At 56.7% G+C, this 133,838-nt stretch overlaps 10 protein-coding genes and 2 long non-coding RNA genes across 18 annotated transcripts; 6 read left to right on the plus strand and 6 right to left on the minus strand.

Moving 5' to 3' along the window:
- Positions 1-2,243: 2,243 nt before the first annotated feature.
- Positions 2,244-8,015, minus strand: MED20 (mediator complex subunit 20). 2 transcript variants are annotated; one of them, XM_048328298.1, is made up of 4 exons: positions 7,935-8,015; positions 7,524-7,675; positions 6,480-6,733; positions 2,244-2,868 (listed from the first exon to the last, which is right to left on the minus strand). In XM_048328298.1, exons 1-4 carry the CDS (start codon positions 7,946-7,948, stop codon positions 2,653-2,655), a joined length of 636 nt encoding a protein of 211 aa, XP_048184255.1. In that variant the 5' UTR covers positions 7,949-8,015; the 3' UTR covers positions 2,244-2,652. The 2 variants fall into 2 exon arrangements, with proteins under 2 accessions (XP_048184255.1, XP_048184254.1); XM_048328297.1 differs by having other exon boundaries at positions 2,244-2,895.
- Positions 8,016-8,017: 2 nt separating this feature from the next.
- On the plus strand, positions 8,018-11,282 carry BYSL (bystin like). Its single transcript, XM_048328289.1, has 7 exons — positions 8,018-8,349; positions 8,432-8,588; positions 8,878-9,016; positions 9,140-9,273; positions 9,413-9,573; positions 9,753-9,855; positions 10,680-11,282. Exons 1-7 carry the CDS (start codon positions 8,082-8,084, stop codon positions 11,026-11,028), a joined length of 1,311 nt encoding a protein of 436 aa, XP_048184246.1. The 5' UTR covers positions 8,018-8,081; the 3' UTR covers positions 11,029-11,282.
- A 766-nt stretch (positions 11,283-12,048) lies between these two features.
- Positions 12,049-46,402, minus strand: CCND3 (cyclin D3). Of its 2 annotated transcripts, XM_048328296.1 has the most exons (6): positions 46,312-46,402; positions 45,387-45,951; positions 23,129-23,344; positions 16,952-17,111; positions 16,370-16,512; positions 12,049-13,677 (listed from the first exon to the last, which is right to left on the minus strand). In XM_048328296.1, the coding sequence occupies exons 2-6, from the start codon at positions 45,471-45,473 to the stop codon at positions 13,519-13,521; spliced, it is 765 nt and encodes a 254-aa protein (XP_048184253.1). In that variant the 5' UTR covers positions 45,474-45,951; positions 46,312-46,402; the 3' UTR covers positions 12,049-13,518. The 2 variants fall into 2 exon arrangements, with proteins under 2 accessions (XP_048184253.1, XP_048184252.1); XM_048328295.1 differs by lacking the exons at positions 45,387-45,951; positions 46,312-46,402 and adding an exon at positions 24,665-25,053.
- Positions 46,319-55,239, plus strand: TAF8 (TATA-box binding protein associated factor 8). The gene is made up of 8 exons (XM_048328294.1): positions 46,319-46,378; positions 49,316-49,472; positions 50,041-50,139; positions 50,356-50,418; positions 50,745-50,869; positions 51,522-51,669; positions 52,337-52,479; positions 53,654-55,239. Exons 1-8 carry the CDS (start codon positions 46,319-46,321, stop codon positions 53,795-53,797), a joined length of 939 nt encoding a protein of 312 aa, XP_048184251.1. The 3' UTR covers positions 53,798-55,239.
- Positions 50,343-51,527, minus strand: LOC125337988. The gene is made up of 2 exons (XR_007208163.1): positions 51,287-51,527; positions 50,343-51,214 (listed from the first exon to the last, which is right to left on the minus strand). It is a non-coding gene; the product is annotated as an uncharacterized LOC125337988 (long non-coding RNA).
- On the minus strand, positions 55,090-72,205 carry PIFO (primary cilia formation). 3 transcript variants are annotated; one of them, XM_048328300.1, is made up of 6 exons: positions 59,566-59,868; positions 59,102-59,244; positions 58,432-58,530; positions 58,164-58,297; positions 57,614-57,740; positions 55,090-55,495 (listed from the first exon to the last, which is right to left on the minus strand). In XM_048328300.1, exons 1-6 carry the CDS (start codon positions 59,645-59,647, stop codon positions 55,469-55,471), a joined length of 612 nt encoding a protein of 203 aa, XP_048184257.1. In that variant the 5' UTR covers positions 59,648-59,868; the 3' UTR covers positions 55,090-55,468. The 3 variants fall into 3 exon arrangements, with proteins under 3 accessions (XP_048184257.1, XP_048184258.1, XP_048184256.1); XM_048328301.1 differs by lacking the exons at positions 55,090-55,495; positions 59,566-59,868 and adding exons at positions 57,045-57,198; positions 71,728-72,205; XM_048328299.1 differs by lacking the exon at positions 55,090-55,495 and adding an exon at positions 57,045-57,198.
- LOC125337982 (acidic mammalian chitinase-like) lies at positions 59,949-63,202 on the minus strand. 3 transcript variants are annotated; one of them, XM_048328293.1, is made up of 11 exons: positions 63,122-63,202; positions 62,643-62,672; positions 62,080-62,281; positions 61,816-61,872; positions 61,546-61,711; positions 61,331-61,455; positions 61,049-61,151; positions 60,777-60,962; positions 60,512-60,631; positions 60,275-60,416; positions 59,949-60,131 (listed from the first exon to the last, which is right to left on the minus strand). In XM_048328293.1, the coding sequence occupies exons 1-10, from the start codon at positions 63,144-63,146 to the stop codon at positions 60,282-60,284; spliced, it is 1,149 nt and encodes a 382-aa protein (XP_048184250.1). In that variant the 5' UTR covers positions 63,147-63,202; the 3' UTR covers positions 59,949-60,131; positions 60,275-60,281. The 3 variants fall into 3 exon arrangements, with proteins under 3 accessions (XP_048184250.1, XP_048184249.1, XP_048184247.1); XM_048328292.1 differs by having other exon boundaries at positions 60,271-60,416; XM_048328290.1 differs by having other exon boundaries at positions 59,949-60,416.
- Positions 66,409-70,071, plus strand: LOC125337980 (acidic mammalian chitinase-like). Its single transcript, XM_048328288.1, has 11 exons — positions 66,409-66,489; positions 66,939-66,968; positions 67,330-67,531; positions 67,758-67,814; positions 67,924-68,089; positions 68,180-68,304; positions 68,485-68,608; positions 68,728-68,913; positions 69,138-69,257; positions 69,347-69,488; positions 69,748-70,071. Exons 1-11 carry the CDS (start codon positions 66,465-66,467, stop codon positions 69,990-69,992), a joined length of 1,422 nt encoding a protein of 473 aa, XP_048184245.1. The 5' UTR covers positions 66,409-66,464; the 3' UTR covers positions 69,993-70,071.
- Positions 72,206-82,594: 10,389 nt separating the features above from the next.
- Positions 82,595-85,906, plus strand: LOC125337681. The gene is made up of 3 exons (XR_007208116.1): positions 82,595-82,769; positions 84,536-84,715; positions 85,719-85,906. It is a non-coding gene; the product is annotated as an uncharacterized LOC125337681 (long non-coding RNA).
- A 2,390-nt stretch (positions 85,907-88,296) lies between these two features.
- On the plus strand, positions 88,297-93,182 carry BTG2 (BTG anti-proliferation factor 2). The gene is made up of 2 exons (XM_048328173.1): positions 88,297-88,526; positions 90,123-93,182. The coding sequence occupies exons 1-2, from the start codon at positions 88,367-88,369 to the stop codon at positions 90,461-90,463; spliced, it is 501 nt and encodes a 166-aa protein (XP_048184130.1). The 5' UTR covers positions 88,297-88,366; the 3' UTR covers positions 90,464-93,182.
- LOC125337919 lies at positions 88,533-90,116 on the plus strand. The gene is made up of 2 exons (XM_048328172.1): positions 88,533-88,655; positions 88,696-90,116. The coding sequence occupies exon 2, from the start codon at positions 88,758-88,760 to the stop codon at positions 89,880-89,882; it is 1,125 nt and encodes a 374-aa protein (XP_048184129.1). The 5' UTR covers positions 88,533-88,655; positions 88,696-88,757; the 3' UTR covers positions 89,883-90,116.
- Positions 93,183-102,124: 8,942 nt separating the features above from the next.
- FMOD (fibromodulin) lies at positions 102,125-109,893 on the minus strand. Its single transcript, XM_048328448.1, has 3 exons — positions 109,580-109,893; positions 105,321-106,331; positions 102,125-103,259 (listed from the first exon to the last, which is right to left on the minus strand). The coding sequence occupies exons 2-3, from the start codon at positions 106,315-106,317 to the stop codon at positions 103,108-103,110; spliced, it is 1,149 nt and encodes a 382-aa protein (XP_048184405.1). The 5' UTR covers positions 106,318-106,331; positions 109,580-109,893; the 3' UTR covers positions 102,125-103,107.
- Between the last annotated feature and the right edge of the window lie 23,945 nt (positions 109,894-133,838).

Below are 133,838 nucleotides of genomic sequence, written 5' to 3' on the forward strand. Positions count from 1 at the left end.
CCTGAGGGGGCACCCCAAAGGGTCCCTCAGATGATGAGGAGACCAAGGAGGGGGCTATGGGGACTCTGAGGTGATGGGGGGGGGGGGGGTTATGGGGTCTCTGAGGTGATGGAGACCCTGAGGTGATGAGGGGACACCCCAAAGGGTCTCTGAGGTGATGGGAAGGGTCTAAGGGGGCTGCGGGGCCCTGAGGTGATGGAGAACCTGAGGTGGGGGATCTGAGATAATGGGGGTCACACCCCACATGGCCCCTGAGGTGACAAGGACCCCGAGGTGAGGGTGGCACCAGTGCCTGGCCCGTTTTGACCCCATACCTGCGCTGAAATCCACGCTGGCACAGCTGCAACGAGTCTGCAACGTCTAAGAATTCAAACTGGAGGTGAACGATCCTCACTCTCTTTGTGAGTTAAAAAAAAAAAAAGCCACAGCACAAGAACGGAACAAAAGCCCCAAAAAATCCCCTGGGGTGGCAGAGAGACTCGGGACTGGCTCTGCCACAGAAGCACTTGTGACCCTGATAACATCCCCTAGCTAAATAAATAAATATAAATAATAAACCATGCAGGGGTGAGGCCTCCATTCCCAAAATCCCTGTTACCTCTAGGTCAGGCTTCAATTTAGGGAATGAAACAACATTGACAGAGATTTTGAGAGGTGCAGAAGCAGAGGAAAAAAAGGATCCATGGTGGAACAGGACCTCAGTGTGGCCACCTCTCCCTCTGAGAAAAACAACCTTCCAAACCATGATTTGACAGGAAAAATGAGGATTTTTTTCAGGGAAAAAGAGTAATTTTGGCCATCAAGAGCCAGAGCCATGTGAGGCAGCTGATTCCCTCATTCCCAGAATGCAGCAACAGGCTTTGCTGGGACATAAAGGACTAAATCTTCCTCATCCTCACGTCTGTGGAAACCCACTGACGTCAAGGGGTTAATTAAAGGCAGAACGTGGCTCCAGGGGTCCCTTTTTAGAACTCCAGGAACAGCAGAATGTATTAATAAAAACCCCAGGAATTCCCAGGGATTCCAGCACACACTTCCACGTTTTTTAAGCACGTGAGCAGAGTTTTGCCATCTCTGGTGACGGAGCAGCCTTGGGAATTAACAAAGCATTACCAACATTCACCATGACTAATCTGCTCATTAAGAGGGGTTGGGTTTTTTTTAACCTTAAGGCTTGTAATGGAAAACAGGACAGGGATATATCCCTATAAAACTTAAGTTTGTTTCCCTAAGTTTTCCCAGTTTAACCAGGTGGGACAACAGTGAATTTTCACCACTGAACAGTCCCACACAAGCCATGAACTTGGGGCTAAGAGCTGCAAAAAATTCAGTATATTCAGCATGTTGGAATTGCTACCACACTTAGGGGACGTTGTGCCATTTCTTATGGCTCATTAACCACCTCTTGCTGGGCCCTGTGCTGATTAAATTTATTAAATGCTCACAGCTAAAAGCTCGGAGCACTCCAACAGTTAATTAGGTTTGAAGGTATAAATGATAATCGGAGAATCACATTAAAAAAAAAACCAAAAAAACCCCATTTCTCAGCCAGAAAATCAAGCCACAAATCAGCTTTTCCCCCTTCTTGCTTCAGAAATAAAAAACATGTTTAGGACAAATTATTTCTGTTTTCTTTGCTCTTATGGGCAAGGAACCATCAATATTTTTTCCCTGAGCTGCTTCTTCACAAGGAATCCACTGTCCTGCTTGGAAATCTCCCTTCCCATAACCATCCTTGGAGCTTCTCCACCTGCCCTTTGCATCCAGGGTACATCCCAGCGGGGCTGGAATGCTGGTGCCTTCCCAGGAATATGAAGGAAAAAAATATACTGAAGTGGTATCATTATGTCTTACAATGAATTTTTGGCTCTTATTGCCCAAATCCCTCCTTATTCCATTGAATCTTGAAGCCATCAGGATTCCTCAAATGGTGTGCAAGGACAGGACGTTTATTACCAACCTTAAAAACAACAGGATAAAGCAGCTGGAATTCCCTCAGTGCCTGAAAAAGCTCCTGCCAGGCTTATTTATTTCTTTTTTTTCATTTATCCAGAGCCTTCATTGAGAGGCAGCAGATTTGGGCACTCCCATCAGCTACAAAGGGTGAAGGCAAGGTAAGAACGTGCCAGGAACAGCAAAATGCAAGAATTCCTGGATTTTTTCACAGGGAAATGTTTGCTTTGGGGGTATAAAGCTGTTGAACCAAATCCAAGGGAAGACTCTGTAAATAAACAACACAAACATTGTGCAGGGACTCCTCCTCCTCCCAAAATCCAGCGTTTTATTGGGATGGAACACAGCAAAACACTGACGCAGATATAAAAAAATACAAATTTACCAGATCTCTCCTGTAGCTGCTTGAAGTCATGGAAGCCCTGCCCTTGCTTTTGGCTGGAATTTCTCTTTTCCCTGTGGATAAACAGCGATTCCCCACACGAACCACTGTTGTCCAAAGAACCACAGAACCGTGGATCCAAGAATCCCAAACCGTGCGGGACAACCAGAAACGCACGAGGCACCGGGAAACTTCGAAATAGGAGAAATCAAGAAGGCAAAAAAAACCCCTGCGGCCGCTTCCCGTGCCACACCCTGGAGGGACTCTGGATCCAGGCAGCAAACAGGATGCAGTCAAGGAGCTCCAGGGAATCCTCCTCACCTGATGCCAGCCACGGGGACCTGCTGCTGCTTGCGGATCTTGTTGAAGAGCTCCATGTACTGCACCATGGTGTCCCCGGGGCTGTAGGCGCTGTCGTGCTTGGAGCCGAACACCGACGGGATCCCGGGCGTGTGGCTGCCCATGAAGCTCTGCATGAACTCCATCAGCAGGTTCCAGCAGTCGTTGGCGATCACACAGGGGCAGTATTCCACCTGGGGACACAGCCCAGAGCCCTGGAGCTGCCAGGAAGGACAGTATTCCACCTGGGGACACAGCCCAGAGCCCTGGAGTGCCAGGAAGGACAGTATTCCACCTGGGAACACCCCCAGATCCCTGGAGCTGCCAGGAAGGACAGTATTCCACCTGGGGACACATCCCAGAGCTCTGGAGCTGCCAGGAAGGACAGTATTCCACCTGGGGACACAGCCCAGAGCTCTGGAGCTGCCAGGAAGGACAGTATTCCACCTGGGGACACAGCCCAGAGCCCTGGAGCTGCCAGGAAGGACAGTATTCCACCTGGGAACACCCCCAGACCCTTGGAGCTGCCAGGAAGGACAGTATTCCACCTGGGAACACCCCCAGAGCCCTGGAGCTGCCAGGAAGGACAGTATTCCACCTGGGGACACAGCCCAGAGCTCTGGAGCTGCCAGGAAGGACAGTATTCCACCTGGGAACACCCCCAGAGCTCTGGAGCTGCCAGGAAGGACAGTATTCCACCTGGGAACACATCCCAGAGCTCTGGAGCTGCCAGGAAGGACAGTATTCCACCTGGGGACACAGCCCAGAGCTCTGGAGCTGCCAGGAAGGACAGTATTCCACCTGGGAACACATCCCAGAGCTCTGGAGCTGCCAGGAAGGACAGTATTCCACCTGGGAACACCCCCAGACCCTTGGAGCTGCCAGGAAGGACAGTATTCCACCTGGGGACACAGCCCAGAGCCCTGGAGCTGCCAGGAAGGACAGTATTCCACCTGGGAACACATCCCCACAACCCTGGAGCTGCCAGGAAGGACAGTATTCCACCTGGGAACACATCCCCACAACCCTGGAGCTGCCAGGAAGGACAGTATTCCACCTGGGAACACCCCCAGATCCCTGGAGCTGCCAGGAAGGACAGTATTCCACCTGGGAACACCCCCAGAGCCCTGGAGCTGCCAGGAAGGACAGTATTCCACCTGGGGACACCCCCAGAGCTCTGGAGCTGCCAGGAAGGACAGTATTCCACCTGGGGACACAGCCCAGAGCCCTGGAGCTGCCAGGAAGGACAGTATTCCACCTGGGAACACATCCCAGAGCTCTGGAGCTGCCAGGAAGGACAGTATTCCACCTGGGAACACATCCCCACAACCCTGGAGCTGCCAGGAAGGACAGTATTCCACCTGGGAACACCCCCAGAGCCCTGGAGCTGCCAGGAAGGACAGTATTCCACCTGGGAACACCCCCAGAGCCCTGGAGCTGCCAGGAAGGACAGTATTCCACCTGGGAACACCCCCAGATCCCTGGAGCTGCCAGGAAGGACAGTATTCCACCTGGGAACACCCCCAGAGCCCTGGAGCTGCCAGGAAGGACAGTATTCCACCTGGGGACACATCCCAGACCCTTGGAGCTGCCAGGAAGGACAGTATTCCACCTGGGAACACCCCCAGATCCCTGGAGCTGCCAGGAAGGACAGTATTCCACCTGGGAACACAGCCCCACAACCCTGGAGCTGCCAGGAAGGACAGTATTCCACCTGGGGACACAGCCCAGAGCCCTGGAGCTGCCAGGAAGGACAGTATTCCACCTGGGAACACATCCCAGATCCCTGGAGCTGCCAGGAAGGACAGTATTCCACCTGGGAACACATCCCAGAGCTCTGGAGCTGCCAGGAAGGACAGTATTCCACCTGGGAACACATCCCCACAACCCTGGAGCTGCCAGGAAGGACAGTATTCCACCTGGGAACACCCCCAGAGCCCTGGAGCTGCCAGGAAGGACAGTATTCCACCTGGGAACACCCCCAGAGCCCTGGAGCTGCCAGGAAGGACAGTATTCCACCTGGGAACACCCCCAGACCCTTGGAGCTGCCAGGAAGGACAGTATTCCACCTGGGAACACCCCCAGACCCTTGGAGCTGCCAGGAAGGACAGTATTCCACCTGGGAACACCCCCCAGAGCTCTGGAGCTGCCAGGAAGGACAGTATTCCACCTGGGAACACATCCCAGAGCTCTGGAGCTGCCAGGAAGGACAGTATTCCACCTGGGAACACCCCCAGAGCCTTGGAGCTGCCAGGAAGGACAGTATTCCACCTGGGAACACCCCCAGAGCTCTGGAGCTGCCAGGAAGGACAGTATTCCACCTGGGAACACATCCCAGAGCTCTGGAGCTGCCAGGAAGGACAGTATTCCACCTGGGAACACCCCCAGAGCCCTGGAGCTGCCAGGAAGGACAGTATTCCACCTGGGGACACAGCCCAGAGCCCTGGAGCTGCCAGGAAGGACAGTATTCCACCTGGGAACACCCCCAGAGCTCTGGAGCTGCCAGGAAGGACAGTATTCCACCTGGGAACACAGCCCAGAGCTCTGGAGCTGCCAGGAAGGACAGTATTCCACCTGGGAACACATCCCAGAGCCCTGGAGCTGCCAGGAAGGACAGTATTCCACCTGGGGACACAGCCCAGAGCTCTGGAGCTGCCAGGAAGGACAGTATTCCACCTGGGGACACAGCCCAGAGCCCTGGAGCTGCCAGGAAGGACAGTATTCCACCTGGGAACACCCCCAGACCCTTGGAGCTGCCAGGAAGGACAGTATTCCACCTGGGAACACCCCCAGATCCCTGGAGCTGCCAGGAAGGACAGTATTCCACCTGGGAACACCCCCAGATCCCTGGAGCTGCCAGGAAGGACAGTATTCCACCTGGGAACACCCCCAGATCCCTGGAGCTGCCAGGAAGGACAGTATTCCACCTGGGAACACATCCCAGAGCCCTGGAGCTGCCAGGAAGGACAGTATTCCACCTGGGAACACCCCCAGATCCCTGGAGCCTCTCTGCAGGGAAGGCTTTTCATGGAAACATCCCCAAATATTCTGCATATAACAAGGATGGGTAAATATAACTAAGACAGGAAACACACAAGAGATCTTCTCCAAAGGGGAAGGGAAGGAAAAATGCAAAGGGAAGGGCAGCAAGCCCCAAATCAGCAGGGAATTAGCACTGGAGAGGTTGTTTTATATCCCTCAGGATGCTGATTAACCTGAGGGATGGTGCTCGTGTGGTGCATCTGGAATTTAATCAGCTTTTTATCTGGATGGCATTCCTGCAGGGATTCCCACTGCAGGGACAGCCCCAAAGCACCTGGCTGAAGTAAACCTTGGGAGAGGAGATAAAAACCTGCCTACTGCACCAGCAACACGACGGACACACAGACAGGAATCACAGAATCATGGAATGGGTTGGGGAAGGGATCTGAAAGCTCATCCAGGGCAGGGACACCTTCCACCGTCCCAGGCTGCTCCAAGCCCCGTCCAACCTGGCCTTGGACACTTCCAGGAATCCAGGGGCAGCCACAGCTTCTCTGGGACCCTCTACCAGGGCCTCCCCACCCTCCCAGGGAAGAATTCCTTCCCAATATCCCATCCAAGCCTGCTCTCTGGCAGTGGGAAGCCATTCCCCCTTTCCCTGGCACTTCAGGCCCTTATAAAAAAATAACCTCTCTCCATCTTCCCTGCTGGCTCACTTCAGGCGTCCTCAATTAGGTCACCCCTAAACCCTCCTTCTCCAGCCTCCCCTATGGAGTTTCCCTGCCTCTCCTTGCATCCCCCACCCTTCCCAAAGCGCTCTTACCTCCACAGATATGCCCCTGGCGCTGGGGCCCATGGTGACCGTGCCCAGCTTCACCAGGAAGTCGCAGTACTGGTAGCGGGTGCCGCGGCTCTCGATCTTGTTGGCCTTGGCGTTCTGGAAGAAGCCCTTGAGCTTCACCATGAGGGTGTCAAAGTTGGCGTCGGCCACGAGGCAGGGCCCGTTCTCGAAGAGGGCGAAGCAGCTCAGGGGGTACTCGGAGTTGTGCATGACATACATGAGCTTCCCTGTCTGCCCTGCAATGACAGCGAGGGGAGCCGGGCTGGAAAACCAACATTCCTGCCTTCAAGCAGCTCCTCTTCCTGCCTTTGTGCTCCTTGCTTTGATTCCAGATCCTCACATATTTATTGCAATACCCGTTCAGGGAATAGCTTGCGTTTCCTTCTGGAGGTTTACAGGGAAAAAGAAATCCTCGGCAGCCCCAGGATGAAACGCCAGCACGGCTCGGGGTGAGGTGGAAGGAGAACCCCAGGAGCACCCACCTCCCACCCACTGTCCACCCTGAGCTCGGCCTCTCCTCCAAGTTCCAGCTGCCAAAAAAGCAGGAAAAAGCTGCTCTGGAAGATTCCAATGGGTCTGTCTGGGAACACCGGCTGAGCAGAGCCCAGGGCTGCGTGTGCTCAGTGCCACCGTGGTGAACATCACATCAGTGCCTGGAAGGGATGTGGGGATCTGGGGGGGAGGAAGGAGAAGGGAAAAGGAAAGGGAAAAAAAGAGGGAGGAAGGGGAAAGGAAGAGGGGAAAAGGAGAAAGGGGAAAGGAGAAGGAATTGTACAATCGCAGACTCATGAAAGTTGGAAGAGACCTTCAGGATCATCCAGTCCAGCCCTCAGTCCAGCACTGCCACTGTAACCCCTAAACCCCACCACCCAGCGTCAGATCCAGGCGCCTCTTCAACACCTCCCGGGAAAGTGCGGAAGGAGAAGGAAAGGGGGGAGAAAAGGAAAAGGAAGAAAAGGACGGGAAGGAAAAAGGAAAAAGAAGCTTGGAGAAGGGCTGGCCCCGGCGCCCCCCGGCCCTGCTGACCCTGTGTGCCGAGGGCGGCCGCGGTGTGATAGGTCTCGCAGTCCACGCCGAATGTCCCCTGCTTGTCCGCGCCCAGCGCCTCCAGCCGCCGCGCCAGCAGCTCCACCGTCTGCTGCACGCTCTTGCCCTCGGCCACCGGCACCTGCGACACGCTGCCACAGGGACCGGGGGTCACGGACCCACCGGGGCACCGCCGGCCGCGCCCCCGGCCCCTGCCCCCTTCCCCGGGACTGCTCCGCGCTCTCCATCCGGAGACTCTCCCCGCGTCCCCGAGGCTGTCCCCGCCGGGAGCCCTCCCGGGTCCGCCTCCTCATCCCAGAAATCCCTCCCAGTGCCGTCCCCCCATTCTAGGAACCCCTCCTGCTGCCGTCCCCCCACCCCGGAGCCCGTCGCGGAGCCCCCCGCCCTCACCAGGTGACCCCCATGGTGCCGGCGCCGCCACCGGAACGGGCGGGGCCAGTGGCACCGGGAAGAGGCGGAGCCGCCCCGGAAAAGGCGGGGACAGACCCCACGTGTCGCTTCCCGGTGCGGACCCGGTCGCCCCCCGGTGCCCCCGCGATGCCCAAGGCCCGGCGGGCGCGGGGCTCCGGCCCGGCCCCGGCGCTGCCCTTGGCCGAGCAGATCCTGCAGGACGCGGCCCCGCGGGCGCGGGCTCGGACGAAGCGCGGGGCGGAGGAGCAGGACGGGGATGGCGGCGGGGACGGGTTCGTGGACGCGCGGCTGTCCCGGCGCATCCTGGAGCAGGCGCGGCGGCAGCAGGAGGAGCTGGAGGCCGAGCACGGCCCCGGAGCGCCCGCAGCCCCTCGGCAGCGCAGCGCGGTTCTGGGTGAGCCCCCGGTAACCCCCGGCACCCTCCGGAACCCCCGAGGGTGCGCGGCCCCGGGCTGAGCCTGCGCCGCTGCCCGCAGGTCCCGGCTCGGACTCGGAGGATGATGAGGAATGGCCTTCGCTGGAGAAGGCGGCGGCGGCCGCGGGACGGAGCGGAGACTACGGCGGGGAGGTGGAGGTGGACCCCGAGGACGAGAAAGCCATCGAGATGTTCATGAACAAGAACCCGCCGCTGAGGTGAGGAGGGGGCTGCGCCGGGGCTGGGTGTCCGCTTCCCTGCACGGACACCGACTCTGCCCTGTCCCTGTCAGCCCCCAGCTTCCCCCTGTCCCCTGTCAGCCCCGTGCGATCCCCGATTCACCCCTCGTCCTGACTCAGTCCCTGTCCCGTGTCAGCCCTCTGCAACCCCCGATTCTCCCCCTGGCCCCGCACAGACCCCAACTCGCCCCCCTCCCCTGTCAGCCCCTGACTGGCCCCTGTCTGCCCCTCTTGGCCCCCCACTGACCCCATCCTGTGCCGGCCCCAGGCGTACCCTGGCCGACATCATCATGGAGAAGATCACGGAGAAGCAGACGGAGGTGGACACAGCACTGTCGGAGCTCTCGGGCTGCCCCATGCCCCAGCTCGACCCCCGTGTCCTGGAGGTCTACAGAGGTGTCAGGGAGGTGAGGCCGGAGCAGCTGAACCCACAGCCACCACCCTGAGGTGCTGAGGGAGGGGACAACTCGCTGGTGGCCCTGCTGTCAGTGCCCCCAGTCATGGCCTGGCCTGTGTCCCTGTCTCTGAAGGTGCTGTCCAAGTACAGGAGCGGGAAGCTCCCCAAGGCGTTTAAAATCATTCCTGCCTTGTCCAACTGGGAGCAGATCCTCTACATCACCGAGCCAGAGACGTGGACAGCCGCTGCCATGTACCAGGCCACCAGGTGAGCTCGCCTCAGGGACCCTCTGGCATGGGATTTTTGGCTTTTTCTTTCCATAACCAAAATCAGATTTACAAAACACCAGCCCACCCCTGTATGGCCTCTTTTCCTCATCCATCCCTTCGTGCTTTGCTGTTCCCAGGATATTTTCCTCCAACCTGAAGGAGAGGATGGCCCAGCGGTTCTACAACCTGGTGCTGCTGCCGCGGATCCGGGATGACATCGCCGAGTACAAGCGGCTCAACTTCCACCTGTACATGGCTCTGAAGAAGGCTCTGTTCAAGCCAGCAGCCTGGTTCAAGGGTAGGAGGTCCTGCAGGGTTTCCTCTGGGGCTTGGCTGGGTACCTGAGGGGCTGTGGCATGGCTGGGACCCTGTACCCTGCAGCAGTGGTGATTTCCTGGGATCAGGGAGAAGGGGCTGAGCCCCAGGGCTCTGCCTTGTGGAGGAAGGTGGTCGGTGCCTGACTGTCCCCATTCCCAGGGATCCTCATCCCGCTGTGTGAGTCCGGCACGTGCACGCTCAGGGAGGCCGTCATCATCGGCAGCATCCTCACCAAGTGCTCCATCCCCGTCCTGCACTCCAGGTGAGGCCCTGAGGGGCTGGGGGGAAGAGCTCTTTCAGAGACCCTGGGAAGTGCCTTGGATCCATCCCTCAGCCTCTCCAGCCCCTTGGAGGTGGTGTTTGGGGTCACTCAGCTCCCTCTGGGGTTGAGATTTAAGGCTCAGCTTTGTGCCTGTATGCCTGGTGCTCCATGGCTCCAGTCCAGTTCCCCCAACCCCTTTGGTCTCTCCTTGGTCCTTGTGGCTCCAGCTTGGCCCCACCATGCCCATTCTTCAGTCCCCATGGCTCCAGTCCCCCTGACCCTTGTGGTCCCTCCTTGGTCCCTGAGCCCCATTCTCCATCCCCATGGCTCCGGGCCTGCCTGTTCCTTGGTCCCTCTGGCTTCTGCCTGGTCCCCCCTGACTGCTGTGGTCCCTCCTTGGTCCCCATGGCTCCAGCCATGTGGACTCCTGGCTCCTCTGCTCCATCCTTGATCCCTATGGCTCCAGCCTGCCCCCTCCATGCCCGTTCCTTGGTCCCCATGGCTCCAGTCCTGCTGACCCTCGTGGTCCCCAGGTCCCCTCCTCCATCTCCATGGCTCCATCCTGGCCCCCCCTAACTCCGTACCTGTGCCTTGGTCCCCATGGCTCCAGGCCAGCACCCCCTGGCCCCTCACTCCCTCCTGTGTCTCTGTGGCTCCGTGCCCTGACCCCTCACCCCTCCTCTGTCCATGTGGCTCTGTCCCCTGACCCCGTGCCTGTTCCTTGGTCCCTGTGGCTCCATGCCTGACCCTCACCCCCTCTTGTATCCCCATGTCCCTGTCCCCTGAGTGTGTCCCTGTCCCCTGACTGTGTCCCCGTCCCGCAGCGCAGCGCTGCTGAAGCTGGCTGAGATGCAGTACAGCGGCGCCAACAGCATCTTCCTGCGCCTGCTCATCGACAAGAAGTACGCGCTGCCCTTCCGTGTGCTCGACGCCCTGGTCTTCCACTTCCTGGCCTTCCGCACGGACCAGCGGCTCCTGCCTGTGCTGTGGCACCAGAGCTTCCTGGCCTTGGCCCAGCGCTACAAGGAGGACCTGTCCTCGGAGCAGAAGGAGGCCCTGCTGGAGCTGCTCAAGTTCCACAGCCACCCGCAGATCTCACCGGAGATCCGCCGCGAGCTGATGAACTCCAAGACGAGGGACGTGGAGGGGGAGCAGCCCGTGGCCATGGAATGAGCAGGGCAAGGCCGGAGCCTGTCCCACCTCTGGGATGCTGCTGGATGCAGCTGGGAGCCTGGGTCAGGAGTGTCTGTCCTGGATCCCGAGGGGTCACTGGGAACAACCTGTGCCCACAGAGCGGGGCTGAGCGCCCTGTGCTGCTGTCACAGGGCAGGGCAGCCCCTGTCACTCCCGGGAGCCCGGTGCCACCAGCACTGGGACACTTTGGCTTGTTCCTGTAGTTGGAAATAAAACCGGAGCCGTGTCGGTCAGGGCTGGGTCTGCCCGGTGTGGTCCCGGCCTGTCCCTGTCCCCAGCAGCCTCTGGGACTCCCTGCCCTGGGATTTTCACTCCAGTCCCCCCAGGGTTTACTCCTGAAGCCACGGGGTCACTGTCCTCACCTGGCCATCGAGGCCACCTGCCTGGGCTGCTCCTGGCCCTGTGCCCAGGTGCCACGTCTGCTGGAACACCCAGGGGGGGACTTTTCCACGAGGCTGCGCTTCCCTGGGACCTGGTGCCGCTGTCGCTGCCGGGTGTGTGCCCTGCAGGTTTGGCCCACGGAGAGGAGCCCCTGCTGCACCCCGGGAGCTGTGCCAAGGGCAGCTGCCTCCTGTTGTCACCTCCGATGGCAGGAGCAGGAGCTGGGTCCCCACACGCCACCGCCTCTTCTGTGACTTCCTGATTTCATCTTATTTTAAAGAAGCCAGAGGCTGATGAGCACAAGAGGGAGCCTGGGCTGGCACGGAGCAGCTGGCACTCCTGCCACCCCCTGAGCTGCTCCAGTGCCCGACACCCTCCAGCCTGCTGGGAAGGAGGTGCTGCCTCTGCTCCAGGGGAGCAGGAAGGTGTTTCGCTCCATGTTCATCCCTCACCATCCCTGAGCTATCCCGGGTGTCCCTCAGGGTCCTGCCTGCCCTCTCCCGGTGGTTCCATCCTGGGAAAAGCAGGGCTGGAGCTCCCAAGGGATCCCCATCACCAGGGAGGGATCCCAGCCCCGCCCTGGGAAAGGTGCAGGGAAACCCTCGAGCCGGTTTTTTTTTTTGTTTAAAATACTTTATTGCAACATCACAGGGTTCTCTGGCTCTCCCAGCAGCGGGACTACTGCGAGTGAACACCAAACCACTTTATTCTTAAATTAAAAACTCATTTATATATATATATAAAAAAAAGACATTTCCTTTTGCACAGCCAGGCTCTGTCCCAGCCCTCCTCCTGCTCGCAGGAGGCAGCGGCTCCGTGGGTTTCCAGACCAGGCAGGCTCAGGGAGGAGCAGCAGCCCCACCTTTTTCTGCCTGATTTTTGTGGTGGCATCCAAAAGGGAAGGTTTCTATCTCCTTTTCCATGTGGAGGACAACAGCCACGGGGCCACGTGTCCAGAGGTCCCCAGGTGGCAGCAGCATCTGCCTCCCATCCCTGTGGAGTCTCCGGCTTCTCCTGGTTAATTCCACTCTGTAATGGTTTTCTCATAGAAAAGCAGCATTTTTTTTTTTTTTTTGCATTTTAAAACACTTTTTATACAAAACTAACAGGATCAACAACAACAATACAAAAATGCAGGAATTGCTTTTCCAACTCAAGTGCGCAGCAGTTTTCCACCCTCTCAGGAGGCAGCTCGGATCCACGTGGATGAACACAGCCCCCCCTGTCCTGAGTGTGATCCGAAATCCCTGCCCTGGAAGAGTGGAGATGCATCCCAGACTATAGCAGCACATTCAAAGGTTTTCCCTAAATCCTAGTCTGATGCCTAAGCTACCAAAGGACCACCCAGCCTCCGAGTGAGGGTCTCCCACTGCCCAGGGAGCCAGGGGAAGGGCGAAGGGAGAAAAGGCACTTTTTTGGGAAGGAGAGGAGAGCGGCATCCAGGCCCCACCCCGAGGAACGCCAGCTCTCCTCCCTCCCCGTTTCCCAGCAGTGAACAATAAATTAAGCAGCCTCCGTGGGCCAGCGGAAAAGCCGAGGGGACAGCACCCAAACTCCTCCCAAGGCGCGGCCGGGGAGCGCGTCCCCAAAATCCCACATCCAACAGCAAAAACAAACGAGCCCCACGGGTCCTCTCCAAGCAGAAGCAGCTGCACAACTTCCCCCAGAGCCGTGGGAACGTGGCACGAAGCGATCGGGACCGAGGGGCCACCAGGCAGCTGCTCCACGAGCCCCGTGGCCCCACAGGAGCTGGGGGTGATGAGGATTCGGGTCCTGCAGGGCTGGATCTCCATGATTTTTGTCCCTCACGGGGTTGGAAGTCACCATGAACACCTCAGAGAGCCGGAGAATACCAACAGAGAAACAATTCCAACTTCATCCAGGCTCCTGCTCCCTGTGCCCAGCGTTCCTGTGCCCTGGCACCACCTCGGTCACTCCCCCCTGGCCACCTGCAGCAGCTCCAAGCGCGGATCCCGCTCCACATTCCCAGCCCGGGAAGGGCCCCTCGGAGGTGCTGGATGAGCAGGGGGGATGCGGCGAGCTGGGGGTGTCCAGGGAGGGGCCGGAGCTCTCGGGAAGGGCGGCTGGTCACAGGTTGACGTCGGTGACGTCCGTGGGGGTGCTCGTGGGCTGGCTGCCCCCGTACGCCGCCGCCTTGGCGCTGAGTTCCTGCTGGGATTGGGATGCCTGCTTCAGGCTCTCGGCTAAGGCCGCCTCGATCTGCTCCTGACAGGCCTTCAGGCAGTCCTGGAACAGGGAAACACACGGGAGGCATCAGTTCCGTGCTCCTCAGGGGTGGGAGCTTGAGGAAAAGCTCGGAGCAGCTGCTGGGCTGCGCCTCTGGCCCCCCCTGAACACGTGGGGAAAGGGGATTTTCTCCGTCCAGGGGCATGTCCAGCTTGTCCCTCCCCAGGCAAAGCCCCACACTCTGGCTGGCCGGGGGAGGACCTCCCTGCTGACCCCATTCTGCGGGAATGTTGTGTCCAGCAGCTTCCCGAGGCACCCCGGAGCCGGGGTGTGGCTTCAGCAGCACGGCAAGGGCAGCTCTGCCAAACCTCCCAGATCCCGAAGAAACCTCCCCAGCCCCTCCAGCCCGGCTTTCCCAGAGCTCGGGGCGGTCCTGCAGCAGAGCTGGGCACGGGAATTCTGCTGGGTGCCCCTGAGGCAGCGGGACCCTCCCTGACCCAAAATCCACCCTACGTCAGCAACCCCCATCCACGCCGGGAGAACGGAGCTTCTCACAAGGTTTTCACCCTCCTGTCCCCTCTGTGACACCCCCCAGGGGACCCAGAGCAGGGGGACACGCACAGGAAGGCGCAGGGGGCTGCCAAGAGCAGCAGCACTTGCCATAAATGCAAACCCCGCTCTGGTTTTTCCCCCACGAGCTGTAAGCAGAGGAGGAAACTCCCACTCGGACACCCCACAGGCACGGCCCAGCGCAGCCCAGCCCGGTGACAGTTTGCACCTCACGGGACATTGTCACACCCCGAAATCTCTTACCAGGAATCCGCCAGCGGTTCTTAGAAACTGACAGAGGATGTGGTGAGTGAAAATAGCAACGCCTGGCTCCCCTTCCCCAGCTCCCCTTCCCCGGCTTCCCGTCAGCGCAGCCTCCTCCTGCCCTGGCACTGCCTGGCCCGAGCGCCACGGACACCCGGCCGGCCATGGGCTGTCCATCATCATGGACACCCAGCCATGGGCTGTCCATCATCATGGACACCCAGCCATGGGTTGTCCATCACCATCCCCCAGCTGTCCATCACCATGGCCAATGTATCCCTGGGCTCTCCATCCCCATTCCCAGGCTCTCCCTCACCATGGCCACCCATCCCAGTTCTCTCCATCCCTATGGCCAGCCCATCCCAGGCTGTCTATCCCTGTTCCCTCCATCCCTATGGCCAGCCCATCCCTGTTCCCTCCATCCCTATGGCCAGTCCATCCCAGTTCTCTCCATCCCTATGGCCAGCCCATCCCAGGCTCTCCATCCCAGTTCTCTCCATCCCTATGGCCAGCCCATCCCAGTTCTCTCCATCCCTATGGCCAGCCCATCCCAGGCTCTCCATCCCTGTGACCATCCCTGAGCTCTCCACCAGCAATTCTGGCCGAAATGCCAAGGCCAGCCTGGCCACACCCAGCCAGGCTCCTGCTGGCCACAGCGCTGGCCCAGCCCTGCAGCCCCATCCCACTCAGTCCCTGCATTCCCAGCACTGCCCAGCCGGGCCTGGGAGCTGCAGGACGGGGATCGCTCCTCCAGAGGGGAAACTGAGTCACAGCCCAGGGACACCGCAGGGCTCAGGGAGAAGCAGCAGCACCACGGGCAGGGGAGGCCGAGCCCAGGTGCTCTCCCAGGATCCCAAAACGCTGTGGACACATCCCAGGAGGAGCTGCCATAGTCCTGCCTGGGCTGGGGCTGTTTGTGCAGCACCCCACACCTGGGCAGGGGGGCGCAGCAGATGCTGGGGAGGGACAGGAGGGGACAGGAAGGACAGGAGGCTGCTGGGCTCCATTTCAGCTCCTCTCCCTCACAGAGCCCTCCCTGCTTCCCACCTGTTCCCTGCTGCAGCTCCAACCCGGAGCAGGTTGGGAGCAGGTGGCTGCACTGATTCTCTCTTTAAAAAGGCTCCAGAGAACAAAAAAATTCCATCTGCACAAAGGGATCGGGAGCCTCCTGCCCGGACAAAGCCTCGTGGGCAGCCACCCCCCACTCCTGATGCAGGTCCTGTCAGGGGACTGTAACCAACCCCGGGCAGGAGAGGACATCAAAGGGGAGAGGAAAAGCTCCTGACTGGAGCGACCTGGAGAGCCCCACAGGATCCCTGTCCCTGCTCCAAGGACAGTGGAGGGGCTGGAGAACCCCCCCCATCCTGATGTCCCCAGACCTGGGAGGTTCCATGCCCCAGTCCCCCCTTCTCCCTCCCCCAGCCTGGGCACCTGCAACCGGACACTGAGGGGAGCAGATGCCGAGCCCGGCGTGTCCCTGTCCCCATCCCGCCCCGCAAACCCGATCCTGCCAACACCTGCCCAGGCAGGGAACAGATCCTGCCCTTTGTGTGGCGTTTCAAAGGCTCCCAGCCCACCCCGAGCCCACCCCGCTGTGCCCAGGCAGGAGCAGCCCCGGGGCTGTGTTTGGGATCATCCCACAGCCCTTGGTTCTCCTCAAACCAGGGCAGCACCGTTTGAACAGCACAACCCCACGGCATCCCAAAGCAGCTGGGGTTGGAAGGGCCCTCTGGAGCCCATCCCTGTGCCAGGGCAGGGTCACCTGGAGCAGGCGACACATCCAGGTGGGTTTGGAATTCTCCAGAGGGGGAGACTCCACACCCTCCCCGGGCAGCTGCTCCGCTCTCCATGGAAAGCTCTTCCTCTGAGGAGAGGGAGGATTCCTAGCAGCGGTTCCGTTCCCTTTCCACTCCCGGTACCATTCCCGGTGTCCACTCACCACCTCCGTGCCCGTGATCCCGGCCAGCAGCTCCGTGATGGCCTCGCCGCTGAAGCCGTTCACGGACAGGGTCAGGCCGTGGATGGCGGCGCCGATGCTGCCCGTGGCGATCATGGACGGGGGGTACATCACGAAGGTGTAGTCTGGAGCAGGACAGGGACACAAAGGCGGCAAGGGGCCGTTAGGGAGGATGCACGGGGGGTTCGGGAGCGGGATCTTCCCTGGGAAGCGCGGGAGGGCCTCACAGAGGGAAATCCTGCAGGGGCAGGGAGAAACTGGGATGGAGGAGCACGGAACAGGCTGAGCAGCAGGGCCAGGTCTGCAGGAGAAGTCCTGAGGTGGGATGGCTCCAGAAACTGAGGGAGAGGCTGAGAAAAGCTGGGATTCAACCCTGGACACCCTCCCACGGGCACGGCAAGAGCCTGGCATGTGGCCCTGCCCTCCTGGCATCTTAGAGCCCCCAGGACTGCTATCCCACCTGGAACGGCTCCAATGGCAGTGAGGGCAGGCACCCAGCCCCCAAAAGAGGTGGGGAGCCCATCCCAGGTGTGCCAGCACCCCCGAGCCCAGCCCAGCACGCACCTGTGGCGCAGAGGGCAATGAAGGTCTGGGCGTGTTTCTTCACCAGCTCCACCTTGTCCGCGGGCAGCGGCAGCCGGTGCAGGATGTGCGCCAGGAAATCGTTGGCGATCACCGACACCAGGTCCCACTTCAGCTTCTCCAGCACCAGCAGCTCCCAGTGCTGCGGGGCAGGGAGGACAGGGCGTTACGGGGTCGCTCAGGAGGCTCCAGGGCCAGCACAGGACGGGGAAGGGAAGAGGGAAGAGGGAAGAGGGAAGGAGGGGCTGTCCCCGCTCTGTGGCCGTGGCACAATTCCAGCCAGGGGCTGCTCAGAGCTGGGAGCAGAGCTCAGAGGAGGAAGCAATAAATGTGGGTTCTTCTTTCCAGGGATTAGCCCTGGACACTCCTCGCTCTGCAAGGTGCTGGGACAGCCCAGGGAGGGAAAACCAGAGCAGGGAGCAGCAGGAACATTCCCAATCCCTTCCCCACTCCCAGGAGGACAGGCTGATGTCCGGGCTCCCAGCACAATCCAGCTCAAGGGTGACAGCCAGAGGGGACAGAGCTGTCTCTGGGGGCTGTGCCTGCCCCACAAACCCCAGGGCAGCAGGGAATTAATTCCCAAGGTGGGAATGCAGCTTTTTTGGAAGAGAATTCCCCTCTTCTCCACCAAGAGAGCCTCCAGCTGTGCTCAGAGCATCCCCAGCACGGCACGGCCACCCCAACACCCGCTGGGGCTTCCCAGGTGCTGCCAATGCCTCCATCCCAGCCTGGGCTGCTCCCTCCCAGCATCCAGCAGGGATTTCTGGATCTCCAGAGCAGGCTGGGAGCAGATGGTGGAAGGCTGGGAGCCCCCTGAGTTCCAGCTGGAGCTCCTGCACCTCCTGAGCCCCTCCTGGCCCTGCCAGCCCCGGGCACTGCTCCTGCCAGGGACAGGGACAGGGACAGACCCTTGGCAGGGCCAGCCCCCAGCAGGCTCAGGTGGTGCCAAGGTGAACACAAGGAGAGCCCCACTTGGAACGTCAGCACGAAATTTGGGATGGCTGCCCTCAAATCCCGGCTTTGGCAAGGCTGGGGCAGAGGCTGAACCCAACGCAGGGGGTGACACTGCCACGGACTCTCAGCAGAGCTGGGACTTCCCAGGATCTTTCCCTTCCCACCCCTCTCTGCAGCTCCCAATTCCCCCACAGCCCAGCCACGGTGATTTTCCCAGCCCCTTTTCCCCTCGTGCTGCGGGTCAGCAGCAGATCTGGGCTGGGGGCCCAGGGAGGCCACGGGAGGTGTCCCCAGGTCCCTCCTGGCCTGGAGCAGGGGGTGACAGGGGCCCTGCTGGGAAAGGGAAACCCCCTCAGGAGCTGAAGCTGAGGCTGCAGAGCTGGACTGGGGTTCGGGCCAGGTGTCCCCAGTTCGGGACCTCGCCCTGCCCAGCACAACATCCCCTCTTCCCCCCGAATTCAGCATTCCAGGCAGAGCTGCCAAAGAGCTCCAGAACGGATGGAATTGAGGAAGTGACACTTTTTCCTACGCTCAGATCTTCATTTTCCCCTTTTTTTCTCGTTGTTATCCCCCTTCCCCTTACACAACAAACCCGCCCTGAGTTGCTCAAACGAGCAGAGCAGCGTTGCTCAACCTGCTCCAAACCCCACCCTGGGCCCGAGCTGCCACTTACCAGCCCCCACTTTTCCCCCCAGGAATCCGTTCCTGCCTCCCACCTCCCAGATGGATGCCAGGATTGGGAGTTTTTTTAAGCCAAATCCACGGGATAAAAGCAAGAAGGAGCCTTGGAAAAGAGCTCCAGAGCCTGAGGATCACCAAGAGCCTGGTCAAGGAAAGGATTGGGGCAGAGCGGAGGGATCCACCTTGGGAAAAGGAGGAAAGACGGGTGTGGAATGTCCCGAGTGGGAAGGGACCCGCAGGGACCGTGGTGGGTGCGGCCACACAGCCAAGGGTCACGGGCTCGGGCCAGTGCAGAGCTCTGTCCCCACTGTCCCTCACCTGGGAGCCTCCAGAGGGTTGGGAAAGCTGGTCCTGCAGCAGCCCGGGCTCCTGGGAAGGGGCACAGGGCACCTCTGGCAGTCGCTGCCCCGAGCTGGGAGCAGGGCAGGAGCAGGGCCTGGAGCTCCCTCCTCACCCAGCAAATCCCAAAGGGATCCCTGAATCCCAGGGGAGCTCCCAGCACCTTTTATTCCCCCAGAGCCACCAGAGGCACCGACACCCTCAGGGCCGTGACAGAGCTGTCCCTGCTGGGATGTTTTGTCCCAAGGAGCCGCTGCAGACCCAGCCGGGCCTCACCTGGGGCAGGGATGGATCCTGCCCACGGGCAAGGCCCAGCAGCAGCTCCTTCCCAGCCACAGGTTCCTCATTATCCCTCACTCCCCCTGTTCCAGGGATATCCCAGTTCCCCTGAGCTGGGCAGCGCCAGCCGAAGGTGCCAGGGACTGTCCCCAACCCGCGGGATGGAGCTCAGGGAAGCCTCTCCTGCCCCTCTCCTGCTGACCCCGGGCACTGCCCGCTGCCAGGGCCTGGCAGAGCCTCTGGATCGCTGGATCCAGGTCGGATCTGTGGAAGGAGCAGGACAAAAGCAGCAGGGCCGGGCCAGGCCTGTGACAGCTGACGGAGCCAACATCCTCTTCCTGGCATTCCTCATGGAGTCAGCCCCTGCCTGGGGAGGGGAACAGAGGAAGAAAGTGGGAAATGTCCCTTTGTTTCTCCAGCCTGAGGAGTGAACCCTGCCCATGGAGCATCCCAGAGCCGGGAATGCATCACCCCCCTCTCCTGCCAGATCCCCAGGGCAGACCTCCATGGGGCTGGGAATGACAGAGCAGGGTGTGACCACCACCCCCCTCTGGAAGTGTGATCCCTCCTGGAAGACAACAAAAAAAACAAAGGAGGCAGGAAAAGGAAAATTCCCAGGTGAGCACAGTCCTGGTGCTGCCAGCGCCTCAGAGGGCAGGGAATGCCCGATTCCACCCGGGATGTGACAGTGGCAGTGCAGCGCCATCCAGCCCCGCCCTCGGTGCGATTCCAGCCGGGAGCAGAGTTTGGGTTCTGTCCCTGCAGGTGGGAAGGGCCCCTTTGGTGCTGTCACACCCTCGGGGCCACCCCTGAGGTCACTCACAGAGGGTGGGGGGAGCTGCTCCCCCACCCCTGCAGCACCAAAATCCATCTGCAGATGGAAAATGAGGGGAAAACTCCAGATTCCCATGGCCTGAGCGGAGTTCAGGATGTGAAGGGACAGGTGACAGCTCTGGGTGGAAAAACGGCCCCATCTGAGCCAGAGGAAGGGGAACACAAACTCTGGAGATTCCCAAGGGAACATCCCTGCATCCTCAGCTTATTCCCTGATTTTTCACTCCCCACTGCTGCTCCTTCATCATCTCCCTGCAGGCTCCTCGATTTTTTCCAGGGAAGATCTGGCCTTTGGCAAAACTGAGGGTGAACATTTCTGAGCCAAGCCACAGCAGGAGGACGGAGGCGATTTCCAGCTGCTCTCCCCAAGCTCTGAGCAGCCGAACCCCCTCTCGCCCAGGGAAAATCTTCATGAAGATAAGAAAACAAAACAAAACAAAAAAAAAAGAAAAATAAAGAATTAAATTTAAAAAAAAAACAACCCCAAGGTGGGTTAGAGAACGCCCTGGACGGAAATCCAACTTCCTCCGAATGGACAAATTCCTCCTTGCATCATTTCCTTCTCCCCCAGAATAACTCCAGCGAGGTTCTGTGTCCTTTCTGAAGGGCTGAGCTGGTGCCAAGCATCCCGGCCCGAGGAGGAGGAGGAGGAGGAAGCAAAGCCCCCGGGAATGTGAGCCAGCTTCCTGCGGAGCCGGGATGGCCCCGGGCCATGGGAAGGGAGGCCAGGATGCCCCATTGTCCCGGCCCTGCTGAAGAAGCTCCCCTGGCCCTGCTCTCCCCACCCTCTTCCAGGGGGTTGGGAAAGAGCAGGGGATGAGCACAGAGGGGGAAGCAGCAGCTCCCGGGTGTTGTAATCCAGATTTAACTCGCTCAGGCCCCACAGCCAGGGTAAATCCTTCAGATCCCTGGAAATTCCCTCTGTATCGGAGCAGGATGTGCTCCAAAAAGGGTGGAAATCCAGGGAAGAGGACTCTCCATGGGTGTTGTAATCCAGATTTAACTTCCTCAGGTCCCTCAGCCAGGGCAAATCCTTCACAGATTCCTGGATATTCCCTCAATTCCCTCTTTATTGGAGCAGGATGTGCCCCAAAAGGAGTTAAAATCCATGGAAATCCAGGGAAGATCTGTAATTTAAAATAGACTCCCTCAGGTCCCTCAGCCAGGGCAAATCCTTCACAGAGCCCTGGATATTCCACTCCACTCCCTCTATACTGGAGCAGGATGTGCCCCAAAAGGGGTTAAAATCCATGGAAATCCAGGGAAGAGGACTCTCCACGGGCTGTGGAGATCTTGAAGTGCCTCAATTCCCCTCCCTCAGGGCCAGGCTGGTTCCTGATGCCTCTGCCCAGCCCTTGGATAACCAGGAATAAACCCCTGCTCTGCTGAGGGCTCGCATTCCCAATCAGGAAAGAAGAAAAGGATCCAGTTTGCCTGGAAAAGCCCCCAAAAAAAGCACTTTTGACCCCCCAAATAATTAATAAAATAAAGCCATTTTCATCCATATCAACCTTGGAGTCAATCAAGAAACATCCAAGAGGATCCTGGGGGGAGAAAGTGGAGGGAAGGAGAACTCCAAGACTGAGACCTGCAGGATCAGGAGCAACAAACAGGGAGCAAACGGAGTTTTCCTCCTCCATCCCCAGCTGCCAGGAGGAAGGAGCAGGGAAGATCAGCACCGTGGCACTGCCTGGCCACAGCTTCCTGCTGAAAAACCTCAGGGGAAGGAACAAAACCGACCCTGAGCAGGCAGGAATTACCCCTGGAGCCTGGGAATGAGGGAGAATCTCCAGGGATGCTCTGCCCCGCTCCTCACCTGCTCAAGGTTGAGCTGGGAACAGCAAATCCTCACCGAAAATCACCAAAAAAATCAGAATCAAACCCAAGTGGGACCCGACTCGGTGCTGCAGGAGCCACCAGGACCGGCTGTGATGTCCCTCAGGGATGGTGACAGGACTCAGCATCCAAGGAAATGAGAGTTTCCTGTGGGCATTCCCACCCCTCACCACACTCCTCAGCTCCTGAGGGCTAATTAAGCCAATCGCCACCCACTAATGACTTCAGGCACAGCGTTCTGGAGGGGAGGGGATTTTCCCCAGCCTCTCACCGGCCCTTGGAAAAAACCAGGTTGAGCTCAGAGCTCCCCAGTTCCCAGAAGTGCCTTCGAGTCACACCTGAAAGTTCTGTGGGTTCGCTGCCCACCTGGGGCACGGATCACGCTCGGATCACCCCACCCCAAAGAAACCAGAGGTTCTGAACTCAGTGATGAGTAACCCCGAGAAGTTCTCGGAGGCTGATGGTCCCCAGGGATGCTCTGTCACCGGGGGGAGGTGACCAGTCCCTCCTGAGGCCCCAGGAAAAAGGGGTTTTCTCCCATTTCCTCCCTCGTGGCTGAGGCTGAGCTCCCAGGTTTGCATCTCGGAGCTTTTATCAGCCACCCTCAGCAAACACTTGGCCTTCCAATGCCTCAGAAGGGAACTTTCTGGATGCAGGATGGGAGAAGCGGAGGGGTAGGGCAGGAATTCCACCCATTCCCCCACCACCCTGGAGCACTGGGAAGAGGACTCTCCATGGAGATCCTGCCCAGGGATCTCGCAGTGCCTCAATTCCCCTCCCTCAGCGCCAGCCTGGTTCCTGATTCCTCTGCCCTTGGATGACCAGGAATAAACCCTGGAATAAAGACCCAGGAATAAACTTGGGGCTCCAAGTGACCTCACCAGGAGGGTCCCAGCTCAGAAACCCCCTCCCCCTGACCCATTTGGATCGATTTTTCCTGCTGCTGTGGATGTGAATCTGCCCCATTCCCCCCTTTGTGCAGCCGGGGGAAGGCAGAGCCGCCTGAGCCAGTGCTCGGAGCCTTTGAGATGCCACTGGAGTGAGAGCCCAGAGTGACAGCCCAGCGCTGGCACAGGGAACTTCCTCAACAACCAGGATGAGACAATTCTGCTTCCCAGCACGGGGAGGGTGGAAAAACCTCTGCCAGCAGGGCAAGGAGGAGGGGAAGGCAGAGGACGGGAACAGAGGTGATGCCAAGCGGGATGAGGGTGCTGGGAGGGGGCACGGGGCGGTTACCAGGAGCTCCTGGGGGGTGATGGAGTTGTCTGTGTAGATGCAGAGCTTCTCCACGGTCAGGGGCATGGTTTCCCTCAGCTTGGAGGCCAGGAGCATGCACACAGCTCCCAGCAGCTGCAGGTGGTTCTTCTGCACGGGCACCGAGGACAGGTAACGATCCACGTAGTTCATGGCCAGCGGGAAAACCTCTTCCTCACACTTCTGCTCCTCGCACACCTGGCCGGCCCCAGAGGCAGAGACACAAGGGAAAAGGAGGTTTTGATAAGCGTGGGACTGCTCAGCACAGCTTCAGAGCTGGTGTTTCACACTTGTCAGGCATCCGCGGAGGGAAGGAGCCACAGGCATGGCCCTCATCACATCCGTGGCGTTGCACCGGCGCCTCGAGGCTTCATCTTCCTGTGGAAAGCAGCAGAGCCGAGGTGCAGCTCCAAGGAGTGCACAAATAAGACCGAAATTGCCTGATTTGGCCCCGTTTGTGCTGTGCCCGGCTGGGGATGGCTGCAGCCAGCTGGGCAGCAAAGCTGCCACCCCTGCCCTGGGGGATTGGGAAGCTCTGGAGCAAAGGAGCAGCTCCAGCTGGAGAGGGGAGAGCGGGATCCAGGGCTGGCAATTCCACCTGGAGCGCTCCAGGGACACGAGGAGCATCAATGGCAGCACCCAAATCTACGCCGAGTCCTCCAAGTCCCCTCCCTCAGCCACCAGCAGAGTCCAGGAGCTCCCGATTTCAGCCCTGTGCTCTTATCTGCCACCAGTATCACAACACTTGTCATATCGAACTTCCTTCTTTCGACACAACCATAAAAATATTGTGGTTTCTCCTCATTCTGCTGCGAACACCACCCTTCTCCTCCCAGCCGCGGCTGTCCCGGCCATGGGGACAATGACACGCAGGTCGTGACAGCTGCCAGTGGCACCTCGCTGCCTTTAGGGCTCCGCAGGAGCGGCTTCCAAAGCGGCGTTGATCTAAGGAGCCTTCTTGAAAAGGGGATTGCGGGAACAGAGCAACAGCAAGGGGGGAAAAGCCCTTTACAATGAAAATCTTCATTATTCCTTTTGAAGAGCTTCCTGCAGCAGCGGCTGGGGGACAGGCACGACCCATCCCTGCAGAATCCCGATTTATTGAGACTCTTCCCTGCGACCCCACCGTGAAATCCCCCAGCCCCGAACTCCGTCCTGCAGAGAGCCACATTCATTTCTAATTTAGGGAAGTCAATAGCAGCGTTATTATTTCCCCCTTTAAGCAGCGCCTTTGCAGCCCCAGCCCCGGCTGTGCCCTGCAGGGCTGAGCCCTGCCCGGAGGTTTTGGGGTCTCTCACGCCCTGGCTGTAGGTTCGGGGGTGGGAATCGCATCTTTTAGCGCAGCCAAACTCACGGAGAGGCTGCAAAGCGCCTTCCCCACCTGCCTGCGGACCCTCCATCCCCACCGGCATCACTCCCCGCGCCTGAGACTCGAGACATCAGCGCTGGCTTGTCCCGCGGATCGTGCCCTGCAGCCCCGGGCCCCGCAGCACGGGGAATTCCGGTGGGCTCCCGTACCTCCAGCATCCAGAAGGCCAACATCTTCCGCATGTAGGGCTGGATGTCGCGCTGCACGCACTGGAAGTAGGACACGCGCGGGCTGTAGCGCTCCTCCAGGCTCAGCAGGTTCTGCAGCACCCGCCGGTCCCCCAGCAGATGCAGGTCGCGCCCGGCGCGGGGCACGCGGGGCACGGACTCCGCGCACAGCAGCTCCATGGGGCGCGGGGATGGCTGAACGGGCGCGGAGGGGCGAGGAAGGGGGGCGGACGAGGGGCGGACAGGGGGCTGCAGGGCAGGCAGGCAGGAAGGAAGGAGGGAAGGAGGGAAGGGGACGCGGGCGGAGTGAGGCGCTGCAGCCACCGCCGGCTCCGCCGCGGCCGCGGGACGCCGGGAACTGGCGGCGCTCCCGGCCGAGCCCCGAGCGCCGCCGCGCGCCGGGGGGCGGGGCCGCGCTCCGCGCCAGCCAATCAGAGAGCGGCACCGCCGCGCCCGCCGCGATGAGGGGCGGGGCTATAACCGGCCTCAACCAATCAGAGGGAGGATCGCCGCAGAAGGGGCGGGGTCCCGCCGCGGTGGGCGGGGCCAGGGGCGCGCCGGCGGGACGGGCGCACGTGGGGCGCTGCTGCCATGTTGGGGGGGGACAGGGGGACACCGGGGACACACGGACACGGCGCGACCGCCCGACACCACCCACGGCACATTTCCGCCGCGTTCCCTTCGTTCCCCCGCTCCGAGGGGTCTGTCAGCCCTCTGATTTAATTTTAATTAACTTTTAATTTTAATTTTTTTTTTCAGTGTTGAGTCCTAGAATTTTTTTTTTTTTTTTTTTTTTTTTTGGGAAGTTTTTCAAGGCTGTGGAAATAATCAGCTGTGCACATGTTTGGAGCCGGGCCGTCCCGAGCCTGCTGGCTTCCAAAATTCAGCCTGGGTGCAGCTCCACGGCAGATAACAACCGCGGGGGCTGCCGAGATAAGGCTTTGTCAGCCTTGGCTGCTGCTCCCGAATAATTCACAATTGTTTGGGAACACCTTTGAAAAGTACGAAGCTGCTCAGTCATCAAAGGAATTTCAAAGTCTTTGGAATAGTTTTGCAGTGTGGCTTCCCCAGCTCTGTGCTGGGACCTGATCCTGCTGCTCCTTGCTCCACCGCAATTCCTTCCTGCTCTGGGAAGCTGCAGACTGGTGTGGGAAGGTCCCTGAGGTTTGTCCCTGGCTACAGAAGCTGCGACTTTGCTGCTGGGAAGGGTCCGAAACCAGCATAAAATACATAAAACCCACACCAGGTTCTCCACACAAAACTCTGCTCCGCAGGGATCAGAGCAATGGAAGCTGCAGAAATCCTGGAGCAAAGCCTGAATCCCAAAAGGATCCCAAAGGGGGCTCCTCTGGACACCCCTGACTGATCCTGCTGGGATATTCCGCAGTAAATGCACTTATTTATAGGCTGAGGAATGAAAATGTGCCACGACAGCTGCTCCCATACACACGAATGACACTTAAGTCACTTCTGCCTGGGCCATTTCGACACATTTCGTGCTTCTTTGTCATCTGAAGAGTGTTTTAATGACAAGCAAACACCCCAAATTAATAAGTGCCAGTAAGACAAGACCGAATTCTTTGTTCCGTCAGCTCAGGAGGTTTTTTTTTCGGGTTGTTCAAAATGAAAAGCATCTTTGTGATCAGAGGTTTCGAGGCTCAAAGTGCCCCTGGTGACAGCGAACACCAAGGTCACATCCACAGCACCCTTCCCACGTGCTGGAATCCCATCCCTGCCCCGGGCAGGTGGCTTTAATTTCCTGCAATTTATGGCAGGGATGGCCAATTTTTAATGATGTCATCAGCATCCATTTGCTGAGAAGCCCAAGGATGATGCAGAACTGGAGGCAAAACCAGGGCAGAGAATCCCATCAACCCCACGAAATTACAGTGAGGAAGAGGGAATTTTTCTAGGTGAGATCAGAACTCCCAAAAATCCCCTTTTTCCCCCAACTTTCTCTTCACCTCACAAACAAATCTTCCTGCGGCGTGGGCAGGAAATACTTGAGGAATCCATGGGAGAGAGCCCTGTGGATCAGTCAGCTGCTTTTAATCCGGGGTGACCCCCCCCACTCCCTCCTCGGGAGCTGCATCCCCCCTTCCTGCAGGGGAAGAGAAGGGCCCCATATCCCACATTTTTAGCAAAAATAGCAGCTCTTGACTCCAGCAAAGGGAAACCACAGCAGTGGCTTCTTGGGCCTTCTGGTTTTGGGGCTGTGTCTTTGGAAATTGAAAGTTTCAGGACTTTTTTTCTCCCCTCCCCTCCCCACCGAGACTTCCTGGGTTTCCTCCTGTTCCCGGTGTTTGTGGGGGGGTTGTGGGGGGAAGGGAACGTTGCACAAGCCGATGTTCCTCGCAGATGATGACTGGGCAGAAGCGGTGCCCCGGCGAGCCGCATGAGCAGGCTGGAAAGGCAAAATTACAGACTGCAAGCATCCCAAAAAGCCCATTGTGCATGGGTGTGCGGATGGAAAGGGGGGAAAATTCCAGGAAAACCAAATTTTGGTCGCTGCTGGCCATAGATAGGCGGCTTCCTGGCTCGGCCAAGAGCAGGGCAACGTTAAAAAAGGAAATTCCTTGGGAGTAAAAATGAAAAAAAAACCAAAACCCAGTGGCCTCCAAGCTTCCAGGAGCTCGGCCTGGTGCTGTTGATCTTTGCTGAATCATAAAATCGGGATCGTTGTTTGGGAATGTTGATGATGAGGTGAAAAGTGCGGCCGGCAGTTCTCAAAGGGCGGCGCGGATGTGGGGCCGGTGCTGGTGGCAGCTGGTGGCACACGCGGGCTGGGATGGAGCCTAATGCCGTTCATCCACGTTCCTGGAATTGTTGAGGCTGGAAAATCCCTCCAGGATCACCGAGTGCCTGATCCACGCTCAGCCCAGAGCACTGAGTGTGACTCCAAAGCTCCCTGGGCACTTCCAAGGCCTGAGCGCCCTTTCCATGAGGAAATTCCTCCTGATTTCCACCCTGAAGCTCCCCCTGAAGCCGTTTCTTCTCTGTCCTGTGCCTGTTTCTTGGGAGAAGAGGCAGCACCTTTTCCCCACCAGTTTCTTTGGGTTTTATTTAGTATTTCCCACCCATCCAGTGTGACCTTCCCAGAGCTGAGCCCTCTCCTTGTCCCTCGTCACAGCGTGACCAGAGCGTCACCGGTGACATCAGAGTGAAACTTTGAAGGGCTTGGAAAGCAAATCCAGCGAGCCCAGAGCTGTCACTGCTGCAGGAAATCCCCCACCCCAAATGACACCCAGCTCCCACCCGGTGGGAAAGAGCCAGGGCAGCGTTTCACACTCTCAGCTTTGAGGAGCTCGTTTAATTTGTCATATTTTCCACCTGTTTTTCCCTAAAACTCCCCAAACCTATCCTAGATTTTGCAGTTATTCCCAGCAGGAAAGAACAAGGGAAACGAGGGCTGGCAAAGTGTCACCGCCTGTGATGGTCACAAGTGGCCAGGACAGGGGCTGGCCCAGTTTAGGGTCCATCCGTGGGGAACAAGGACAAGAGGGGATGGAGGAAGGAAGGTTTAAATGGGATCTTGGGAAGGAATTCTGCTCTGGGAGAGAGGTGAGGGGCTGTGATAGAATTCCCAGAGAAGCTGTGGCTGCCCCATCCCTGGAAGTGCCCAAGGCCAGGCTGGACAGGGCTTGGAGCACCCTGGGGTGCTGGAAGGTGTCCCTGCCCATGGCAGGGGTGGGATGGAATTTAAGGTCTCTTCCAGCCCAAACCATTCCATGATTCCATGGAGTTGTGCCAGGAGGAGCAGGCGATGCTGGGACACCACAGGGACACCACAGGGACACCACAGGGACACCTTGGGCCATCTCAGGTGGTGGCTCCAGGATTCCAAGCCCGTGGCTGAGGCATCTTCCCTGCTCATCCAGCCCTTCCCTGCTCATCTAAGCTTTTATATTCCAAAAGACAGCTTTTTCCTTGATTTAAATCCCTTTATTAGGGCAGGTTTTGGCCCAGTTTGGCCCAATTTTCTCTAAAAATCAAAATCAGAATAAAAGCGGGACTGGTGCTGCTGTTTGGGTTTATGCTCTGTCCCTCACATTGGTATCCAAGAATCCGCATTCCTGGGGTATAAATCCATTTATTCCCGAGTTCCTTAACCAGGATTATTCTAGGAAAAGAAGAGATGGATGTAGGGGAGCCCTTGGCTGAAGTGACTTCCAGAAGAGAGCAAAGAAAAGGTTGGAAAGAGGGAGAATGGGGGAAAAGAGACCTTTTAAACCCAGGACTGAGCCAGCGATTCACTGCGTCTTCTGGCAAATAATTTAGGAGAAAATTCGCGATTTTGTAGAAAATTGAGAAGTAAAATTTAAAAAAAATCATCAAATTAAAGTGATTTTTTTTTTAGGCTTTGCAGTGTGAATTTTGGAGCAACTGGGCCAGATGTGAATCCAGAGGAGCCGGCCCAGGTCACCTGAGGCAGCTCAGTGTCATTTCAACCTGATTTTGATGAGAAATTTTTGCCTTCATTTGTCATTTTCGCAGCTGTTGGCTGCCTCAGTTCCCTTTTCCCGAGGAGATCTCAAATGAAATCACATTTTCATTGACTCAAACTCGGAACCAGAGCGAGCCATCCCCAGGTGAACGCTCAGTTTGGCTCCCAAATCAGCATTTTCGAACCAGCCAAACTCAGCTGGGGAAGACACAGAGAGAGAGAGAGAAAGAAATGAAGGACTGTGAAAAAAAAAAAAAAATGCAAAGCTGAAACCAATCAATTTCAGGAAACAAACTGGGCTTGGAAAGCCCCCGGTTGGGATAAATTTAGGTCATTTCAGGGGATTATCTGTGGTCACCAACTATGCAAATAGCGAAGAAAACCCAGGCTGCCCTGATATTTTACATCGAAAATTCAGCTGTTTCTCCACCCCCCTGCCCTTGTCCATCCTTCCTGCCCTGCCCTGATCTCGCTGCCTGCGGGGGACATCAGATGGGCTTGGGTTTTTTGAAGAATTTGGGGTTGCAGGTTGGTTTTTTATTTGATGTGAGGAGCTCAGGGCTGCTCGGAGGAGCAGCACAAAGGGAATTTCCTGGGATTTGCTGGAGGAAGGAGCAGCCCTGCCCTGCTGTAGGGCTCAGGAATAGGAAAATGCTGGAAGTTGAGCTTGGTGTTGAGTCCACTGTGGGATGGGGGTGCTGCAGCAGCACCTGGATGTGGGAGCATCCAGCCACGTTTTCCATAAGGGAAAAAGGCAGGAAAATCGTGGCTAGAGGCAGCTTGAAGGACAGGGGAGAGATGGGCTGAGCTCAGGGAGGGGGGGATTTAAGCCGGGTGTAAACGGGGCTGGAGGCTGGGCAGGGCTCCTGGGAGAATCATTCCCTGTCCAGGGTGAGTGATGTGAGCCTGGGAAGAGAGGAGAAGGGGGCAGGAAGGAGGAGAAAGGAATAAAAGGAGGAGAAAGGAATAAAAAGAGGAGAAAGGAATAAAAGGAGGAGAAAGGAATAAAAGGAAGAGAAAGGAATAAAAGGAGGAGAAAGGAATAAAAGGAAGAGAAAGGAATAAAAGGAGGAGAAAGGAATAAAAGGAGGGGAAAGGAATAAAAGGAGTCAGGGAGGAGTAAAAAGTAGAAGAAAGGAGGCAGAAGGGAGGAGAAAGGAGTCATGGGGGGGCAGAAAGGAGTAAAAGGAGAAGAAAGAAGAAGAAAGGAGGCAGAAAGAAGGAGAAACAAGTCAGGCAGGAGTCAGGAAAGAGCAGAAAGGAGTAAAAGGGAGAAGAAAGGAATAGAAAGGAGGAGAAAAGAGTCAGAGAGGAGTCAGCAACGGGGTCAGAAAGGAGGGAAAGGAGAAGGAGGAGGAAGGAGTCAGAAAAGAGAAGGAAGGAGTCAGAAGGGAGTGCAAGAGAGGAGAAAGGAGTCAGGCAGGAGCCAGCTGCCCTGCGGTGCCCCCGCAGAGCCGGGCTCTGACCAGGCTGTGGCAATTCAAAGCCGAATTTCAACCCTGAACTTCCTTCCCCTCCAAGGCTGAGCCCCGAGTGCCCCGCAGGGCATTTCTGTGCTCCCCAGCACCGCTGCCCAGCTGGGCTGGCAGCCCAAACCAGGGTGAACATCTGGATAACAGCTGCAGGTGTTGGGAGCTGGGCCGGCTGCATTCCCGGCATTGAAATCCAGCGGGATGTGCTCCACTCGGGATGGCTGCAGACACGGGGATGAATCCGTGGGATCCAACCCCTTTGGAACTGCCCAACACAACCTGCTGGGGCAGGACAAGGGTTGGATGGGATTTGGGAAGGAATTCTTCCCTGTGAGGGTGGGGAGGGGCTGGGATGGAATTCCCAGAGAAGCTGTGGCTGTCCCTGGATCCCTGGGAGTGTCCGAGGCCCGGTTGGACATTGGGGCTTGGAGCAGCCTGGGATGGTGGGAGGTGTCCCTGGTGAGCTGAGCTTTAAGGTCCCTCCCAACCCAAAGCATTCCATGATTTCAGTGATCCCTGGAAAGCTGTGATCCTTGCCTGCTGGAGGGAATCAGGAGCATGTGACAGCCTGGGGGACGTGGGGACAAGGCCACACGGCCGGGTCAGCGTGGCCTGGCGGGAGCAGCGATCTCCCTTTGGTGTTCCCTGACCTGGAATGGCGCTGCCTTTGTCCTGCCAACGTGACTTTGGAACCAGGAATCTTTGGAGCCTCTCCTTTGGCTTTTCCTGCTGAGTTTTGGAGCAGCCTGGCCAAGCTGAACCTGTTACAGTGACCCTGGGGAGAAAAAAATGAGGGAGACCTTTCCCAGGAGAGAAAAAAATGAGGGAGACCTTTCCCAGGAGAGAAAAAAATGAGGGAGACCTTTCCCAGGAGAGAACGGGACGGGAGGAGAGCGGGGGAAGCAGATGAACCTCACTGCTGTGCTCGCTCTGTGACAAATCTGGGAGGGGACAGGGGCAGCTCCAGCCAAGGAATTCCCATTTCCAGGCGGAGCCCTGAGGGTGCAGGATGGGAAGCTCAGGGAATCCTTTCTCCTCCCACCCGAGAGCTCCGGGGGTTTCTTGGGTTCAGAAGAGGCAAAAGTCAAATTTGGCACCGGATTTTGAGTTCTCAGCCCAGGCAGAGAGACGAACCAGGGAGATTCACAATCCCAGAGCCAGGAAGAGGAAGGAAAAGGGAGGATAAGGAGGGGAAAGTAAAAGCTGCATCAAGGGCTGGAATTTCAAAGGCACACCGGGGTTTTTCTGTCCAGGCTGTGGAAGAAGCAGGGGCTGGATTTGGGAATCTGCCCCTCCTTTCCAGGCTGGATGAAGATTGCCCAGAGCTCAGCTTTGGCCACAGACACAACACACAGGTCTGGGTGTCTCAAACAAGTTTCCCAGAGGGAATAATTTGCGTTTTCCCGCTCTGCTGGATAACAGGATGTACAACAAAAATCCGTTCTCGATGCTGACAGTGAGAAGTGCGCATTGGGAAGAGGCAGGGATTCATTTCCCAGCTCTTTCCTGCCTTGCTCAGAGCATTTCTCTGCTCCAGGCCTCAGTTTCCCTCCAGCCAAATGGGATAAAGGAGATCCACGGATAAAGGAGATCCACAGAATTCCGGCAGACGCTGCAGAGGTGTGGAATTCTAAAATTGGCCGTGTTTACCCTGCAAGAGGCTCCCTCCTGCCCCCCCTTCAAGCAGCCACGTGGGATTTCATGCCATGCACAGGGACACCCTGGCAGCGTCTCCCAGCCCCAGCACCCCCTGCCAAAGCCCCCCGAATCCTTGGCTCCACAGGAACTGCTGGAGGGCATCGGAGCAGCTCCAGGGCACGAGGGTGAAGAGCAATTTTGCTGTCCCCACTTGGGTTTGGGGTCCCTCAGCCCCCGGAGCAGGCGCAGCCCGATGCGGAAGGGCTTAAATTCCCAACAAAAGCCGTGCCCGGCGCCGGCGGAGCCAGGAGCAGACTCTGCTTTAAAAAACCCCAACAAACCAGCCCTTTCTGCTGGCAGCAGCAGTGAGAGGAAGGAGATCTGGGTCTCCTGAGCAAACTGCTGGGGCTGGGAGTGCTTGAAAGGTTTCCTGGAGACACCAGCACAGCCCATGGCAATGTTTTCCCATCGGGAGCAGCGCTCCCACCTCGCTCTTCCCGGTGCCCCGAGCGATGCCCGAGCTGGTGGGGCTGAGAGCTGACAGCCAGTGCTGGCTCCTGCCACTTCCTCTGGGGCCTGCCATGCCAGCTGCTGGCAGGGGGACAGGGCAAGAAAGAGCCTGGATATTGTCTGGAGGGCCAGGGGGGTTCTCAGAGGCAGCGGAGGAGAGGTGAAACCGCAGCCCCGATAACGGTTCTTGCAAATCATCCCTGGGCAGGTCCTCCTGCCTTCCTGGCTCAGCTCATTGCAGCCTCTGCCACTCTCAAACCAGCCCCAGCTTTCAGCAGCACGGCAATTTCTTATTTTCTGGTTTCCTGAGCAAGTTTTCCCGAGAGAAAAATGAGGGGTTTTTTTTTTTTCCCCACTAATGTGATGTATAATAAAAATATGCAATCAGTATTTAAAGTCCATGCTGGGAAGAGTCAGGGTTTGGGGATTCATTTCCCAGCTAGTTTTTGCTTTGCTCACAGCATTTAGCTGCTCCACGCCTCAGTTTCCCTCCAGCCAAGTGAGATCCATAGAATTCAGCCACTCCAGGTACTCTAAAATACTCAAAAATTGACTGTATTTATTCTGCACTTCCAGGGCATGAAGCCCATCCACATTTAGGTGATCAATCATTAATGGTTTTCTTTGATTAAAGGTAATAAAGGCCTTCGGGATGGTAGAAAATTCCCAGGTGGGAGATGATGCCTTCAAAACAACTGCACAAACACAGAAACAAAGGATCGAATTCCCCCTGAAAATGACATTGTGCAGTGGAATGGCTGGATCAGCCCCTTGGAAAGGCACCTGGTAATTAACTCGGTGTAAATTAATCAGCTTCAGACAGGATTTAGGGACTTTCATAGCCGAGCGCTGCCTTTTGTAGTGACAACTCCCAGGAGGACTTTGAAGTCCTGCCTGCTCCAAGGGGTGGCACAGGCTCCGGGATTTGGGAGTATTTTTGCTTTACAAGGGGGATAAAAGCATCCCCAGCCCAAAATCTGAGGGGGTTTTTTTTTGGGCTCTGTCACACACAGGAGGTGCCAAACTTGAGATAAGGCGGACAAAGGAGCTGCCTGAGAAGCCAGGGAAGCGGGGGGAATGTGGGATCCGATTTCCTGGGAGAAGCTGCCAAAGGGTTTGTCCTGCTTTGTGCTGCCTGCCCTGGCCTGGCTGAGGGAGCTGTGCCAGGGCAGGGACAAGGACAGGACCTGGCTGGCTCTGGAGCGTGGGCACAGGCGACAGGAAAAGGGATTTCGGGAGAATTTGTCTCAAAATCAGGTGGGCTCCAGGCAGATGAGAGCTTTGCTGCTTCCACCACCCAGCAAAGGATGTTGTGGTGGTGAAACCATTTCGGTGTGACTGTATTTAAATCAGGAGAAATGTAAAAGAAACGGGGTTGATGTAAAGTGGGACTGGATTTGGGTAAAAGCATCTCGGTGGTAAATAAAGCTCCCCCAGCTCAGCAACAGGAGATTCCTGAGCTCCAGAGGTTCCCACACACGGAATAATAACAGGAATAAGGAAATGCTCCTTATTAGAAGAAACACACAAAGTGAGACTCCTGCAATTCATTAAAAACCAGATCAGAGCTGCCTAAATATTGGGTGAGCTAAAAAAACAAACCGGTGGGGGAAAAAACAAAAGAAGAAGAATCTCCAAAGATAACTATCAGAGACTCCACCTCAGCTGCCCCCGAGGCACCCCAGGACGTGGCACTGGGCAGGGTGGGGCTGCCAGCATCCGTGCTGGGGATCTGTCCTTCGACAGGGAGAGAGGCCTCAGAGAAACCCCAAAGCTCACAGGATGTTTGTCTCCCAAAAGGCTGGGAAAGGGCTTGGTTTTTCTACCTGAAAAGAAATCTGTGATTTTGTGTCTGTGAATCCCTCTCTCCTTGTTTTTCTTCGTGCTTTGTGCAGGAGCAGGGCTGGGCTGTGATGCCATAAAGGGGAATTTGGGGTGAGGCTGCAGGATGTGGAGCCTCCCTGTGGGGCACTGCCTGTGGGTTCCCCACGCTGGAGCTGGGCAGGGAAAATTCCTCCCATCCCACAAAAATCTTCCTTGCTGGCCATCAGGATGGACCCAAGGCTTTGCAGAACTTCTGGCCTCGTTTCCTAAAGAAACAATCCAGCTGCCTGGCCTCCCTTTCCCATAAATTCCTCATCCTTTGGCTGATTTCTGCCCAGCCTGACCTGACCACTGAAGGCACCACGGTGGCACAGTCCCACAAGTGTCACACCAACAGGGCACTCAGGAGACACTCAGATCCCACTGAGGAACGGCTGCAGCCCTTCCAGACACGGATAATCCGCTCAGGGGCTGGGGTTTTGTGGGAAAGCAGCTGGGGAGCAGTGGCTGGAGAGCTGTGCCACATCTGGTTGTCACCAGACCCTCGCAGGTGGCACCTCGGTGTCTAATCCTGCCACCCCAGCCCCGGCGTTATCAGGGCCCTGTGACCACCCTGAGACCAGAAAGGGCAGAGATAAAGCAAAAAGTCCTTTTATTTTCTTTTCTTTTTTGTGCTCCTGCAGCTCCAAGCCTGGGTTTCTCAGAATCCAGCTGCCCTCAAAGGAGAAATGAGACAAACAAATGTGTGGGGACAGGGACAGGGAGCGATAGCGCTGCCAGGAGCCCCTGGCACTGTCCCTGTCCCCAGGGGTGCCCTGAGGTATCACCACCCTGCACATGGAGCAGCTTAAAGGGTGAGGAAGAGCTGCCTGCACCTCCAGAGGCAGCTGTGCAGGGTTTGGAATGGAAATCCCACGGTTTTCCTCCAGGAAATCCATCCTGCTGCAGTCTCTGCGTGTGAGAGACTGGAAATAACCTCAGATATTGATACTTGCACTTTTCTTGCTCAGGCCCCTGCCAGGGCAGCTCCTGAGCTGTTGGGAAGTGATGCCAAGTGCTGGAATTGTTTCAGGACATGGCTTGGGATCTGTCTGAAGGAGGGGGACGCATCCAAGTGGCAGCTCTGGCTGGGAACACCCCAAGCAGAGACCCAGAACGTGCCCTGGGAAGGAGTCAGGAGCTGTGCTCAGCTCAATCTGACATCCAGAAAAACTGGAGATCCCTCTTTTTCAGGGATACACTGCTCGAGATTAATCTTATCCTAATTAATAAACTGGAAACAAGAAATAAACTGCATTCTAAGTAATAAACTATATCCTAAATAATAAACTATAAACAGGGACCGTGCATTCGGCCTGAACCCCACAGGGCTCTGCTGTGAAATGGGGCTGGGAAATGCTGCAAGACACCCTGAATTCCCAATTTTTGCAGCTCTAACCACCAAAATCCTGGATAATTCCTGCCCTGATGGAGCCAGGAGAGCCCTCAGTGCCTGCACACCCAGCATGGTGCCCCTGTCACTGATGGTGGCAGGGAGACAACAAGAAATAAAAGGTTTAAAGACAAGGCTGCCTTTGCCCCCACAGATTTCAAGGGGTCCCCACAAAGCCTTTCTCAGCCCGTTGAGCCCCACAAATTTATTTTTACCTGCCAAACACATTCAGAGCATTCAAAAGTGTTTATTTACTTCCTGCCCAGTGAAAGTGGAGCGGGAGAAAATAGATGCTGAGCAACGATCTCTGCTCACCTGCAGGGCCCCGCTGGTTGGGTGCACAGCTGAGAACTCCAGGGGTGCCCCCAGAGCAGTTTTTGCACCCCCCCCCCCAATCTCTTGGCAACCCCACACCTGCAGCCCTGGCTGAGGTGCTGAGGATGTGTCTGGGGGAGGCTTTGAGCTCAGCCTGCAAAGCCACGGCGGCTCAGGGAGCAGAGATTCTGCTGGGGGGGGAGGGTCCTGAGCTGCCTGTGAGCTCTGGGCTCAACCCCGAGCTTTGCAAAGCTCGGCTTTCACAGGGTTTAAAGGGTTGCACCAGGTTTGAAAAGCAGCTGCAAGAGAGGCTTGAAAGATATGGCACAGGAGGTTTGAGGAGTGTCACATCCCAGAGCTGGCAGGAGTTGCTGCCACACTTTCCCAGTCCTGGTGCTGCTCTGAGACTCCTGCAGCTCTTTGCACTCGGGGTTTGGAGCATCCCAAATATTGGGATTGCATCTTTCCCTGCCTTGATAAAGCCACGGAGGGAGCCACACGTGTCCCCTCACCAAATTCAGGCTGGCTCTCTCCTCTGCAGCATGATAGGAAACTGCAGAGATAAAGAGAAGATGGAGAATTTGGGGAAATCTCTGCAAAATCTGAGACTTTTTGGGGTATTTCCAATGGTGAGGCTGATCCAGGCTCTGCTTGTCGATGTAATTGAAGCCATCAGACATCAAAAAAAAAAGGGCAAAGCTCCCGTTTTTATTGATTTGTTTTCTGGATCAGGCTAGAAATCCAAGCAGGGCTGGTTTGGAAGGTGCTTTCCGTGAGCCTGGAGCCCATCTGAGCCCTGCTCCCACCCAAAACCTGCCCACAGAAACCTGAGCTGGGCTGGGGAGCACCAGCCCCTGAACACCTGAGCTTGGAACAGCCTTTTTCCAAGGGAAAAACCCTTGGAAGAGGAAAAGAAAGACAAAAACTGCACAAAAGTGCTGGGTTAGAGCCTGCAGATCCCCATCCACGAAGCAGGGATCTGCTTGAGCCAGGAAATGCTTCCCAGAAGGAGAAATGCAGGATGGAACCACTTCCAAGGGATTGTTGCTCCTCACCTCTCCTGATGCTGATCCAGGTGGTCTTGGCTCCAGGCCCACAACATTTGGGCCTGATTTTTGGAGGTCTCACCCCCTGGACATTCCAGGCAGAGGCACAAAGTGTTGTTTTGTTGCTTTCCAGCAGGAATTCGGCACAAGGAATTCAGGCCACGGACACTTTGAGATGAACCCAGTGAAGCTGCACAAGCAGCAGGGCTGGTTTGGGGGCTGATGCTAAAAAAATAGAACAAACCACTTGAAATATTTGAATTTTGAGGTTTTTCCCTCAAAAAGATCCCATTTTTCCAAGCTGTGGCTCCTGCACTGCCACACTCAACCAGCTGCAAGGAGGAGGGAAGGCAGCACCAGGCTCCCTGCACCCATCCAACTTCTGCTCTCGCATAGGAAGTTGATAAAAACCTCACTGGGTTGCAAAAAAGAAAATCAGATTTCAAAACCGCTGCTCAAAGGGCTCCAGAGGCTCTCAGCAGCCCTGGATTAACCCTTTCCACCCTTTCCAGAGGGTCCCTTCCAGCTGGGGATGCCAACAAATCCTTTGGTGTCTTTGCTCAGCTCTTTGGGGGCTTTTTTTTGGCCCTTTGTGTTCTATTTTGATGTGGATTTTATCTCGGGGCTTATCACCTGTCCAACCTGCTCTTATCAACGAGCAGGCTGGGGAGAGGAGGGGATGGAGGGAAAAGCTCTGTTAAAATGCTCACCTGCTGCAAAGGGTGAGCAGAAAATGGGGAAAAACCAGTGGAAGTTTGGCTGGAAAAAGCCATCAGCCTGTCAGAAAACACTTGATCCAGCTCCTGCTGGGAAGCTCCAGCTCCTTGGGGATTCCCAATTCTGGATTCCAACCCCCAAAATCCTCATTCTCACGGAAGAACCAAGTTCCCACTCTTTTGTGTATTTTCCACCCGTTCTGGGAATCGTTCCTGCAGCGGTGGCGCAAAGATCTGTGTCCTGCCGGCCTGGGAATGCACTGATCCACGGGATCCAGCTCCCCCAGGGATCCCAGAGGAACGACAGCTGCGGATGGATCAGCATCCCAGAGGATGGATCAGCATCCCAGAGGATGGATCAGCACCGCCGTGGCTCTTGGTGGACAAAGCAAAGACAGATTTGGCCTCACTTCACTTTGGGAAGTTCCAATTTTAGCATCCTTCTCACCAGGCAGGAAAAATGCCACTAAAGAGGGCCATTTTGGGGTTTTTTTTCCCCATTTCCTGCACCTTCCCTGCCGTTTTCCCTGGAGCAGAGCCCCAACACCAGCACCACCAGCTCAGCCACCTTTTTTCCATACCTGCTGCTCCTGGAAGATCTGCTCCCAGCCTGCTGCAACCTGCCAGGCACTTGGGGAACAACCTGGGGGAGGAGATTCCCTGGATTCTGGGATCTGAAATACGGGATTTGTCCCACTTCCCATTCCATGGGCCTGCACCAGCCCTGCCACGTCCCTGTCACAGCAGGACAGCTTTGCACAGCTCCCAGCCGTCGGATTTTCCTGCCAGGAGGGAGCTGGGCACTTCCCTTCCCGCTGCTTTGTGGTTTTCCTGGGATGGGGAGCAGGTGGCCTGGGCTTGTCACCCCCTGCCTGTCACCCCCTGCCTGTCACCCCCTCCTTGTCACCCCATCACCCTCTGCCTGTCACCCCTGTCTGTCACCCCCTGTCACCCTCTGCCTGTCCCCCCCGTCACCCCCTGCCTGTCACCCCCTGCCTGTCACCCTCTCCTTGTCACCCCCTGCCTGTCACCCCTGCCTGTCACCCCATCACCCCCTGTCACCCTGCCTGTCACCCCCTGCCTGTCACCCCATCTGTCACCCCCGTCACCCCCGCCTGTCACCCCTGCCTGTCACCCCTGCCTGTCATCCCTGCCTGTCACCCCCGTCACCCTATGCCTGTCACCCCATCTGTCACCCCCTGTCACCCCTGTCTGTCACCCCCTGTCAGTCACCCCGCCTGTCACCCCGTCTGTCACCCCCTGTCACCCCTGTCTGTCACCCCCTGTCAGTCACCCCGCCTGTCACCCCGTCTGTCACCCCGTCTGTCACCCTGCCTGTCACCCTGTCTGTCACCCCTGCCTGTCACCCCCTGCCATCCCCCCTGTCCCCCCGTGCCCTGCTCGCTGTGTGGCTGTGATTAAATCGGGCCTGTTCAACCGCCGCCGCCGCCAGATGTGGGGACCTGCTCTGTCACAGAGGAGAGGCAAACAGCCCCAAGTGACACGGGGTGACAGAGGTGACAGTTGTGTGCACGTGAAGCGTGGCCTGGCCCCCCCCCGGGTGCCCCCAAACCGCAGGATCTTTGCTGGGCCCGTGGGAAATGATTTTATCAATCTTTAAATATTTCCCCCCAAAACAGACCCTGCTCTGGTGGTGAGGCTGAGGAAGGGCCTGGTCTGTCCCTCAGCCAACTTTCCCTTCTGGAATCTGGGAAAAGCTCAGTATTCCTGAGCTTTTTCCAGCTAAAAACCCCCTGCTCTTCCCCAAATCCATGGGGATATCAGACCTCTTCCCTTTCCTGCCCAGCTGGAGGGTTCCAGAGCATGGAAAACCTGCTCGGATCTGTTTTTGGGGTGCCACCAGCATCTCCTTGGCCTGATGGAATTCCTCACCTCCAAATCTCACACCAAATGGAATTCCTCACACCAAGGGACACAGCCTGAGGGAAATGTTGTCCAGGGATGGGATCCAGGATCAAGATTTTATCCATAAATATTTTCTCCGCTTACTTTTCCCTCTTCAAAATTGCATTTCCTGGGATAAAGGGATCCTTAGGATGGGGATCCAGGGAGCTGCACAAGAAAGGGACAACGAGTGGAGCCAAGCCAGAAACTTCCAGAGGAAATGATGGAGAATTACAGAGAAATCTGCAGCTGAGAGAGGAAGAGCTGGAGCCGGGAGGGAGGGAGGGAGGGACACGATCTCTGTCCCCATGGCCAGGGCAGGGAGGTGACAGCACAGGACCTATCGTGGCCTCCCAGCTGGTGCAGCTCCAGCCTGTGGCTCTCAGGGCTGCCATCCATGGGGACTTTATCGGGGCTGTCCCTCCTCTCCTCCTGTCCCGCTCCTGCCCCTCGATTTCCAAAAAGGGCGGGAGAAGTCCCGGAATCAGCGGCACATCCTGAACAGCTGCTGCCACCCTCTATCTGTGCCTCAGCCCTGGTGTCTCCTTGTGGCTTCTGAAGCCCCCAGAGACACCAAACTGCCCTGCCAGGCTGGTGGGGAGGGGTGACGACCCCAAAAAGGCTGCAGGGGTTTGTGGGTTCAGGTGGGAAGGGGTGAGAGGACCCCAAAAAGGCTGCAGAGCTTTGTGGGCTCAGTTCTGGGCGGGAAGAGGTGAGAGGATGATTTTTAGGGACATGGCTCCTTCTGAAGTCAAGAAAAGCCATTAAAAAGCCAATTTTTTTGAGGGAGGAGGGGATTAAAAAGGTCCTTGAAAGAAAACCAACATCATCCAAGTGATTTAACAAACCTCCCTCTCCCCACAGCCTTTTGCAGGATTTCTTCCTGAGAAGCCTCCCCTTTCCCTGAAGATCCTGGGGTGGTTTTTTTTTTTGGAGCACAGATGAATAAACTCCAGGCTTTGTTCTTAGCAAGGATCTTTTATCAGCTCCTTACCCTCATTTCATCTGCAAATGGGGACGGGGAACTGATCTGATCAAACAAGAACCAGTCCTAACCCAAGCTCTAAACTCAGCTTGAGCTGTTGAGAGGGTCCAATGAGTTCACACAACTTCCTGCATTTCATCCATCCCGATTCCTTCTGTACTTCCAGGATCCCACTGGGAAGAAAAAAGGGACTTTTCATCAGCCTCCCAGCTCGGATTTAGGGATTTTCTCAAAGTGCTTTGCTAAGAAGCGACGGCAGCTTAAAATGACAGATTTAATGAGCAAGAGAAGGTGACAACAGTCGCTGTCACCCCCGTTATTGTCACCCATCCTGTCACACCGAGGAGCTGCTCAACTCTGCCACGCAAACCCTGCTGCTGCTTCAGCTCTTTCCCCTCAAACCCTTCCAAAAACCAGCTCATTTTAGGTCCAAAGATCCCCCAAGGCTCCTATTCTGGTCAGGGAATCCCAACAGCAGAGTTTGCCCCATATCCCACTGTGGGAAGCATCTCCAAACCCCCTCGGTCCATCCTGGGAGGATTTTTGCATGGATGAGACTCAGAACCATCTGGATAAGTCCCCTTGTCTGTCAGAAATTGGGAATTGCTCATGAAAGGACCCCAAACCCAGCTGGGATCAGCAAACCCTGGCACACGACCACGGCTCAGAAGACTTTCCCAAACTTTCCCAGAGTTTCCCAAACTTTCCCGTTGCCCTGCTCTGAAGCAGAGCCAGCCTGGGATCTACTGCAGGAATGGCTCTGAATGCTCCATTCCAGGAGGGAATTTGGGCACAGCTGCCCAGAGCCCATCCCAGCCCCACGGAGCAGCAGGATTCCTTCCCCCACCCCTGCCCTGAGGAGGCACCACCCTGCCTGTGGTTTCCTGTGGTGACAGTGGGGTTTTGTCACTCAAATGTGGCTGCTCCGGGGCCAGGATGTCACCCCGTGGGGCCACCAACGCCTCCCTCTGCGAGGCACCGAAGGGATGGGTGACACTGCTGTCCCCTGTGAGCTGAGGTGGCTTCCCCTGCCGGCTCCCACCTCTGATCCCTGGAAAAATCCAGGCAGGCACCTGGGATGGGCTCCTGGCCCTGGGCAGAACGGCCAAATGTGGATAAAACCAGGGATAATTCTGGGATTGCTGCAGTTGAATGTGGTATTTGCACCTGCCTGGTCAAGGATGAGTGGGAAGAGGAGGATTCCGGGAGGTTCTGGTGAGGAATCCATGCCAGGAATGAGGCAGAGCTCTCTGTCCCTGCTCCCAGAGTCTCTCCAGGCAGTTTTTTTAGGATCCCTTAAGGGAATCCATGCCAGGAATGAGGCAGAGCTCTCTGTCTCTGCTCCCAGAGTCTCTCCAAGCAGTTTTTTTAGGATCCCTTAAGGGACCAGCTCATCACCATCCCCGAATAAAGCAGGAGAGGCTGGGCCAGACAAGGCCTGGCTCTGCTGGACGTGGGGATCTGATGATTCCCAGCATCCCTGATCCCAAGGGATTGCCTTGGGCTGTCCCATCCAGCCTCTGGCACGTCCAAAGTGGCTGCACTTAGCCCAAAGTGACAATGACAATCTGCAGGTGGCATTGGGCAGAGAACTTGTCACCCTCTGCACTTCAGGGAGCAGGTGGGGAGCATTCCCATTGGAAAAATCCAAGGGATTGAGGGGATTGGGGAATGCAGAGAGCTAAACCTGCAGAGCTCCTCTGTTCCCTCAGCAACCCCAAATCTGCTTTTCCACAGAAAATAAAGTTCCCATCTGAGCCACACAAAAATAAAAAAGCAGCTTGGATCCATCTCCTCATCCCTTTGGATCCCAGAACTCCAGGCAGGGGGACAGGAGGGAGCAGAACATTCCCTGAGCCACCAGTGGGGCTGGAGATGGCTGGGGGGAGGTGGGGGTGAAATTCCTGCTGGATTAGAGGTGGCCCTGACTCAGGAGCTGAGGGAATGGGAAGGAACAGATTTGACATAAATAAAAAATAAAAAGCCCAAAGCAAATATCCATCAAATCCTGGGAAAAAAGCAGGAAAGATCTCTGATATTCCAATCTGGCCAGAGACAGCTCCTGGGATCTGCTGCAGGCTCATCCTCATGGAGCAGGACTTCCAGAAAGGGTGTCCACGCCACACAGGATTCCCTGGGAATACCTGGGAAGGGTCTCCTGCCTGCCAGGGGTGGCTGTGAACCCCCCAGCTCATCCTGGGGATGAATTCCAACACTCTCCAAAGAGTTTTGTGGTGGAGCTGGATATCTGGGAGAACGCTGCAGCCCTGAGGAGCCCAGTTCCCTGTTTACTTCCTGCTGCCCTGCATTCCCAGCAGCTGGAATTTGTGGGATCAAAGAGCCCCCAGCGCAGGCAGCTTCTCCCCCGTGGTTATTTAGAGGTTTGGATAAACCTCTCCAAGTTTTCCTCTGGAAAAATTCCCCCCTGGAATATCCCAACTCCCACCCTGAGAGGTGTTTGGTATCCTGGAAGCTTTTCCCCACTCTCTGTGCCTGTGGCATCTTTGGAAGAAGTCTCAATTCCAGCTGGGACTACTCAGAGCTCATCCACATCCCCACACCTCGCTGGGAATTCCTTTCTGGATCAGATTTTCCTCTTCCAAATAACAAATCCAGGGAGAAAACTCCAAGACTTTCACTTCCAGAGCCTTTAATATCCACCAACTGCCAAGAATAACACTTTAGCAAACAAATAAGATTGCTCAAGTATAAAAAAAATGGCTCAAAACTCCAAATAAAATATAAAAACCAACAGTCCCATGGCTTTAAACTCTCCATGTTGGAGTTCTCATTCCTGCAAGGCACAACCCAATGTCCACATGGGGAAAAAAACCCCAAACATTCCCAGAAATTCCGTTTATTCCCTCCTAGCCCAGCAGCAGCTTCTGGAGCACATCAAGTGTTTGTCACTGTCAAACTGCACCCCAAAACGCCTCCGATCTGGTTATCCAAGGAATTTGGGGGGGGCTCAGAGGAGTTTTCAGTATCAAGAGGGAGCAGGGTGGGTTTGGGTGGATTTTTTGGGGGATCCTCACAGCTGAGGGGTGAAAATCGGCATTAATTCAGCGCTGGTGATTTGGGTTCTGAAGGAAGCGGCTCAAAAATCAGAATCTCGCGGTCCCAACGTGCCCTCTGCTGGCAGCGGGGCTGGCGCAGCCAGGAAATCCTGGGAAAGAGGGAGGGAACCAACCACACAAGATCCTTTTCTCCAACCCCATCCAAAGCACATCTCTGGGAAGCCACAGTGGGATTTCAGGGACAGGAGATTAAAACGGCTTTCCTCTGGAAAATTCCCCACTGGAATTTGCACCCTGAGAGGTGTTTGGCATCCTGGAAACTCCTCCCCACTCTCTGTGCCTGTGGGAAAATGGAATCTAAATCCCAGATGGGAGCACTCATGGAACAGGGATGGACACAAGGTGCCAGCAGGGTTTTGCTTCCAAATTCTGTCCCTTTCAAATAGGATTCGTAGAATCATAAAATCATGGCATTGTTGAGGTTGGAAAAGCCCTCCGGGATCATCGAGTCCGAGCTGTGCCCGATCCCCACCCTGAGCACTCAGTGCCACGTCCAGGTGACACCTCCAGGGATGGGCACTCCAAACCTCCCTGGGCAGCCCTTTCCAACCCTTTCCATGAGGAAATTCCTGCTGATCTCCACCCTGAGCCTCCCCTGGCCCAGCCTGAGGCCGTTCCCTCTCCTCCTGTCCCTGTTCCCTGCGATAAGATCCCAAATCCCCCTCGGCTGCCCCCTCCTGCCAGGGACCTGTGCAGAGCCAGGAATTCCCCTGGAGCCTCCTTTTCTCCGGGCTGAGCCCCCCTCAGCTCCCCCAGGATTCTCCAAACCCTTCCCCATCTCCCTCTCCTTCCCTGGACATTCTCCAGCCCCTCCATGTCCCTCTTGCCATGAGGGCCCAGAACTGGACACAGCATTCCAGGTGCCTCAGCAGCTCCCAGTGACATTCCTGGACATTCAGCAAAGGCTCCTTTGTGCTGGTCCCCCCTGTCCCAGCTGCTCTCAAAGCCACTGCAGAGCCCCTGGATCCCTGGAAGTGTCCCAGGCCAGGTTGGATGGGGCTTGGAGCCATCTGGGATAGGGGAAGGTGTCCCTGCCCATGGCAGGGGGTGGAATGGGATGAGCTTTAAGTTCCTTTCCCACCCAAACCAGTCTAGGATTGGTTGTTTCCATCTCTCCATGTCCTGAGCCCACTCTGGGGTGACCCTCGTGTCCCCCAGCCCTGGCACGCACAACGCCCACGGGGAATTCCCGCAGGGAATTCCCGCAGGGAAACCACAGCCAGATCCCCAGAAATCCATCCCAAGGGACATTCAACATCCTTGGCACAATCCAGAGCACAAAAGGCAGGAGATTGCCCTCAACAGCACCTTGTCAGCCCACACACCCCTTCTCCTCCTACCTTTGCTGCTCCAGAAGTTTCCTTCGCTTCAGCTTGGAACAATCCAGCTCCACCTCCCCGTGCCTCCTCATTTCCCTGCTTTTTCATGGATTTTGCTGCTCCTGCAGGGGAAACCCAGCAGCGTGAGGGAGCCGTGTTTCCATCCAGCCCCAGGACCTTTAATTCCCGGCGTGGCAGCTGTTGTTTACATCGCTTTTCGCCCCTCTCTGACGCTCAGCAATTGGCTCTCAGAGCGTTCTGGCTGTCCCACACGTGTGCTAGAACAGGAAGCGAGGGGTGGGAGCTGCAGCCTGGTGGTTTCCTGTTCTGGCCTCCCCAAACACTTCGGGGACAGCAGAGCTTTGATCTCGGGTACACCGAGGTGCAGCTCAGGGTACACAGGGCTTTCAACAGGAAACCCTCGCTGTTCCCATGGTTACGGGGCTTTCAGAGGGGTTTTAGTGAATCATTTCCAAGTGGGAACGTGGTGCTGTGACAGGAGGTTTGTGGTCCTTGTTGCAAAATAAATCATGGTTATCTCAAGGCAGGATGTTCTTTGAGGTCGGGTCTTTGTGCGCTTTCGAGCCTAATCAGTGAGAAAGGAGAGTTAATCAGTGGAGCAGGCACAGGTACATCCCTGGCTCAAGGACATCCCGGAATTAACGAGCTCTAAGGATGTCATAAATCAGGATGTCCACGGACACTTCGCCGACTTGGCAAAATCCCCTCGGTCCCTGTGCCCTGTGGAACCCCGGAACGGTTTGGGATGGACGGGACCATAAATCTCATCTCGTCCCACCCCCTCGGCATCCACATGTGAGGGGCGGGAGGATCCAGATGTTGCCCCGCCTCCGCACTACAACTCCCACAACGCCCCGCGTTCCGCTCCACCTGCACTACAGCTCCCACAATGCCGCGCGCTCCCGCCTCCCCCGCCCCGCCGCACCTGACGCATGCGCACAGCTCCATATGGCTCCAAGATGGCTGACACAGCGTCCGGAGGCTCCGGCACGGTAACGGCGGCTCATCCCCGGGGCGCGGGGCCGCGGTGGCGAATCCCCGGGTGGGGCCGGGCGGGGCGGCAGCGCCCGATTCCTCCGGGGCTCGGAGGAGCTCTCGGCCCGGCCGCGGAGCGCGGAGGCGGCGGGTGGAGAAAGGGAGGCGCTGATTGGCCGGAGGGCCTGAGGGGAGGCGGGCTTTGATTGGCTGAGGATGGTGCGCTCGGATTGGCTGGCGGGGGCGGGGCGGGGAGTGCGGGGGTGAGTCCTTAAAGGGGCCGCGTCCCAAAAGTGTCTGAGGAGGTTCTATAAGGACATGTGTGTAAAAATATATATATGTGTATATATCTATATATATGTATATGTGTGTATATATATATGTACAAACATGCCCATGTGTGTGTGTGTGAATGTACAGGAGTGTGCTCCTGCTCTATTCCCATTATTTGCTCCCAGACCCTTCCCATTACCTGCTCCCAAACCTTTTCCAGTCCCTGCTCCCAGACCCTTCCCAGCATCTGCTTCCCTGACCCTTCCCATGTTCCTTCCCAGTCCCTTCTCCCAGTCCTGTCCCATTACCTTCTCCCAGACCCTTCCCACTCCCTGCTCCATGTCCCTTCCAGCTACTCCTGGACCCTTCCCAGTCCCTTCTTTAGACCCTTCCCAGTCCCTTCTCCCAGCCCCTTCCCAGTCTCTGCTCCATGTCCCTTCCAGCTGCTCCTGGACCCTTCCCAGTCCCTTCTCCCAGTCCTGTCCCATTACCTACTCCCAGACCTTTCCCAGTCCCCGCTCCATGTCCCTTCCAGCTGCTCCTGGACCCTTCCCAGTCCCTTCTCCCAGATCCTTCCCACTCCTTGCTCCATGTCTCTTCCAGCTGCTCCTGGACCCTTCCCAGCCCCTTCTCCCAGCCCCTTCCCACTCCCTGCTCCATGTCCCTTCCCATTACCTACTCCCAGACCCTTCCAGGAGCTGCTCTTCCCTGGCCCATCCCAATCCCTGCTCCATGCCCCTTCCCCCTGCTCCCAGACCTTTCCTTTTATCTTCTCCCAGCCCGATCCCATTATTTGCTCCCAGCCCCTTCCCAGCCCCTGCTCCATGTTCCTTCTCCCTGCTCTGTGACCCTTCCCAGTCCCTGCTCCCAAGCCCTTCCATTACCTGGAAATGGAACCGTGCCATAAATCAAGTCCCTCCTGATGGGAGAGAATTTGCTGAAAGTCCTTGCAAGGAGTTTCAAAGATAAACCCAGACTTTTCCTTGAGTTTCAATGCTTCCAGATAGTTGTTTATGAAGTCTTATCAGAGGAACAGAGCCACCAGCGTGACCCAGGTACAGCACAGAGCACAGAAAAGCAGGAGTGAGGCCTCCCTATCAAGATTTACACAGCCTTTTAAAGATATTTTAACCAATAGTTACTAAAAACGAACATTATTTTCACTTTCCTACCAATTCTTCAGTAACACGGGCAGGAACTGTGGAATTCTCTATCCAATCATCCCAAACTACTTTTACTGCAGAATATGGAGTAGTAGTAGAAGGAGAATTTTGATATTTTTTTGATATTTTTTACTCTTACCTATTTACTACAAAGAGAAGCCCAAAACCTCTAAATTTTTCACCCTGTGCCAATCTCACATCGTAGTCTATCACCTAATTCCCACCACTGCATTTTCTAGTTGTTGTCTGACCGTTGGTAATTTCTTCCAAGGTTGGAGATTAAAACAGTGTTGTTCAGGGGGGTAAGAACCCTTAAAAACAGGCAGAGAAATATTCTTGGCACTCTGAGTTCCTACACCATCCCATCCCATCCATCCCATCCCATGGATCCCATCCCATCCCATCCCATGGATCCCATCCCATGGATCCCATCCCATCCATCCCATCCCATGGATCCCATCCCATCCCATCCCATGGATCCCATCCCATCCCATCCCATCCATCCCATCCCATGGATCCCATCCCATCCCATCCCATCCCATCCCATGGATCCCATCCCATCCCATCCCATCCATCCCATCCCATGGATCCCATCCCATCCCATCCCATCCATCCCATCCCATGGATCCCATCCCATCCCATCCCATCCCATCCCATGGATCCCATCCCATCCCATCCCATGGATCCCATCCCATGGATCCCATCCCATCCATCCCATCCCATGGATCCCATCCCATCCCATCCCATCCCATCCCATCCCATGGATCTCATCCCATCCCATCCCATGGATCCCATCCCATCCCATCCCATGGATCCCATCCCATCCCATCCCATGGATCCCATTCCATCCCATCCCATCCCATGGATCCCATCCCATCCCATCCCATGGATCCCATTCCATCCCATCCCATCCCATGGATCCCATCCCATCCCATCCCATCGCATCCCATCCTATCGCATCGCATCCCATCCCATCCCATCCCATCCCCATCCCATCCCATCCCATCCCATGGATCCCATCCCATGGATCCCATCCCATCCCATCCCATCCCATCCCATCCCATCCCATGGATCCCATCCCATCCCATCCCATCCATCTCATCCAATCCCATCCCATCCCATGGATCCCATCCCATCCCATCCCATCCCATCCCATCCCATCCCATGGATCCCATCCCATCCCATGGATCCCATCCCATCCCATCCCATCCCACCCCGTCCCATCCCATCCCATCCCATCCCACCCCGTCCCATCCCATCCCATCCCATCCCATCCCATCCCATCCCATCCCCATCCCCATCCCCATCCCATCCCATGGATCCCATTCCATCCCATTCCATCCCATGGATCTCATTCCATCCCATCCCATCCCATCCCATCCCATCCCATCCCATCCCATCCCATCCCATCCCGTGTCCCTTCCAGCCGCTCTGGGGCCAGCCCTGCTTGCTCGCTTCTCCTGGCGGGTTCCAAGATGCCTTTCCCCATCTCCTAACGCACCATTCCCGAAATTCCAGCGGGCAGGCAGCAAGCAGGCGGGCACCCCTGCGGACAATTACCACCTGGCACGGCGCCGGACGCTGCAGGTGGTGGTCAGCTCGCTGCTCACCGAGGCTGGCTTCGAGAGCGCCGAGAAAGCCGCGGTGGAGACTCTCACCGAGATGATCCAGAGCTGTGAGTGCCCCCAATGGCTCATCCAAGGATTCCCCTGGGATTCCAGAGGGGTTTGATCCCGGTTTTATCGTTGCTGAGGGCGTTGTGAAAAGGAGGAGGTTGGGTTGGTGGCTGGAGCACAGCGCTGGAGGTGCAGATTTCTGTGGATTTCTGTTTATCCCAGCTCAGAAATCTGTATTTTTTTTACTGAGTGGTTGCTCATTAGATACTCCCAGGAGCTCCATGTTGCTGGAATAAACAAAATTCCAGATATTTGGTTCATGAAGGCTCTCGTGGAGCAGCTCTGCTCCTTCCCGTGTGGGTGTTGTTGAAAGCCTCACCTACAGATTGTTCTGAAATCGAGAAATGATCCAATTCTGGGGGTTTTTTTCATGTTTTAGATGCAGACTTGCATTTTGCCCTTGTGGCAAACAGTGATTTTTTCATCTTTAAACACCCAGCCTGCAAAGTGCTCCATTCCAGGGGTTCTTTTTCATTCCTTGCTAAATTTGTTGCAAATTCCCATCCCTGGAGCTGCCACAGATGTGTGATCACTGCAAATTAAACGGGTGGTGGTTTTATCCCGCAGATATTTCGGAAATTGGGAGGAGTGCCAAATCCTACTGCGAGCACACAGCCAGGACCCAGCCCACACTCTCGGATATCGTGGTGACCCTCGTGGAAATGGGTGAGCAGCTCCCTCTTCCCACTCTTCCCACCTTTTGCATCGGGAAATCTGCCCCTGAATCTGGGATTTGGGTGGTGCCCGCTGCTGTGGACACCCACAGCTCGTGGTTTTCCTTCTTGTTTAATTTGGAGCTGTTGGAAAAATTCTGGAGAGAGGGGAATTTGGACAGGAGAAAAAATCCTGGAGTGATTCCTGTTTCTCTCTTCTTTCTTCCAGGGTTCAATGTGGAAACTCTTCCCGCCTATGCCAAGCGTTCCCAGAGGATGGTGATCACTGCCCGTACGTGGGGAGCTGGGAATAGTTTGGAATTCCTCTCTGCTGCCTTCCAGAGAGCTCCTGATGAGCTTTCTGAGGGATGATGCCAGGAATTCAGGGCTCCTGTGGTGACACTGCAGGAGGTGAAGGGACCTCAGTCACTCGGGGGAGCCTTCAGGGTGGTTTTGCTGCAGGACAGAGGGGCCAAGGGATCCTTTTGCCTTCTGGGATGCCAATCCCAAGCTCGTGGGATGTGCTCCATCCCTTGGATGGAGTCTGGGATGGGCTCACAGCGCTTTGGGGTGAGCCTGGGTGGGAGGAACTCCCTGATTCCCTGTTTCCCACTGCAGCTCCAGTGACAAACCAGCCCGTGACTCCCAAGGCCCTGACAGCTGGGCAGAACAAGCCTCATCCGCCCCACATTCCCGGCCATTTCCCGGAATTCCCAGATCCTCACACTTACATCAAGACACCGGTGAGTGAAAACAACATTTCTGTGCTGTTTGAGGTCTGTGTGAAGTCCAGGAGTGGGGTGGTTTTACTGCAGTGCCATTTATCCAAAATATTGCTTTTCCTGGCTTAAAATAGTCCTTCTTTGTGGGTTGTGGGCATCCCTTGGCATTCAGACATCAGGCAGAATCCCAGGATTTCTGCCTGATTTTTGTGCTGGTTGGGATCTGTTTGAAGTCCAGAACTCCAGGAGTGGTGCTTTTTTACTGCAGTGCTGGTGCCATTTATCCAAAATACTGCTTTTCCTGGCTTAGAATATTCCTTGCTTGTGGGTTGTGAACATCCCTTGGGATGGGATCCTTCCCATTACCTGCTCCCAGATCCTTCCTAGTTTAGAATCCTTGGCCCATCCCATTATCCACTCCCTGGTCCATCCCATTACCTGCTCCCAGACCCTTCCCAGTTCAGAATCCCTGGCCCATCCCATTATCCACTCCCTGGTCCATCCCATTACCTTCCCCCAGACCCTTCCCAGCACAAAATCCCTGGATTCCTGCCTGCTGGACCTCTGTAACTCTCCAAAAACCCGTGGATACTGAAGAGCAGAGCCTGCAGCTCCTCCATCCATGTGATATTTGGAAGTGGAGCTGCTCCATCCCTTTCTTTCCCTGCTCCAGACCTACCGGGAGCCGGTGTCTGACTACCAGGTGCTGCGGGAAAAGGCGGCTTCCCAACGGAGGGATGTGGAAAGGGCCCTCACACGGTTCATGGCCAAGACTGGAGAGACCCAGAGCCTCTTCAAGGATGATGTCAGCACATTCCCACGTCAGTGATTCCATCATTTTGCATCCCTGCTTCCCCTCCCCTGTAGGGTTTGGGAATTGTCCTGTGGTGTTTGCCCTGCTGAGGTGCTGGAAGGTCGGGAAAGGAGGGATTTGGGGGTTCAAATGGAGAGGAAAACCAGAAAGCTGCTCCTAAACTCCTCAAAGCTCCCTTTTATCTCCTGGTGAAGGCTGAGAGGGGCTGAATCCAAAGCTCATCCCAATCCTGGCTCCACCTCCTGTAACCTGAACAAGGAATTTCTTCTCTCTGCCATTTTCCTGCTGCTGGAAATTTTCCTGTCTCTCTGCCTGCAGAGCAGTGGTGAGAATTCCCAGTTTGCCAAGGCTCTCTGACAGCTTCCCTTAAGGGGAACCCAACTTCCCAGATAATTGGGATTTTATGGTGGAGCTCAGGAAGGAATTTTTGTGTTGGAACACTGCTGTGTCCTTGGCTGGAAACATAAAGAGGCTCCAGAAAATTGGGAAGTAGAGACTGCCATCTTTTAGGGATCAGGATTTCCTTCCTGATCCTTGGGACCAGCAGGAAAAGGAAGCGTGTCCAAACCCAGAAGCAGCGAAATGTTCGATCTCTATAACTTTGTGCTTCATTTTTGAGGGGAGGAATTTTCTCCCAGCTTCCTGACTGTGTGTCCTCTTCTCCCAAATCCCAGTGATTGCTGCCAGGCCTTTCACTGTGCCCTACCTGACAGCTCTGCTCCCCTCCGAGCTGGAAATGCAGCAGATGGAGGAGACGGATTCCTCGGAGCAGGACGAGCAGACGGACACCGAGAACCTCCCGCTGCACATGAGCACGGTAGGGCCACCCTGGGGGGGCTCCTGGGGGCCATTCCTGCAGCTGGGAAACCTGGATGTGCCTCCTGGGAAACGGGAAGTGGAGCTGAACATTGTCAGGGGTCTTGAGCTTGGAATTCTGGCTCTGATTCCTGGGAAATGTAGCTGAACATTGTCAGGGGTCTTGAGCTTGGAATTCTGGCTCTGATTCCTGGGAAATGGGAAGTGGAGCTGAACATTGTCAGGGGTCTTGAGCTTGGAATTCTGGCTTTGATTCCTGGGAAATGGGAAGTGGAGCTGAACATTGTCAGGGGTCTTGAGCTTGGAATTCTGGCTTTGATTCCTGGGAAATGGAGCTGAACATTGTCAGGGGTCTTGAGCTTGGAACACCTGGCTTTGATTCCTGGGAAATGGGAAATGGAGCTGAACATCGTCCTGGTTCTTCAGCTTGGAATTCTGGCTCTGATTCCTGGGAAATGGGAAATGGAGCTGAACATTGTCAGGGGTCTTGAGCTTGGAATTCTGGCTCTGATTCCTGGGAAATGGGAAGTGGAGCTGAACATTGTCCTGGTTCTTCAGCTTGGAATTCTGGCTCCGATTCCTGGGAAATGGGCAGAGTGGGTGGGAAATGGCAACTAAAATCGTTGTGGTTCTTCAGCCTGGAAAACCTGGCTCTGTTTCCTGGGAAATGGGAAATGGATCTAAACACTGTCAGGGTTCTTGAGCTTAGGAAAACCTGGCTTTGTCTCTTGGGAAATGGGAACTGGATCTAAACATTGTCCTGGCTCTTCAGCTCCCTGCAGAGTTCAGTGCAGAACGAGGCTGGAGCAGGAGCTTTCAGTACATCCCGAATTTCAGTGTCAGGGAAGAGAGTTCTCCCTGGATCCCAGCTTCCCAAGGGATTTTCTTGTGTTAGAAACCAGGAGGCCTGGCCTTTAATGCAGCTCCTTGTGTGCTTGGCTGTTGATTATCCCTCCTGCCCACAGGTTCTGGGGCTTGAACTTGGAATCCTGGAATCCTTTGGGATGAGAGGGACCATAAAAATCTTATCCCATGGGCAGGGACACCTTCCCCTATCCCAGGGTGCTCCAGCCTGGCCTCAGACACTTCCAGGGATGGGGCAGCCACAGCTTCTGTGGGCAGAAGGATTTCTAAGCCTGACTTTGGTTTTTTATTCTTGTTTTTGACTGTGCCAGGATGATTCCGGACCCGAGAAGGAGAACACCTCAGTGCTGCAGCAGAACAGCTCCCTGGCAGGCAGCAGGAACGGGGAGGAGAACGTCATCGACAATCCCTACCTGCGGCCCGTGAAGAAACCCAAAATCCGCAGGAAGAAGTGAGGGGGGAGCTGGAATTCCTGTGGCTGCTCAGAGAACCACAGAGGAGGGGTCAGGAGCTGGAATTCCTGTGGCTGCTCAGAGAACCACAGAGGAGGGGTCAGGAGCTGGAATTCCTGTGGCTGCTCAGAGAACCACAGAGGAGGGGTCAGGAGAGGCAATGCAGCTGAGGAGAGATCTCTCTGCATGGTCAGCTCCACTCCCATCCTGCTTCCCAGGGCTCCCTCTTCCCTCTGCTCGCTGGGATGGTCCAGGAAAGCCACCTGGGAATTGTCTGGGGGACTTTGGTTTCCACGGTGGGGAGGATTCATTTTCTGAAGAGCTGGAGGACACAGGGCTTGGATTTGGAGCTGTGGGACACAGGGAATTTTCCTGCTCCCACTTCCCAGCAGAACACAAAGGCATCGTTGGTGTGTCAGTGCCTGGAAGGCTGGAAGAGGAACTTCCATCAACCCTTAAATCCAAGGAATGTGTATTAACAAAGAGAAAACTCCCAGGGAGGTTCTTCCTTTTGCATTCTTGGCCGGTGAAAGCAAACAAATCTTTTCTTTTGTAACCTGAAGGTGTTGGTAAAGGAGTGAAGTGTAAATACAGAGAGCTCCAAGGACTTTTTATTCCCACCTTGCAGCTGCCCTGGGGACTGGAAACCTCTCAAGTGTGGTGGTGTTTACCCTGCCCTGCTCTGAGAGCATTTTCCTGTCACAGCTGCTTCGGGCTCCTTTGCAGTTCATTGTTGTTTTCCACACAGCTCAAATCCTTGGAGAGTTCCTGCCTTTCCCCCCGTTTCTTTGGAAGCTGGAAAATGGAACAAAGCTGCACTGATGGCAGCAGTGATCACACTTCTTGCATTTTATCAGCTCTCAAATACGTGTTTTTATCAGCAGAAGTTGGGTTTTTTTCCCCCCTGCTTTATTTCACCCTTTTATTTCCTTTATTTTTATGGGAGTGTTGTCATTATTGGCTGGTTCTGGAGGGGTTTGCTTTCATTTTCCTTCAGCATTTTTTTTGGCAAAATATGGGTTAAATATCCTTGAGAAAAGACTCCTGTGGTTTGGTCCAACCTTCCAAGAATCCCAAGTTCACCTCCATGCAGTTAAAAGGATCCTCCCTCTTCCCCCATCACCAAGGGAGAAGGAAAATAAAAAGAAGCTCTTCATTTTCAATGAAAATGGAGATGTTCCTGCCAAAAAATCTGAAATTAAATCTCAGAAAACCCCCTCTGTGTGTGCCATTGTCACTTCTGCTGGTGCCTTGCTTGTACAGAATGACAAATGTACAGACACACCCTGTATATGTTTGTATATATCCAAAAGTTTTATCTTTTTTTAACTTTTTTTTGTTTCTTCAAGGAGAAAAATCCCTCGCTGGGTAGGGGAGGAAAAAGAAAAAAAGTGGAATGAAAATTGTAATTTTTATGTTCATAATAAAAGAAATTTTATCTCCTACGAGCAAAACTGAGTCCTTCACGTTTCAGGAGTGGGAAAGTGCCTCACACATCATTTTTTTTCTGGTTAGAAAGAATTAAGTGGAGATGAACCACGGTGTCCACCAGGAATACAAAAGTGAAGCCTTCAACAGCCTAAAACCCCCAGTTTTTAGGACAAGAAAAATTCCAGGGAGCCTAATGTTGCTTCAAAATCTTGCACCAAAAAGGGACAGCTGTGACTCCAAAAGTCAGGCTGGGAGCAGCTGCGAGAGCTCCTGAAAGTGAGAATTGGAAGAAAAAATGTTGGGTTTATGGCTAAAATTGGGCTGCAGGTGAAATTTGCTACAGAAACAATAAATAAATAGAGGAAATTGGAAGAAGAGTGGAGCTGGAATTACACCCAGAGGGATTTTGCCTCTCCAGGGTCTCTGTGGGATTGGGATCGGACACATCCGTGGGCGGGTTTGGAAACAGAGAATTCTCAAAGGTCTGAGGGGGAAACAGCTGCCCCAACACCAGGAACTTTCTGTTTCAGGCCACATTTATTTTTGTGGCCAGATTCTCAGTTCAAGCATCTTTCTTGTTGGCTTGAGAATATTTTTGTGTCATCAGGGAGGGAGCCAAAATGCAAAAATCCACCTGGTGAGGCCTGGTGGGGCCCGTCCCAACGCAGCCTCTTTCCCTCAGAAGTTTTCAGGGTGTTATTTTGGGCACAAAGACATTAAACACCCTCTGAGGGTACCAAAACCACCTCAATATTCCTGATTTTTCCTCAGGTTGGGGGGAAACCCCTTGGGCTGGCCTGGATATGATGAGAAAGTTGGTGGGGGGGGAACAGCAGGAAAAGCTGAGGGGAAGATGGGGATGTTCATTCCTGGCGCTGAGAAAATGGAGCAGCTGCCCTTTGGCTGTGGTTATTTGGCTCCTTTCCTGCCTCAGGAAAAGCTGGATTTTGAGGGAAAAGTGAGGAAATCCATGGAAGGAGGGGGATGAGCTGAGGGGGGGACTTGGGGTCGTGGTTTCCAAGCCCCTCGCAGCTGCTCGCTCCCTCTCCAGAGGGATCATGGAGAGGGTTTTTATTTATTTCCAGCAGGATTTGGGAGAGACTTGTGAGGGGAAAAGCTGGAAAACTCGCAGGTTGAGACAAAGGTGATTTAATAGGGCAAGCAAAGGAAAACAAAGAGTTGATTCCCTGCTTCCCACAGGCACCTCCAGGAGAGCAAGGCCTCATCCAAGGCGGTCATGGAATGACTGGAAAAATCATGGAATGGTTTGGAGCCTGTGACTTGTGCAAATATCCCCCAATTCCTCCCCTTTCCCCCCCATTTCATATCCTGAGCAGGATGGAATATCCCTTCATTTGTGTCTCCCTCAAAACTTCCCAACTTCTCCCTCAGGAAAAGCAGGAAAGCCCCCAGTGCTGTGGAAGCAATGACCAAAAAATCCCAATATTAACCAAAATATCCCAATATTATTGACCCTGTGTTCAGCACAAATCCAAACTACAGCCTTATTCCAGACACCAGGAACGAAATCCCTCTGTTTGAAAAGATTTTATTTGGATTTTATTTTATTATTTTACTTTCATTTATTTGGATTTTATTTCAGTTCATTATTTTCAATTTTTTAAAAAAATCTCTTCAATATATTTAAACCATATTAAAATATTTTAAGACCTCTTTAAACTATTTTAAAACAAATTCTGGAGTTAACTTTCTTCCCAAGTGGCTGGAATGGGGCTGGTTTTGCACTTGTGCTGAGCACGGGGTTGAAAATATTGAGCTGTTTTTGTTACAGCTGAGCAGAGCTATTTTAAAACATTTAAAATATTTAAAATATTTGATTTATTAAGCTTGGTGGTGCAGGTGAGAGTTTCCAAAGGAAGGAGGTTGTGGCACAGTTGGAATCCTCAGCTGTGGTACAGCTTGAGGTAAGCTTGTCTGGCCTGATTTTTCCGGAATTTTTTATCCAGGGTCATCTAAAAAACACCAACTTTTCATTAATAACAATGAAAATGTTCCAGAAAAGGAAGGGATGAGACCTCGACCTGTGCTTTAAATGAGATTTTCTTTCCAGCAGAGCCACATGAGGCAGTGGAGGCCTCGCTTTGCTCCCTTCGGGAGTGGAAACTTCCAGAGGAAATTTCTGAATAAAAGGGGTTTTTTGGGAAGGATTTTGCAAACAGGCATTTTCTGAGAGAAAATCACTTTGTCTCCTGTGGCCCAGGCAGGAAAGGATAACAAAGAACAGTGAAAATACAAACTGAAAAGGAAATTTCCTCTCTCAGAAGCAGGAGAGGATAACAAAACATGGCGAAAACGGGAAGTGAAAAGGAAATTTCCTTTTTCAGAAGCTTTGAGGCAGGAATAACAGCCCCTTATCCCCATCCTCACCTTCTGGATTTGCAGTTTCACCATCCTCTGGGGTAGTGCTGCCACTGTGGCCCAGTCTGGAGCCCCAAATTTCATCGGCCAAGTGACCCTTCTGGTTAAAGGCTGTTCTATGTTATAAGTTCCAGGCCTAAAGCAAACAGGCACCAGATATCTCAGTTTTGGAGCTGGTTTTTGCTGGTTTGTAATTCCTGAATTTACCTCCGTGGTCAGCTAAAATACAATTATTCATTCACAGCAACAATAATGCCTCAGAAAAGGAAGATGTGAGGCAGCATCGAGAACCCTGACCTGGGTTTTGAAGCGATTTTTTGTTTTCAGCAGAGCCCCATGGGGCAGATCCATGGGAATTTCATGCTGTGGTGTCCCAGTCATCGTCCTAAGCTAAAGCCTAAAGCAGAGACAGCTTTTTGGAGACAAAAAGCCTTTTTTTGCAGCTAAAAAGCTTTGTTTGGAGATCAAAAGCTTTACTGAGAACTCCATCCCCACCTCCCATTTGTGCATTTCTCCCTGCTAGGATTCCTGCTTATTGTGAGAAAACGAGTTAAATTACCCAGGGTAAAATTCCTGATCTGGAATCCTGGCTGGGAATCGTGGTGTGCTGGAGAAAAAGGGAACACGGGCAGGCTGGCACCTCCTCTCATCCCTCGGGAAGGGCCGGTACGCACCAGGGCCGGGGGTCACTGTCTGCAGGGAAAAAAAACCCCTCAGGATGGAGGATTTGGTGCCAAACATTCCCAGAGCAGCAGCCAGGTGGATGTCACAGCCTTGCCGGGGAATATTTTGGCTGCTTTCTCCTCCTTTTTTGGCCCTCTCCTTACCCGGGCACTCAGCTGGAAGCGCGGGGCTGTCCTGGCTCCCATCACGTATCCCCGGCTGCTCATGGGTCGGGTGCTCATGGAGGATTTGAGGATGTTCTTCTGCAATTGGAAACCCAAAATGATTTATTGATGTTTTAAAGACACCCTTTGCAGGGCAGAATTACCTCGGCAGCAAATGTTATTCCTATTAAAGTTATTCCTAATAATTCCACTAATTTCTCACTGCTGCAGAGCCTCGAGGACTGGTTGGGAAGAGAGATAATTCCTTTTTCCAGGTGGATGTGGGGACATCCTGCAGTGGGTTTGCAGGGCAGGAGTGCATGAGCAGCAGATGTTATTCCTACTACAATTATTCCTATTAATTCCCCTAATTTCTCATTCCTGCAGAGCCTCAAGGACTGGTTGGGAAGAGAGATAATTCCTTTTTCCAGGTGGATGTGGGGACATCCTGCAGTGGGTTTGCAGGGCAGGAGTGCGTGAGCAGCAGATATTATTCCTATTAATTCCCCTAATTTCTCACTGCTGCAGAGCCTCGAGGACTGGTTGGGAAAGGCGAGAATTCCTTTTCCCAGGTGGATGTGGGACATCCTGCAGTGGGTTTGCGGGGCAGCTGTGGCCCCCTTGCTCCTGTGCCTTCTGGGAAGGAGCCCAGAATGGAAGAACAACTCACCTCTGGCCCCAGGTAACAGCCCGGCCCCAGGAGAGGGTTTCCCCGCACCACTGCCACCTCGATTCCCAGCCTGTCTGGGGCGTAGTAGTAGGGGAACATTTTCCGTTCTTGGGTTGTCCCGAAGGAGATGCTCTTCTGCACGGCTGGGGGACGAGCAGAGGGAAATGCCACCAGCGGGATGAACAAAACAGAGAGAGGAAAGAGAGAAAACAGTGACCACTTGCTGCTCCCTGCCTTCATCTCCCACGTGGGAACCTCCCTTGACCCTGGGTATTTGGGAGGGATCTGCCCTTCGGCTCTGCTTGATCCCTCCTGCCACAAAGGGCTGGTTTTCCCCAGCCTGAGCAAGGAATTGGGATCAGCCCCGTGGTGGGGAGGTCGCTGGGGAAACCGATGCATCCGGGGAGGTGAAGGAGAAGAAAACACAGCCCCCTCTGGGTGCCCCCAGCTCGCCCAGCTCTCACCTTTTGGGTCCTGCCCCGCTGCCATCCTGCCGTGCCTGATCTTCCCGGGATGGGCTCTGCGTGCTCCAGTTGTTATAGCCATGGAGCAGGGGGATGGCAGCCCATGGAGGGAGCAGGAGAAAGCTGAGGATTCACATTTCCCTGTGGAATGTGCTGGGCTGGCTCAGGAGAGCAGCCTGGGATTGTGATGTCACAGCCTTGGGGATGTGACAACAGTTCCTCTCCCGGTTTCCAAGTGGCTGCCAGGGTAGGGCAGAAAAAAACCCCGGGGAAAATGCCAGGCTGGGATTAAATCCAAGCCCTTCCCCAAGCACAAGTGTGAACGTCCTGATAGAATCAGGAAGAACCGAAATATAAAGGATTGAATGAGTTGAAGCAGGAAGTGGTTGCTTTTGCAGAAAGCTTTATTTAATCATTCTTATTGTGTGCAGTTGGATCAGAGGATCAATGGGCTGGAACAACATCGGGATCTCCATGGCCGGTCCCCACCGTCGGCACTGCAGCTCCTCCCACACCCTGAGCAGCTGCAGGGCCGTGAGGACAGCGCTGTGCAGAGCTCTTGCAGCCTGAAAAGAAAGCAGGATTTTCCTTGGGGAAGGGATGGTGTTTAAATGCCCCCCCCTCCCACGGTCCCACGGCGTTCCCAGCCCCGCGGCCTCTGGAGCCGGCAGAAGGGGCACGAAGCCCGGCTCCCTCCCGGCTCACTCACGGCGCGGTCACAGCCCCAGGCCCTTCTTCAGCGTGGAGATCAGGGGGTATTTGCCCTCGTGGCAGAAGGTGCCGGTGAAGTCATCCAGGTCGATGGTCCAGACCATGGCCCCGCCAAAGTTGTTCTTCTTCAGCCAATCCACCTGTGGGGTGCCAAGGAGAAATCCCAGTGAGCCCCAGCAACTGATCCCACAGAAGGCTCCGGCCCTGTTCCAGCACAGCCCCGCTGCCCCCAGACCTTGAGGCCGAAGCTCTTGACGTTGTCGTAGCCGATCCATTCGCTGCCCTTGTAGGCGTAGGGCACGTCCTGGGGTTCATCCCAAGCCTGGGTGGCTCCGGAGTTCAGGAAGGTGCAGATCTGGGAAAAAGGGCAGAGCAGGACAATCAGCGAGGGGCTGCGGAAAGGGCAGTGGGAACGTGGGCCGGGTTAGGAGTTCCGTGCTGGGAAGTCCCAGCAGTGTCCGTGCTGCCCTTGCAGCGCCGGGGGCGAGTCCCACACGCACCTCGTAGTAAGCCAAGAGCCCGGCCTCCCTGGTGTAGGGTCCCGCAGGACCAGGGCCGGAGGCTGGGGCCTCGATGCCGGTGTTGGATGGGTTCTGCAGGGTGAAGGTTTTCCCGTAGGCTGGGAATCCCACCAGGAGCTTCTGAGCTGGGGCACCGTTGTTCTTCCAGTAGTTCATGGCGTATTCCTGCAGAAGCCAGCATGGGTCAGGGCTGGGCCGGGATGGGCTGGCAGGAAGAGGAGCCCTGGGCCAGAGGCCCCAAAGGCACTCACAACACTGAGGGTGCCGCTACTGAACAGGGGGCTGTTCTCGCCCGTGGAGCCGTCCCAGGGCCCGTGGAAGTCGTAGGTCATCACGTGGATGTAATCCAGGTACCTGTGGGGAGCAGGGGCTGCGTCCTGACCCGAGGCACCAGAGCTCTGGGTGCCCGGTCACCCCCCAGCCCCGGCCACAGCCCCTCCTGCTGCACACGGGGCTCCCTCAGGGGCTCTCTGGAGCTTTCCCTTGCAGGAACCTACCCCAGTCCCACCCATGAGCCCAGGTTTGCCACTCACTTGCCCAGCTCAGCAATCTCATAGCCAGCTTGGATGGTGGAAAGTCCTCCAGCCACAGCGGCGGTGACCATGAGCCGGGGCCGGCTGGTCTGTTTGGCTTCCTGCTCGAAGGCTGCCAGCAGTTCCTGAGGGATCCCAGGGACAGGAATCACCTGGGGGCTCTGGGATGGGGCTTTGCAGCTGCCCAGGGCTCACAGGCCTGGAGCCAAGCCCACCTTAACCAGGACGGTGAAGAGACCCTTGTCCTGGGCTGGGCTGCCCCTGGAGCCGGGGTATTCCCAGTCCAGGTCCAGCCCGTCGAATCCGTACTGGCGCAGGAACCTGACCACGGAGTTGATGAAGGTCTGGCGGTTCTGGGGTGTGGAAACCATGGTGGTGAACCTGGGCAAGCAGAGCGGGACAGAGATGGGGTTGGGTTGGAGCCTCTTCCTCCTCTCCCTCCCTTTCCTGGGAGTCATTATTGGAAAGAGCTGGATTGAACTCACTTCTCTGTGCCAAAATTCCATCCTCCAATGGCCAGAAGGGTCTTCAGGTTCCTGTTCCTGCAAGGAGGGGACAGGAACCGGAGTCACCCCAAGGCTTTGGTGTCACTGTGGCCTTTGCAGGCCGGGTCCTTTTGGTGGGAATGGCCAAGGGCCAACAGGCAGCGCCTGGAGCCACTGTCCCCGAGCTCAGGGGACGGGTCTGTCCCCCTGCCCTGCCCAGCACCAGAGGGAGCAGCAGCCGTGCCCGAGGCTGCCAGCACTCACTGGTTCTTGAGGCCGTTGAAGGACTTGTACAGGGTCTCATCGTTCCACTCGTAGGTGGTGATCTCGTTGTTGTTCATGCCGGCGAAGGCGTAGATCAGGTGGTTGCACAGGTTGGGGTCGATGTTCTCAGGGGTGTATTTGCCCTCGCCAGGCCTGTACTGGGCCCAGTTGGTGAAGTAACAGGTCAGCACATAGGCAGTGCCTGCGGGGAGACACAGGGCATGGAGGGGCCTGCAGCGCCCTGGGCACAGCCCGGCCCCTGCGGGCACAGCGGCCACACGGAGCCGCGGGCAAGCAGCGGGCACAGGCTCCCTGTGCGGGCCAGGGGCTCAGGGAAAGGGCAGCAGGGCTGGCGATCCCTCGGACGCTGCCGGGCTCCCCGGGACAGCCCCGCAGCGGGCGCCTTCCTCCCCTGGCCCTGGGGACGGCTCGGTCCCGCAGCCTCTGGTGCCCTTCAGCTCCCGGCTCGGGGTCTGTGCCCCCGACGGGCCCTTCCTGCCCGGGAGGCAGCCGGGAGGCAGCCGGGAGCTCCGGGGCAGCTGCTGCAGGGAAGAAGCACCTACCGACGTGGGCGTTCAGCAGCAGGGCCAGGCCTGGCGGGGCACAAGGAAACAACAAAGAGGTCACTGCTTGCTCTTAGAAATGCAAAGGTCTTGTGCAAGACTCTGCTCCCAAGCTGAGGCAGAGGAGGTTTTCTACAGAAGAGGCTAAAATCTGTCAAATCATTTCAGGTAAAAGCAGAGCAAAGGACCCAAACAGGTGCCAAAACAGCCATTTGACTTTCAGATTTATATTTCAAAGCCCATTTCAGTCCCGGCCTGCGATGGACTCTGTCCATGTTCAAAGCAGAACAGATCCCCAACAGCAGCAGCACTAAAGAACGGAAGTCTCCCTCCCGAAAGAAAATTGTGAAACCTTTGACAGAAAAGAGAGAGCAGCATTTTTATCCCTCCAACCCCCCTGTACAGCAGCAGAGTGCCAGTGGCAGAGCCAGCAGCCCTGGGCAGGAAGGCAGAGAGCTGCAGTTTGCAGTGGCACTCACCGGTGAGCAGAGTGAGCTTGGCCATCTTGGACCAGGACTGATGTGCTCGGGCTCTCTCCCACTTTTATACCCTGCTCCTTCCTCTGCCAGTCTTACATCAACAGCGACGGACAAACATGACGAAACTTGGCAAAGATCCCCATCGCCAAATCAGACACCAGGACAATGAGCCTGAGCACCCCAGCTGGAGGGGTCACTGGTGTGAGGCTGTGCCACGTCCTGGTGCTGCAAGGGCAGATAAAGAGTGGGATTAGATTTCTGTGACTGTCCAAATGCTGATTTTAACAACAGCTTTGTGTCCCTGCTGGCGACTGCGCAGGGAGCGATGGCTGAAGTGTGAGACCTTGCGCTGTCCTGGAGCCCTTCCAGAGATGGTGGCAGTGCCAAAACAAAGGATTTGCACAAGGGTTGGGTCTCCTTGTGTTGATGGAAACAAAGTGAATCAGAATCAGGTTCTGCTGCGTTGTCCTCCCACTTGTTCTTGTGACCATGGGTGTCAGGAGACTGGGGAAAGAAGATGACAAAACCAATGTTTCTTACAGAAGAACTTTTCTTTATCAGGTGGAGAATGACTCAGTAAAAACTGTTTTGGTTTTTCTTTAGTGATGGGATTCCTCCTGTCTGCTTCCATAATGTGACCCCACCTCAGCTGGGTGGGCAAGAGACAGCTCAGACCACCAAGGTCCCTCTGTCCCAACGCTGCCCACAGCGAGCGAGCCCAGATCCCAGAGCCTCCAGCATTCCCAGTGCTGGGAGCCAGAGCCCCGCTCAGCCCTGCCTTGGGACGGTCCCACCAAGGACACCCAGCCCTGGCAAAGCCCAGAGTGTGGGTTTGGCACTGCCACCATCTCTGGAAGGGCTCCAGGACAGCGCAAGGTCTCACACTTCAGCCATCGCTCTCTGCGCTGGGATTTGAAGGGTTTCCTGAAGTGCTGAAGTGAAAGATTCCCTGAGGGAGCCCTATGTGCAGCAGGAGGGGCCGTGGCCGGGGCTGGGGGGTGACCGGGCACCCAGAGCTCTGGTGCCTCGGGTCAGGACACAGCCCCTGCTCCCCGCAGGTACCTGGATTACATCCACGTGATGACATTTTTGGGATAATTCCCCCCAGGAAAATTCCCAAGAACGCCATTCCACACTAAAAAACTAAATCCATCCTGGGAACAGATTGTCCCTGGGACGGTTGTCACTCCTCTGCCTGCACTGAGGAGCACCAGACCAGCAGCCCAAAGCAGGCCTGGCTTTCCCAAAGTTTTCCTTGGAAAACTCATCCAGCTCCTCACATCCAGACCCAACGGCGCCTTTGCTCCATGTGGGAATCCCAAGCTGGATCTCGGCTACCCCAAGGACCTCCCTGCCATCGGCACAAATCCCTCTGGGAGCTGCCAGCTCCAGTGTCCCTGTTCCAGGAGGCCAGACCTGCATCCCTGCATCCCGATAAGGATCCCAATGATGTCCAAAGGACACAGCGCCATTCCAGGGACCTTCCCGCTTGTCCCTGTGGAGCTTTCCACAGTGACATTCCAAGTGTCTCCAGCAAGGGCAGGGAGAGCCAAACAAACTCCCTGAAGGAATGGCTGAGGCACAGCGAGGTCAGCTGGGCTGGGGTGCCCAAGGTTTTGGGGGAAAACAGCAGATTTTGGGGATTTTTCCTGACAGACACATCTCTGGCTGTGCCGGTGCCATCCCTAAATCTGCCAAACCTCCAGGACAAGAAGGAGGAGAAGGTTTAAGGAATCATCCTGGAAGGAGCACCTGGGCACTGCTGAGCTTGGATACCAGGAAACATCAGGGTCTGCTCTCTGTGAGCTGTCGGGAAAGAGTGGAAGGACAGACGGACTCAATCCCAACAGCCACGGAATCAGTGGGATGGCAGTTTCAGAGGGAAGATGCAGCAGGAACAGCCTGGAGTGGTGGAATCTCTCTGCAATCCAGCACTGGGACAGCTGGAAGGTCCCCGTCTGCTCTTTTTAACTGGAATTCTTTCAGCAAGGACCAATTCTTGTGCCCACAGCTAAGCAGCTTTGTCAGAACAGAAAAAAGCAGGAAAAGTCCTGAAGGAAAACTCCAGAATTTGCCTGACTCACATTTGTTACCCCCCCTGTGAGGACAAGAGCCCTTGAGCCTGTCCCAAACGCTCTCCTTTCCACACCAAAACACCTTCCATGGATAACAGAGCTGAAAAGGCTCCAGAGGTCACTGAGGGTGGGATTTTCCAGATCTATTCCAGTTGAATTTGTACCTTGTGATTTTATCAAGCAAGAAAAACACTGGAAAAATACTCCTTGAGGATGTTGTCCTGTTATCAGCCGTATCCCACCCCGTGCCTGCACGAAATCCCGAAGGCTCAGGCTGGCACATTTTAATCTGCAGGTTGGCCAGCATCTGATACCAGGCTGTGACCTCCTGGAAAGTCACCTTGGTGTCACCCCAGCAGGAATTAATCAACGTCCCAGTGCAGGGACATGGCTGTGTCCCCGCTGTGTCCCACTCCTGAGTGGGGGAAAGGGAAGAAATTCCCAGTCTCCTCGCACAGGGTGAGAGTGTGGAGTCTCCACCTCGGCAGAAGCTGAAATAAAAATGTGGAAAGGAGATTTTGAGGCATTCAGCTGTCGGAGCTGCACTTAAGGAGAAACAGGAATGAATGGCAACATGGGGGTTTCTCAGATTGGGAAAGAGCTGAGCAGGAAGAGGAGGGGATAAATGTGAGAGGAAAATGAACCTGCCCCATCTTCAGGGGCCTCCTTTGTAGAGTTTGACCCCCAAGAAATAAAGAAACTTCCTCTGCTTCCCTGAGAGACCCCACCTTAGCTGGGTGGGCAAGAGACAGCTCAGACCACCAAGGTCCCTCTGTCCCACAGCAAGAGAGCCCAGATCCCAGAGCCTCCAGCATTCCCAGTGCTGGGAGCCAGAGCCCCGCTCAGCCCTGCCTTGGGGCGGTCCCACCAAGGACACCCAGCCCTGGCAAAACCAAGAGCTTGGGTTTGGCAGTGCCACCATCTCTGGAAGGGCTCCAGGACAGCGCAAGGTCTCACACTTCAGCCATCGCTCCCTGCGCAGTCGCCAGCAGGGACACAAAGCTGTTGTTAAAATCAGCATTTGGACAGTCACAGAAATCTAATCCCACTCTTTATCTGCCCTTGCAGCACCAGGACGTGGCACAGCCTCACACCAGTGACCCCTCCAGCTGGGGTGCTCAGGCTCATTGTCCTGGTGTCTGATTTGGCGATGGGGATCTTTGCCAAGTTTCGTCATGTTTGTCCGTCGCTGTCGATGTAAGACTGGCAGAGGAAGGAGCAGGGTATAAAAGTGGGAGAGAGCCCGAGCACATCAGTCCTGGTCCAAGATGGCCAAGCTCACTCTGCTCACCGGTGAGTGCCACTGCAAACTGCAGCTCTCTGCCTTCCTGCCCAGGGCTGCTGGCTCTGCCACTGGCACTCTGCTGCTGTACAGGGGGGTTGGAGGGATAAAAATGCTGCTCTCTCTTTTCTGTCAAAGGTTTCACAATTTTCTTTCGGGAGGGAGACTTCCGTTCTTTAGTGCTGCTGCTGTTGGGGATCTGTTCTGCTTTGAACATGGACAGAGTCCATCGCAGGCCGGGACTGAAATGGGCTTTGAAATATAAATCTGAAAGTCAAATGACTGCTTTGGCACCTGTTTGGGTCCTTTGCTCTGCTTTTACCTGAAATGATTTGACAGATTTTAGCCTCTTCTGTAGAAAACCTCCTCTGCCTCAGCTTGGGAGCAGAGTCTTGCACAAGACCTTTGCATTTCTAAGAGCAAGCAGTGACCTCTTTGTTGTTTCCTTGTGCCCCGCCAGGCCTGGCCCTGCTGCTGAACGCCCACGTCGGTAGGTGCTTCTTCCCTGCAGCAGCTGCCCCGGAGCTCCCGGCTGCCTCCCGGCTGCCTCCCGGGCAGGAAGGGCCCGTCGGGGGCACAGACCCCGAGCCGGGAGCTGAAGGGCACCAGAGGCTGCGGGACCGAGCCATCCCCAGGGCCAGGGGAGGAAGGCGCCCGCTGCGGGGCTGTCCCGGGGAGCCCGGCAGCGTCCGAGGGATCGCCAGCCCTGCTGCCCTTTCCCTGAGCCCCTGGCCCGCACAGGGAGCCTGTGCCCGCTGCTTGCCCGCGGCTCCGTGTGGCCGCTGTGCCCGCAGGGGCCAGGCTGTGCCCAGGGCGCTGCAGGCCCCTCCATGCCCTGTGTCTCCCCGCAGGCACTGCCTATGTGCTGACCTGTTACTTCACCAACTGGGCCCAGTACAGGCCTGGCCTGGGCAAGTACACCCCCGAAAATGTCGACCCCTGCCTGTGCAACCACCTGATCTACGCCTTCGCCGGCATGAACAACAACGAGATCACCACCTACGAGTGGAACGATGAGACCCTGTACAAGTCCTTCAATGGCCTCAAGAACCAGTGAGTGCTGGCAGCCTCGGGCAGGGCTGCTGCTCCCTCCCAGTCCTGACCTGTGCTTCAGTGTCTGCACGGTGGCAGCGGTTCTGGGTGAGGGATGCTGAGAGAAGAGGGACGGAGACACGGACAGGGCGGGGCGGGGTGACAGCCCTGTCCCCTGAGCTCAGGGACAGCAGTTCTGAGCGCTGTGGACTTGCAAGGACTCCGGTTCCTGCCTCTTCCCTTTCAGGAACAAAGACCTGAAGACCCTGCTGGCCATTGGAGGATGGAATTTTGGCACAGAGAAGTGAGTTCAAACCATGTCCTGCCCTAAAAAGCAGCGTGGAAAAGAAAGGAGAGGAGGAAGGGGCTCCAACCCAACCCCACCCCATCTCTGTCCCGCTCTGCTTGCCCAGGTTCACCACCATGGTTTCCACACCCCAGAACCGCCAGACCTTCATCAACTCCGTGGTCAGGTTCCTGCGCCAGTACGGATTCGACGGGCTGGACCTGGACTGGGAATACCCCGGCTCCAGGGGCAGCCCAGCCCAGGACAAGGGTCTCTTCACCGTCCTGGTTAAGGTGGGCTTGGCTCCAGGCCTGTGAGCCCTGGGCGGCTGCAAAGCCCCATCCCAGAGCCCCCAGGTGATTCCTGTCCCTGGGATCCCTCAGGAACTGCTGGCAGCCTTCGAGCAGGAAGCCAAACAGACCAGCCGGCCCCGGCTCATGGTCACCGCCGCTGTGGCTGCCGGACTTTCCACCATCCAGGCTGGCTATGAGATTGCTGAGCTGGGCAAGTGAGTGGCAAACCTGGGCTCATGGGTGGGATTTGAAGGGTTTCCTGGAAGTGCTGAAGTGAAAGAGTTCCCTGAGGGAGCCCCATGTGCAGCAGGAGGGGCCGTGGCCGGGGCTGGGGGGTGACCGGGCACCCAGAGCTCTGGTGCCTCGGGTCAGGACGCAGCCCCTGCTCCCCGCAGGTACCTGGATTACATCCACGTGATGACCTACGACTTCCACGGCTCCTGGGAGAGGAACACTGGTGAGAACAGCCCCCTGTTTGCTGGCCCTGCTGACACTGGGGACTACAAATACTTCAACGTTGTGAGTGTTTTTGTGGGATGCTCACAACTCTCAGATCCCTCGTGGCTCCCCCGAGGAGGTTTTGAGGAATTCATCCTCCAAATCCCAGCAAAGACTTGAGCAGGACTGGTTTCTTGCAGGAATATGCCATGAATTATTGGAAGAGCAACGGTGCCCCAGCTGAGAAGCTCCTGGTGGGATTCCCAACCTATGGAAAGAGTTTCACCCTGCAGAACCCATCTGACACCTCTGTTGGAGCTCCAGCGTCCGGCCCTGGCCCAGCTGGGCCCTATACCAGGGAGGCCGGAACCCTGGCTTACTACGAGGTATGGATGTTCCCATCACATTCCTTTCCCAAATCATTTGAAGGAATTTATCAGGAAGCTCCCATGGAGTTTTCAGACACCAAGCTGTCCATAGAATCGCTAGGAAAAAGTTAAATACTCAGGGGCCAGAGAAACGGCACAAAACCAGAGGATAAAGCCAAGACAACGGGCAAGCCTGGGCTTTTCCCTTTCTGCGGATAACATTCCTGCTTCCTTCTCCCCAGATCTGCACCTTCCTGAGCTCTGGAGCCACCCAGGCTTGGGATGAACCCCAGGACGTGCCCTACGCCTACAAGGACAGCGAATGGGTCGGCTACGACAACATCAAGAGCTTCGGCCTCAAGGTCTGGGGGCAGCGGGGCTGTGCTGGAACAGGGCCGGAGCCTTCTGTGGGATCAGTTGCTGGGGCTCACTGGGATTTTCCTCCCCACAGGTGGATTGGCTGAAGAAGAACAACTTTGGTGGGGCCATGGTCTGGGCCCTGGACATGGATGACTTCACCGGCACCTTCTGCCACGAGGGCAAATACCCCCTGATCTCCACGCTGAAGAAGGGCCTGGGGCTGGAGAGCGGCGGTGAGTGGCTCTGGGAGAGCGGGAGCAGCTCCTTGACGGAGACTCCCAAACTCCCTGTGAAGGGATGGGGAGGAATGAAACACTTCCAACCCTTTCCTGCCTGAATTCCAGACTCTGTTCCCCCTTCCTCCCATTTGAGGCTCCCACCACCACCAGCGGGAGCAGCTCCCTCATGGAGACTCCCAAGCTTCCTATGGGAGGGACGAAACACCGGGAGCACGAAAATAAACCTTCTCCTGCTTGAATTCTTGAATTCCAGACTGTGTTCCCCCCGCTGAGCCCCTGCCTCCCATCACCGAGGCTCCCACCACCACCACCACCAGCGGCGGCTCCGGCGGCTCCGGCGGCAGCGGCTTCTGCGCCGGGAAACCCAACGGGATCTATTCAGACCCCGACAACAAGAGGAACTTCTACAGCTGCGTGAACGGGCAGACCTTCGTGCAGAGCTGCGAGCAGGGGCTGGTCTTCGACCCCGTCTGCACCTGCTGCAACTGGCCCCAGTGATCCCAACCCTTTTCCAGCCATCCCTCAGATCCAATTGTTGGCACCGCTGGTGATTAAATAAAGCTTTCTGTAAACAATCCTCCGTGGTTCGACTTCTTTTTTTCTGGCTGGTTTTCACGCTCTTGGCTCTCCGGGAATCCTGGAGTGCGTGGCTATTAGAATTCCCGACGGCAGGTGTCAATGTTGCCTGCTCTTCTTCCCAGCCGTGTGGGGCTGGAGGGATTTTCCAGGAGTCTTCCGGCAACATTTGGAGGAGCAAAGTGGTTGCAGGCCAGAAAGCTGAGTCGTTGTTCCTCTTTGTTCAGTCACAGATCGAGATCTGTGGTGAAGAGGAATTTTTTTTGCAGTTTTGTATAGAAATGGAGCACTTTGGCCTTGCCATAGGTAAAAAAAAAACACGATAAAGGCAGTTGGTTTCTCCAGGGTTTTAAAGCCTGTGTAAGACATGGAATCATGGAATCCCAGCCTGGTTTGGGTTAGAAGGGACCTTAAAGTTCATCCTATTCCATCCCCTGCCATGGGCAGGGACACCTTCCACCATCCCAGGTTGCTCCAACCTGGCCTTGGACACTTCCAGGGATCCAGGGGCAGCCACAGCTTCTCTGGGAAATCCATTCCAGGGCCTCCCCACTCTCACAGGGAAGAATTCCTTCCCAATATCCCATCTAACCCTGCCCTCCTTCACCCTAAGGCCATTCCCCCTTTTCCTGTCACTCCAGGCCCTTGTCCAAAGTCCCTCTCCAAGCCATGACTGGTTCAGGGTTAAAGAGAAATTATTCAACATTTCCATCCCAAACCTCACCCAACCCTGCCAGGCCGCCTGCTAAGGCATCCATCCATTTATTTACCCGCCCAGGAATCCCATCCCCTACGGCAGAGCACCCCAGAGCCTTGGCAGAGATAAATCCATCCCTTCTGCCCCTCTCAAGTGTCCCATCACGTCATCCCTGCGCGTGTCCGTCCTTCCCTGGGCGCACACGGAGCTGCTGGAAGAGGGGCGAGGAGCTGGCTGGAATGCTGGCAGGGCTGGCATCTGCTCAGCTGCCTCGGGAGAGGGATTTGGGAGCTGGCCTGGTCCAAATTTCTTCCTGTTCTTCCAAGCAGAACATTTGGGGTCGCCACAGGATGGAGGTCGCAGCTGCTGTGAGATCCATCCTGTGGGAAGCCCTGGATGAAGGCCCAGCATCGTTACCGGAGGTGCAGCACAGAATCCCAGAATCCCTGAGGCTGGAACAGCCCCCCAGGACCATCGAGTCCAAGCTGTGCCTGATCCCCACCTTGTCACCAGCCCAGGAGTGCCTTGGACACCTCCGGGAGTTCCTTGGACACCTCCAGGGATGGGGATTCCACACAGTCTCTCCAGGAGCACAGCAAATATCTGGCAGCTGCTTTGGGTCAGATTCATGGCAAGAAAACTCCTCAAATTCCCTCCTCCCAAAGGTCTTGGTCAGGAGATCCGTGAAGTTCTGGGCATTCCTCCTGTTCGGGCCAGCCAGGAACGCTCCTCTCTCCCCGAGTCCCATGAGCTCCGTGGAAAGGGCTCCATTTTCCAGCTCTTTCCCCCAATCCCGACTCCCCATTCCTCTGTTCCCACCTTCCCCTGGCGTTTGATTTCCCTTCTCTCCACAGCTCATGCAAGAGGCGCTGATGTTCAGACACCAGCCCTCCCCTGCTCCCGGGGAGGATTCCTGCCTCCCTTCCTCCCTCATTCCCAGAAATGCCAGCTCTGACTCACCCTGCTTACGAAATCCTGCAGCCATTCCCCCCCCGCTGCCGCTTCTCCAGCGTGCTCTGCTCACCCCTCGTCCCCAGGGATGTTTCGGGAGGACTCAGAAGAGTTTTTCCACGAGGATTCCATGCGGCGCTGCCGTCTCCCATTGTCCATCCCTCCCTTCCAGCGCATCTTCCATCGTTCCTCGTCCCACCCCCGGCGCTCAGCTGCTGCCATCAGGCTCTGTAAACAAATTTCGAGCCTCTGCGATGTTGCGAAACGCCTCCCACTCGATTTCTGACCGTCCTGTTCCCCAAATAACCCTGACTCTGATCTGCTGGCATCTCCCTGACGTTCCCTGGCGCTCGGCATCGCCTTCCCCTGCGCCGGTGAGCTCCGGGCAGCTCCGTGTGCCTGGGAATGGGCTGCAGATCCTTCCACCTATCCCAAAATCAATCCCGACGTTATTTCCTGCTTTTCCAAGCCTTCAGACACATTCCCAAATCCCTTCCCCGCACATAAACGTATCCACGCTCAGCACAGGTGGGAAAAAGAACTCCAGAAATGCTGCATCCACAGGAACGAGCGGGCTCACGGGTGTTGTTTTGGCTCAGGAAATATCTCATGGATAATCGGAGCTTTGTTTCAGCCACTCTGGATTTTCCTTGATTTTTTTTTTTTTTTTAATGGGCCTTATGTGGCATGAATTTGTATTTATTTGTTTATTTGTTTGTTTACTATAGCCTGATCTTTTAAAGATTGGATTTATTAAAGCGTGTAATCTCCCCAAATCCATTTAGGATTGGTAACACATCTCCCGGCCCGAGCTGATATCAGCTGTTATTTAAGGGAAAAAAAATATCAGCACCGGGCAGGTCCTGAACTCCTCCCAGCCAGGATTCCAAGTGGCAGCTCCCAGCGTGGAGCAGGACCCGTTTTCCTCATCCATCCCCATCATCGGGGAAGCACCAGATGTTCTGAACTGGGAGCTGAGACAAACTGGGAGAGCTGAGGGTTAATCCATCCCCCAACACAGGGATGTGGGGACAACATCCTGCATTTCATCCTGGGGGTTTTTTTTTGGAGCTTTAGACCTCGCCAGGACCTCAGGAAGCGCCTCCCTTGTCTCCCTGAACCCTTCTGAGGATGCTCTGCCCCCACAGCCCCATCCCAGCTCATCTAATTACGGCCTAAGCCCTCCTGGTGAGGCAACATCTGCCCATTCCCGATTAATCCGTGTTCCCGAGCTCCACAACCGGAGCCATCTGGGCAGGGAAGGCGGATGAGCTTCCCATGAAACATTTACAGCAACATCGAGGCAACTGTTGCTGAGACAACCCAGCCCATCCCGTGTTTCCAACATCCAGGCTGCCAAAAAAAAAACCCCGGGAAAATAAAACAGAGGGGTCTAAAAAATAAAGGGATCATCACATCTCCCCTTCCCGGGGTATGAACTCCTCCCGTTCCCATCCACAAATTCCTGCTGCGTTGAAAGAAAGGATTTGGAATCATTTAATGACATTTTGGGCTCTGCCTGAGCAACCAAATAGCCTTTAAATAAAACATTCCCTGCTGGAGCTGGTGCCCTTCAACCTGCTCGGGCTTAAAATAGCTCTGGAGTCAGGCTGAGCCCCCAGTTCAGCTTTCCTGAGCGGGGTTTAATGTGACCTTAATTCTGGGCTGGGGCGTTATCTCCGTCCCCACGCTGCAGCAGCCGCTCGGCCTTGTTTGGAAACAGCAAATTTCCCTTCCGAATCTTGCGGGATGGGGTTTATCTCCCATCCCTTTTTTCCCCACTCAAGGTTTATTTGGGACGGAATATCCCGTTCCCTCCCCAGTGGTGAGGTCAGCAGAGGGGGGAGAGCCTAAAAATCTGAATGAAAATTAAGGAATGAAGCCAGAAATTGGGAGTATTTCCAGGGGGAGGGTTGGGGATTATGGCTTTTGAGGGTGTGAGGAGTTTATGGGGCCACGAAATTCCACAGCTGTGCTCAGTGTTGGGCTCCTCAAGACTTTGGGGAGAATGGAGCTGGAGAAGGATCTGGAAAGGATCCAAAGGCTCTTTTGGAAGAGCTTTTCCTCATGGATACAGGAGCTTCCTGTGCCAGGACCTTTGAGTCCCTTCCAACCCAGCCCTGTCTGGGATTCCTGGTGTCACCTGGAGCAGAGTCAGCAAAAAAAAAACCTCTGGAATATTGCAGCCAGGAGAGAAAACCCCGGCAGGCCGAGGACTTGAAAGGAATAAAAGCAAAATTCCTCAAAGAAGCTGCCAATTACCCCGGCACTGCGGCTGTGCTGGGAGCAGCGGGATCGGGGTGTGAATCCGGCTGGGATCAGGGGTTGTGGGAGTGGGGAAGCCGGGGAGAGGGAATTGCCCTGGGTTTTGTCTGTAATTCCTGGTTTTCACTGCTGGGCCTCTCCTGGAGCGTCCAGGGAGGCTCCAAGGGTTTGTAGGGGAGAGGAGGAAGTGGGAGTGGAAATTTTTGTATAATAATTTCTTGGATCAGCCAACATTTTCCCTCATGGATCGCACTCAGGGAAGGGGCTTCCCTTCTGTTTCCTGCTCCTTTATTTCACCCACAGGGCAGCGAACTCCCCGTGGTCCCACCCATAACGGGGACACGGAACAGGCCCTGTTTTCCCACCCACAATTCCCATTATCTGCCAGGGAAGACCCAGACTCCCCAGATTGGACGTTTCCCACTCCTTCCTCACTTCCAGGCTGGATTCAGCCCCCTCTTCCAGGCATCCCTGATGTTCCTGTCCTTTATTTCCTGCTCCTTTATTTCACCCACAGAGCAGCGAACCCCTCCTGGTCCCATCCATAACCGGGATATGGAACAGGCCCTGTTTTCCCACCCACAATTCCCATTATCTGCCAGGGAAGACCCAGACACCTGGGATTGGATCTTTCCCACTCCTTCCTCACTTCCAGGCTGGATTCAGCTCCCTCTTCCAGGCATCCCTGATGTTCCTGTCCTTTATTTCCTGCTCCTTTATTTCACCCACAGAGCAGCGAACCCCTCCTGGTCCCACCCATAACCAGGACACAGAACAGGCCCTGTTTTCCCACCCACAATTCCCATTATCCGCCAGGAAAATCCCAAACACCTGGCATGGGATCTCTCCCACTCCTTCCTCACTTCCAGGCTGCATTCAGCCCCTTTTTTTCCCTATCCCCCCTTTCCCACCCTGGAATATTGAATGCACAGGCACACATGGGTGTTGTTTTGCAGAACCCCCGGCATTCCCGGGGCTCCAGAGGCTCTCCCAGTGCCGGAATCTCGGCGGGATCTCCATCTTTGGAAGCGTGGCTGTGCTCCGGAGCCCTCGGTGGCAGGGTTTGGCTCCACGTCACTTGTTTTGGAGCGAGCCCTGGCAGCTTCCTGCTGCTCCTCTGACGTCCGTGGGGCCACGTCAGGCAGCGCGAGGGAAGCGCGGCCCTTTTTTGGGAGCAGAGGCTGTGGGATTCGGGATTCGGGAACAGCTGGGCTCTGTCAGTAATTCAGCACTCAGAGCTCCAGGGATAAACACTCCAGGCGTGCCAGAGCTGCCTCTTTTTTTCCCTCTGCTCAGCACAATATTTTCCTTTCTCTTTGGGAAGTGTTTCGCTGCCGAGAGTTAATTTGGGTGGAATTCTTCGCCAGAGTCGCTTTTAAATTTGCTTTTTGCCCCCATTCCAGCCTCTCCAAGGCAGCTGTGGCCCCTTTGGAAATGGGGAAGGATCCTTTGGCTCCTGTAGAATTTGGGAGTTTCGTGTCCTGAGGCAGAACTGGGGCACTTTTAGGGGGTTTTAGGAGGAAAAGAGGTGGAGGAGGGAAGGAGAATTGGGGATTTCAAATGCCTGGGAAAGGGGGATAAAAAAGGAGGGGATTAAAAAAAAGGAGGAGTAAAAAAAAAAGGGGGGAAAAGGGGGGATAAAAAATGAAGGGGGATTAAAAAAAGGGGAAATAAAGGGGAATAAAAAAGTAAGCAGGATAGAAAAAAAGGGGGATAAAAATAAAGGGGAATAAAAATAAAGGGGGATAAAAAATAGAAGGGGATAAAAAATAGAGGGGGATAAAAAATAGAGGGGGATAAAAAATAGAGGGGGATAAAAAGCGGGGATAGAAAAAGAGGATAAAAAGGGGTGTAAAAAAAGGGGGGTAAAAAAGAACAGGGGATTAAAAAAGGGGAATAAAAAAAGGGGAATAAAAAAGAGGGGGACAAAAAAGTGGGATAAAAAATAAAGGGGAGTAAAAATAAAGGGGGATTAAAAAGGAGGGATAAAAAAAGGGGGGATAGAAATAAAAAGGGGGATAAAATCAGAGCACACTGACAGTGGCGCGTTATCCCAAACAAATCTGATACAAATGCAGAAATATTTGGAAATCTGAGCAGTTTACAACAAACCTTTCAGGCAGGCTGAAGTAAAATCCTCACCTGACTCCTCCTCAGCTCCTGGGAAAACCCCAAATCCATGACAAAGAAAGGAATCAGTGGGAAAGAAAGAACTCCGTGGGGGAAAAAATCAGATTACAGAGCCACGAGGAGGAGTTGGCTCACCTGGGACAGCCCCAGCTGGGGCACAGTGACACTGGGAGATGCTGCCTGCCTGGAAAATCCCTTTATCCCAACCTGCAGAGATCCAAAAGTGAGGATCACACCCAGGGCTTTCATCTTATCTGGGAGCTGGGAACCTGCTGGGCAGGGGAGGAGCAGGAGTTGGTCCAGCAGGAGCTTCTCACATTGGGCCAGATGTGGTCAGAGCCCGAGTGTCATTAGGGGTAATTAAGGCAATTATGGTGAATTTTAGCAGCCCACAGAGTAATTGGGGGCAATTTTTAGCATCCCCAGGGGCATTTAGGGAGCCCAAGGTGGCCCTGCTGATGATTTTCCTGCTCGAGCCGGGCTCAGGTGACACCTTTGAAGTGGACGTTGTTGTGTGCTGCTGCTGCTGCTGCTGCTGGGATAGGGCTGGAGAAGAAAAATTTCGATTTCTCCCTTCCTTCTTGTTAAAAAAAAAAAGGGAATTTTGTCTCTTGTTTCAGCTCTGAAGCAAATGAAACCTGAGGCTCCGGGTGGGAGCGATCCCGGTTCAGGTGGGAGACAACGGAAAAGGGATGGCCTTGGAGCTGTCACCCCCCAGGGCACAATGTGAGGCTCATTTTGTCCTCCCTCCCTCGCTTTGGATGAGAAATTCCAGCCTGGCTCCAAGAAACCTCCCCCAAAAAACCCCAAAAAATGGGAAAAACCTCCTTGAAGTGTTTGGTTTGCAGCGGGAGGATCTGCCCGATTGTGCAGATCCCTCCCTTAGATCCTGCTCTTGGCAGACAAAAGGCAGCTCCCTGCTTTTTCCCAGCCTTTTCCAGGTTCCTCCAAGGAATTTTATCCCTTCCCTGCCTGAGAAGTGACCTCTGCGACCTTCCTGGGGCCACTCAGATCCTCATCCCAGCTCCAAATCCGGCTCTGGCCTCATCCAGAGAAATCTGAGCCCCTCTCTGGTCGTCAGCACCTGATCCGGAGTCACCTGAGCACCGGGAAGGGCAAAATCCCGAGGGTGGGTTGGGAAAAATTGCATCAGGAGGGAGGAAAAGCCCTCCTGGCTGTGCTTGGAGCAGGGGGAAAAAAAGGGGACCCAGCTCCGGGGTGAGGAAATCCTGAGCATCTCCCTCTGCTCCCCATCCAGGTATCCACAGGGAAAAATCAGGGATTTAATGGCTTCTAAAAATCCTTAAAATCCCAATGGTTTTGCTCTGGCTGGGCTTGGAGCAGGGGGAAAAAAAGGGGACCCAGCTCTGGGGTGAGGAAATTCTGAGCAACTCCATCTGCTCCCCATCCAGGTATCCACAGGGAAAAATAAGGGAATTTAACAGCTTCTAAAATCCCTAAAATCCCGGGGCTTTTTCTCTACCCTCTCCCCACCCCGAAACACCACCAGCCCAAAGGGAACTTCGGGGTTATTCCTCATTCCCTGCTTCCCTCAGCTGACTCCTGCGGATCAGCAGGACCAGTTCCCATTCCCAGCTTTTTCCTCAGCCATAACCATCCCTTAAATTATTAAATTAAAGCCTCACCCCTCACGGGGAGGGCGGGCAAGAAAAGCCTCAAACGGGGCAACGTTTGAGGAGCTCGGAGCTGGAATTCCTGATGCTGGAGCAGAGCCCTTGGAGCACAAGGCGGCCTTGCTGGAAAAAGGGGGGGAAAAAATCCCCATTTATGGCTGACAAACGTGGCCAGGGGCCAAGGAAAACCCTCCTGGGCTCTGGATCTGGCAGGGAGAGGGGGTGGGGGTTATTTTTAGCTGGATTTTTTCTGCTCCAGAGGCCTTTCACTGTTGCCTTGAGCCCTGCGAGAGCTGCTGGGCTCAGTTCTCCTGAGGAGGAGGAGGAGGAGGGAGTGGAAAAGCTGGAATTTGAGACCCTTTTAAGGTCTGTTTACTCTTCCAGCCTCCGCAGGTTCCAAGGGCACGGCCCTGAGGGATCCGGAGCAGGTTAATCTCGGGAAGGGCTGCGGGCACAGGAGGGAAGGGAGAGCCTCGGAGCAATCCTGGGGGATTTTTCCCTGCTCCACCAGGCCATTCCCATCCCAAATGTCCCTGATCCTGGCTGGGAACGGCCCCTCTGGAAGGACCACAGGGAAAAAAAAAGCCTGGGATGTGTTTTTCCCACGGTTTGCTGCTCCAAGGAAAATGGATTTTCCCCCTCCCTTCCCCTCTTGTGCAAGGTTTGGCCTTCCCAGGCTCAGCCTCTTTCCAGGCCTTGCCTCACATTCCCAGCGCCTTCTCCTCCTTTGGAAATGCACTTTTCCAGCTTCTCAAATCCCCAGGTGCTTCCAGAGTGGGAAGTGAACCTCCAAGTGCCTCAGGAAACGGAGGATCGCCGAGTTTTAGCAGCCACGGAGCTGGATCAGCCCCGTGGAGCGAGTTTTCCAAGGGAAACGGGAGGAATGGCATTGGGATAAGGGATTTCAGCCTGGCTGCACGCCTTGGGATGGGCAGCAAGGATCCAGGTGGCTTTTGAGGCTCCACAGGGTGGAAAACCTGGATGGATATCCCCAAAATCCTGTGCTGGGAGCTGTAATTCCTGGTTTATCCTGTCCCTGGGAGCTGTAATTCCTGGTTTATCCCGCCACAGTATCCCCAGTGCTGAGATCCAGGTTTCCCAAATGCTGCTGGTCCAAGACGCTGCAGTTTAACCCCAAACAGTGACTTCCCAAATCCTGGATTATCCGAGATTCCACATCCAGGCCCGAACCTGCCCAGGGGGAGCAGACCCAGGGGCTCTGGATTTACTGGGAATGCGTGAGCTGGTGGTTGGGAATCTGAATTTTGGGAGAATATCTCACTCCAACCCCTGGCTCCTCCCCTGGGACTCAGTTCACCTCCTGGGAAACGGGGACAAGTAATTCCCTAATTTTCAGGCTGATTTTTGGCGGGGAGCTGGGTCACAGACACTGCAGGTTTCCCGGGAATTCGGGGTGAGCAGGATGGGGCTGGAACGGAGGGAAGCAGCAGGACCCATCCTGCTGGGACAGAGGGGCTCCATCGCCGCCTCCGCCCCCGTCCCCTGCCCTGCTGGGGGAAGGTTTTTCCAGAGTGCAATTCCCTCAGCCCAGGGAACAGCGATTTCTTGTTGGGCGCTGGTTTTCCAAACCTCCCTTTGTTTCCTAAGGAATGTGGCTGTAAATCCTGGCTGCCAGAGCCTCTGGAGGGTCCTGCTCTGACTCCAGGGGCTGCTGTGTCCAACAGGGATCCGTGTGAGTCGTTTTTCTGACACCCAGGGAGCTTTTCCCCTCGGGAGAATCCCACCCCTCCAAGTTTTCCCACATTTCCTCCTCACAGCTTTTCCTCTGCCCATGCTCTGGATCTCCAGTTGTCCTTGGCCTGCCTGAGCCACCTCGTTTGTTTCCTGGTGCCTGCTCAAATTCCAGAGGTGCCAGGAGATCCCAGGCTTTGGGAGACAGGGACAGAGCTGGAATGGGACTGTCCCTGCCATTCCTGGTGGCTGGGGGGCAACTGGGGGACAACTGGGGGACAACTGGGCTCCCCAAAATGTCAATTATTGCGTGAGCTGATGGTGGGGGATGATCACTCCCAGGAAATTTTGGTGGGTGAAGCATCCTGGGATGGTCCTTCAGGGTCACCTCTGTCCTGGTAGTGTCCAGGTTTTTGGCCAGCACATCCCTGGAGGAGGCTATTCCCAGGATATTGAGGCTGTTCCCAGGATATTGAAGCTGTTCCCAGGATATTGAAGCTATTCCCAGGATATTGAGGCTATTCCCGGGATATCGAGGCCGTTCCCAAGATATTGAAGCTATTCCCGGGATATCGAGGCCTTTCCCAGGATATCGAAGCTATTCCCAGAATATTGAGGCTATTCCCAGGATATCAAGGCTGTTCCCAGGATATTGAGGCCTTTCCCAGGATATCGAGGCTGTTCCCAGGATATTGAGGCTATTCCCAGGATATCGAGGCTATTCCTGGGATATCGAGGCCGTTCCCAAGATATTGAAGCTATTCCCAGGATATTGAGGCCGTTCCCAGGATATCGAGGCCATTCCCAGGATATCGAGGCCGTTCCCAGGATATCAAAGCTGTTCCTGGGATATCGAGGCTGTTCCCGGGATATCGAGGCCTTTCCCAGGATATTGAGGCTCTTCCCAGGATATCAAAGCTGTTCCCAGGATATCAAGGTTCTGTTTAGCTCCAGCAGGTTTAGGTGTTCCTGGTTCATTCCCACCCCGCTCCCACACGGCCTTTTGGGTTTTCATGGAGCGAGACCCAAGCTCGGAGCAGAAGTTGAGCGATGGATCCAAACCTGGAACAGGCCCCAAGGCCTGACCCGAAAGCGGTTCAGGAATCCGGCCCCACCTCCCTCCCCAGCTACACACTGATAAAAATCACGACTCCCTGAATTTCCTGAGTGGAAAAAATGCCCCCGGAGCCTCTGCCAAAGCCTTGGAAACGCTGAAATCTGAACAGGGAGCGGCTCCTGGGAGGGATCCCTGTGGCTCTGACCTGAAATTTGGGCTCCAAACCCAGAGGACTGCGTGTGATCCAACCCCAGATCTGTGAGGAGATGGCCCATTCTTTAACAACTCCACAACTCCCTCCCTGGCCGCTCACACCCAGCTCCAGCTCCCAGGCCCCATTCCTGCTCCGGCCTCCTGGATTTTCTGGAGTGACAGAACTTTTCTGTGGGATTTTGGGGCCAAAAGCACATTTGCTTCCTCCTCGGAGCCTTCAAGAGAGACAGAAACACTTGGAGGGTGATGCTCAGCCCGTCCTTGCTCCGGTGCTCATCCAGCTCTCGGAATTCCCTGCGGAGCAGATTTGGGCGAACGTGGTGGAGCTGCGGATTTTTCCAAGGAGTTTTCCAAAGCTCTGGAGGGCGAACCCATGTGGTTCACCCTGCCCATGCATCACTCCAACAAACCCAACCCTCCCCCTTTGCTAGGGAAGGGCGAGGACTTCTTGGGAACAGCCCGGAGCCATCCCACGGAGTCCCCCTGTACCACCCAGGAGGGATCTCCCCGAGCAAGGATCAGCTTGGGAAGAAGCACCACCCGGATTTAAGCCCAGCCTGGGTGTTGCCCGGCTTTATCTGGGCCTCCTTTGTGCCCTAATTGCTGCTTGCAGGGCCTGGGAGCCCGGCTGGGCCCTGGGAAGCCGAGGCCTCTTTCATATTTTGTGGGTGTAGCCTGAGAAGAACCCCCAGGACCTTCTCCCGGTGTCCCTTCCCTCCCACGCTGTCCCCCCAGGACAAAAGTCCACCATGGATTTGGAGGCTTGGGCAGAGGAGTTGGACTGGGCAGAGCTTTATTATTCAGATAATTCAGATTATTCCGATTATTCAGATTTATTAAGTCAGATTAATCCAGGCTGTGGAGGAAGAAGAGGATGGTGGGCAGGGAGAGGAGGGGAAGGTGGATCCATCTGGGAGCCTGTGGAGGGAATGAGGTCTGGAATCAGCCCTGGATGGGTCAGTTTGCCATGAACTGGCCCAAATCTGCAGTCTGGAGCCTTCTCTTCTTCTTATCAGCACCTGGGACTGATTTGATCCCTTCAGCCTTGTGGGAAAGCACAGAACATCCCAGAAAAATCCCATCCGGACACCGTGCATCCCACAAAACCCCGCAGCACAGCACAGGCCTGTGGCGGCAGCTCAGGCCTGAGCTGCTCAATAAAAATCCCTTTAACCTGTGACCATGTCCCCCTCCAAAATGGGCAGAATAAACTGCTTTTCATAGCCTTTTAAAAACCACATTCAAGCCCAGCCGAGGCTGCAGGCAGCTCTGAGCAGGGTCAGGAAATTCCCTTCCCAGCTGCTCCAGCCACGGAGGCTTTGGTGCTCTTGGCCTTGTTTTTGTGCTGGTGATTGGGGTTACCATGGAGCTGCACCACACGTTCCCCTCTCTTGGTGCTCCCCGAGCAAAGAAACGAGCAAAAAAACGCAGATTTCAGGCAATGTGCTGCCTTGGCAGCTCCTCCCAGCCTGGTTGAGCTGCACTTTGGCAGCCCGGTCACATTCTCAGTGTCTTTAAAAAAAAAAAAATATCAAAAATTCCTGTCTTGTGGTTTCAGCCAAAGAGGTTTTGGGGTTTTTTTTGTATAAACTTCTCGTTTCTAAGAAAAGCAAAATCCCTTTTTCGTAGCTGCGTGTCAGCAGGGAAGGGGGAAATCCTTAAATCCATCCCTGCAGCCTGCCTGCCTTAGAAGGAAAGGTGTGGATAGACTCGAGGAGGAGGGAGGGAAGTTTGGCCTGAAAAATTCAGGGAGATGGGAGGAATTTGGCCTCTTATCCCACTGGTGCCGTGTCCTGCCTGTGTTTTGTGGCTTGGGACAGGACGTGGCATCTCCCAGGCTCCGTTTTCTCCATTCTGAGCCCACGTTGGCCCCGAATTCCTCTGCCAAAGCCTTGGAAACGCTGAAATCCAAACAGGGAGCTGCTCCTGGGAGGGATCCCTGTGGCTCTGACCCGAAATTTGGGGCTCCAAACCCAGAGGATTGCGTGCGATCCTGTCCGCGGGTGTGAGGATTTTGTGCCATCCCCAGCGGAGTCGGCGGTGGCTTCACCTGTCCCCAGGTGTGTGGGGGAGGGAGCGGCTGTTTTGACTGGAGCTCGTGTTTATCCTGGGAGTTTCCAGAGGGGAAAGAGCAAGGCCTGGCTCGGCAGCCACACCCCGATAAAGGGGAATTACCGAGGGGCAATTTGCTTGTGCCCAGCTGTGCCCCCACGTGCTGTTTACCCTGGGCTGGGGGAGATTTTATCACCGAGGCCACAGGGTTTGGGGTGGGGCAGCACCCAGGGCACGTCTCACCTCCGTCCCTTCTCCCTGCTCCGTTTCCAGGGCTCTGGAGTCCCTTTTATCTCCTGGTTTCCCAGCTGCCAGCTTTCCCTGGAGCTGCCTGGGCAAACACCTCCGTCCCCAGTGCTGCTCGCTGTCCCCTCTGTCCCCCCGTGACAAGGACACGGGTGGGTGGAGGCGGTGGCGTCGTGCAGAGAGGATGTGGAAAATGAACAATGAACCGAGCGCAAAGAACAGGAAACCATCTCTGAGCTCATCTCCACACCTTCCCCGCCGAGGCGGCTTCGGGAGGAACCCAAGGCTGAGGCTTCCTCTCCGAAAATGCCGAGCTCTCAAACAAATTCTTCTTGCCCAACACGACGTCAGCAGGGCCTCAGCAGGAAGCTGAGACTGAGGAGAAACCCTCCCGGAGCGCCCTGGGAGCTCGGCAGCGGCGGAAAACCAGGTCCAAAGTCCTCGGGAGGGTGAAAAAAAGAGCGATATTTACTTCCCAAAACACTCCAGAGCCGATGGGATGTTGGCAGTGGGGCAGACAGGTTGTTTTCCATAAGGGAATGGGGCACGGAGGAGGAAAAGCGGAGCAGAGGTCGTTGTGTGAGAGGTGGCTCTGAGGGACCGCTGCCGTCCCTGCCATGGGCTCCAGAAGCTCCTGGCTGTGTGGAAATCCAGCTCCCAGCCACACAAATCCACCCAGGAGCCCAGGGGAATATTTAAAGCTCCTTTATAGGACGAGGGAAGCTGCCTGGACATGCCCCGAGTGTGTCCTGGCATGTCCCGTCCGCACATCCCAAAGTCCCCAGGGCTCCCCTTACAGGCGACAAACAAAGGACGGAGCTGACAAAAGCCTCCAAAATCGGCCTGGAGGAGCAGAATTGGGGGCTGAGAAGTTCCTGGAATTGCCTGGAGTGCCGGGAATCCAGACGTGCTGCGGGCCACGGAGCAGCCCCGGGTTTGGTCGGGTTGGGTTGGGTTTGGTGGCCCTGTCGTGCCTTCTTCCCCCCGTTTCACACGGTTCCCTCATTTCACAACCCTGTTTGCAAAGGCCTCATGAGCCCTAAGTGTAGGCTGGGCTTGAAGCCCTGTCTTATTGTTTACCCTGCCTGCCAGGCCCGTTCCTGGGGTCAGAGCCGGGTTACCAATTACAGCCGCGATTAAACATCTTAAGCCCGGCTTACCCCTGGGCTTCTTTCCCCTCAAATTCCCACTGATTGTGCTCAACTGGTGTCACTGACCAGGTGGCTGCTGGCACTGCTGGCACTGTTGTCTGTCCCTCCTCCGGCACAGCCACATAATGAGATTTAAACTGGGCCAATACATCCATTATTTTTATAGTTCTGGACCGTTCCCAGCGATTTCCACTCCCCAGACTTAAAGAAAAGCAGCCCTTGGCTGCTCCAATCGACAGAGAGAACCTTCAAACCCTTCCCAAAGGTTGGGGTGGCTGCAGGGGAGGTGGCAGCTGATTTAGCAAGTGGGGCACGGCTGATGAGCAGGATTTGAACGTTAATTCTTCATTCTGGGGCTGTTTTCCTGCCGGTGACAGGCGGTGCAGAGTCCCCGTGTGGCCCCGTGACAGGCAGCTGGCTCTGCTGGGATTCCAGGACAGCTGGGAATTGGGGTTTTGTGCCTCATGCCCTATAAACTTCAGACTCAAGGGTGTCGTCACCCCAAAAAAAACCCCCACAACGAGTCCGAGTGCGGCGTGGGAACTGCTGCCTTTTAGGTGAGCATAAAACACCCCAAGCTGCTGACTTGCAAAGCCTCAGTCCCTGCGAGCAGCTCGGGTTTTAACCCTTGATTGAAAGCCAAATATTCCCCCCTTTTTTTTTTTTTAATTGTAAAATTTCCAGCTCAACTGGTTTGCAGCCTCATTTGGATAAGCAGGAGTGTTTGGGAGCCTATCTGAACTCCAGGTTCCTGTCAGACCAGTTCCAGCCCCAGCCTGGCCAATCCCTGGGCAGAAATTTATTGAGTTTGGGTCGTTCTTTTGGTTTGGTTTTTTATTTTTTTCCAAATTGAAATCGAAATGCTCTCAGCGAAACGCAGAGTGGAAAACTCGCCCAGCCAGAACCGCCTCAAACTCAGCTCTCTTTTTTAAACCGAATTTTATTTTCTGATGGTTTGTTTGCTCTGTAACTCCTCCGAGCGCTTTCTGAGGGTGCATTAAGCCTCATGCTCTGCCTGAAAAACCCCAGCCTTGTAACAGGGCCAGAAATTAGGGGCACATAACCCGCTTAGAGGGCCTTGAGCTCCACAGGAAATCTCCTATTGGAAGGACTTAACGGGGCCAAGCTGATTTGGGAGCGCTGTGTCCCACCAGGAATCCGGAGCGAAGGGGGCGACTGGGAATAAATGGAAGCTGAGAATTTGGGGAATGGTGCCACCATTTCCCTCCCCATCCTGGGGAGACCAGGGGAACCTGCTGGGTCAGGATGGCTCATCCTAAACGAGCATAGTTAGCCCCTAATGGCCAATTAATAGCCCTGGCTATTAGAGCTATTCCGGGCAGGCTGCAAGAGACCTCCTGCTCCAATCCAGTGACTCAGGGCTGCAGGATTCCATCCCAATATTCCTTCGGCTGGCAGAAGCCAGCTCTTCTCCTGGCTGCCAGCTTGGATGAAAAAAACCCACCCAAGCTCAGCTCAGTGAAAAAAAACCCAAAAAACTCGAGGAATTTTTAATTTTTTATATTTTTAATTTTGGTTTTTCCGGCTGTTTTCACACAGGGATGTCTCCCACCTTTGCTGGATTCCCACTTTTCCCGCTGATCCACGCGCCCTGAGCGTGGCTGCCTGGCAGCACAGGTGTGTTCAAAGCTCTGGAGCCGTGCATGGACACGCTGGATGTTTATCCAGCCTCTTCCAGGGGCCTCTGGAATAACCAACCCCACTCCGGCTCTCCCAGGCCTCTTTCATGTGCGGTGCTGACTTTAAAAGAAAAAAAAAGAGGAAAAAAAAAAAACAACCTCCTTAGACTTTAATCCTTGGGTTTATTTCAAAGCTTACAAAGGCAAATCTGGTTTATGGCAAGAGATTTGCTCGATTTCTTCTGCTCTGGGGATGAATGGGGTGGCAGATGGAGCGGGGAGGGGAGGATTTGGGGACCCCTCGGCGCTGTCTCCTCGCAAACCTGACCCTACCCAGGGCCTGCTGCACTTTGGGGCTGCCCAGGGCACGAAATGGGGTCAGTGCAGAGCCCTGCTTGGGCAGGAGATGTTGTATCCCGCTCTTCCACGGCTTCCAAAGCCGCTTTCCCTTCCCCTGATTCCCGTCTCATTCCCGATTCCTGTTCCAGTCGCTGCACAGCCCTCGGCTCGTGCTTGGGGTGGGAAATCCCGTGTGCAGAGTGGGAATAAAACCAGCTGCAGACCGGAGGGAAAAGGCCTCAAAAGATCCTATTACACCCCAGAATCCTGGGAAATAATTGGGAATTTGAGAGCTGCAAAAAGGAGGTGCTGGAGAACCCCGATGCCATCCCCACTTTTGGGGTGGGCACGGGTGGGGGGGGATGCTCTCAGCGAGTCCGTAACAATTTTCCAGTGGGACAGGACCCCGAGGAGCTTGGGAAGAGCCCTGGAGAAGTGGGATGTGCTGGCAAACCCCGTGCCAGCAGCCACAGCTCCTCCTGCTCCGGGAATGCTGCGCCAGCGCCGGGAACAGCACTGTGGGAACAGCCACGGGGCAGCTCCGCGGGCACGGCGAAGCCTCCGGAGCTCCTTCCCTGCCCCAGCTCATTCCAGCTGCTCCCAGCGCTTGTGGAGATGCCAAATGAGGCCCCAGCCGCGGGAGGAGAGGGCGTTTTCCTGGGGATCACAGCAGAGCTGTGGCTTCAGGTCCTCCCCCGGTGCAGGAGGAGGATGCCAGACATCGGCTTGGAACAATCCCGGTTCTCGGGCAGGGAATATTCATCCAGGATCCCGTCCTGCGTTGATAGGAACTCTCTCATGGTTGATCAAAGCAAAGAGCTCGGCCTCCCACTGCTCTTTAGCTCGGGGCCAGTTTCAGCAGGAGCTCTCTGGGCAGCGTGGCTGGGCCAGCTGGGCCAGCTCCTGGGCTTGTGGTGGCTTCCAGGTGCTCCTTCATCTCCCACAGGATCAGAGCTTCTCCTCTCCCTCCTGCTGGGCTGGATGGAAGCACCTGGAGACTCCGTGTCCTGCTCCAGCCGTGCCTGCCTTGGCTTGTCCTCCCTGATTCCCCGGGATGGGACACGTCCTCGGCGCTGCAGCCGCCTCCTCCTGCATCCCGCTCTTCCTCCAGCCTGGATTGGGGCTGGAAGCTCTCAGCCCTCACTTCAGGCGCTCCTCAGGCAGGGAGATGAGGGTGGTTGTGGCAGTGTCACCTCTCATCTCCTCCGTGGGACACTTGGAAAGTTCTCCCTTCTTCAGGCATCTCTGGGAAGGGGTTGGCCTTGTCCAAGGGACACAGATCCATGGACGTGTCTCGAGGAGGGAAATTTGGTGGTGGAAACACAGCTGGGAAGGGACTCCCCGCTGTGCAGGGGGGTTTCAGTGGGGTGGCAAAGGGCACCTGGGCTGATCGGGCATCTGCAGGAGGTTTCTGGATGGGAGAGCTTGGAGCCTCTTCCAGGGGGCATTGAGGTTTTCCAGCACCTCCTTTTCCCGGTCTCAAACTCCCAATTATTTCCCAGGATTCTGGGGTCTGACAGGAGTTGGAGAGGGACGTGGTACACAGGATGGAGTGACAGGACAAGGGGGAACGCCTTCAAACTGGAAGAGGGAAGGTTTAGGTTGGATATTGGGAGGGAATTGTTCCCTGTGAGGGTGGGGAGGCCCTGGCACAGGGTGATCCCTAGAAGTGCCCAAGGCCAGCTTGGAGCACCCTGGGACGGTGAAAGATGTCCCTGGCACGGACAGGGGGTGGCACTGGATCAGCTTTAAGGTCCCTTCCCCACCTCCGCCATGACTCGATGGTTCCATGCCCAGCACGGCTCTGCCCTCGCCCGCCCCCGGAGGGGACTTTGAGTACCGGCAGCTGCCCAGGAGCCCCAACCCCTCCGCAGGGGCCTTGCCGAGGGGCCCTGACGGGCTGTGTCCCTGTGTCTCTGTGTCCCTGTGTCCCTGTCCTGTCCCCGTCCCCGTCCCGGTCACCCCCAACCTCCCCCGGTAACCGCCCCCCCCCCCCCCCCCCCCCCCCCGCCGCTGCTGTGACGTCACCGCGCTGAGCTCAGGCGCTATTAGCATACCGCGATTTGCATTCCCTCATTTGCATGCGGCGCGGCGGCCAATGGAACGCCGCGGCCGCGCCGTGACGTCACATAGCCGCCCTACATAAGGCGTGCGCGCAGCCAACGGCGCAGACCGAGCGCCGTGGAGCCGCCGAGAGGTCGCGGGTGTTTCCCCCCCGTCCCCGCCGGGATGAGCCATCGCCACAGCCACCGCCGCGGCCCCCGGGCCGACATGGTGCCCGAGATCGCCGCCGCCGTGGGCTTCGTGTCCGGCCTGCTGCGGACGCGGGGCTGCGTCAGCGAGCAGCAGCTACAGGTCTTCAGCGGGGCGCTGCGGGAGGCGCTCACAGGTGAGGTTTGGGGAAGGAGAAGCGCGGCGACAGAAGCCCCGCTCGTGGCAGGGCTCTTCCCGGAGCCCTCGGGACCAGGCGCCCACTGGGGTCCCTCTCGAGTGCCCCCCGTGTGGCTTCCAGGACCTGGTGTCCCTTGGAGTGCCCCCCGTGTTGATCCGAGGACCTGGTGTCCCTTCGAGTGTCCTCTGTGTTCCTTCCAGGACCTGCTGTCCCTCCCGAGTGCCCCCCATGTTTCTCTCAGGACCTGATATCCCTCCTGAGTGCCCCCCGTGTCCCTTCCAGGACCTGGTGTCCCCTCTCGTGTCTCTCCCGGGACCTGGTGTCCCTCCCGAGTGCACACTGTGTTCCTTCCGGGACCTGGTGTCCCCTCCCGGGGTGCTCCTCAGTGTCCCCTCGCCTCGGGCACCCACGGGGCTGGCCGCTGCCACCCGGCTCTCCCACTCCCGGTGCCGGCTCCCTTTCTGTGCCTTTGCTTGCCCGGGTGCCCACCCGAGTGCCCCTGAGGACCCCCCCGGTGTCCCAGTGGGATCCTGGATGAAGCTGCCTCACTGTGGGACCGCGCAGACCCCACAGATGATCCCAGTGATGACACCGATGATCCCAAGTCCCTCCTGTGGGCACCGGAGCCTGGCACTCCCTCCCTACGGGCACGGCAGGATCTGGGTGGTTCAGGGGTTCCTCCCAGCCCGGCACAGCCCGGGGCTGTTATCAGCTCCAGGGAGGGATGGCTGGGTTGTGATAAGGGGTAGCAAAGTGCTCCTGAGCTCGGGGAAGGGCCTGGCTGGCGCTGTGGGATGGGGGTGCTTTGGGGTGGGCGATACCGTATCTGCCCCGGCCACCCCAGTCCGGTCCCCGCAGCCCCTGGCATTGTCCTGCCGGGGAATTTTGGGATTAACGAGCTGCACTTTGGGACAGGCAGCGGCTGAACATGGAGCACTCGGCTTGGCTGTGGGATGGCAGCGGGCTGTGAGTGCCGCAGCACTTCCCTGCCCCCCTTGGGAAAGGGATTTGGGTCTCACCTCTTTGGTACAAAACTTTTTGCACAATTCAATTCCTGCTCCTGCCCGTTTCCTTGGGCACTCCCAGCGTTCAGGGAGGCTCTGCCCAGGTGTTGTTTGGGATTTGCCCTTTAAACCCCAAACTTGGTGGGAGCTGAAACTCCACCTGCCAGCTGGGAAGGAGCCTTTTTCTGGGCTATTCCTGGGATATTCCTGCTCGCCGCTCTTCCCCGTCCCCTCGCAGAGCGCTACAAGCACCACTGGTTCCCCGAGAAACCCTTCCAAGGGTGAATCAAGCCCTCCTGAATTCCATAAAAAGGGAGTTTCGACCCTAAAATCATCCCAGGCTGATTGAGCCACGGTCCTTGAAGGAGATCTGGTGGCAAAGGGGGGGTGCCCAGCCTGGGGAGGGGTCAGAGCTCCGAGTTCTTCACCCCCCACCAACAGGAGCTGCCGTGACTCGGCCCCGGCTGATGATTTACCCTTTAAACCCCAAACTCAGTGAGAGCTGAAGGCCCTAAACTCCACCTGCCAGCTGGGAAGGAGCCTTTCTTTGGGATATTGCTGCTCACCGCTCTTCCCCTTCCCCTCGCAGAGCACTACAAGCACCACTGGTTCCCCGAGAAACCCTTCAAAGGCTCCGGGTACCGCTGCATCCGCATCAACCACAAAATGGACCCCATAATCAGCAAGGCCGCGAGCCAGATCGGACTGAGCCTCCCACAGCTCTACCAGCTCCTGCCCAGCGAGCTCACGCTCTGGGTGGATCCCTACGAGGTCTCCTACCGCATCGGAGAGGACGGATCCATCTGCGTCTTGTACGAGGCAGCGGCCGCCAAACCCCCCAGCTCCTACGGGATGCTCACCTGCAAGAACCAGATGATGCTGGGCCGTACCAGCCCTTCCAAAAACTACATCATGACTGTCTCCAGCTAAAGAAAAAAACCACCAAAAAAAAAAAAAAAAAAAAAAAAACCCAAAACAACAACAAAAAAGCCAACAAAAAAACCAACAAAACAAAAAACCACCAAAAAAAAAAAACAACAAACCAAAACCAACAAAGAAATCTCCTCTTTGTCCTTACACTGCCAAGACACAGGCTACTGTAATACCTCCAGCTGAGGATCTATTTTTAAGATGAAGAACTATTTATATATTTTTAAAAAAAAGAAACAAAACAAAAAACCTCCAGAAAATCCAAAATTAAAATACCAGGCGCCGCTCTGAGCCGAGGCGGTGCCCCAGGTGCCTTTTCTAAAGCTGTTGCAAGCTTGTGAGTTCGTTTTTATTTTACTTTTTTTGTTGTTGCTTTTCCTTTTTTATCGTGAAGCCGAGATCTACCTAATTTAGTGTCGGATGGCAATTTTGGGGCTGGCTTTGCTCCCCTGAGCGCCTCAGAATGGGGGGTGAGGGGGCAAAGCCAGGCTGGGCAGCGTGGCTGAGGTGTCACCTGGTGCTGCTGTTGCTGCATCCCCAGGTGTTGCAGCAGTGCTGGAGAAAGGAGGGGAGGTGCTGCTTTTCCCCTCCCCAGCTGCTCTGACCTCGCTGGGGCCTGGATTTGGTGCTGCCTCGGGGCTGGGTGATTGTGGGGACGCTGAGATCCCTCTCCTGGAGCCACTCTGGGAGCGCTGCAGCTCTGCCCCGCTCCCAGCCTGTCCCCAACCCCTGGCATTGTCGGGGAAGGGATGTGGAGCACGGCAGGGATGCGCTGGGAATGTCCCCAGGGTGACTCGTGGTGGCACTGGAGGGGTGTTCCTGGTGCTGCCAGTCCCCTGCTGTCACCCACCCGGAGCAGGGTGCTCCAGACCCCGGACCAGCTGTGAATTCCAAAGCTTTTCTGCTCCGTGGGGCTCAGACACCAGCCCAGCCCTGCCCTGGTGGCCTCTCCGTGCCCCAGGGGCTGCTGCCGCCTCCTCTCCGTGTCCCTTCTCCCGAAGATCCGAAGCCACTCCTTGTCCTGCCGAGGTTGGTGTGTGACACCCCCTTTTTGCTGCCCTTTATCCTCAAATTGGGGGTTTTTTTCGGGAGGAGGGGGATTTTCTGTGTGGGATTTTCAGATGTTTTGGTGCCCTGATGTTGCTTTTTGAAGCCGCAGCACTTCCCTGTCCCCCTCCCCTGCCCCCTTGGGAAAGGGATTTGGGTCCCACCTCTTTGGTACAAAACTTTTTGCACAATTCAATTCCTGCTCCTGCCCGTTTCCTTGGGCACTCCCAGCGTTCAGGGAGGCTCTGCCCAGGCGTTGTTTGGGATTTGCCCTTTAAACCCCAAACTTGGTGGGAGCTGAAGGCCTTAAACTCCACCTGCCAGCTGGGAAGGAGCCTTTTTCTGGGATATTGCCTTTTTCCCAACCCCCTGGTGCTCCCCCAGGATCCTGGGAGAAGATTGGGGCACGGATGTGCTCGGTTGTAGCAAAACTTCCCGGATTTTTCTCTCAGCGCGCTTTGAACCTTCCCCTTTTCCTGACCTGGCAAAACCGGAGTTGTTCTCACCCAGCCCACGATGATTCAAGTTCTCAGACATTTGTGCAATAGATTTCCAAATCCTGGGTGCTCTGGGAGAGGAAGGAAGTTCCCATTATTTAATAAATTAAAGAACCCAGCCCTGACTTCGAAAATTCAGATTTTTTTTTTTTTTTCCCCTCTGCAAGCTCCAAACCCTCAAGTCCAGAACTGGAAAATCAGCCTCAATCCTCAAATCCTTTTTTTTTCCCTAAACATCAGGCTGTTGTTTGTGCCAGAGGAGATCAGAGCGGAGTCTGGAGTTGCATCACTTCCTCCTTCACTCGAGTTTCTCACGTCAGCAAAGCAGAAACGAAGCACTGGGGGCTTTTCCCGGGGTGAACTTGTGCAATAAAGGTGACCTCACCCACAGGGCAGCACCTGGCAACGGCCAGAAAAGCAAATTCATTCCCTTTTCCAGGAAAAGACACCTCAGTGCTGCTTTTTTTTCTTTTTTTTTTTCTTTTTTTGGTTTGTTTTTGGCTGGAGGGAATCCTCCCTTCACCTGCCTGACGTGGAGAAGCTCGGGATGGAGGAGCTTTGGGCTGGCACTTCCCTGGCTCGGAATTTGGGCAGGATCAAAGCAGCCCTGAAGATTGCCACCCCCACCTCCCCTCTTTATTCCTCCCCTCTTCCCAAACTTTTCCAGGACTTTCCCACCAAAGGAACATCCCAGAACCGAAACAGCCTCATTTCTCCTCAAGGTGTCCTTTTTTTCTTTTTTCTTTTTTTAAGCCTCAAAACCAACCAAATTTGGGTAGAATCCACTTCTCTCTCGTAGCTGGTGACACAAAAAGCTGTGAATTCTTGTGCTCTGTTGCCTTTTGCCTCCAAGCCTGATGTGATGTGGACTTTGAGACAGCGTCTTTTTCAAGGGGGTTTCTGTCATTATTATTATTATTATTATTTTATTTGAATTTTTTTTTCAACCAAGCTGGACTGTTGAACGGGACCTGCTTTTTTTTTTTGGGGGGGGGGGGGTTTCCTTTCCTTTTTTTTTTTTTTTTGTTTTTGTCGTTTATTTGGTGAAAATGGTCGGAATTCTGCGAGGGATCGCAGCAGGGAGTGGCTGGTTCCTGATGTACAGTAGTGTTTCATACCCACAGTGTACAGATCCGGATGCTTTTTGTTACTTTAATAAAAATGTAGCGTTGGAACCCGGCCTGCCTCGTTCCTGGGAGCTGCTCCGGGCTCACAGAGAAAGTTTGGGATTTGGGATTTCAGCCCAAACCCCCCCTTGGTGGGGGTGACAGCGAAGTTCCGGCTGCGTCAGCGAGGAGGGGCAGCAAAAAGCTGCTGACTCAGCGTGCTGACTCTGAGCCTGGCCTCCTGAACTCCAGGAATTCCAGCTGGGAATGACTCAGGGAAGGCTGTGGGTCTCCTTCCCGGGACTCTGGGTGGTTCCGTGTGGAAATCCTGTGTCCTGCCAGGCTGTGAGGGCGTTAAAAACCTTGCCGGAACTCCCCATCCCAATCCCGGGAATAGCTGAAGGGAATGTTGGAAAGCGGGAATTGAGGACAGGGCCTGGTGAAGCCTCCCTGCCCTCTCTGTCCTTCCAGGGGTGAGGGAGGTGGGGCACGGGGGGGAGGATGCTGGGCTCTGTCACCACCTGAGTCACGGCAGCTCCTGTTGGTGGGGGGTGAAGAACTCGGAGCTCTGACCCCTCCCCAGGCTGGGCACCCCCCCTTTGCCACCAGATCTCCTTCAAGGACCGTGGCTCAATCAGCCTGGGATGATTTTAGGGCCGAAACTCCCTTTTTATGGAATTCAGGAGGGCTTGATTCACCCTTGGAAGGGTTTCTCGGGGAACCAGTGGTGCTTGTAGCGCTCTGCGAGGGGACGGGGAAGAGCGGCGAGCAGGAATATCCCAGGAATAGCCCAGGAAAGGCTCCTTCCCAGCTGGCAGGTGGAGTTTAGGGCCTTCAGCTCTCACTGAGTTTGGGGTTTAAAGGGTAAATCATCAGCCGGGGCCGAGTCACGGCAGCTCCTGTTTGGTGGGGGTGAAGAACTCGGAGCTCTGACCCCTCCCCAGGCTGGGCACCCCCCTTTGCCACCAGATCTCCTTCAAGGACCGTGGCTCAATCAGCCTGGGATGATTTTAGGGCCGAAGCTCCCTTTTTATGGAATCCAGGAGGCTTTAATCCCCCTGCCAGGCTCCCTGCGGTGAGCGGCGATGTCCGAGGGGGGCCCAGCCCTGCTCCCCCTTTTTCCCTGGAAGCCACCAAGCAGCTCCGACCCTGACACCACCTCCGAGGCCAGGAAAACAAATCCGTGGGCGGATTCGGGTGCTGGCTCAGAGCCGCTCCTCTTTTTCGAGCTCAGCCCTTCATTAGCTCCCGTAACCACACCCCAATTATCGCTGCTGGGGCCCGACCAGGCGCTTCAGGAGCCCATTACCTGCCGAGTCACCCGGCTTCAAAGGCTCCGCCGCTCAGGTGATGGAGCCTTTTCCTCCTTCTGCCTTCCCAGCTCCAGCCCGGACCTGCATTCCGGGCTCCCAGCCCATTCCCAGGCTGCCGTGGCCAGCTCGGCGTGTCCTGAGCCGTGGCTGGCATTTGGGGCATCTGAATTCCGAAATTTGGGGTTGTTGCCAGCGCAGATAAAAATACGGCTCTGACAGCACGGGCAGGGTGAGGAGTCAGCAGAGCCCGAGCCCTCCCCGCCTCTGGAGCGCTGACGGAGCTGCTATTTTTAATTTCTCCGTCATTTTTGTCCTGGTAGGATCGCGATACCTGCGCTGGCAGCTGGGTGAGCTGAGGGCTCCATCTCTTTTAGCCCCCCCCCAATCCCTTTCCAGGCTGGCTGAGATCCACAGGATTCCCCCCCTCAGGGAATGTGGGGGACGTGGATACCCCTGGAGCTCTCGGAGCGGCTCTGGAAAGGACCGAAAGCAGCAAAATCCTCATCCCCAGTCGCTCCCGGTGTTCCCATCCCCACCTCAAAACGCTTTCCCTGGAGCTGGGAACAGATGCCGGCCCCTTCCAAGTGGCTCGGAAGGGAGGAAAATGAGTGGGGACGGCGATGCACCTGCTGAAATCTGGGATTGTTCCCCGCTGCTGGGTTCCTGTTGGGATTTTTTTTCCCAATCCAGGCGGGGCAGGGAAGTGTCTGGTTCCAGGAGCTGGGGCAGGGCTGGGATCGGAGATCCGGGAGTTGCATCAAGGAGCCTTTGCCTTTGATGTGTCCTCGCTGAGAGCTCGGCCCTGAGCTGCCTGGGTTTCCAGCTCCTTCCCGGGATCCCTCTGGAGACAGGAACCCAGGGAATCCAGGATTTCTATCCAGAGTTAATCCCTCTCTGTGTGAATCCTGCCTAAAACCGGGATCCCCTGGCTCTGGGAGGGGGTGTTTTCCTCAATTCATGACACATTTCTTTGATTTTTGGGGAGGTTTTCCTCAATTCATGCTACATTTCTTTGATTTTGGAGGTTTTTCCTCGATTCATGCCACATTTCTTTGATTTTGGGGTGTTTTCCTCGATTCATGCCACATTTCTTTGATTTTTTGGGTGTTTTCCTCGATTCATGCCACATTTCTTTGATTTTTGGGGGTTTGTGCCCCCCTTTTGGGGTCCCCCGCACAGAAATTGGGCGTTCCTCCCTTCTGAGCTCCCCCAGCAGCAGCAGCAGCAGCGCTCAGGATGTGAAAGCGATTTCGTTTGGGTTGATTCCTGCCCTTCCCACCCCAATCCGTCCCGGTGTCCCCATCCCCACCTCAAAACGCTTTCCCTGGAGCTGCGAACAGATCCCGGTCCCTTCCAAGCGGCTCAGGAGGGAGGAAAATGAGTGGGGACAGCGATGGCACCGCGCTTTTGGGGCTCCCCTCGCTGCAGCTGGAGAAGCGAAACCGGGCACCCTGCGCCTCCTCCCCGCAGCCCCGGGCTCGGGGCTCCTCCAGGTGCTTCCTGCCCTCGTTTTTTGCCCGCGGGGCCGTGGGAAGTGACGGCGTTTTGGGGCCAATCCGGCCGTGCCGGGGGTGCGGCCGCAGCTCCTGTATCTGGGGAGAGCAGCCCAGCCCCATCCCCGGGGTGCTCCAGAGCCGGGAGGAGAATCCCAGGATCTGCCAGAGCTTCGGGAACTCTGTAAACCCTTCAGGAACTCTGCAAAAAAAAAAAACCCAAACCACGTGGCCCGGCAACGGGGAGGTGGTTTGTGGGTTTTGGACCCTATTGGGGCCGTGCCGAGCCCGCGGCGCTTGGGGCTGGAGCTCTCCGGCATCGCTGCTGCTGGGCTGCAAAAATTCCAGAGTTCCCAGTTTGCTGCCGGTGTGGCGCCCACAGGGATGAGTCGAGCCCTTCCCGAGCCCCGCCAAGGCTGAGCCGAGCTCTTCCCGAGCTCCCCGGGCACCGGGATGGGCTCTGGGTTGGCACCTGGGCTCCTGTTGGATGTGTCCTGGGATGGCGGAGCGATTCCCGGCTTCCGCTGGACATTCCTCTCCCTCCTCGTTCCCGATCCAGCTCTCTGCCGTCCATCTGCACCTGGACAAAGGGCCTGGCCACACCTTGACCCCTCCCCTCTCCCACCTCCCAGCGCACCCCAACCTCCTCACACCCCCCCCAGCACCCCCAAAAACCCACACCGAGGGGAAAGCACCGCCGCGCCTTCCCCATCCTCGCTAAAAACCGAGCCACCTGATGGAAAAAAAAAAAACCCTTTTTCCTCCCCAAAAGGTCACGGGCAGAGACAGCCGCAGCCGCCGCTCGCCCACTCGCCTCCCCCGCAGGGACCGGCGCGGCGGCGGCGCTTGGAGAGGCTCCAGCGGCAGATGGGGCAGCGGCTGTGCCCAGCGCCGGCTGGAAAGGGGAAAAATTCCCCCTTCGGATCATCCCAGGAGCCGCCGGCAGCTCCAGATCCAGCCCCGGCTCGGGGCTCGGGCGGGAGCAGCCGCGGGGTGGGCGCTGTGTGGGGTTACGGGTGTTTAAAATGGAATAGAGAGGGGAAAAGGGTCACCAAGGGGTCCCCAAAGGGGAGTGGGGGTCCCCAAAGGGGAGTGAGGGTCCCCAAAGGACACTGGGGGTCCCCAAAGGACACCGGGGGTCGGCTGCTGCTGCCTCCCAGCCCTGGGCGCGGTTGGGATCGGGGGCACCCTGGGAGAGGTCACCCCCAGCTCGAACGGGACAAATTGGGGTCCGGACAGGGACACCCCACCCTGGCCCTGAGGTGAGCCCCACATCTCCCCACTCCTGCGGTGTCACCTCAGGGGTTGTCCCCATCACCGCCCTGCCACGATGGGCGGGGGGACAGGAGCTGCTTCAGCTGCGGGTTTGTGTCCCACTGAGCGTCCCATGGGAACAGCCGGCCCCATCCCGGCCCCATCCCGGCCCCATCCCCACTCCGGCTGCTCCCGGGCTGGGGCCGGCTCCAGCAGCTCCCATTTATGACCCGGAGGGGATAAAAGGGGTTTGTTGGCGACAGCGAGCAACTGGTGTGCGGGGACAACTGTTGCCATCTGTCTGCTGGGGCGGGGGGAGCGCGGCGGGGCCGGGGCCGCGGTTTTGTTTCTCCTTTCATGCACCACTAAACTTTGCACCTTTTGTTTCCCCGGGGAAGGGCCGGGAGCCGGGGGAAAGAGGCCTCAGCGCCGCACGGGTCAGGGCAGAGCCCGCCCGGCCCCCCGGGGGGGGTTTGGAGGGGTTTTATTCTTTATTAAAATGGGAATTTTGTTGGTGTTTGAAGGGGGCTCTGGATGCTGAGCCCCTCATCCCACCCAGCTCACCCGCAGGGAGGTGCCCGGACGTGTCCCTGTCACAGCTGCCCGTGCTGTGTCCCTTGGAGGGACAGCGGTGCCCTGCCAGCCCTGAGGGTGCTGTGCCCTTGTCCCCAAGGGACACTGGGGCTCTGTCCCCAAGGGATGCTGTGCCCCAGTCTCCAGGAGACATCATGTCCCTTGTCCCCAGGGGATGCTGTTTTTCCATTTCCAAGGACATCGTGTCCCCCGTGTCCCAGGGATGCTGTGCTCTTGTCCCCAAGCGAGACTCTGCCCCCATCCCCAAGGGACATCCTGTCCCCAAGGGATGCTGTGTCCCCATCCCCAAGGAATTCTCTGCCCCCACCCCCAAGGAACCTCCTGTCGCTGTCCCCAAGGGATTCTCTGCCCCCATTCCCAAGGGATTCTCTGCCTCCATCCCCAAGGAACCTCTTGTCCCCATCCCCAAGGAATTCTCTGCCCCCATTCCCAAGGGACATCCTGTCCCTGTCCCCAAGGGATGCTGTGTCCCCATCCCCAAGGGACATCCTGTCCCCATCCCCAAGGAATTCTCTGGCCCCATCCCCAAGGAACCTCCTGTCCCCATCCCCAAGGAATTCTCTACCCCCATCCCCAAGGGACCTCCTGTCCCCATCCCCAAGGGATTCCGTGCCTGGAACAGCAGGAATGGGGCAGCTCCCGGTGTCGCTGCTGCGGGGACACAGTGTCACTGCCACACCCGCTCCTGTTGGGGACATCCAGGAAATGTCACCGGGAATGGGCTGAAGGGAACAATATCCCTGAGCCCGCGGCGTTCCCAGCTGCCAGACGGAGGGCGAGGCTCCTTTCCCCTCGGACAATGCCCTTGGAGCGAGGAGTTTGTTCCCATTATGGCACGGGATAAAACAGGGAAGGGCAAGGCCGCGGCTGGAGCGGAGCAGCTGCCCCGCCTGGCTCGGCCGCTGCTTTGTTGGGATTAAAAAAGGCTGGATTGGGATGAGGCGCGCCTGTGGGGCTCCCTCAAAACTCATCCCCCCTTCCCAGAGATTGTCCCTCTGGGTGCCAATCCTGCCTAAAAACCGGGATGCCCTGGCTCTGGGAGGGCGTTTTCCTCGATTTATGGTGCATTTCTTTGATTTTTAGGGGGTTGTACCCCACAAATTCCCCTCTGAGTGCTCAGCACAGATTTTGAGGTGCAACCACGGAGCTCCGCCCCAACGTTCCGGCTAAAAATTCCCATTTCTCCCTTTTTTTTCCCACTTGGTGATGGGGTTCAGCCCCATCCCAAGGCCTTGCTCACGGATCCCGTGGATGGTTGTGGTGTCAGAGCAACCTCCCAGCACCACCCCAAAACCTCCTGGGGCAGCAGGAGAGGGCAGAAGGGCGATGCTGAGCCCGTGTCCCCCAAACCAGAGACCCCTCAGTGCCTCGTGGCCGTGCCAGCCCCCAGCAGCTTTAGGGGGGCCTTTAGGGGCCTTTTGGGGCAGAGACAAAGCCCGGCTTGATATTTATGGCACGCGCAGAGGGAGCGTGGGGCGAGCGGGGCCGCGGGACAGATGGCCGGGGAACAAAAGGGGCGGCAAGAATGGGAGCTGAACGGATCGGGAATTTCCTGCCCAAACCTCCCCCTCCCCGATGCCCAAAACGCTGCTGGCGGGGGGGTTTGGGGAGCAGGATATTCCCCATGGACCCTACAAAGTGTTGGGGATGTCAGAGGGGGCAGCGTCTTCCCAAGGTGGATGGAGACACCCGGAATCCCAGCTCGGTTTTACTCCTGATGTGGAGCTGCACAGATCGGGAATTTCCTGCCTAAATCTCCCCCCTTCCAAACCCAAAACGCTGCTGGAAGGGGTTGTGGGGAGCAGGACACTCCCAATGGTCCCGACAAAGCGTTCGGGATCTCAGAGGGGGGAACTACGCATCTTCCTAGACTGGAGACCCCCCCAAATCCCCCAAATCCCAAAATCCCGCCCCAATTTTGGAGCTGTGGGAGCAGGACCCCCCCCCCCCCCCCCCCCCCATCCCTTCAATCCTCAGCCTGTTCCAGGAGTGGGGTCCCCCCTCCCGGGATCCTTATCACCTCCCAGCTGCTGCGGCCGGATCCCGGCAGTTGATAATTAATTATCAACTTTAATTACCGTCCCCACCCACCCCCGGCGCAGAGGCGGCGGCGGCGGGACCTGCCCCACCCCGTGTCCCTTTGTCCCCGGCCAGGAGAGGTTTTGGGTTCAATCCGGGAAGAATCGAGCAAAGGGGGCAACAGAGGATGCGACAGCGGTGACACTTCCCTGCCTGCCAGCACCGCTTTGGGGCACGTCCTGAGCTCCTGTCCCCATTCCTGGGGGGGTTTTCCATCCTGGATCCCTCTGGAAGCGCTGAGATGATCCCATATCCCGCTGCCTCGCTGCCTGGGTTTTTTTTGGGTTTTTTTTGGGTTTTGGTTTTTTTGTGCTTCTCCAAAAAGGAAATATTTGGAGGGGTTGTTTTCCAACAGAAATTGGCGCTTCCTGAGGAAACATCCTCCAGGGAATGTTTACAAACAGTCTGGGAAGTGTCGGAGCTGAGGGAGGGAGGCTGCAAAGGGGAGGGGGAAAAAAAGCGAGGGGAGGAGGAGAATTGGGGGGGGGTGAAGGTGGAAAGGAGTAGAGGTGGAATTTGTGGGTTTTAGGGAAAAATCTGGGGGGTTTTAGGGAAAAATCGGGGGGGTTCTGGAGAAATCCTGCTGGTCCCCATGGGTTGCTGGGTTTTGACATCCCCCACCCCAGGAGGGTCCTTGGCAGAACCCCACAGCCCAGATGGGATTTCGGGGGGGCTGCAGCTGCCGGTCCCCACAGCAGCGCCCCAAAACCCCCTCCAGGGGGGTTGTTTGGGTTGGTTTGGGGATTTTTTTCCTGCTCTGTGGGTCTGGACAAAGCCCTGAACTCCCCCCTCCTCCTCCTCCTTCTCGGTGGGATCCAGGGGCCCCCCGGACCCCGCAGCTCCTCCCGGCAACAGGAGGAGGAGGAAGGGGATGAGGAGGGGGATCCAAGCCCCCGTTCCCTGCTGTTCCCACCACAACAAGGCACAGATTAGGCGCCCGTGGGACCAATGGGGGCTGTCCCTGGATTTTGGGGCGGGGGTGGGGGGGGAAGCAGGGCAGGGGGGGGGTCCTGATCCTCTGCCCCCTCCCCTTCTCCCCAGCTGGTGGGAATCAGGAATTCCCAGCCCTGCCTGGATCCAGCGGCTGCTGGAGGAGCTTTGGAGCTCCTGGGTTTTGTTCGTTCCCTTCCCAGATCCCCCTGAAATGATCGGGGCTCCCTAAAACTTCCCCAACCCCTTTGGGTCCTGCAGGCCGGGATTTGGGAAGGAGTTGCTGGATTTCTGGGGCACAAACCTGAGTCGGGAATGAGGGGAGATGGGATCCCCAGATGTTCCCCCGAAAACCCCAAATTTCACCTCTACTTCTTTCCACGTTTTTCCACCCCATAATTCTCCTGACTGTACTGGGCACCCCTGGGAGCAGATCCCAAACCTTGGCGCTGCTCCCTTGGGGCAGGGACACCCAGGGCCACCCTTCCAGCCGGGAGAGGAGCCTCTGTGACATTCCCGGGGTCCTGGGGTGTGGCGGGATCCCAAATGAGGGCTCCTGGTGCCTCCAGGAGGGTTTGGATCTCTCTTTGGGATGGGGTTTGGGAGGTTGGGATGAGGATGCGAATGTCCTTGTGGCACCCTGGGATGGGGAAGGGGTGTCCCAAAGGATTTGGAGCAGGATCTTCCTGCCTCTCCTGCCTGGCTTCCCAAGGAGTCTTGGGGGGAGTTTTGGGGCTGCTCCCAGCCAGGAATTGGGGTTTTTGGAACCCCAACTCCTGCATCCCACAGAATCCTGTGGGCTCTGCCTCCCTGGCTGCTCCCATCCAGGGATTTGGGGTTTTTGGAACCCCAACTCCTGCATCCCACAGAATCCGGCGGGCTCTGCCTCCCTGGCTGCTCCCATCCAGGGATTTGGGGTTTTTGGAAGTCCAGCTCCTGCATCCCACAGAATCCTGCGGGCTCTGCCTCCCTGGCTGCTCCCAGCCTGGACAATGGCACTTTTTGCTCCCATCCATGTGAAATTCCTAATTTTTCCCCCCTATTTTTTAAACACCCCCCAGCTCAGCTGTTAAAAATCCTCAGGCACGAATCCTGGGGGACCAGGAAAACACCTGGAAAAAAACTCCCTCGGTGGTGCCTCCCTCCCTCCCTCCCTCCCTGCCTCCCTGTCCCCGCTGACCCTTTCCCGGGGTATTTTCCCCGGAATTTCACCGGGATGCGGGTGCTCCTCGGGAATGCTCCTTGCCATGCCCGGGACAGCCGCTAGGCGGCAATTCCAGCCTGGATTTATGCCTGGAAAACCCTCTGGAGCAGAGGAGAGGCTGCAGAGCTCCCGGGACGCGCTGGGTGCAGGTGCGGGAAGGGTTTTATTGATGGGTTTGGGGTTTACAGTTCATGCTGGTGAAATTATAGGATTTTGGGGAGTTTTTTATTTTTAATGCTCTTTGCATGCAGGAACAACGCGGAGGGGCCACCTGGGCAGGTCACCCCCAAAGCTCAGCTGCCCCTTCGGTCCTCAAACTCAGCCGGCCGAGGGTCCGAGTTGGGGAATTCGGGGTTTTTAGGGAATTCCAACGTGGATCTGTGATTATTTGGGGGGTTTTAATTGGGATATCCCGGGGGCCTGGGCAGGGAGGGAGCTCAGGGAGGGGTGCCCAGGCAGCCGGGGGTGACAGCACCAGGAATTTCCCCATCCTGCCCTGATCCAGGGGTTTGGGAGGAAGATTTGGGACCCCTTCCATGGCCAGGCTGTTCCTCAGGGGGTTTCCCTCTGACCCCAGGGAAGGTTTCTCTCTTTTAGGGTTTCTCTCCATTAATTCCGGAGCAGGAGGCTGATGGAAAAGGGGGAAAAAGGAAGAGAAGGGGTGGATTTGCCCCTCCTCGTCCCACTCTGAGGGATCCTCCAGCCTGGAGATCTTTAACCCTTCACTCCTGCAGCTCCCAACCCCTTGGATGCTCCTTCCAGGGGTTGCTGGCTCAGGGGGTTCAGATCCGGTTTTGGGGTCGGGATTGGGATCAGATGCTCAGGCCTGGATTCCCAAGGTGGGACGAGCCCCATCCCTACTGTGCCCCACCCCGATCTGGGGGAGGAGGTGACAGTGGGCACGGGGCTTTGTGGGGTGGCTGTGGCAGGGTCAGAGAGGGCTCAGAGCCGGGATCTGCCCCACCCTGCATGGGAAGAGGGAGAATTTAGGGCAAATTGGGCGCAGATCGGAGCACCCTGTGATTGCACTGCTGCGAAGCCGAGTCGGATGGGAAATGAGGGATTCCCTGGGAATGAGGGATTCCCTGGGAACGAGGGACACAAGTCCTGAGGGCGGCGGGGCCGGCTCAGATCTCGATGACGGTGGCCCGGCGCAGGCACAGCGGCGCGTCCGGGGGCACCGCGTTGCGCTTGATCTCGTTCCCGTCGAGCCGCAGCACCTGGAGCCGGGAGTAGTTCATGACATCCACCACGGAGCAGAAGCTGCTGATGGAGAACTCTGGGAAGGAGAGGAGATGGAGCTGAACTCCCTACAACCTTCCCCACAGGGCTGATTTTAGGGGATCAGCGTGGGAAATGCTCTGTCTGCGGGATCGACCTCCGAGAGCTGCTTTGGGTGGAGGCAGGCAGGGAAAAAAAAAAATGGGAGCAGCCCAAATTCACTGATTTTTCCCATGGATTTGGACTCAGCGCCTCAAACTCCAAGGGCTCCTGGTGCTCCTGGCCGCAGCCAGAAGGAGCAGGAGGGTTTGTGCCTATCCAAGGCTTTGGAAGCAGCGCCCTTGGCTCCCCTGGATGGAGCGCTCGGAGGGTGGAGTCGGATGGAAAACGTCACTTTCCATCAGGATTTGCCTTCCCAGCCTCTTTTGGAGGCTCCCTGTGCTGCAGCCTCCATCCCCTGACCCCCCTGGCCACCGTGGGACCCCCGGGCAGCGTGTCCGGGAGCAGGGATGTCCCTGTCCCCATCCCAGCCGTCCCCTCTCTGCCCCTCTGCTGCCGGCGCCAGGCAGGGAAATTCCAGCGCGGCCCAGGCCGGCTTTGGAAGCGGGAGATGGAACAAACTCCAAAATAATTTGTTTTTTTTCTCGCAGGATCTGGGCCTAGAGGGCAGCAGAGCTCCAGGCCGGGATGCTGCTGGAAAAGGCAGCGGGATGCTGGGGGAGCCACGCTGGGATTTGGGAGGGGGCTGCACCCCCAGAGGGGACCCTCGGTGGGGCGGAAGGGCACGACCGCGGTCTGGATGCTCCGGAGGGGTTGGAATCGCGCTCCTGGAGCCGCATCCCTGATCTGGGGGTGCTGTGGGGGTCAGCGGGACCCGCAGCGGGAGGAGGAGGAGCCGGCGTTTGTGGGCAGACGGCGGCAGCTCCGGCTTTGGAAAGCAAACATTTGGGAATCTGTTCCCGTGTCTGTGCTGCTGGCAGCTCCGCGCTGCGGGGTTCTGTGTTTTCCCTGCAACAGCTGATGGCTGCACTGACATCTCCCCATCCCCATCCCCATCCCCATCCCCATCCCCATCCCCAACCTCCCGATTCCAACTCCTGCCCTCAGGGCCTGGCAGGTGAAAGGAGCAAGGCCGGGTTTTTCCGGGAGGTTTTGCTCAGGGGTTTATTTTTCCAGCCCGTTTTTATAAATAGCAGCCCCAGAACAATCTGTTCCCTTTATTTATTTGTGTATCGAGGGGAGGGAGCAGCAGGCCTGGCAGGAGATCGGGATCGCAGCGCTGAGAGCTCCTGCGGGAAGGACGGACCCCTCAGATGCAGGGGGACGCTTGGGGGGGGGGGTTGGGGACGTGGATGGGGCTGGGGAGAGGACAGAGGAGCTGTGCTGGCCCCGAGCACTGGGGAATGTCCTTGTGCCCTGTGCTGGCCCCTGGGCACTGGGGAATGTCCCTGTGACCTGTGCTGGCACTGAGGAATGTCCCTGTGCCCTGTGCTGGCACTGCTCAGGGTGTTCTGTGTCCCCAGAGTGGCTCTGCCCACCGCTGTGACCCCTGGAGCCACAGAATGGGGTCGTGGGAGGGACTGAGGGGGCTGTGCTGGCACTGGGCACTGGAGAATGTCCCTGAGCCCTGTGCTGGCACTGGGGAATGTCCCTGCGCCCTGTGCTGGCACTGGGGAATGTCCCTGAGCCCTGTGCTGGCACTGGAGAATGTCCCTGTGCCCTGTGCTGGCACTGAGGAATGTCCCTGTGCCCTGTGCTGGCACTGGAGAATGTCCCTGAGCCCTGTTCTGGTGCTGCCCAGGCCGTTCTGTATCCCCAGCGTGGCTGTGGGGACCCCCCAGCTCTGCCCAGTGCCGTGACCCCTCCTGACCCCACAGACATCTCCCCAGCTGGTTCATCTCCCACTTTCTGCCATCTCCAACCCCAGGAGATGCTCAGGCTCCTGAGAAACACCCCAAAAACCAGTGCAGCGATCCCACAGGACTGGGACGCAACATCTCCCACCTGTGCCTTGCCCAGGACCGCTTGGAATCCTCACAAATCCCAAATTCCTGCTCAAACCACCACCCCAGGCAGCTTCCTGGGGGTTTTTCACCCCCATTCTCCCGGCCCTGCTCACCATTGATCTGGTTGCCCTGCAGGTAGAGGTTCTCCAGGTTGGTGTTGACCCGCGGGATCTTCTGGAGCCGGTTGTAGGACAGGTCCAGCTCCAGGATGCTGCTGCTGTTGAAGGTGTTGCTGGAGAGCCCTTGGTTGGTCAGGCTGTTGTGGGACATCCTCACGTAGAGCAGCCGGGGGGACACCTGGAAATAATCGTCGGGGATGGCGTTGATGTAGTTGTACTCCAGGTACAGCTGCTCCAGGGACACCGGGAGCCCGTCCGGGACCTTCCTGAGGTTGTTGTAGCTCAGGTCAGCGAGGATCAACGACTTGAGCCCTTTGAGGGACGCGCCCATCTCGAAGATGAAGTTGTGGCTGAGGTACAGCGCCGTGAGGTTCTCCAGCCCCTCCAGAGCGTTGGAAGGCACCTTGGAGATGTGGTTGTAGGAGAGGTGGAGCTCGCGCAGCGAGCGCGGCAGCGGGCTGGGCAGCCGCGTCAGGTTGTTGTTGTTCATGTAGAGCCTCTCCAGGCGCTGCAGCTTCCCAAAAACCCTTTTCCCCATCTTTTCGCTGCTGATCTGGTTGTTGTGCAGCGCCAGCCACTCCAGCTCCGTGGCGTTGTCGAAGGCTCCCTCCTGGATGGAGGTGATGAGGTTGTTCTGGAAGTAGACGTATTTCATCCGCGACGGCACGAACGGCAGGTACCGCAGGTTGCGGGTGTCACAATACATGGCCGACGAGAAGTTGGGGGGACAGTCACACTCTTGGGGACACCGCCAGGGCGTGGCTTGCTGCGGCTCCGGCTCCGGCTCGGGCTCCGTGTCGGTGGCAGAGGGGTAGGAGTAAGCGTACGCGGGGCTCTCCTCCTCGTAGTAGGGCACGTAGTTGTAGGAGGAGACGCGGGACTGCCGCAGGTAGTACTGGAGCCACGCCAGGTCCTCCTCCTCATTGTACTGGCCCAGGGAGGACCCGCAGAGCCCGGCCAGGATGAGGATGAGGGTGGTGGCCCGAGGCATGGTGCTGGAGGGACCTGCGAGGGGACAAAGCCGTGGGAGGATGAGCTGGGGAGCGGCAGAGCTGGAGGATTGGGAGATGAGGGAATCCGACCCAAAAATCCCCGGTTGTGGACACTTCCCCTATGAGCAGTTACCTGATCTTCCCCCTTTTCACCTCGGGGAAACCTCCAGCCCGTTGGAGATTTGGGAGAGAACTCCCTGACAGTGGAATTTTGGGAGAAACCAGTGGAGATTTGGGAGAAACCTCCATCCCCAGTGGAGATTTGGGAAAAACCAGCAGAGATTTGAGAGAAATCTTCATCCCCGCTGGAGATTTTGGAGGAAATTCCACTCCTGGTGGAGATTTGGGAGAAACCGCTGGAGATCTGGGAGGAACCTCTGTCCCCAGTGGAAATTTGGGAGAAACCTCCACCTGGGTGGAGATTTGCTTGTGAAATCCTGATTTTTGGGGTATTCCTGGTGCGATTTCTGGGTGGAGGATGGGGATTTGGGAGCCACGGGTTTGTGCGAAGTCACACGAGCCCTGATCCGAGGGGTTGGCTCTGCATGGGAAGGAGGAGAAGGAACTTGGATTCCCTTGGAGAAGGGATTTCAGTCCTGTGGCTGAGAGGGGAAGCTGCCAGCTCAGGGTGATTCTGGGAGCTCGAGGCATCGTTTGAAAGAGCTCGAGGCGTCTTTTGAAGGAGCTATTTATGCTCCGCTGGCTGGTGACAGGAATCGCTGTGGGTTTCATCCAGCTCTCCCTTCCCCCACGGAAAAGCAGGATGCAGATCCCGGTAAACAAATCCTGCCTCATTTTGGAGCTGAAACCTCTTCCTAGCCTCGATTTCCCCAGACACGAGAAGGGGCAGCACCCTCCGGCCCCTCGGTGTGGCCGGGGAGAGGGGACATCTCCTGGTGACGGATCCAGAGGCGAGCAGGGAATGAGGCAAACCCTGACCCCCGCGGCCGCCTCCTGCCGTGCCCAGGTGGGGCCGCAGCGGGAGGGTTCCAGCTCTGGAGTCATCCCGACTCCTCATCCCGGGATAAATGAGCACACGGGGTGTTCCTGCAGCCAGGCAGCTTGAAATCCCTCCAGGAATTCCGCTGCTGGGAGCGGGAGAGGATCCTACGTGGCTGGGAGGGTGTCACTGCCAGCTCTGCTCTGGCAGGGACAGCAGGGACCAGTAAGGACCAGTGAGGACCAGTGAGGACCAGTGAGGACCAGTGAGGACCAGTGTCCCCCTTTTGCTGCACCAGGGGTGGCCCTGAGGTCACCTGCTGACCGCTGGCCGTGTCCCCAGCCCGCAGCAGGGAGGGGACACCCGGCCTGGCACGCACAGAAGGCACAGAGTGCCCTGCCCTGCCACCGGGACAGCCTGGCACGGGGAAAAAGAGGGATAGGGGTGGTGGCAGCCAGGCCTGGCTGCCTGGATTTCTCCCTTTTTTCCCTGCTTTTCCTGCTCTGTGTGCTCGGGATGGGGTTCTGTGGGATGCTGAGTGCCACGGGGAGCTTGGCAGGGGCAGAGGAGTTTCTCCTCCTCCTGCTGCTGCTGCTCCAGGGCTCTGTGCCTGCTCTCATACCAGAGCCGCCGGCTTCTCCACCCTCTTGGCAGCCTTTGCCCGGGGGCCCCTCTGGGGCAAAACCCCATCCTTGGGGGCAAAACCCCATCCTTGGGGGGAAAACCCCATCCTTAGGGGGGAAAAACCCCATCCTTAGGGGGGAAAAACCCCATCCTTAGGGGGGAAAAAGTCCATCCCTGGGGGAAAATCCCCATCCTTAAGGGGGAAAAAGCTCCATCCCTGGGGGAAAAAATTCCATCCCTGGGGGAAAAAGTCCATCCCTGGGGGAAAATGTCCATCCTTGGGGGAAAATGTCCATCCCGGGGTGGAAAACTCCATCCCTGGGGGGAAAAGCTCCATCCCTGGGGGGAAAAGCTCCATCCCTGGGGGGAATGTCCATTCCTAGAGGGGAAAACTCCATCCTTAGGGGGGAAAAACTCCATCCCTGGGGGAAAAAACTCCATCCCTGGGGGGGAAACTCCATCCCTGGGGGGAAAACTCCATCCTTGGGGGAAAAAAACCCCATCCCTGGAGGGAACAACTCCATCCCTGGGGGAAAAAGTCCATCCCTGGAGGGAAAAAGTCCATTATTGGAGGGGAAAACTCCATCCCTGGGGGGAAAATCTCCATCCCTGGGGTCCCCCCACCTTTCCCAGTGCCCCCCTTCAACCTGCTGGTCACCCCAAAACCTGTTCCCAGCAGACCCCACTGTCCCCTCGTTGTTTGTGGGGTTCACCCCCGGCTTTGGGGTGGGACTGAGGTCCCTGACCCCTCCTGGTGTCCCTGCGCTGTGCCAGGAGCTGCTGGGACAACGGGGGCAGCTCCTCATTCCAAGGATTTGGGGCGAGGGACTTCCCGGACTGTGGCCATCCATGGGGTCATCCCGGTGCTGCTGTTCCCATTTCCCAGGGGATGGGATGGGATGGGATGGGATGGGATGGGATGGGATGGGATGGGATGGGATGGGATGGGGGGCACTGCCCAGCCTGGATGGACATCGGGGAAGGTGTCCAGATCCCAGATAAGTGGGCATGGAGATGGCAGAGGGGCGGGAGGGGAGATGGGCATGAGGAGAAGTGGGGACGAGGGGAGGTGGGATGGGGAGATGGGTGGGAAAGGAGATGGGCATCAGGAGAAGTGGATGGGAAAGGAGATGGGCATCAGGAGAAGTGGATGGGAAAGGAGATGGGCATCAGGAGAAGTGGATGGGAAGGGAGATGGGCATCAGGAGAAGTGGATGGAAAGGAGATGGGCATCAGGAGAAGTGGATGGGAAGGGAGAGGGGCATCAGGAGAAGTGGATGGGAAAGGAGAGGGGCATCAGGAGAAGTGGATGGGAAGGGAGACGGGCAGCAGGAGAAGTGGATGGGAAGGGAGACGGGCAGCAGGAGAAGTGGATGGGAAGGGAGACGGGCAGCAGGAGAAGCAGGTGGGAAGGGAGGTGGACATCGGGAGAAGTGGATGGGAAGGGAGGTGGGCATCGGGAGAAGTGGGCAGGAGAGATGAGCAGCAGCAGAACTGGGCATCAGGAGAAGTGGGCAGGAGGGAAGTGCTTCCCTGGCAGCGCGGCAGCTCCGTCTCTCCAAGCTGTGCCACCCCTGGCGCTGCCAGGCGCTTCCCGGGGCGCGGGAATGGAAATCAGCTTTTTAAAAAAAAAAAAACACCAACCAAATAAGAATAAAAACTCCCAAAAAACCCCAACCCCGCCGAGCTGGACTTACCGAGGTGAGCTCCTCCTGTGCAAAGGCTGCTCGGGGCTGTGCCGCGGCACCGGCAGCATGGGAGGGTGGCTCCCGAGCCGCAGCGCCGGGTGCCCGCCCCAGATCCCAGATCCCGGATCCCAGAGCAAATATTGAGCTGGCAGAGCACGGGCTCGGCCGGGATTTTCGGGAGTGACCTCCCAGCTGCTGCAGCTTTGCAGGAGAGACTGGAGAGCCCCTGGTGCTGCCTGTTATAAATAACCTGCGATTTCTTTCCTCCCTCTCTCTCTCTCTCTCGCTCTCTCTCTCTCCCGTCTTTTCTCTCAGGAGTGTTGGCACTTTCCAGGCTCCCTCTGTTTAACGACTTAGCGGGATCGGGATGTTGTTTTCCAGGGCTCTCCTGCGTTTCTCATCAGGGAGCCGTGAGGAGGCCGCTGGCCAGATTAGGGAATATCGGATTTTGGAGGTGTTGAGGATGAGATTTTGGGGAAAAATAGGGAATTATCCTTAATTTTTACACTACCAGGATACCGGATTTTGGAGGTGTTGAGGATGAGATTTTGAGGAAAAATAGGGAATTATCCTTAATTTTTACACTATCAGGATATCGGATTTTGGAGGTGTTGAGGATGAGATTTTGAGGAAAAATAGGGAATTATCCTTAATTTTTACACTACCAGGATACCGGATTTTGGAGGTGTTGAGGATGGGAATTTTGGGAAAAATGGGGAATTATCCTTAATTTTTACACTACCAGGATATAGGATTTTGGAGGTGTTGAGGATGGGAATTTTGGGGAAAATGGGGAATTATCCTTAATTTTTACACTACCAGGAGGGGAGAGGTCGGTCCTGCTCCGACTGCTCCCCAGGAAGCCTCAGTTTGTGCAGTGCTGCCGTTAAATATTTGGGATAAACATTTCCATGAACGATAAGGTGGCAGCATCCAAGGTAAATAAATTCCCGACCAAAGGGGCCACTGTGACAGCGGGAATTTGTCTTGGGCTTGGCAGCACGGGGATGCCAGGCTGGCATTTCTGCAGGCTGGGAAAATCCACCGTGGACTGAGGGGGAGTCTCATCCATCCCCCTGGAGCTGGGGGGTCTCATCCATCCCCCCACGGCTGAGCCAGGGTGGGAATGTGGGGATAGGGAAGAGGAGCATGTCCTGAGGGTGGTCCATGGTTGGGAAGAGGGTTTGGGGCTCATCCCGGTGTCCCAGAGCTCATCCCGGTGTCCCAGGGCTCATCCCAGTGAGCAAATCTGTCACAGCTCCCCCATCCCTGTCCCCTCATCCCCATCCTGGCTCCCTGAGCACTTTGGAGCCGGCTCTTCCCGGCTTCTCCAAGCATTTCCTCCCGCAAGGAAAGGAAAGGAGGAGCCCCGAGCGTCCCTTGCCCAGCTCCAGCCGCGCTCCCGGATCCTCCCAGGAGCCTGGAATTGCTTAGCGGAGCTCAGCAGGTGCCAGCTCCCCCCTCTGGGCTCCGTTTCTCCTTGTTTTCAATAGAAAATTCCCAGCCAAAACATCCTCCCCGGGGGAGCCCTGCAGGGATCCCGATCGATCCCGAGCAGGAGGAGGAGGAGGAGCAGGGATGTGAGGGGAGTTCGGTAGCCCGGCTTGGAGGGACACGCTGTACACCGGGGACTTGGCCAGAAATCCCGAATATTTGGGAAGGGAAATGTGCCTGGAAAGCACAGCCCGTCTGCAGGGCGGGGAGGATGTGGAAAAAGTGGAAAAAGAGGACAAGGGAAGGGAGGAAAACCCCCGGGAAAGGAGCTGGGGGGAATTTTTTTCCCCCTCCGAGCGTTGCGGTGGCAGCTGGAGAAGGGATCCCACATGGAAGGGAAGGGCTGGAGGCTTTGGGATGATGGAGAGGATGGAGGGGTTGGATCCTGCTCCCAGGGAGCTGAATTCCCGGGAAATTGGTGTGAGGGCAGTGGCAGCCAGGACCATCTGCTGCGCCCTGCTCCGATGGCGTCGGAGCATCTCCATCCAACAGCTCCAAGGATTTCAGGGCCTGGAGGTTTTTCTGGAAAAGCAGACAGTGCCAAGTTAGGTGAACGAAGGAATTCCAGCCTCTCCAGCTTCTGGAAGTATCCACGATCCGGGATATGCTCCCTTTGGAGGAGGAACCTGCCCTGGTGGCTTCCAGTGGTGCCCTGGGAATGCTGAGGAGCCCTCCCTGCAGGAGATGGTTCCGAGTGGTGCCATTCCCTACGGCCACATCCCCTTTCCCAGCCTAAACCAGGGAATTTCGGCGTGCTGGAGCTCAGTCCATGTGTTCCCCACTGAATCCAGGACTTTCTGTCTGATCTCATCCCAACCAGAACCGGGATTATCTCAGGGAAGGGAAAATTTTCCATCTGAAGAAGCCCATGTGGCTTCTCCCTTTTCTTCCCCATCCAACCCTGGAATCTCATGCTCCAGCCATCCCCTGTGTCCCAAAGTTCCTGGCAGGGCTCCCTTGGCACGAGCTGGCTGTTGATAGGACCTCGTTGCTCCCACTCCTTTTATCCCAGCTCCTCGCGCTTCCTGAGTGAGTTCCGTGAAATTTTTCCACATTTTTCCCCCAAAAAACACCAATTCCCCGTTGCTGGCTGCTCAAAGGAAGCCTGGAGCTGGTGACGGGAGCTGGGAATGTGCTGCCCTGGCTTCCTGGAGTCCCACGGTCCTTTATCAGCGCTCAATCCCATCCGGAGTGGTTATTCCAGGATCCCAGGCTGCATCTCATCCGTGCCTGCTTTGCTTTGGTTTTTCAGCCCAAACTGAACAAGGATTGTTTTGGATGGATTTTTTCCAGCTGTTTTGATCAAATCCTTTGGAGCTTCGTATCTGGAAGGACCGAACCTGGCCCGGCTTTGCCTTTAATCCGCCAGGCCCGGGAGCTGGGAGCTTCCCCATGGATGGACACAGATTTATCGGGATGTGGGGACTGGATGCTTCCCAACAAAACAAAGCAACAAAACATTTCCCTGCTGCTCCTGCCGAGGCTGAATCCCGCCTGGATGGAGGGAGGACTAAACCCTGCCGGAGCATCCAGCGACAGCCGCTGTCAGCCTCGGCTCCTCCGGCAGCTTCCCTGGTTTTCACTCATGGAAATTTCTGCTCCTTCCACACTTCCAAGGCGTTTCAGCCTTGCTGTTCTGTCCTCCCGCTCCTGCTGGTTTTCCCTGGTGTCCCTATCCCAGGAGGGAGTCACCAATCCCAGGAGTTGAACATTTGTGTCCTGCGGGTTCCCTGCTGGGCGTTGTCCTTAAATCCCTGAGGATTTCAAGATCCCAACCACTCTTTTAGGAGATTTCAGTGCTGAGATTCCCAAGTAGGAGCCAGGGAATCCATGGGCACCTCCAGCCTTGCTCAGGCAGGGTGTGGGGAAGGTTTTGGGATCACCTGAGTGGGGCAGGAGCGGTGAAACCACAACCCTGGGCCCCTTCTGTGCTCCAAGGTTTGGGCCACGGCCAAAGGCTCCCGAACTTCCAGTGCCTGGAGCTGGTGGCTCCCAGGTTTTCCTGGTTCTCCTGAACTTTAGCAACCTAAAATTCCTTTTCCTGCTAGTCCTGGCTCTTTCCTGGCTCCATGTAAAATGCATCTTCTGGGGCTCTTCATCACTCCATCCGTGCAGGGAACCCTCTTCTTCCTCTTCTTCCTCTTCTTCCTCTTCTTCCTCTTCTTCCTCTTCTTCCTCCTCTCCAGATACCTCTAGATCACTCCATCCTAGGGAATCCTCCTCTTCCTCTCTCCAGGTGCCGCTGGATCGCTCCATCCACAATGGAAATCCTCCTCTTCCTCCTCTTCCTCCTCTTCCTCCTCTTCCTCCTCTTCCTCCTCTTCCTCCTGCCATTCCCTGGAGAGCAAGATCTGGTCTCTGCAGGGCCCCTTGGAATTCTCTGTGCCTCAGGAACATCCCGATGGATTTACCTCACCTCGGACGTCCCCCCCAGGGCTCTGCCGAGGGCAATCCCACCTGGAACCCCCCCAGGGACACAACACGAGCAGGCAGCGGGAAGAGGGGCAGGGAAAGGGAATCCTGAGGGGATTCAGGGACCATGGGATCCCTTTGGGGTGGAGGGACCCGGCCTCGCATCTGGCCAACCACTGCAGGGCGGGAAGGTCAGCGGGAAGAGCCGAGCCAAGCCTCCCTCGACCTCCCCGCTCACCCCGAGCCTCCCTGTTCCCTTCCTTCCTTCCCAGCCACGCATTCTTCAGCCCAAACAACATTCTTGGATCGAGATTTGAGGGAATCTGGAGGGAGTCGGTCACCCGGAGACGGAGCAACAGCCGAGCGAGCGCTGGAGCGCTGCTGGAAACTCTGACCGGGGCTGCTCCGGCCCCGCGTCCCGTCTGGCAGCCCCGGATGCTCCCGGAGCTCCTGGAATCACCAGATTTCCATGGGAGGTGCTCCACAGCTTCCCTGGCATGGGGCGAGCTGCCCGTGCTGAGGGAGGGACGGCGAATCCCGCGTTGTCCCTTCCCGTCCCTGGCTGGGAAAGGCTGGGAAAGGCTGGGAAAGGCTGGGAAAGGCTGGGGCAGCGTTTTCCCCGTCCTGCTGTAATACCAGGCGTGGAATCTCATGTGATTCCTGCCTGGTGTCTTGGGGTCTGTAGGTTGGTTGTGGGGTGGGCTCGGTGCTGGCAGTGCCCAGTCCCACGGAATGTCCTTGGAGCCCTATTCCCTGTTCCCAGCCCCATGGAATGTCCTCACAGCCCATTCCGTGTCCCCAGCCCCATGGAATATCCTCACAGCCCATTCCCTGTTCCCAGCCCCATGGAATGTCCTCACAGCCCATCCCAAGCTCCCAGCCCCATGGAATGTCCTCACAGCCCATCCCAAGTTCCCAGCCCCATGGAATGTCCTCACAGCCCATCCCAAGTTCCCAGCCCCATGGAATGTCCTCACAGCCCATCCCAAGCTCCCAGCCCCATGGAATGTCCTCGCAGCCCATTCCCTGTTCCCAGCCCCATGGAATGTCCTCGCAGCCCATTCCCTGTTCCCAGCCCCGTGGAAGTGCCTCTGGATCCCCGCTGGCCTCAGCACGTGAGCTCCATCCCCTTCCCTGCAAATCCAAGGCGCTGGATTCCCTAAATCCCCACCTCCAGGCCGCTCAGGGAGAGGCTGGCTCGGCACGCAGAGGGTCAGAGCTTCGTGCAGCCACTGGAAAAAAGGGCTTGGAAAAGGTTAAGGGATTAATTTGGAGCAGAGCTGGAAACTCTGAAGCGTTTCCTCATCCCGATGTTCCCTCCTGTCCCTGGACTGCGCTGACACCTCCATGGATACGCAGCCAAACACATCTGGGCTTTCCAGAGGAGCCTGCCGGGATTATCCAGGGGCAAATCCCGCCGGGAGGACGGGAGGGAGCTGCAGAGGCTGCCAAGTCCCATCTGAGCTCACAGTTCCCTTCCCTGTGCCCGCGGTTGGGACGTGGATGTTCCCAGGGCTCTGTGGGCTCTCCAGGGCTGCCAGGAGCTGCCAGGACCGATCCCAGCAGGATGCTGATCCCATTCCAGCCCCATTTGTGGGCACCCTGGTATGGATGTCCCAGCCCTGAGCTCCATCCCCGGATGGGACGTGGAACCACCTCCCTGGCCCTCGCTGGACACCAGGAGGACACAGGAAGCTCCGGGATGTTTTCCAGGGGGGGTTGCTCTGGGATTTCAGGTCACGGCTGCCTCTTCCCTCTGGGACATCGAGGCTCCGAAGGTCTCCAGGTGCTGCCTGCAGCTGTGGCGGGAGCAGCAGGAAAACCGTGGCATTTCCATGCCCAGAGCCCCCAATCCCTGTTTTCCAAGTCCTGCAGTGTTTCCGTGCTCAGAGCCCCCAATCCCTGTTTTCCAAGTCCTGCAGTGTTTCCGTGCTCAGAGCCCCCAGTCCCTGTTTTCCAAGGCCTGTGGTGTTTCCACGCTTGGAGCCCCCAATCCCTGTTTTCCGAGGTCTGTGGCATTTCCATGCTCAGAGCCCCCAATCCCTGTTTTCCAAGGTCTGTGGCATTTCCACGCTTGGAGCCCCCAATCCCTGTTTTCCAGGGCCTGTGGCATTTCCACGCTTGGAGCCGCCAATCCCTGTTTTCCAGGGCCTGTGGCATTTCCACGCTTGGAGCCCCCAATCCCTGTTTTCCAGGGCCTGTGGCATTTCCATGCTCAGAGCCGCCAATCCCTGTTTTCCAGGGCCTGTGGCGTTTCCATGCTCAGAGCCCCCAATCCCTGTTTTCCAGGGCCTGTGGCATTTCCATGCCCAGAGCCGCCAATCCCTGTTTTCCAGGGCCTGTGGCATTTCCACGCTTGGAGCCCCCAATCCCTGTTTTCCAGGGCCTGTGGCGTTTCCATGCTCAGAGCCCCCAATCCCTGTTTTCCAGGGCCTGTGGCATTTCCATGCCCAGAGCCGCCAATCCCTGTTTTCCAGGGCCTGTGGTGTTTCCACGCTTGGAGCCCCCAATCCCTGTTTTCCAAGGTCTGTGGCATTTCCATGCTCAGAGCCCCCAATCCCTGTTTTCCGAGGCCTTTGGAATGCCCGGCTCCGCTCTGCAGCCTCTCCTGGACAAACAGCAGGAGGGAGCAGGGTCATTCCAGCCAGGAATGAAGGCCGGAATGAGGCTCTGGATGGGGAAAATCCCGCATCGCGTTCCCTCCAGGCAGGGAGCCCCGGAGCCCTCCTGCCAAGGGCTGTCCCCAAACGTGTCCCCAGCCCCGTTCCCAAACTTTGGAGCTCTCCTCTTCCTCCTCCTGGATGAGTTTGGTACCCAAAGTTCCCAGAAACCAGGGCTGGAGACAAACTGGGAATCAAATAAATCCATATAGGACAAATAAAATCCTTATAGGACAAATAAGTCCATATAGGAGACACATAAATCCATATAGGGCAAATAATTCCTATAGGACAAATAAAATCCCTATAAAACAAATATAAATCCATACGGGACAAATGTAAGTCCATATGGGACAAATAAATCCCTACAGGACAAATAAATCCCTATAGGACAAATTTAAATCCCTAAAGGACAAATAAAGTCCATATAGGAAAAATTTAAATCCATATACAATGAATAAAATCGGTATAGGACAAATACAATCCATATAGGAGAAATATAAATCCATATAGGGTAAAAAAATCCCTATAGGACAAATAAAACCCCTATAGGACAGCTAAAATCCTTATAGGATAAATAAATCCCTATGGGGCAAATAGAAATCCCTATAGGACAAATAAAATCCCTATAGGAAAAATAAATCCATATAGGACAAAAAAAAATCCTTGTAGGGCAAATAAAATCCATATAGGAGAAATATAAACCCATATAGGACAAATAAATCCCTATAGGACAAATAAAATCCCTATAGGACAAATAAAATCCCTATAGAACAAATTTAATTCTCCGTAGGACAAATAAATCCATACAGGACAAATGTAAATCCCTATGGGACAAATAAATAAATCCCTATAGGACAAATAAAATCCCTATAAGACAGATCTAAATCCCTACGGGACAAACAAAAATCCATGTAGGATAAATTAATTCCATTTAGAGGTTAATTAATTAAGAACTGCCCTTCCTGGATCCCCCCGGCTCCGGGGAGTTCACGGCCCCGAGCTGCCCTCCCGAACGGGCTGTTTGTGTCTGCAAAGCATCTCAAATATGAACCAAAAACCCCAAAAATTCCAAAGCAAATAAAGGGAAAAGAGAAACATCGGCTGCCTGGGAAAGCCATCAGCATTCCTGCCTGCTCCTGCCACCCGGCATCCCAAAAATTCCCAATCCCGGAGCCTCTCCGAGGCACAGCTGAGCCCTGCCCGGGCACTGCAGCCACCTCTGCCCTCCGTGCCCCGCTGCGGCTTCTCCCGAGCTGCGAAACTCCTCTGGGAGAAAGGGAGAAGGATTTGGGGGGATTTTTTGAAGAGAAAAAAAACCCGATATAAAACTCCTTGGAGATAAACAGGAGGAAGGAGCGGGGCGTGGGCGGGCGCTGCCGCCGCCGCCGCTGCTGCTGAACTGGGGAGGTTGGGAGGAACTGGGGGGGTCCTGGCAGAGATTTTGGGGATAAAAGGAGCATCTGGGAGGAGGTGGCACAGGGTGGATGTATCCCCTGGGGTTTGGGGTCCCTCTGTGCCGCGCCGCGGGTTCTGGGGCGCATCCCTGCTGCCCCTTGGAGGGCGGGTGCTGGGATTTGTGGGATCATTCCCATGGGGTTGGGAGAGGCTGGAGCAGCCGGGCTGGGAGTGGGCTCTGGGATATGTGGGATCATTCCCTGGACCCCATGGAACTGGGAGAGGTTGGATTGGGGGTCCGTGGGCAGCCGCAGCCGGGCTGGGAGTGGGCTCTGGGATATGTGGGATCATTCCCTGGACCCCATGGAACTGGGAGAGGTTGGATTGGGGGTCCGTGGGCAGCCGCAGCCGGGCTGGGAGTGGGCTCTGGGATATGTGGGATCATTCCCTCATTCCCTGGCCCCCATGGAATTGGGATGGGCTGGAGCAGCCGCGCTGGGGGTGGGCTCTGGGATATGCGGGATCATTCCCTGGAGCCCATGGGGTTGGGAAAGGCTGGAGCGGGGTCCGTGGGCAGCCGCAGCCGGGCTGGGGGCGGCCCGGGTGCCGCAGCGCTCGGGCGGGGGCTGTCAGCCCGTGAGCGATAATTAGCGATGATCAAAGCGGCTCCTTCCCGACAGCCCTGGATGCGGATGCTTGGAAATCTCCCGGCTGCTGGCGCGGGGGGGAGAACAACCCCCGCTGCCGGCTGAGCTGCTCCCAGGATTTCCAGCTCCAGCAATGGGATTTTGGGGGGCTGGGAGGGGCTGTCACTATGGACACAGCTCTGGGATGTCCAGGGTTCCATCGGCTCATCCCTGCCGAGACAAAAATGAGGGGAATGAGGAGCCTGGGAGCTGCTCGGGACATGGAGCAGGCGAGGAGGGGGCGATGGGGCAGCGGCCAGGCCAGGCCAGCCCCGGCTTCGGCCCCTCCTGCACTGTCCAGGGCTGTCCCCGCGGCCGGGTCACCTCTGTCCCCATCACAGGGCGGGGTTATCCCAGCTGGACATTGCACTGCCCCGGAGCCAGAGGCGGGCAGAGCTCTGCTCCCTCATCCCGGCCTGGTTCCTCGGGATGAGCCGTGCCCCGGTCACGCCCCGTGGGTTTTGATAAATTCCCGTCTTGTTTTCCCTGGATTTCCGCCTCTCCCAGGGTTGTGGGTGTTTGATCGGAGCCGGGATGGCTCCAACGAGGCACTGCCGGCTCCTCCTGCCCTCGGGGGGCTGAGAAAAGCTGTTTATGGGGTTCAGCTCCTTCTGCTGCCCCGCTGGCCCCGTGTGGGAGCAGAGCTGTCCCCACACTCTGTTCCAAGGGAACACGCAGGAATCCATGGCAGGCCCCTGCCTGCAGCCTCTTCCCGGCCTCATCCCACTGGCAGAAGCATCTGGAAAAGCCCTTTTTTTCCCCAAAAAACGGTTCCAACAACTCGGCTTTGACCCCTCCACGTGCTCAGCGTTTGTGCCTCGGCTCCATCCCAGCCCGCAGAGCCCCCCCCGGGGGTTGTCTCCCCCCTTTTTCCCCTCTCCATCCTTCCCTCTGGAATTGCACAAAGGAGCACGTTGTGCCTGGAAGCCTCTCCCTGGCTCCTGGGCTCGGTTTTATCTCTCCCTTCAAAGCCGGAGGGAACCCTCCGAGCCAGACACGCGGCCCCAGCTGTGCCGGGAATGAGGGAAGGCCTGAACCCGGGCCATGCGTATGGATTTGGGATGCTCTGCACGCTCCCTTTGCTGTCCCTCTGCTGTCACAGGGACACGGGACAGCCCCGGGGTGTGAAAACGCCGGAAATATTCCTAAAATTCCCAGGAAAGGCCACCCTGGCTGCCTTTGCTCCCTCTGGAAACACAAGGAAAGGGAAGGGGGTGCCCAAAGCAAACACGGGGCTCAGAGGTGGGTGGGCTGCGAGCCCCCAGGAATAACGTCCTGGAAAACCGCTCCTGCTCCCGGGATTTCCTTGCTTTCCCATTTAATTTGGGAGCTCCCGCTGCTCCCTGCCGGCGCTGCAGGGAGGGAACCGCTTCCCTGCTGATGTGGAAGCGCTGGGTCTGCTCGGCTCCCCAGGTTCTCCTGCTGGGAGGAGGCAGCCGGCGGCCGCCCCTGCCTCCCTCTCCCTCTCTCCACGCTCCGATATTCCCAAATTTCCGCAGCAGGAACGTGCGGCTCCGCGATGATTTGCGCTGCAAGGAACAGCGCAGCTCCCACCGCCTCGTCCCTGTCCCCGCCGCCCGCTCCAGCAGCGAATCCTCCCATCCCAAAGCGATTTTTTTTTCCCCAACGATCCTTCTCCGCTTCCAGGGAGTCTGACCTTTTCATTAATAACTCAGCCGCGTTATTGGAGGGATGAATAATTCAGGATCACACCCAGCCCCGCGCTAAGCGCCGGCTGTAAAATTTAATTAATCCTCTCACGGAACGCCCCCGAGGGCTGCGGAGGGCTGGGGATGGATGGGGATGGATGGGGATGGATGGGGACGATGCCAGAGGCTCCCGGCGATGCTCCAAGAGCATCCCAGCCCCGCTGATGGCTCCGGGATATTCCAGCAACGCATCCCGGTCATTCCCTCCGGCAATATTTTATTTCTCCGGGTGTTTTAAAGGGGGGAAATTCCCCTTCGCTGTGGAGCCGCCGCATGAAACCCCCGCAGGATCCTCTCCCCGAGCTTTTCCTCTGGGAAATAACAGCGGCTTCTTGCTTTTCCCGACCTTTTCCTGCGGCGGCTGTTAAATATCGGGAGATCCTGGGTAAATGTCTCCATCCAGGTGTGTTGAACAGGGAGCCAGGAGCTGGAGCCATCCCCGGGAGCCCCCCAGGTGTTGGATTGGGAATCACCCCCCAAAATCCTGGCAGGCTCCTTCCCTCCCGCTGCCGCTCGGGACGGGTGGGAAGGGTTTTTCCTTGGTTTTGGATTCCATAAAAGTTGCACCCCTGGATGGAGCCGGGGACAGCGTTGGGTTGATCCCGGGGGGGCTCCTCTCACTCCCTGGGGGCGCTTTCCAGCAACTTCCTTGGCTCTGCCCCCCGAAATCCATGAGCGGGGGTGGGTGGAGGCCTGGCAGAGAAAGCCGCGGAGGCGCGGGGTTAATTAGACAGCAGCCTAATGAGGTCTGGTACTAATTAGGTGCCCCCTCGGCCAGGAAGCAGCTGCGGAGTGACGTGGCCGGTGCGGGGGGGTGGCTCAGCACCCACGGGTGCGAGGGGACCCCAATTCCAGCTCTGCCAGGGCCCTGCAGGGTTTGGGAAGCAGCTCCCACACTCTCCTTTTAGTGGACACCGGGATGGGGACCCCCACTCGTGCCCCCACTCTCCCGGCAGGGATCTCCCGTGGGATTTTTGGGGCTGTCCCGCAGCCGGCAGAAAGAATCCCAGGATGATTTCGCTTGGGAAACACCTCCAAGATCATCAGCGAGGGATGCGGAGTGGCTTTTGGGGCTGGCACTGATGCCGCCGATCCAGGGAAAGCTTTTTTTTCCCGGTCCCAGCAGCCCCGGAGGCTCCCCGGTCGCTGCCTCTCCCCCCTCCCCGAGCGGGGCAGGGAATGTGCTGGAAAATCAGCGCGTTTCCTGCAGCTCCAGAGGCGCAAATGTTGCCCTTGGCCGCGGCCGCTCGCGCGTGGCTGAAGGGGCTTTTTTGTTGGGAAAACGGCTGCGGGAATTATTTGGAATCTCCTTCCAGGTTTCTCTTCCTGCCCTGCTTCTCCCAACCTTTCCCAAACACGACCCCGGGGGATTCGCGGCACTGGAGCATTACTGGGGCAACCCAAAAGCCCAAATCCCTGCACTTCCAGCTCTTTCCCAGCTCTTTTCCAGCTTTCTCCCCCGCTTTGCCCGGCTCCCTCCTCGCTCCTTCCCAACCCTCCCAATTAAATGCTTCCGAGCGAGGTTGTCTGGAAGCTCCACAGCTCCAGAAATCCCAGCAGGTCGCCTCTGAGGAGAACTTTCAAAGGTTTTATCCGCTCTCAGAGCCGCTGCTGGAGCTCCAGAGTGGATGCAGGAATGCGGGAATGGGCACAGGGATAACAAAGGCGCGGCACCGCCCAGGTTTTTAGGGAATTCCAGGCCGAGATTCCAGCTCGCAACCCCTCCCGCGTGGCTGGAGCCCGGGGTGCAGCTCCCTGGTGAGCCAGGACAGGGCTGGAGCATGGAAACACCCCATGATTGCATCCCTCGCTCCGGCTTCGGCTCCCACGGCTCCGTGAGGAGTTTGGATCCTGCCCCAGGAGCGCTCGGACACGTCCAGCTTTCCCTGCTGGGCTGTATCCATGCTCATTCCCAATCCTGCGGGAAACCCACGGAACCCTGCGGGGTTTTCCAAGAGCCGGTGCTCCAGGTGGGTATGGAATTGTTCCTCTCTGGGAATGTCAGGGAAGTTGGGTGTGGAGCGTCAGTGATTTTCCTTGGAGCTGGATCTGCTGATGTGGTCACGTGTCCATCCATCCCTCCCTCCATCCCTCCCTCCATCCATCCCTCCATCCATCCCTCCATCCATCCCTCCATCCCTCCATCCCTCCATCCATCCATCCATCCCTCCATCCATCCATCCCTCCATCCATCCCCCCATCCCTCCATCCATCCATCCCTCCATCCATCCCTCCATCCATCCATCCATCCATCCATCCCCCCATCCCTCCATCCCTCCATCCATCCATCCCCCCATCCATCCATCCCTCCGTCCATCCCTCCATCCCTCCATCCATCCCTCCATCCATCCCTCCATCCATCCCTCCATCCATCCATCCCTCCATCCATCCCCCCATCCCTCCATCCCTCCATCCATCCATCCCCCCATCCATCCATCCCTCCGTCCATCCCTCCGTCCATCCCTCCATCCCTCCATCCCTCCATCCCTCCATCCCTCCATCCCTCCATCCATCCATCCATCCATCCATCCATCCATCCCTCCCTCCCTCCCCAGCAGCCCCTGCCACCCCACACGAGCAGAAGGGGAGCACAGGGGCAGGGAGGGAGGGAGGTGAATCCATATGGAGACCTTCGGGATATTCCCATTGGGATCTGGGCACGGCCGAGGGCACCGTGGCCGCGCAGCCGCCAGAGCCCCTGGCAGTGTCGGGGCTGCTGGCGAGACACATCTGGACAGCTCCGCTTTTTTCCAGGCCTGTCTCGCTTTCCCTTTATTTGATGTGTTTTGATTTCCTATTAAAGCAGCGCTGTCTCATTTCCTCCGAGAAAAACAAGGCTCTTCCAGCGGGATGGATTCCTGCAGCTCCGGCAAAGAGCTGGAAAACAAACAGGGGGCACCTGCCACCTTCTCCCCTCTCCTCTCCTTTCCCTGCCCCTCTCCTTCCCTCTCCCAGCCCCACAACCCTTCTGGGGGATGCTGGATCCTCTTTCCAGAGGGAGATGGATGCAGATTTCCATCCATGCATCCAGCACCGGCTGCTGGTGCCTCCCCTTCCCTCCTGGAACCTTCCTTGTTCCGGGCAGGCTTTGGTGCTTTTTCAAGGAACGGGAACCCGCGATCCTTTCCCAGCTGCTCCATCCCTTTTCCCGCTCTGGGGGCTGCGGGAAAGGGCCTGGAGCATGCCCAGGCAGGAGGGATGGATCCTGGAGGCCTCGGGAGCAGCTCCCGGAGCATCTGGAAGCAGCGGCGCGGATGCCTCGGGGATGAAAACACTTCCTGCGCCTCCACCTCCACCTGACATTTGGGAACAGCGGAGCCGCGGCTCCCGGGAGCTTTCCAGATTCCTTTCACTGGAGCCGTCACGGGGAGAGGGAGGGAGGCAGGGAGGGAGGGAGGGCGGAGGTGTCGGGGCAGCGGCGGCTCCGGGACAGCCTGGAAGGGATCCGGGCCCGGCCGTCGTCCCGGGAACCGGGTTTTATCCCGGGTCAGAGCGGGGTTTATCCCGGGAGCCGGGGAGTTTATCCCGGGTCAGAGCGGGGTTTATCCCGGGAGCCGGGGCGTTTATCCCGGGAGCCGGGGCGTTTATCCCGGGAGCCGGGGCGTTTATCCTGGGAACCGGGGTGTTTATCCCGGGCACCGGGATGTTTATCCCGGGCCAGAGCGGGGCGGGTTGGCCACAGCCCAGGGCCGGCTCCAGGGCTGGGTGGGTGCTCAGCTCCCACTCCCGATGTCCCTGATGCCACCACGGGCTGTGCCACCCGCGGGAGGGTCCCTGCGAGGGGTCCCCGGGCGAGAGGGGAAGGGTTTGTGCTCCTCTGTCCCCGTCCCGCCCTCCGTCCCTGTCCCCAAACGCCCCAGGTGACACCAGCGGGGCTGTTCCCTCCCGAGCTGCAGCGTGTCCCCGTTTTGGGGTCAATCCCCTTTTTGGCCCCGCTGCAATTTGGCATCCCCGCATTGGGAACAGAATTTGGGATGGTGCCGCTGCAGCAGAGCGTGCTGGGGATCCCGGGATTTGCTCTGGATCTGCTCCAGCCTCTGGAAAACATGGGATGGGCATGGCTGGAGGACAGCAGCTCCCGGGAAGGCTCCTGACAGCTGATTTTATGGGATTGGCAGCTCCGCTTCTCCCTCAGTCAAAGGGATTGTGCAGCACTGAAGGATGAGCCGGACTCCCCGGGCAGAGGGAAGCAGGAAGATGCTCCTTTTCCAGCCTGGAGCTCTGGATTTGGGATGAAATGTTGGAGTGGAAGGGCTGGCAGGGCTCTGAGGCTGCCGCTCCCTGGGGGACACAGCAGGACAGGGAAAGAGTATCCAGAAAATTCCTGCCTGATCCCGGTTCCTGGGGGTGGGACGAGGTGAGGGATGCTGCTGGGATTGTTCCTTGGGAAGGGGAAAAGGACAGGAAGACGTGGGATGAGGCAGGTGGATGTGGCTTTGACTCCTTGCCAAGGTTTCCTTGGAGCCTGAGGGCCACAGGAGCGAATTCCCAAGGGATGGGGCTCGGGGATGCAGGGAGCTGGGAAAGGGGATGTGGCTGAGGTTGGGGACATCCAAGGAAAGGCACCTCAAACACCTGAGCCCGGAATTCCCAGGTGTGGGATGAGCAGCAGCTGAGGGACAGCGATGGCGTTGGCCGGGGAGTGACCAAACGCCCTGAGCTGCTCCAGCTCTGCTCCTTCGGGATGGAAATTTGCACCTCCAGCCAGAAATTCCAGCTGTTCTCCAAGTCTGATGACCCAGGGAAGGTCTTCACCCCAGGTTGGAGCTTTCCTGGGATTTGGGGACACCTGGGACAGCAGGGAGCGGCACCAGGTGAGGTTGGAGTCTTGTCCGGAGGATTTTTAGTCATGCCCACAGTCCATGGGCTGGGATTTGTTGTGGAAATCTTTGCGTGTCCATCCGAGGATTTTCAGGGCTCTGAAATCCCGGGAAGACGGAAAGTGCAGGACCGGAGGTGGCCTGTGGGACCGGCTGTTTACTGGGCCTGGGGAACGAGGGAGGAAATAACACAAAACCCTCCAAGGATGCCGGGCTGGGAGGATTTGCAAATTCCAGAGAGGACAGAGGGGTTAGAAAAATCCACAGGAAGCACAAAAGGCCCAGAAGTTCGGAAAATGCGAAGCAAATCCATCTGGAAGAGACCCCGGAATAGCAGAGAGCTGCAAGAGCTCCCCGTTTTTGGGTTTTTAGTTTTTTTTTTTTGGGAAGGGGTTCTGTCAGCTCTAATCCCAGCTTTTCCAAGGATTTTGGCAGTGCCTGTGGTTTAGGGAGGGCTGAGCTCAGCCCAAACGCGGCGCTGGCAGGAGCCCCTCGAGCTGACCCCGCTCTCTGGCCGCAGCCCCGTTATCCCGGGGGTGCCAGCTGGGATTGCAATTCCCTGGATAAAAAAAAGTTCCCTCGGCCCTGGCGAGACAGTCCCGGGGCTCCCAGCCCAGCCCCGGGGCCACCTCGGGGGTGGCGAGTGGGTCACAGTCCCCGCTCCTGAGTTGTTGTCACTGTCCTGAGGTGAAAAGTGGGTGGGAAACGGGGATAAAAGTCATGGAATGAAACGGCTCCAGCTCCCGGCGGAACCTGGAAGCCGGAACCTGCCCCCTCCCCGGGCAAACCCCGATTAATTTGGGGGTTTTTGGCATGAGGAGCCTTTCCCCTGCTCTCCTGCTCCTTTTCCTGTGCCCCCCAAAGCCGGCGGGGCTCAGCACTTCCCTCCTCCATCCCTGTGGGATCAGCTGCGGGAATTCCCTGGAATGGGAGAGCCGGGGGATGCTCCGAGGGGGTGCCTGGACCACCCCCACTCCTTCTGGCACCTCCAGGGAAGTGTCCCCTGGCCTGGGGTGGCCGAGGGTCACCAGGGCCAGCGGGGAAGGTTTAAAGGGGGAAGTGGGGAAGGTTTAAGGAGGCTCCCGATGATTAAACTCGGATTAATTGGGCCTTAATGGCTCTGCCACAAATTCCTTCCGGGAGAGCTCCCAGAGCTCCCCTGCTAATTAAACAACCTAATGAAGGGATTTGATTAAAGGCAGCGAAGTCGTTGTGGCTGCCCTGGTGCCTTGTAGGAACCTGGGAATAAAACCTGGGAATACAACCTGGGAATGCCGGTTCCTCGGGAGCTGAAGTGCTTTAAACGCGGATTTTGCCGGGATTATTTGCCCTGCTCCCTGTTTGGCACCTGTGGGGACACCCTGGCGCCTGCCTGGATGCCGAGGGCTCGGGATCAGAGGGACAGCCACCAAACTCAGGGATTCCGTGGATTTGTGGGGAAGAAATCCAAATAAATCCAGTTTTTTTTTCCTCTGGGAATGCCATGATCTGGGGGCTCGAGCTGGGAGCAGGGAGCGATGGATGTCCTGGGAAGGGCAGGGAACGAGGATTGTGGAAGCTCCCTTGGATGGGAGCTGGAGGCCGGTGGGACGGGCAGCCACCGCCAGGAGCTGCGGTTATTACCGGCAGTAATTAAAACAATTAAAATAATTAAGATAATGAGTAGCCAGGGTGTTCAAACGAGGAAAGGGAGGCGAGGAGGGTCCGGGCTTGCGCAGGGAGAGTGGGAAGGAGCCGCGTGAGTGAGGCAGGAGGAGAGGAGGAGGCGCGGTGACCTCCGCGGAGACGGGAATTACTCAGCTCCTGCGGCTGCGGCCGAACGCTCTGAGTCACCAGCGCCGGGAGTTAACCCCCGGAGGCCGGGATGGGCCGGGATGCGGGAATGCGGGGAGGCAGGGAGGCAGGGATGAAGCTGCTCCGGCTCCTGGAGGGTGGCAGGGGCTGCCAGGTGTCCCCCAGGCTTTGGGTTTGGAGTGAGTGAAGAGGTGGAGGGATGAGGGATGAATCCAGACCCTCTCAGCTGCCTCCAGGGCCAGATCCCAAATCCTGCGGAGGTTCCTTCCTCCCTCCCTTCCTCCCTCCCTCCCTCATCTGCATTCCCAGATTCTCCAGGAAAACCCCAAAAAATCCCGTTTTATCCCAGTCCCAGCTTCCCCATCCCTGTCCCTGTTGAGGGTGGGGATGAGGGATGAAGGATCCCAAATGCTGCGGAGGTGTCTCCCTAATCCCTTCCTTCCTTCCCTGATCCCTGGGAGCCGCCTCGGTGCAGGGCTTGACCAAGAGGCATCCGAATTCCCAGATTCTCCATGAAAACTCCAAAAAAAATCCCGTTTTATCCCATCCTTCACACATCCCCATCCCTGCTGCTCTGTCATCCCCATCTGTAACTCTCCCAGGCTCGGGGTTGTTCCTGCACCCATCCGAGGGAATAACTGGGAATAATTGGGAATAATTGGAAGCTGCTCGCTTGGAGAACCTGAGCTGCTCTCCCCTCACTGAACCTGGCCTGGAATTCCTGGCAAGAGCCCAAAATTCTCCTGGATATGGGATCTGGCAGTCCCTGTTCCCAGGGCACATCCCGAGGGACACCAGCTGCCCCCTCTCACCCCGGATCACCTGGAAAAACAGGAAAGAGGGGAAAGATATTCCAGCGGAGAGGAAAAGTGGGAATCGGGAGGCTGTGGCTGGGAAGGGCTGGGATGGATGGAGCAAAACGAGCTGGGAAAAACGGGAGGAGCTCCATTTCTTCACCTTCATTCCCTTCCCTTTTCCAGGGAAGAGTTCACAGCCAGAGCTGGAAACAAAACCATTCCCAGTAAAACAAACCTGGATCCCGACCCGGGATGGATCCATGAACCGTTGGGGCCTCTGGAATTTGGACCAAGCCGGGATTTTCAACTCCCAGCTGTGATTTCGGGCTCTGCCATCCTGAAATCCCCATCCCGGCAGCTTCCGTGTCCCACCTTTGCCATTCCCAGCTGATCCCACTGGAAAAGCAGAGGGAGAGCAGCGGAGCTGGACAAGCCCCGGGGTTTCATTTTCACTGGAAAGGGCTCACATTCCGCTTTTTTTTTCTGCTCCAAAATAATACAAAAACAGGGAAACAGAACCTTTGGAAAAATCTCCCTTCAGAGCTGAAGGAAACATCGGATCCATCCAATTTTAGGGTTTTTTTTTTTTAAAAAAATACAATCAAAACATTTCCCTCCTATTTTTACCTTCAGCAAAGCCCTCGGTGGGAAATGGAGGCTGTTTTTAGGGATGAGATTTCACTGGAATTTTTAGGGATGAGATTTCATCTGCAGCACTCGATTCCCTGGGGCAGGACCTGAGGGATTTCGGGATATTTGGCCAAGTTCTGTCCCCCCCCGAAGGTGCTGCCCCATTTTCAGGCAAAGCCTGGGGCTAGATAAAGGGAATTCCAGGATTTCCCCCCACTTTTTCAGTGGTGATTCCCGGTTTCCCCACTCCTGGTGCTGCTGCTCCCACACAGGAGGTGCTGAGCCAAATTCTGTGGGATTCATCCCATTCATCCAGTGGGAATTCCGGTGCCCCTTTCCCCTCTGGAACGGCTGAACTTATTCCTGCCCCATTTTCAGGCAAAGCCTGAGGCTAAATAAAGGGAATTTAGGGATTTTTTCCCCCTCTCCACTTTATGAGTGATAATTCCCAGTTTCCCAGCTCTTGGTGGAAAAAAAAATCGGGATTCTGGACTTGTCTCCCTGGGAGAAAGGAGCGGGATGATTTCATCCGCCAGAAATGCGAGGTTTGGTGTGGCCGGGATCCCTCCCTGCACTTAAAGCGGCCGCGGGGCAGCGGGGAGGGGGCCGGGGGTGGGATTTGGGGGTTCGGGAAGGGTTTGAGGGCTCAGGGAAGGTTTGGGGGGCGCACGGAGGGTTTGGGGGTTCTGGGGGGGGTTGGGGTGCTCAGGGGGCTTGGGGGGTGCAGGGAGGGTTTGGGGTTCTGGGGTGTTTGGGGGTTCAGGGAGGGTTTGGGGGTTCAAGAAGCTCAGGGAAGGTTTGGGGGCTCAGAGGGTGTTTGGGGGTTCAAGGAGGGCAGTTTCGGGGGGCTCTGGGGCGCTCTGGGAGGGTTTGGGGTTCTCGGGGGGGTTTGGGGCGCTCTGGGGGTTTGGGGCACTCAGGGAGGGTTTGGGGGTTCGGGGGGGGTTTGGGGGTCAGAGAGGGTTTGGGAGTTTCAGGGGGGTTTGGGGGTTCAGGGAGGGTTTGGGGGATTGGGGAAAGTTTGGGGTACTCAGGGAAGGTTTGGAGGGCTCAGGGAGGGTTTGGGGTGTGCAGGGTGGGGTTGGGGGCTCAGGGAGGGTTTGGGGGCTCAGGGGGGTTTTAAGGGGTGCAGGGAGGGTTTGGGGTGCAGGGAAGGTTTGGGGTTCAGGGAGGGTTTGGGGACTCAGGGGGGTTTTAGGGGGTGCAGGGAGGGTTTGGGGACTCAGGGGGGTTTTAGGGGGTGCAGGGAAGGTTTGGGCCCCCAGGGAGCCTTTGGGGTTCAGGGAGGGTTTGGGGTTCGGGGGAGATTGGGGAATGCAGGGACGGTTTGGGGTTCAGGGAGGGTTTGGGGACTCAGGGGGGTTTTAGGGGGTGCAGGGAGGGTTTGGGCCCCCAGGGAGCCTTTGGGGTTCAGGGAGGGTTCGGGGGGCTCAGGGAGGATTTGGGGGCTCGGTGGGGCCGGGGCCACCCCGCAGGCAGCGCCGGTGCCGGGGTGCGGTGCCCCCACGGCCGGTCCCGGTCTCAGGGAGCTCCCCGGGGCTGTCCCGGTGTGTGGGGTCTCGGCCCAGTGCTCCCAGTTCAGCCCTTCCCTCCCCACACTGGGGGGGATGGAGCGGCTGCTGCTGTGGGGGGCGCAGGGAACCCTTGGGAATGAGATGGGAATTCTCCCAGGCCGGGGCTCAGACTGAGGGATGTGGGGGTGTGAGCCTGAGTTTCCCATCCCAAACCTTTCCTCCCCATTCCCAAACCCTTCCCGTCTTCATTTCCTGACCCTCCCTTTCCATTCCCAAACCTTTCCATGCCCAAACCTTTCCCTCCCATTCCCAATCCTTCCCCTCCATTCCCAACCTCATCCCTCCCATTCCCAAACCCTTCACCTTTCTCCTCATTCCCAAACCCTCCCATTCCCAACCCCATCCCTTCCATTCCCAAACCCTCCCATTCCCAACCCCGTCCCTCCCATTCCCAACCCCATCCCTCCCATTCCCAAACCCTTCACCTTTCCCTTCATTCCCAAATCCTCCCATTCCCAACCCCATCTCTCCCATTCCCAAACTTTTCCCCTCATTCCCAACCCTCCCCTGTCCCTGCAGCTCCCAGCTCGGACACCTGGCCTCTTCTCCAGGGAGCTTTTCCCATGGATTTCACGACCAGAGCAGCAGCCAAGCTCCATCCAGGGCTATTCCTTGTTTTCCCTCTTTCCTTTAAACACCTGACCGGGACCGGGATCAGCTCCTTTGGCTGCTTTTCCCACTTGGAATGAGGAAAACTTGTCCTGTCCATCCTGGCCCGGCCTGTGGCCAGCTGGGCTGGGAAGTTGCACGTCCTGGGATCCTCAGGGATCCTGCTCCAGGCTCAGGGATGCTCAGGGATGGATGGAGAGGCCTGGGAAGAAGGGATGGGTTTTTGGGATGGCTGGAATCTGCACGGAATTCCTGCTTCTCCTCCTCCTCCCTGCCCATGCTGGGATAACCAAAGTCACACCGAGCCCGAGCTGAATTCCCAAATCCCAGCGCCTCTGGAGTGCTCTGGGACCCGGCCAGCTTTGCTCCAGCACCTTCCACACCACATTCCCGGCTGTTTTTAGGGATGGGAAGGTGGGCAGGGATCTGTTCCCCCTCCCCACGCGCAGCCGGAGCGGGGGAAGCTCCGCACGGATCCATCCCGGCCGCGTGAGTCGGGATCCGCGCGTTGCAGCCCGGAATTCTTTTCCCCTTCGCTCACTTCCCACTCCAGAGCTTTTCCCGGAGCCAAGAGCTTCTCCCGGGCTCCCGGTGACGCCGTCCCGGCCCTCTGGACGTGCGGGGGCTGCCGGAGCTCCCGGAGGGGCCGCGGGGCTGGGCAGGAGCGGGATTTGGGGAGAAGCTGACCGGGATTTTCCAGCCTGGCACCACCGGGAACGCCCCGGGAAGGGCGGCACGGCCCCTCCCCACCGCATCCTGCGGGGATGAGGCCATCCCAAACTTCCAGGCATCCTTTTGGGGGGATCCCTGCGCTCCCCTTGCGTTCCCTTCCCGTGGAGAGCTCCGAGGCTCGGAGGTTTTGCTGCCAAACACCCCAAAATTGCCATTTTCCAGCTTTTCCTCCTGGTTTTTTTTTCTCTTTCCCGTTCTGAAATTGAACTTTTTTTAGCTCTCCGAAGGGAATTTTGAAGATCTGGCCCTCAAAAAGATCCAGAAATGCCCTGGTTGTGTGGCACCGAGCGAGACAGGGATAACACCAGGAATCATCATCTCCCTGGGGCCAAATCAACATTTTTAAGCCAATATTCCTGAGGAATTGTCCGGCTTTCCTAAGTTTGGGATGGCCGGAGTGACCAGGGCATGTCCAGAGTGACCAGGGGAATGGCCAAAATGACCAGGGAATGGCCAGAGTGGCCAGAACATGGCCAGAGTGACCAGGGCATGTCCAGAGTGACCAGGGAATGGCCAAAATTACCAGAACATGGCCAGAGTGGCCAGGGAATGGCTGAAATGACCAGGGCATGGCCAGAGTAGCCAGAACATGGCCAGAGTGACCATGGAATGGCCAAAATGATGAGGGAATGGCCAGAGTGACCAGGGAATGCCCAAAATGGCCAGGGCATGGCCAGAGCGGCCAGGGCATGGCCAGAGTGACCAGTGAATGGCCAAAATGACCAGGGCATGGCCAGAGTGGCCAGAGCATGACCAGAGTGACCAGGGAATGCCCAAAATGGCCAGGGCATGGCCAGAGTGACCAGTGAATGTCTGAAATGACCAGGGCATGGCCAGAGTAGCCAGAACATGGCCAGAGTGACCATGGAATGGCCAAAATGATGAGGGAATGGCCAGAGTGACCAGGGAATGCCCAAAATGGCCAGGGCATGGCCAGAGCGGCCAGGGCATGGCCAGAGTGACCAGTGAATGGCCAAAATGACCAGGGCATGGCCAGAGTGGCCAGAGCATGACCAGAGTGACCAGGGAATGCCCAAAATGGCCAGGGCATGGCCAGAGTGACCAGTGAATGTCTGAAATGACCAGGGCATGGCCAGAGTAGCCAGAACATGGCCAGAGTGACCATGGAATGGCCAAAATGATGAGGGAATGGCCAGAGTGACCAGGGAATGCCCAAAATGGCCAGGGCATGGCCAGAGCGGCCAGGGCATGGCCAGAGTGACCAGTGAATGGCCAAAATGACCAGGGCATGGCCAGAGTGGCCAGAGCATGACCAGAGTGACCAGGGAATGCCCAAAATGGCCAGGGCATGGCCAGAGTGACCAGTGAATGTCTGAAATGACCAGGGCATGGCCAGAGTAGCCAGAACATGGCCAGAGTGACCATGGAATGGCCAAAATGATGAGGGAATGGCCAGAGTGACCAGGGAATGCCCAAAATGGCCAGGGCATGGCCAGAGCGGCCAGGGCATGGCCAGAGTGACCAGTGAATGGCCAAAATGACCAGGGCATGGCCAGAGTGGCCAGAGCATGACCAGAGTGACCAGGGAATGCCCAAAATGGCCAGGGCATGGCCAGAGTGACCAGTGAATGTCTGAAATGACCAGGGCATGGCCAGAGTGACCAGTGAATGGCCAAAATGATCAGAACATGGCCAGAGTGACCGGAACATGGCCAGAGTGACCAGTGGCCAGAAAAAGGGGACCAACCACCGGGATGTGGCACCGGGGGTGGCTGAAAATCCTCATGGGGGCCACCAGAACCGCGCTGTCCCCGAGGCTGGGGCCTCCCCGGGCACCCCGGGCACCCCCTTTCCCTGCAAGAACAGGGCTGGAATTTGCTCCAGACACGGAAAAATCGGTGCCCGGAGCCACGTCCGAGGTTTGAAAAATGTAAAAGGGCGCCTTTGAAGGTGGATCCGAAACTTGGACGCGGCGGGGAAGGAATTCCTGCAGGGAGCAAATTCAACAAACCAAGTGCCCTGGCTGGCAGCAGAAGCGCCGGGAGGGTTCGGTGCCTCCCAAATTTGGAGCTTTCCCGGGATGGGAGCGGCTCCATGGGTCGGGCAGAGCATGGAAAAGGTCTGGGATGTGACACCTTTCCGTGCCTGGCGTCGCTTTTGTGCAGGAACGGCCCCGTTTGGTGCCTCAATTTCTCCCAATTTCCATGCCCGGGGAGCAGCTGGAAATCAGCAGGGAAAGAAAAACTCCCATGGAACATGTCCCCATGGATTCGGGGACTTTTGGAGCGGTTTTTAAAGGAATTAGCATCAAATTCCAGCAGCACATCATTCCAAACAGCGTCTCCTTTCCTTATTGATCCTGGTCCTTTTCCAGCCGGCAAACTCCAGGCTCCATCCCGAGTTTTTGTTTAAACAGCCTGAAATTCCTCCGTGGGTCCCCTTGATCCCGTTTTCCTGGCTCCCACTCCAGCTACCTTCTGGATTTCAGGATCCAGGAGAAGCTGTGCCCTGGGATCATCCTGCTCCAGGCACTCAGCAAGGAGCAATCCCTCGGTTTTGGAGGACCAGGAAAAGCCCCATGTTGGGAATAAATCAATTTAAGGCAAAACGGGGCAGTCCAGGGAGTGGGAATTTTGGTAACAGCTCCGGTTTCGGCTGCCAGCCCCGTGTGGAAGGGCAGGAGCAGCCCCTCCTGGGCGGCTGCCAGCCCCTGGCAGGGTCGGGATTGGGATTTCGAGGAGCCAAAGCAGCTCAGGTTTCCCGGCCCCCGCTGCAGATGGAGAGAGGGGGATGGTGGAGAGGGAGGGAAGGGACCCCTGGATCCCACATCCCAGGGATTCCGGGATCGGGATGGCTGTGGGGGAGCCGTTCCCAGAGCTGGGGAGCTGCTGTGCCCCTCTGGATCCCACATCCCAGGGATTCCGGGATCGGGATGGCTGTGGGGGAGCCGTTCCCAGAGCTGGGGGGCTGCTGTGCCCCTCTGGATCCCACA

The sequence above is a fragment of the Corvus hawaiiensis genome, chromosome 24 (genome assembly GCF_020740725.1).
Source record: "Corvus hawaiiensis isolate bCorHaw1 chromosome 24, bCorHaw1.pri.cur, whole genome shotgun sequence".
In the NCBI taxonomy this organism is placed as follows: domain Eukaryota; kingdom Metazoa; phylum Chordata; class Aves; order Passeriformes; family Corvidae; genus Corvus; species Corvus hawaiiensis.

Coding starts and splice junctions, on each gene's coding strand:
- BYSL (XM_048328289.1), top strand. CDS start 8,082: ATGCCCAAGGCCCGGCGGGCGCGGGGCTCCGGCCCGGCCCCGGCGCTG. Junction 8,350..8,431: donor GCAGCGCAGCGCGGTTCTGG/GTGAGCCCCCGG, acceptor CGCTGCCCGCAG/GTCCCGGCTCGGACTCGGAG. Junction 9,856..10,679: donor ATCCCCGTCCTGCACTCCAG/GTGAGGCCCTGA, acceptor CCCGTCCCGCAG/CGCAGCGCTGCTGAAGCTGG.
- PIFO (XM_048328299.1), bottom strand. CDS start 59,647: ATGGCTATAACAACTGGAGCACGCAGAGCCCATCCCGGGAAGATCAGG. Junction 58,531..59,101: donor GCTGTTACCTGGGGCCAGAG/GTGAGTTGTTCT, acceptor TTCCAATTGCAG/AAGAACATCCTCAAATCCTC. Junction 58,298..58,431: donor GCTTCCAGCTGAGTGCCCGG/GTAAGGAGAGGG, acceptor TTTTCCCTGCAG/ACAGTGACCCCCGGCCCTGG.
- FMOD (XM_048328448.1), bottom strand. CDS start 106,317: ATGCCTCGGGCCACCACCCTCATCCTCATCCTGGCCGGGCTCTGCGGG. Junction 103,260..105,320: donor GCAGGGCAACCAGATCAATG/GTGAGCAGGGCC, acceptor TCTCCTTCCCAG/AGTTCTCCATCAGCAGCTTC.
- TAF8 (XM_048328294.1), top strand. CDS start 46,319: ATGCGCACAGCTCCATATGGCTCCAAGATGGCTGACACAGCGTCCGGA. Junction 50,419..50,744: donor GAGGATGGTGATCACTGCCC/GTACGTGGGGAG, acceptor TTCCCACTGCAG/CTCCAGTGACAAACCAGCCC. Junction 52,480..53,653: donor TCCCGCTGCACATGAGCACG/GTAGGGCCACCC, acceptor TGACTGTGCCAG/GATGATTCCGGACCCGAGAA.
- MED20 (XM_048328297.1), bottom strand. Junction 6,734..7,523: donor GGCCGCCCTCGGCACACAGG/GTCAGCAGGGCC, acceptor CTGTCATTGCAG/GGCAGACAGGGAAGCTCATG. Junction 2,896..6,479: donor CCAGGGGCATATCTGTGGAG/GTAAGAGCGCTT, acceptor CCTTCCTGGCAG/CTCCAGGGCTCTGGGCTGTG.
- CCND3 (XM_048328295.1), bottom strand. CDS start 24,862: ATGGAGCTGCTGTGCGCGGAGTCCGTGCCCCGCGTGCCCCGCGCCGGG. Junction 17,112..23,128: donor TCACCCCCCAGGAGCTCCTG/GTAACCGCCCCG, acceptor CCTGCCCCGCAG/CACTGGGAGCTGCTGGTGCT. Junction 13,678..16,369: donor GGATCACGGGCACGGAGGTG/GTGAGTGGACAC, acceptor TCCCTGTTCCAG/GACTGCCTGAAGGCCTGTCA.
- LOC125337980 (XM_048328288.1), top strand. CDS start 66,465: ATGGCCAAGCTCACTCTGCTCACCG. Junction 66,490..66,938: donor CAAGCTCACTCTGCTCACCG/GTGAGTGCCACT, acceptor GTGCCCCGCCAG/GCCTGGCCCTGCTGCTGAAC. Junction 66,969..67,329: donor GCTGCTGAACGCCCACGTCG/GTAGGTGCTTCT, acceptor GTCTCCCCGCAG/GCACTGCCTATGTGCTGACC.
- LOC125337982 (XM_048328293.1), bottom strand. CDS start 63,146: ATGGCCAAGCTCACTCTGCTCACCG. Junction 61,712..61,815: donor TGGAATTTTGGCACAGAGAA/GTGAGTTCAATC, acceptor CTGCTTGCCCAG/GTTCACCACCATGGTTTCCA. Junction 61,152..61,330: donor GAGATTGCTGAGCTGGGCAA/GTGAGTGGCAAA, acceptor TGCTCCCCACAG/GTACCTGGATTACATCCACG.
- LOC125337919 (XM_048328172.1), top strand. CDS start 88,758: ATGTTTCTCTCAGGACCTGATATCCCTCCTGAGTGCCCCCCGTGTCCC.
- BTG2 (XM_048328173.1), top strand. CDS start 88,367: ATGAGCCATCGCCACAGCCACCGCCGCGGCCCCCGGGCCGACATGGTG. Junction 88,527..90,122: donor GCTGCGGGAGGCGCTCACAG/GTGAGGTTTGGG, acceptor TTCCCCTCGCAG/AGCACTACAAGCACCACTGG.